Source organism: Eleutherodactylus coqui, chromosome 1 (genome assembly GCF_035609145.1).
Source record: "Eleutherodactylus coqui strain aEleCoq1 chromosome 1, aEleCoq1.hap1, whole genome shotgun sequence".
In the NCBI taxonomy this organism is placed as follows: domain Eukaryota; kingdom Metazoa; phylum Chordata; class Amphibia; order Anura; family Eleutherodactylidae; genus Eleutherodactylus; species Eleutherodactylus coqui.
In genome coordinates this window covers 411536034-411659622 of record NC_089837.1, presented here as the reverse complement: position 1 = coordinate 411659622, position 123589 = coordinate 411536034, and the positions used below count along the sequence as shown (strand labels likewise).

General features: G+C 43.5%; 1 protein-coding gene across 1 annotated transcript; it reads right to left on the bottom strand.

The window, feature by feature from the left end:
- Positions 1–2807: 2807 nt before the first annotated feature.
- EDNRB (endothelin receptor type B) lies at positions 2808–55605 on the bottom strand. The gene is made up of 8 exons (XM_066593127.1): positions 55497–55605; positions 54495–55024; positions 13731–13843; positions 11776–11980; positions 11005–11154; positions 8845–8978; positions 5291–5399; positions 2808–3411 (listed from the first exon to the last, which is right to left on the bottom strand). The coding sequence occupies exons 2-8, from the start codon at positions 54951–54953 to the stop codon at positions 3259–3261; spliced, it is 1323 nt and encodes a 440-aa protein (XP_066449224.1). The 5' UTR covers positions 54954–55024; positions 55497–55605; the 3' UTR covers positions 2808–3258.
- Positions 55606–123589: the final 67984 nt, after the last annotated feature.

Genomic DNA, 123589 nt, shown 5'->3' with positions numbered 1-123589 from the left:
CTCATCTCAAACACATATAGTTTAACTGATATGACCAATATTAAGCATTTAAACTTTAACCTGTGTGTCTAGAAAGACAATGAATTGTAATTGAAAATGCGACTAACTATAGACATAGGCAATTTAAATGAGGGCATCAATAATATGTCCATAAAGGGTTAACTTTGTAGTTGCCTATACCCAACAACACCCAGAACCAGAATAAGAGGTGGACTGTGCCTGCTAGTCATCTGAAAGGAACTATTCTGGGCTTCTATCTGGCACCTGCTACCAGCTAACTAGCACCATCATTTGTGTCTATCAGTATTGTTCGGTTACTCCTAATTTTCCGTTTCAGCTGGAATCCAGACATACTATACAGTCCTCCAATATGAAAATATATCACATGTTTAAAGATGTATGTCAGCAGATAGTTCTTATTGTTTATCTTATAAGATATAAATGATATTTCAAATATAGCTTTCTGTTTAAAGGGGTTCTGTCATTAGAATAAAAAACAATTTTCTACTTGCCTATTCTCTCCCCTGTAGTCTTCTTACTAGATCTTCTCCCCACCGATCTTCTTCTGTGTACATACGCGGCATTCTACTTCCTGCAGGTAAGTGTACGCTATATCACTAGAGACATGGCATTCACTGCCTAGCAAGAAATGCTGAATCCTATGCCGGATAACTGCCGTGACTGCGCATGCGCGATGTCTCACTGCGAGTTTTCATATAGTATTGCCACGAGACAGCGCTCATGCACAGCCTCGGCAATAGCCCAGGGTAAGATTCAGCATTCCCTTCTAGGCAGTGAACGCTATGTTACTAGTGACTGGGTATACTGCCCTGCAGGAAGCAGAATGCCGGCAATGTACGCTTCATCACAGGAAGAGGAGGATCCAGTCGTCTGGGGGTGAGGCGAGATTTTTTTTTTCTAATAACAGAACCCCTTTAAGAATTGTCTCATTTCAATATAAGGATGAAATATCTCTGTATGTATTACATATACAGTATATGTTGAGCTAATGTTTCAAATTATTGTTTTACTACAGTAAATATTTTTTTTTCCTATTTGAAATGAGGGAAATCTACAGTTTGCCTGAAACTATGAAGGGACATACCTAGCAATATGAAAAAATAGCACATTGCCTATTAATTAATTACACTTCCTTTCTAATTGTATGCATATAACAGAAGTGCATGTAATGGTATCCTCACTGTTTCCCAGGTTTCCTTAACAACATTGTGAGCTTATTGGGGACCCAGGAATTGCTCTGCTACATAAGAAGACACCAGTGTTATACATGGCATATAGTAGGCAGGGGCCCTGTTATAGATACTGCATTGGTGCTTAGAAGTTTCAAGTTACACCTCTGTTATTAGGAAACTTCAACCCCTGAATGTTGAAGTTTCCTAATAACCCATATGCCTTTTTATGGCAGCTTTTGAGAGGGCCTTGTTCTGTTGCATTGGCCTTTTCACGGCACTGCATCAATGCCTAGAAAAGGTCTCCCGTGCCAGGGGAAGCGGGTGCTCAGCTCTGGGATGACAGCCTGGCATTTGCTTTAACAGCAGAAACTGCGACATGCAAAGAGCTGATGGAGAGAGAGGTCCCGATGAGTTGCTGTGTCACCTTGAAACTTGAATATGACCTCTAGGTCTGCCAGCTATGGTGGGCTTATGAGGCTTAGCCACTGGTTGAGCTTCATAGGCTTTATAATACACTGCTATAATGAAGTATAGCAGCATATTATAAGAACAATAAAAATATTGCTATTCATGTTCCCTAGTGGGACTAAAGTAAAAAATCAATAAAAACATCAAATCCTCATGTTTCTCCTCTTTGCAAAAAAACCCAAAACATTGCAAATCTGGTGTTGCCACATTTGTAATAAACCACAAAAAACGTTATTGTAGTACTTAACTTGAATGGTAGATGCCGTGAAAAAAAGAATCCAAAAAACATGGTGAAAATAGCTAATTTTACCTTACAAAAAACGGAATAGAAACTAATTAAAAAGTCGTATGGATCAACAAATGGTACTATTAAAAAGTACAACTCTATCTGCAATAAGAAAAACCTTTTTCACAGCACTGTTGAAAAAAATTGTCTTCCTCTAGAAAAAAAAGCTAAATAAAAAGGGATTTAAATGCTACATTCCCAAAAATAGTATGAATGCAAAAAACAAGCCCTCATACAACTTTGTCAATGGAAAGATAAAAATGCGATGGCTCTTGGAATGCCGCGACACAAAAGCAAATCTTTCAGGAAAAAGTGTACAAAAATTCTCTTTTTTTCCCTAAAAAAAATACTAAAAGTTATACAGTGCATTATATGTAACCAAAAATGATGCCATTGAATAAATACAACTTGTCCTGCAGAAAACAAGCCCTCATATGGCTAGGTTGCCTGAAAAACTAAGAGTTATGGCTCTAGGAATGCGACAATCAAAAACCCTGAAAAATTAGTTGGTCATTAAGGCAAAAACAGGTTTTGGTACTAAGGGGTTATGATTAGAGATGAGCGAGCAAACTCGCTAAGGGCAATTATTCAAGCAAGCATTGCCCTTAGCGAGTACCTGCCCGCTCGGAAGAAAAGATTTGGGTGCCGGCGGGGGGCGGGGAGCGGCGGGTTAGAGCAGGGGGGAACGGAGGGAAGATCTCTCTCTCCCTCTGTCCCCCCTCGCTCCCTCCTGCTCACTCTCGCAACTCATGCTCCCCCGCGCCGGCAGCCGAATCTTTTCTTCCGAACGGGCAGGTACTCGCTAAGGGCAATGCTGCCTCGAGTCATTTCCCTTAGCGAGTATGCTCGCTTATCTCTAGTTATAATGCCTTAACGTAAAAGGGAACATCCCAGTAACAGGTTACCTTGGCGATTCTGTTTAGTCACTATGTCTGCTTCGTGCAGCAAAAATGAAGTTACCTCTTGAATTTATTTTTTCTGTATCCATCCTAAAATTTATAAAAAATAACTCAAGCAGCAAAAATAATTTTTCCTAGTTTTGACCTCTTTAGGAAGCCTTGATTGCAGATACAGACTTCTATTTTAAGATGTTTTAAACATTATATAATCTATATAACGCACAAAACCCCAAAAACTGACATTATACATTTTATCTGGATGAAGGCATTTCACAATTCTTCACATGATTAAACTACTTCTTTTATCAAGGTCAGTATTATTTAAATTAGATGAAACATGGAGAATTAAAGTTTCATAGCTTAAGGGCTGATTTAACACTTTAGTTGTTCTTGCATGTTTGTAGCATTAAAATCAAATTGATATATCTTCTGATTCATTGAGAATAGCTTTATTTGCTTGCTGGAATGTCTCATATGCATGATCATGAGTTTTGAACTTGATACATGACTGTTTATCTTCCAAATTTGTTATTTTTTTAGGTTGACACCAACAGCATAAACATGACTGAAAAAAGAAGATATGAAACATATAAACACATGTTGATATATATCTACCTCATACATAGAAGCCCTGCTGATGCCAAAATATTTCCAAGGTAGCAAGTAGCATAGAAACCATAGTTCATGCTAGAAATATACAGGTGGTCCCCGACTTGCGAACAGGTTCCGTTCCGGGAGCCCGTTCGCAAGTCCGTTTTGTTCGCAAGTCGAACAAATGGTAGTATGGAGCGGGATCGCGGGTGGATTCCGCTCCATACAACGTCGGGTGCCGGCTGTTCTTACAGCGGGCACCCGGCGGCAGCAGTTCCGACGAGCCGCGCCGCTTGTCGGAACTGTTAACCCTTTAATACCGCTCTGACAGCGGTATTTAAAGTGTTAACAGTTCTGACGAGCGGCGCGGCTCGTCGGAACTGCTGCCGCCGGGTGCCCGCTGTAAGAAACAGCCGGCACCCGACGTTCAGGGGGCCCGTACAGCGTCCCACGATGAGATCGCGGGACGCTGTGTGGTTGCTAGGCAGCCGGGGACCTCCTGAAAGGCCCCAGGGCTGCCTATGCAGAGTGCCCATCAAGCGCACGGACTGATAGGCGCTCTGCATAGACAGCCCTAGTGCCCTTCAGGAGGTCCCCGGCTGCCCCGCAACCGCGATGTGACCGGTCCGGTCCCTGCACAGTATGATGTAATGCCATAGCATTACATCATACTGTGCAGAACAGATAGTTCGTATCTAGCGAAATTCGTAACTCGAATGTTCGCAAGTAGGGGACTATCTGTATACCGGCACGGATAACATTATAGAAACATTTGCCATGCAAAACATTTGCTATGTTAGTTCTCAATAGATCCATTTTTTTGGGAAAAATAAAACAGAAGGAAGATCCACAGTTAGACTACATATTTTGGGCTTACTAGAAGGAAGTCCTCCCATGAGAGACAACACATGTGGCTGCAGGATGTCCTGAATATATTGCTGAGCTATCATTATCCCTCATACCACTACTAGGGATGACCAACTGTCATATGAGATGGCCTCCCAGACCATCACACCAGCACAGGGCAGTGTGCAGCTCCACAGCAAAGACAGGATTGAGGCGCTCACCCCTAGGTCTCCAGACATGGCCATTGTTAGTACCCAAACTAAACATAGATTTGTTGCTGAAGACAAACCAGTTCCACACGTTCTTCGTTCTTCACGTCACCACTGCAAATGTAGGTGACTGTTGGTGGGTATCAAAGGCAGTACGTGTAATGGGCACTATGAGACAAAATGTTCTTTAGCCATGCTTCTGGACATGGTTCTGACAGAAACAGGGGCCTACACTGATGGTGCTACATGTCTGTGGATTGCGAACAATGAAGTAGTTGGAGGTGATCATACTTGTCGGATGATTAGACGATCCTTTCTACTGGTGGTCTGTTGAGGGCATCTTGAACCGGGTCACCTTGTGTGTGTACCCTAATGCATCCATTAGTCCCAACACCTTCTAACAGTCTGGTCAAAATGGCCCAGGTGGCAGGCAATTTATCGACATGACAATCTAGCTTCTTTTATTTCAATTATGCCCCCCCTGCGAACTCTGTTAACTGGGCGAAAGCATGTCTAGTTGTCAACAAGCTCTACACAAGTGGAAAAAGAAGTCCCCTACACACAAGTAGCATCTGAGAGCCTTTTTATAGGCCAAGAGTGGAACTACTTTTAGGTCTCAGATGACAAGACCATTCATATTTTCACAACTCTAATCATTTGCATTGCTGCCTGAGATGTAATTGCATGCCGAGTTTTCCAGCAAAACGTCAACTCATTCTAGATGCTTGCTTTTGTTTTCACAATAATAATAGTCTAATATCGTGCACTAATATCAGTGCTATTACAAGATTATCTTACCTTGAAGCAGCTTTTATACTTGGAACTGACCAAGTAAAGTGCTACCGGATTAATACAGGAATTTAAATCAGCCATATTTAAACCAATGTAGCTCATTGACATGAGAAAACTGTAAAGGAAAAAAAATACATGCAACATATAAATTTTATGAAGAAAAATAAATAGCTCACCACTAGAGTTGAGCGAACGTACTCGCTAAGGGCAAATACTCGAGTGAGTATTGCCTTTTGCGGGTACCTGCCCGCTCGTCTCAAAAGATTTGGGTGCCGGCGGGGGGTGGGGAGCGGCGGAGGAGAGCGGGGAGGAACGGGGGGAGATCTCTCTCTCTCTTCCCCCCCCCGCTACCCCTGCTCACTCCCGCAACTCACCGCTCACCCCCGCCAGCACCCAACTCTTTTGAGACGAGCAGGCAGGTACTCGCAAAAGGCAATACTCGCTCGAGTATTTGCCCTTAGCGAGTACGCTTGCTCATCTCTACTCACCACCTCTCTTCTCAATGTCTACCCTAAAGGACATGTAATCCAAAGAGGAAAAATGAAAAAGATTCCCTGCGCTCAAAGACTATAGGAAATATAGATCCAATAGTCTTGTGGTTATATTAACCTTACTGTATTCAGCCCTCAAGTAAAATGTAACGCATTTAGGCGTTTCCGGATGGGAAAGGACTAAAATATTCTGTATGGTCCTATTTTTTCTAAAAATAACCCTAGGATTATCGTTTAGGGAGCCCTTGAGGAAGGGATCATTCTACAATATGGGCCAGTTTTTAGACAGGATATTCCTAATTTCTTTGTGTTGATTGCTATACTTCGTGATGAATGACAGTCCATTCTTTATTTTTTCTTTCTCTTTATTCTTGTTCATAATCCTATTTCTTTCATCCTCTCCCTCTTTTTTCCCATTCTTCTCTTCCTTCCTAATTCTCTCATATGCATATTCAATCAGTTTCTTGGGATGTTTCTCTCATTTCTATATAAGAGATAGTCATCATATGGGATAATTAGCATTTCAGTTTTGCATTTTTACAATTCTCATTGCATACAACCTTTTCATCTAGGTTCTAACACAAGGATATCCATTGAAAAAGAACTGTAGTATGGATTGATTTTAATTATTGATATGTTTTATGTGAAAAGACAAATCTTATAGATGTTTTTACATTGGTAAATTATCTTTTTAGATATGTATTGGGATGTGTATGTTTTAACTGTACAAAAGTGCCTTTGTAAGCTCCCTGTTGGAAATTGAATCCAACTGGGAACGGTTTTGTTGTATTCTCCGTGCAGACCCTTGTGGTTTGTGTGTTTTTAACAAATCGGACGCTCACTATCTCACAAGGGTTTTTATGAATAAAAGAGTAGAATTGAATGCACGTTGCGTTCCACGGCGTGCATCATGTGATCACTGCTGATCCAGGGCGAGGATACTCCCCATCCAGTGATGTCAGGGTCACCACGCCGGCGTCTGCTACAGACTTCTGAATTGTAAGTTAGTTATGTCTATATGTGTATATATATGTGTATACTGTGTATGATACTATATGAATGCTTGAAAAAAGCATTTCAAAACGCTGAACTGCATTGCATTTTACTTAAGGGCTGAATAAAGTAAGGTCAATATAAACACAAGACCATTGGGTCTATATTTCCTATAGTCTTTGAGCGCGGGGAATCTTTTTTTTCCCTCTTTGGATTATCTGTGTAAGCCACCATGGCACGGTGGGCTTATTTCTCCCAGCCGCTCATCCTGATGCCCCTGGATTCTGGACAAGGAACACTTTGATATGCAGACCTGGACACTGGGTGCCGGTGGACTCCCAGGGACGTATGGGAATTCCACTGTGCACCAGGTAAGTGCATTATCATTTTGCATCTATAGATGTTAACAAGGCCCTGATTTATGTCAACCTGTTCCTATCCCAGCATAGAAAAGAAATCACTAAGCCGGGTCCAAGGGCTGTAGTAATAATATAGAACTCCTGTATCCAGCATTAAGATCCAGAGATCCATGCTTTCTATATCAATTTTATGCAAGTTTTTTTCATAACAAACAAACGTACTACATAATTATAACACAAGTTAGGTTAACTCGACTCGCGGTGCATTATTTCCTCATCCTTGATTTTATCTGTTACAATACTAAGGTTGTTCACAATCGCACAATTATACTGTATGAACAGATTAGTAACATAATTAAAACTAAATGTTGAAGTTGATGAAGTTCTTCCCAATCTGTTTTGTGGACACAATTGTGGTAAACGCCACAAAAGCTCCTGGAAAAATGCCCCATGTCACATGTCCGCCAAAATAAACCCTCCATCAACAGAAATAAACATATTATGGATCTTTGATTGTGGCAACCGAAAAAAATTAAATTTTAAAATGGTTATCGTGCAAAAGCAGTAAATCCTAAACTATACCAATTTGGTATAGCAGTAATTAAAATGACCCACAAATAAAAGTTATCAAGGCTATGAAACAAATAAAAGAAAAATGGTTGAATTGATATTTTTTTATTCAACCAAAAAATTAATAAAAAGCTATGCAATACATTAAATGTCCCCCAACCCCTTATATAGCGATGTCAATCAAAAAGTGAGAGTTATGCCTTTTTGAATACAGAGATTAAACAACAAAATGTTTACATCCTTATACTAAATCACATCTTTAAAGGGGCAACAGCACTTATACATACTTAATATCTGCATAAAAATGCACAACTGCTGTTTATACTATCCACATAAAAAATGCAAGGTTCTTCGTGCATTGAACCACCTGGAACAGATGGGTAAATGGAGTCTATGACACATGTAGGCAGCCACTCCTACACAAATGCACATACACCAGAAAACACTTCAAAATGGAGTGTATGACACATTAAAAATAGCACTTCCAAACAAATAAGTGGGAAAGTGCACGTACGCCATAGTTGGGACAATTACAGTAAGAAATGCCTGCTTCAGCACTCATACACACTTAATACCTGCATACAAATGCATAAAAAAGCTTCCACATGATTGGTCCCCCATTTACCCATCTGTCCCAGTGGTTCAGTGATAGTATATACCCAGGTATTCAGTCTTGCTATCCATGTGTGTTTTTTTTTTAGCCCAATGAGAGGTGTCTAAAAAGCTAGGAACCCATCCATCAAGGTTTGCCTAGACCTGTTGGGTGGGCCCACATAGTTTGATCAAATTGTGCACTAAGAACCTGGCATTTGTTATGCAGTTAGCCTAAACAACAGTTGTGCATATTATGCAGATATTAAGTTTGCATGAGTGCTGAAGCATGTGTTTGTTACTGTAATTGTTGCAGCCATGACTTATGTGTACTTTCACACTTAATTTATTTGTTCGATGTGCAGACTTTTTTTTGTTGCATGTACATCCTTAAAGGGGTTGTCTAGTAAACGTACAATATGGCTACCATCTGCCATTAAAAGCAAATGCAAGACAGATATTTCAAGCATCGCACTATATTATAAGATATTTGGTCTTACACAAATAGTGATAAAAATGTAAAATAACTACTTTCACTGTAAAAAGAAGACTTTACCTGAGAAGTTCACATTCCATGGGATATCCTCTGTAGTCAAATATAAACCTGATCATTTTACTAAGATGCAGAGGTAGCCAGCAAATGGCAAATACCAGCACTAGGCAAAATACAGTTTTAGCAACATCACGTCTCTGAAAAGTAAATATAAATAAGACATATAAAAATTTTTAGCTCATTGATTTACTTTATTAGTTTTGTTCCAGAGATCAAAAACATTTATTAAAATGTTAGGTTAAGAGTGGGCATCATACAGTAAAGGAATGTCAAGTTCCCATACACTGGAGATAAAACAGTAGATTTGTACAGCCAGCTTGAAGAGTATGGCAGTTTAAAGCATAAGTAAGGAATAGAGTAGCAGTTTACGCCTCTTACATCAAAAGACACCAGAGAAAAGATGAGTATGGAACACAAATAGATAATGCAGCTAAATTTCAGTAACTGACGTTACATGTACTCCAATGGAGGAAATATGTAAAGCAGTCAATGATGAAAAAAATAAATAGTGGGTGAATATTTCCCAGAGGTTCTGAGAAAACAACTCTCGATAATAATAAAATGACTTTTGGCAACAGTGTGCTGTTGGACATCTATCTAGTAGTCAGAAAACAGGAGTGAAAGTTATTTGGTCATTATTAAACCAACATGGAGGCTTTTGAAAGTCCTGTCTCATCTAGACAACCACTCTCCATGCGCCCTAGTAGCCCACATGGGCATCATAACGGAGGTTTCTCCTCTACAGTATTTCCCAGATGAAAAAAATCTGTCAAGTAATAATTCTTTGTGCTCTGAAGGACTTTGTCTGGCTTTATGGTCAAGGTTGACCATTAATTTGAATGGGAACCATGAATATATTACACTTCTGCTACAGAAGTGTCTTCAGATTAAATGTATGGCCTGATAATATCACCTGGTTATTGGGGGTTCCAGGAGCTAGACCAGCGGCAATAAGCTAATTGCCAGGGCATTTTTCTTGAGTGAGGGTGCGTTCACACGAACGTATATCGGCTCGGTTTTCACGCCGAGCCGATATACGTTGTCCTCATGTGCAGGGGGGGGGGGAGGCTGGAAGAGCCCAGGAGCAGAAACTCAGCTCCCGCCCCCTCTCTGCCTCCTCTCCACCCCTCTGCACTATTTGCAATGGGGAGAGGCGGAACGGGGGTGGGGCTAATTCCCGAAACTTAGCCCCGCCCCCGTTCTGCCTCCTCTCATTGCAAATAGTGCAGAGGGGCGGAGAGGAGGCAGAGAGGGGGCGGGAGCTCAGTTCCTGCTCCTGGGCTCTTCCAGCCTCCCCCCCCCTGCACATGAGGACAACGTATATCGGCTCGGCGTGAAAACCGAGCCGATATACGTTCGTGTGAATGCACCCTAAGGGTTATGTTTCTGAGAAATCCATTCAAAGAGAATCAATGAAATCAGGGAGATGTCCATGGAGGCTCATGAGAATTGGTAACTAATTATACTCTATATATAGTCATGAGAAAAACTAAGTACACACTCATTGAATTCTATGATTTTACATATAAGAACATAATTTTAAAAAACCTGATGCTTTGGAGGTTTTAAATTTAGGTAACTACAATCACGGACAAACAACAACATAGAAGAAATTACACTGTGTCATTATTTATCTAACAAAAGCTAGGCCAAAATGCAGAACAATGTGTAAAAAATGAAGCACACCATTATTGTTTCTATAGGAACTAAAAGAAAAGTAGCAGCCAGGTGCTGCTAATCAAATGCCCTTGATTAATTGATCATCAGGAAGTGTGACCAACCTTTCTAAAAGCAGAAGTTTTGGCAGTTTGCTGATCTGGAGCATTCAGGCATGTGTTAACATAATGCCAAGTAGGAAATACATCAGTAATGATCTTAGAGAAGCAATTGTTGCTGTCCATTAATCTAAGGAGGGCTATAAGGTAAATTCCATTATTCTGCTGTGATAAAGATTATTCATAAGTGGAAAATATTCAAGTCAGTTAATAGTTTTCCCAGGAGTGGATATCTCAACAGATTCACAATACCTCTAAGAACCTACTGACAGGTGTAGTGCTGTTTTTAGAAGAAAGAACCCATGTTTTTCTTATTCTGTAGAAACCTTTTAATGGATGACGGATAAGCATTGCAATCACTTGTAAGGCAGATACACTAGTACTGTACCTGTTTGATATGGTCATTCAATGAAATTGTAATACCACTTTTCTTGTGCAGCAACTCATATGCCATCAGAGTGTAAAAAATTGCAGTAACAAGCAAAGGGAGACAAAAATAGAAGCTGAAGAGCCATGGGTCCTTATAGGTCTTGTAAAACTGAAAAAAGAAAAATGTAACAAATAAACCCGATCTAATATTAAAATATTATATTCTAAAATTGCTATCACTGCAATTCTCTAATACATACAAACTGGTTCCAAATTATGAGCTTCACTTCAACCCTACATGTGCATGTATTTTATGTCTAAAGCAGTTAGTTCAAAAACAGAATTCTGCATTTGAAGAACCTCTTTCCTATTCCATTTTATATGATGCATGCCTATTACAGTGCAAGATAGGCTGCTTTCAGTCCAGCATACCGTAGGCTATTTTGGGCTGTAATACGGAGCTAATGTAAATCAATGTATCCATTTACATGGCCATATTTTTCACAGTAATGTTTTAAAAATGTAGCATGCACTACTTTTCTTGATTTTTGCTTCTGTATTTGCATTCATTGATAATATTTTCTATGTGATACACACTGATCACTATTTGCCCAGTAGTAAAAAAAACAATGGCAGCAAATATAAAGGCAAATACCAATCAAACAATGATGAATATTGATGACATACAGTTGCCCTATCATCAGTAACACATCCATTATACGTATCCGTATTACAGACGTGATGCAATACATCTATATGAAATTGGCCATAAAAGTAAAACTCAACTTACATCCAGGAATGATGCAGTGTGGCTCGGGTAGAACAAGCAGGTTTTCATGTCTTGCCCATTATAGTCATAATGCATAACATTAAAGCCTATGGCCTCTGGGATTGCCAGTATCACTGATGTAATCCATATAAATGCAATTTCCAATATAGTCCATCTGGTAGCACGATTCCCACCAATATAATTCCAAGATGCAACTGCTCTATACCTAAGGTAAAAAAGAAATATATTCATGCATAAATGCCTGTTAATCCATCTCTCAGTGATTTGGAAATCTTGGAATCTGGGATGCAACAGAAATGGCTCTAGCAGAATTACCTGGACATTTCACTATAACCAGTATCTAAAGTAATTGCCCCATGTAATTCCTGTGCTGTTGTATTATGGTGTCCAAAATTATGTTTTATGGAACATACTGTACATATTCTATAAGTGTAGGCCTGGGCTTACAATGCTTCTACAAGACGTGAGCAATATTGTCCTTATGCAGAAATTTGCATATCAGAGATAACCTTAGTGTCCAGTGTTTTGATGCATCCACAGACCAATGGAAGTAATATCGACCTAAAAATGGCACTGTGACTTACTCATATGTTGTAAATATATCCCGTAGTTATAATTAGAAATCATATACTGTATATACTCGAGTATTAGCCGACCCGAGTATAAGCCGAGACAATAAGTTCCACCACAAAAAAACTGGTAAAACTTATTGACTTGAGTATAAGCCAAGCTATACTCCAGTATATACTAGGTAAAAAAAACCCTGCAATACTCACCTCCCAGCCAGCGTCTGTGTCTGTGCGACAAGCTGTTTGAATTCTCCCTGCTGTCATCGCCCGCTGTCCTCTCTGCTTGGCTCTGTCAGTGCTGTGTAAGTAAGCGCTCTGATTGGATTGAGCACCAGCCAATCACAGCTGGCGCTTGATCCAATAACAGCGCTTACTTACACAGCACTGACGGCAGGGGATTTGAAAGCTGAACAGTAAGAAATCAAAAAAGCTTGATTATCTGTGAATGATCGAGCACCGGCTGTGATTGGCTGACGCTTGATCCAATCACAGCTCTTACTTACACAGCGCTGACGGCAGGGGATGACAGAGCTGAGCAAAGAGGACGGCGGGGGATGACAGCGGAGAGTATTCAAGCAGCCTGCCTCCGGAGACACAGACACCGGCTGGAAGGGGAGTATGTAGGCTTTTTTTGTGACTGTATGAGTTTACATGAATTTCTACATACTGTATATGAGTGTACGCATAAGCGTGTATGTATAGCATGAAATGTATGATAACCTTGTCATAAGATTATGGGAATTTTGCTGTATATCATTTTTTAACAATACATTTAATATACTTTTAATATTCACACCAGTTATCTATGCAATGTAAGGTTTTGGTAGATAAGTCTTTTGATAGAGTATTCTGGAGACTGAGCAAAATTTTCAAAATGTTTCCACTTATTGTCATCTAGATCATCAAACTGAACTCCAGTACTTTTTTTGCTGACCTGCACCACCGCTGCTTTCCAGCCAGCTTCAGATTTCGATGTTATTATTTAAAATGATCACTGGGGAGTGCAAAAACTACATCTCCCACAATGCCCCATTGCCAGATACTGATGAGTGCACATTAATGACTGTACAAACTGTGTCATCATTTCAGAATCTGAAGGCATTGAGCATGCCTGACCAGAAGAACAGCGGAGCCTACAGGACGTAACCATTGGATACTAATGGAGAACTAAGGTGAGGGGGGAGGGCAACAGGAAAAGTAATATCTCTACAGCTTAGTAAAACAAGTTATAGCATTATATTACAAAAATGCATATTATTCTACTAGCATTTTCATTGTGAATTGCCAGAATACCCCTTTAAGAAAATTTAAAAAGGACTCAGCTTGGTAAAATATCTTGTGTAAATGATGTAACCTCCAATTTGATGCAGTAAGATATATAATTACCTGTCAATACTAAGTGCACACAGGCTCAGAACTGTGATCCCAACTGAAGACTTTTGTAGGAATGGCATCAATTTGCAGATCTCAACTCCAAAGGGCCATTTTTTAAATAGGAGCTTAAAATAAAAATAGCAAGGTAATAATTAATTTTCAGATGCATTTTCTGTCATTATAGTTGGATCAGAGCATTTAAATATTACAATATAGATACCAACTTAAAAAATGCTTCCTGGTTGCTATACTATTTCTGGAAAATCTAAATAAAATCTTTATTAGTAAGTTTTTGTGCATTATTATGCAAAGGCTACGTTACCCAAAGATAAATTCTGTAATAAGGACATATTTTATTTTCAATTGATAACGTACAATTTCTGAGAGTGTTTGGAAATCCCTTTTGTGGCACATTGATATGATCTGATCTGAGGGGTTTGACTGCTAAGACACCCCATTATTCTTGAGACTAGCACAAAAGTGTCCATAGTCACTGCATTAGTAAGTTTTGTTACTAGAAATAAAGTTTAAACAATTTTTGAAATGTGTGGCTTAGGCCTCCCTCACACAAACGTTTCTTTTAGCGTTTTAGCACAGTGCTAAACACTGTCAGAGGCCTCAGATAGCTGCTTGATTGCGGTGCTTTCTATTTTGGACGTTTGGTGCACCTCATCAATTATGAGGTATGTCAAACACCGCTATATGGCGAAAGTAAAATCACGGCAGCAACACCTGTGTGAGGGAGGTCTAAGGAGGTTTTCACACAGTGTTATTTACTGCATTGTGTGATTACGACACAGGGTTCAGTTACAGCTGCCGAAAAGAGCATTGTGATAGAACCCCGAACTGAACCAAATAGAACCATTGACTAGGAAGAATCCAATGGCTGGATGTTCTTAGAGACAGAAATGTCCAAGAAGGTTGTGAAATATTGCGATATGAGATTCTCAAAGCACAATCGTTAACAATGCCTAAAAGAAGAAAAAATGGGAAGCATTTAAAGAAACCAGGATGGATGAACACAGAACTTGCACACATGTTAAAAACAAAGAAAATATGTTTAGCAAATGGAAGGAGGGGGGAATATCTAGAGAAGAATATAATGCAGTCTGCAGAAACCGTAGGGCAAGTGTCAGAAAAGCTAAAGCTAATAATGAATTGAGGTTTGCAACAGAGGCCAAAAGCAATAAAAAAAGGATTTTGGGGGTATGTCAAAAGCAAAAGAAAAGTCAAAGATGCTATTGATGCTTACAAGATGAAAATGATGAATTGGTAAAGAATTATGTCGAGAAGGCAAAACTTTTAAATTCATATTTTGTACCTGTTTTCTCTCAGAAAGTAGAGGGAACATCAACTAATCTTCCTTGTGCTATTAGGGGAAATAAAAGAATGCAGGCTATCTGTAAGCAGAGAGATGGTGAGGGGACACTTTGCTAATTTAAAATTAATTCAAGTCTCAAGGTCCAGATGAATTACATCCTAGGATACTAAAGGAAGCAGTGGAGGTAATTGCTGAACTACTCGCCATAATCTTTGAAAATTCCCGGAGAACAGGAGAAGTCCCAGAAGATTGGAAAAGGGCGAATGTTGTTCCTATGTTCAAAAAATAGAAGAAGGTGGATCTAGAAAACTACAGGCCTGTGAGCCTGACTTCTATACCGGGAAAGATCTTTGAACAAATTATTAAACAGCATGTATGCAAGTACTTGGATGAAAATTGAGTAATTAACCAGAGCCACCATGGGTTTGTAACAAACAAGTCATGCCAGACTAATCTAATTTCCTTCTATGACAGTATCACCAACTGGCTTGATCATGGAAATGCGGTGAATACAGTATATCTTGACCTTAGTAAAGCATTTGACAAAGTATCTCAAACTATACTTATTGAAAAAATGACCGAATATGGGATTGACAAGGCAACTGTTAGGTGGATTCAGAACTGGCTGAGTGATCGTACTCAAAGAGTGGTCATAAATGGCTGCACATCGAAGGTCCAGAGTTGTTCAACATTTTTATAAATGATCTGGAGGAGGGAATTGATGGGAAACTGATCAAATTTCCAGACGACACAAAACTAGGAGGGATAGCTAACATTAGGGAAGAGAGAGTATTCAAAGAGATCTAGAAAAGCTTTCACAGTGGGCGGCGACTAACAGAATGGTATTTAACAAGGAGAAATGCAAAGTCTTACATCTGGGCAAGAAAAATTAAAAAAGCACATACAGAATGGGAGGAATTGAGCTAAGCAGCAGCACATGTGAAAAAGACTTGGGTATACTAATAGATCATAGACTGAACATGAGCCAACAATGTAAGGGCTCAGTCAGACGGGCGTTTTTTCGCGCAATTTGCGCATGCGCATGCATCCAGCGATTTTATAAAACCATTGCTTTGCAATGGTATCGGACACATGAGCGCTTTTTATGCGCTCGTCTGATAAATTATACCTATCTGCGATTCCTGTTTTCTTCTCTATATGCGCTCAATGGGGCCGGCGGCAGCAACGCCGACCCCATTGAGAACATATAGTAGACAAATCATTCTCCTCTACCACAGCTGTAACAGCTGTGGCAGAAAAGAATGATGTTTGCCCATTGAATTCAATGGAGCCGGCAATACAGCCGGCTCCATGGAAAGCAATGGGCTGCCGGCGATCGCGAGATGAATTTTCGGGAAGGGCTTAAATATATAAGCCGTTCCCTGAAATTCATCCAGAAATGGGTAAAAACAACAAAAAAATATATACTCACCTTGTCCCGGCAGACGGAGTTCAGCCGCGGCCGGCGGCAGTTCTCCTGAACTGCTCAGAGTAGTATTCAGCAGCCGGGGATTTAAAATCCCCGCCTGCTGAATGAGCTGTCTCTGATTGGTCACAGCCTGACCAATCAGAGGCAGCTCTCTGACTCACACCCATTCATGAATTCATGAATGGGTGAGTGAGTGCTGCCTCTGATTGGCTCAGCGCAGGGACCAATCAGGGGCAGCTCTCACTCACACCCATTCATGAATGGGTGTGAGTGAGAGCTGCCTCTGATTAGTCAGGCTGTGACCAATCAGAGGCAGCTCATTCTCTGAGCAGTTCAGGAGAACTGCCGCCGGCCGCGGCTGAACTCGGTCTGCCGGGACAAGGTGAGTATATATATTTTTTGTTTTTACACATTTCTGGATGAATTTCAGGGAAGGGCTTATATATTTAAGCCCTTCCCGAAAATTCATCCCGCGCTCGCCCACAGCGCATTGCTTTCAATGGAGCCGGCTGTATTGCTGGCTCCATTGAATTCAATGCGCTGGACAGCTCCGGCCCGTTTCTATTGAAACGCGGCTAGGAGCAGTATTTTTGGGCGATTTTTCGGCCCCGGTCACATGATTTGCGGATGCGCATCCGTCATGCAATCCGCAAATCGCGGGAAAAAACGCCCGTGTGACTAAGGCCTTAATACAGCAGCCAAAAGGGCAAACACAATTCTAGGATGTATTAAGAGAAGCATAGAGTCTAGATCACGTGAGATAATTATCCCTCTACTCTTCCTTAGTCAGACCTCATCTGAAATACTGCGTCCAGTTCTGGGCACCCCAATTTAAAAAAAAGACAGAGAGAAACTGGAGCAAGTTCAGAGAAGAGTTACCAAGATGGTGAGCGGTCTGCAAATCATATCCTATGAAGAACGGTTAAAGGATCTGAGAATGTTTAACTTGCAAAACAGAAGGCAGAGAATAGACTTAAGGCCTCCTTCACACGGGCTACAAAGACGCGTGATTTTGTAGCATTGCTATGATGCTACAAATCGCATGTATGTGAAGCCATGGTTTCCTATGGGTTCCTTCACACATGAGATGTTTTGTAGCATGCTACAAAACGACACACAAACCTCGCAGGTCCGGTGATATGCCCGCGACCCGCTAGGTTTTGTAGCCTATGTTTCTCTATGGAACCTTCCTCTTTGTTGCATCGCACGAAAACGCGGTTTGCATGCGATGCGATGCAACTTTGACAGTGGCAGATGCTATAAAGTCGTGTGATTTTGTAGCATCACATGCGACTTTGTAGTGCTACGAAATCGTGGTATTGCTGAGAGAAAATCGCAGCCATATCGTATGGTGCAGCGATGCGATATCGCTGCGATTTTCTCGCAGCGATGAGATGTCACCTGTGTGAAGGAGGCCTAATAGCTGTCTACAAATATCTGAAGGGTTGTCACACTGCAGAGGGATCAGCCCTATTCTCATCTGCACAAGGGAAGACTAGAAGCAATAGGATAAAAACTGAAAGGAAGGAGACACAAATTAGATATCAGAAAAAACTTTCTGACAGTGAGGGTGATCAATGAATGGAACAGGTTACCACAGGAGGTGGTGAGTTCTCCTTCAATGAAAGTGTTCAAACAAAGACTGGACAAATATCTGTCTGGGATGATTTGGTGATCCTGCACCGAGAAGGGGGTTGGACTCAATGACCCTGGAGGTCTATTCCAACTCTACCATTCTATGATTCTATGACTTGCATCAGTAAAACGGTTGTGGTCTGTCTTACAATGTTTTGAGTATAGAATAATATAATCAACTGTGCTATTCTATTCTCCAAATATAATGAAAACAAATGGAACTCTTGTTAAATCAACACCAATGTAGTGAACGTTTTACTAAGTGATTGGTTCTGTTCGGGGGTTCTGTCACAATGTTATTTTCGGCAGCCTTGATAGAAGTTCCTGATATAATCACACAGCATAGTAAATAATAATGTGTTATTTAATTACTCCCTTAGGCCGCCTGCAGACGAGCGGGTCGGATCCGGCGGCGAGAATTCTCGCCGCGGGACCCAACCCCAGCGCCTGCAGAGACGAGCGCGTACTCACCGGCGCCCGCCGGCCTCGGCTCTTTCATGTGCCGGCTGCCGGGCAGCCGGCGCATGCGCAGACCGGAGCCGGTGGCCGGGTGAGTGACGTATCTGTGCGAGCCCCGCACAAAAATAGGACATGCCGCGGTTTGTTTGCCGCGCGACATATCGTGCGGCCAAACCGCGGCCGTCTGCATAGGAGTGCGTATTTTAATGCACTCCTATGCAGGCTTTTAGTGGCGGAAATCCCGCGGGAAATCCCGCCGCGGGATTTCCGCCCGTGTGCAGGTGGCCTAACTCTAATATATCTGAACTCCCCCTTTCATTGGCCACATACAGATGCTGCGGCAGCAGTTCCGCCTGTACATGCCTCCCTCACCCCTACATTGAGCGGAGAATCTATATAACCGAATCTCGTGGCTGCTTCCTTGAATAGGTCTAGCTAACTCTGTATTCACCGACACTTGCTCTTCAATGGATTTATAATCATAGAGTAACAGCTTTTTATAGTAGCATGCACCTCTAGTTGCCATAGAACCTCAATGCTTAGCAGATTATGTTAATGTTTAAACTACATTAATACTTTGTAGATGAAAGCTCCATCCTTTGATGCATATTAAAGTAGCATGTATTTGATACAGTACAATTGAACTTTAAATCCAGTTCTAATATTTTTGCATTCTCACCTACCAAGTGTTCTCTTTTTAATTGACATACTGATTAAATTGGCGCTGATTAGTAACCCTCAGTAAGTATAATGATACAATGGTATAACTAAGGCAACAGAAGACAGTGGTTATATAATACAGTATATGCAACCTGTGCAGCTGCACAGGGGGCATATGCAGCAAAAGACGCTGTTATGCAGCGTACATCTTGTGCCATGTATTAAGTCTATATACAGTCCTGGATCAGCTGTTGTAAGGTGTCTACTGTTGTTCATGATGTGTGCATGTTGCACATTTGGAAGCCCAGATTCTAGATCTAAGGCCTCTTACAGACGAGCTTGACATAATTGTGCTTGTGAGAGCGTGACGTAATTGTGCTCTAATGGAGTGCTATCACGTCCTATCGCGAGCGTAACCACACTCCTTTACTTTACTTCCATGTGCTGCCGGCCTGTTCACATTGGCGCTGTTGTTCTGCGTCATGTTTGAACAGGCAGGGCAGCCAACTCAATAGGCAGCAAAGCCTACTCAGTAAGCAGGCCAGCCTACTCAGTAGGTGTTATCAATTTAAGCGCCATTCATTGTGCAATTTAATTTGGGACAAGTGCACATTTGCGTGCCCCAAAGAATCCTATGGGTCTTGGGTGCGCAAATGCACACAACAATAGAGCATGTCACGTATTTTTTTGCCTGACAGAAATGCGGGTGCAAAAACGCTGCATATTAGGGAACCCATTAAACAAAAAAAAACAAACAATGGGTTTCAATGTTTGCGGTTTCCACAGAAGGTTTTCTGTGCCGCACACAAAATCGCCCGTGTGTAGGAGGCCTCAGTGAGCAACTTGCAACACTGAAATCTATTACTAACACAGAAAGGAGTTTGCTGCTCACTGAACAGGCATTTACTGGTGCAGATATAGTGGAGGGTGGTAGCACAGAGCAGAATTATAAGGAAGCTAGTCAGAGTAGTTAGAAGGAGGGGTAGAGAGAAGCATGTCAGGGAGGTTAGTCAAAATCTGGCACACCCCCCCAAAAAATGCAAAATTGGTGGATGAGGGGGATGTTAGTTCATAGTTGGTATGCTGTTGCAAGGCACTTGGGGATTGACTGCTCCAGGAAGAAGGGTAATTGGAGTGCAGAGCAGGTGGGACAAATGTTGACAGTGGGGAATTTAATTTTTAGGGGAACAGACAGGACAATCGGTCATAAAGACCAGGATAATTGAACAGTGTTTTGTTTTCCTGGCCCTCGAGTTTGACATATCATAGATCAGGTTAACAGATTACTGGGTGGGGCTGGTAAGTATCTACTAGTCATAGTGCACAATAACAAAGTTATAGGTAGGTGGGAGGTCCTAAAGAATGATTTCAGTGACTTAGGGTGGGGACCTCAAATGTAATATTTTCATGACATACTATCTGTACCACATGCCATGCTAGAGAGGCAGAGGGAGATTAGGGAGGCAAACAAGTAACTGAAAAACTGGTGTAAGAAGGAGGGATTTGGGTTCTTGGAGAACCTGGGTGACTTTTGTGTTGGCTACAGGTCCTACAGTGGTGATAAATTGAATGCGGAAGGTGTAGCTGTGCTGGGGAGAAGATAGCTAGAAGGTTGGAAGAGTGTTTAAACTAGGGACTGAGTGAAAGAGCAAGTACATATGTAGAGCGAAAAGTAGTGTAGATAGAGAACTTGGACTAATTATTGAACCTGGCGGAGATTAGAATAGTTAGTAAGGATACATTTTAAATTGATTAAAAAAACCAAAAAACACTAAACTACAAAATTACTAAAGCTGGAAGCCTGATAAATAAAACTGGTGAAGTGGAATTAATAATGTCTGATGAAAAGAATGGCATAGAGTAGTGGGGATATGTGAGACATGGTTCTATGGTAGCTGTGACTGGCAGTTAACTTACAGGGTTATAGCTTATTTCGAAGGGATCGTAACACCCGTGAAGGAGGAGGGGAATGCCTTTATGTAAAGACCTGTTCAAAGCCCACACTGCGTGAAGATACACTGTATGTGAGGGAAATAAAGATGTGGAGTCTCTATGGGTAGAAATATGTGGAGGGAAAAAAATAATAGGGGTTTGGTATACGATGCCAAATATATTAGAATCCAAATATAATAGAATCAGCAGAAAATGAACTACAGTATTTACAATAGAATCCGCAGAAAATGTACTAGTATGAGAAACAGATGAAGCAGTAAAGTACAATGAGGTCATAATTTGGGGAACTTCAGTTACCTACATACCAATTGGGAAACTGAAACTTGTGGATCTTATAAGTGAAAAAGGGTTTTGTCAATAACTAAAGATAATTACTAGAGATGAGCGAACACCAAAATGTTCGGGTGTTCGTTATTCGTAACGAACTTCCCGTGATGCTCGAGGGTTCGTTTCGAACAACGAACCCCATTGAAGTCAATGGGCGACCAGAACATTTTTGTATTTCGCCGATGCTCGCTAAGGTTTTCATGTGTGAAAATCTGGGCAATTCAGGAAAGTGATGGGAATGACACAGTGACGGATAGGGCAGGCGAGGGGCTACATGTTGGGCTGCATCCTAAGTTCACAGGTCCCACTATTAAGCCACAATAGCGGCAAGAGTGGCCCCCCCCCCCCTCCCAACAACTTTTACTTCTGAAAAGCGCTCATTAGCATGGCATACCTTTGCTAAGCACCACACTACCTCCAACAAAGCACAATCACTGCCTGCATGACACTCCACTGCCACTTCTCCTGGGTTACATGCTGCCCAACCGCACCCCCTCCCCCCCACAGCGCACACCAAACTGTCCCTGCGCAGCCTTCAGCTGCCCTCATGCCACACCACCCTCATGTCTATTTAGAAGTGCGTCTGCCACGACGAGGGACCGCAGGCACACACTGCACAGGGTTGGCACGGCTAGGTAGCGACCCTCTTTAATAGGGGCGGGGCGATAGCCCACAATGCTGTACAGAAGCAATGAGAAATACAATCCTGTGCCACCGCCATCAGGAGCTGCACACGTGGGCATAGCAATGGGGAACCTATGTGCCACACACTATTCATTCTGTCAAGGTGTCTGCATGCCCCAGTCAGACTGGTTATATGCACCTTAACAGTAACCGCGTTGGTGGTAATGTGGTGGTGACTGCGGACCTAGTACCACGGTTGTATTTTGTTGGTTTTCGGAATGTGGCCAGGATTAAGTGGGCCGTGGCGGGGGGATGGTGGGGGGGCTCTCTTGTAGTGTCGGTAAAGGTGAAATTCTTGGACTGCCGCCAGACGAACCAATGCAAAGGCATTTGCCAACAATGTTTTCCCTGTTGGAGGAGGAGGGGGATGTTTTTGAGGCACTACGTGTCCTCTCCACGTGTCCGTGGTTATATGCACCTTAACAGTAACCGCGTTGGTGGTAATGTGGTGGTGACTGCGGACCTAGTACCACGGTTGTATTTTGTTGGTTTTCGGAATGTGGCCAGGATTAAGTGGGCCGTGGCGGGGGGATGGTGGGGGGGCTCTCTTGTAGTGTCGGTAAAGGTGAAATTCTTGGACTGCCACCAGACGAACCAATGCAAAGGCATTTGCCAACAATGTTTTCCCTGTTGGAGGAGGAGGGGGATGTTTTTGAGGCACTACGTGTCCTCTCCACGTGTCCGTGGTTATATGCACCTTAACAGTAACCGCGTTGGTGGTAATGTGGTGGTGACTGCGGACCTAGTACCACGGTTGTATTTTGTTGGTTTTCGGAATGTGGCCAGGATTAAGTGGGCCGTGGCGGGGGGATGGTGGGGGGGCTCTCTTGTAGTGTCGGTAAAGGTGAAATTCTTGGACTGCCGCCAGACGAACCAATGCAAAGGCATTTGCCAACAATGTTTTCCCTGTTGGAGGAGGAGGGGGATGTTTTTGAGGCACTACGTGTCCTCTCCACGTGTCCGTTCCATGTAAGCAATAGTAGCACTCAAGACAGGCCCCCGTAACAATTCTGAAGCAGCAGTATAGCGGGAGCGCAGTCTTCGTTCCATGTAAGCAATAGTAGCACTCAAGACAGGCCCCAGTAACAATTCTGAAGCAGCAGTATAGCGGGAGCGCAGTCTTCGTTCCATGTAAGCAATAGTAGCACTCAAGACAGGCCCCAGTAACAATTCTGAAGCAGCAGTATAGCGGGAGCGCAGTCTTCGTTCCATGTAAGCAATAGTAGCACTCAAGACAGGCCCCAGTAACAATTCTGAAGCAGCAGTATAGCGGGAGCGCAGTCTTCGTTCCATGTAAGCAATAGTAGCACTCAAGACAGGCCCCAGTAACAATTCTGAAGCAGCAGTATAGCGGGAGCGCAGTCTTCGTTCCATTTCAGTAGCCTTAGTATAGCCAAGGCACAAGTGACATTTATGTAGCTAAACTGTAGGCCAACCCCACACACCTTTCTGTACCATGAGTGCAGGCGAAGAACATAGAAATTACTATGATTACACTGTAGGTGAGGGCCCCAAAAAATTGGTGTACCAACAGTACTAATGTACCTCAGTAAAAATTGGCCATGCCCAACCAAGATGGCAGGTGAATCGCTTTGGTTAATGTGGCTTAAGTGGTAACTAGGCCTGGAGGCAGCCCAGTGTAACGAAAAATTGGTTCAAGTTAAAGTTCCAACGCTTTTAAGCTAATTGAAACTTATAAAAATTGTTCTGAAAAATTATTTGAGTGAGCCTTGTGGCCCTAAGAAAAATTGCCCGTTCAGCGTGATTACGTGAGGTTTCAGGAGGAGGAGCAGGAGGAGGAGGAGGAGGAATATTAGACACAGATTGATGAAGCACAAATGTCCCCGTTTTGGATGGTGAGAGAGAACGTAGCTTCCATCCGCGGGTGCAGCCTACGTATTGCTTACGTATCGCTGCTGTCCGCTGGTGGAGAACAGAAGTCTGGCGAAATCCAGCCTTTGTTCATCTTGATGAGTGTTAGCCTGTCGGCACTGTCGGTTGACAAGCGGCTACGCTTATCGGTGATGATTCCCCCAGCCGCACTAAACACCCTCTCCGACAACACGCTAGCCGCAGGACAAGCAAGCACCTCAAGGGCATACAGGGCTAGTTCAGGCCACGTGTCCAGCTTCGACACCCAGTAGTTGTAGGGGGCAGAGGCGTCACCAAGGATGGTCGTGCGATCCGCTACGTACTCCCTCACCATCCTTTTGCAGTGCTCCCGCCGACTCAGCCGTGACTGGGGAGCGGTGACACAGTCTTGGTGGGGAGCCATAAAGCTGGCCAGGCCCTTAAAGACTGTTGCACTGCCTGGGATGTACATGCTGCTCGATCTACGCACATCCCCTGCAACATGGCCCTCGGAACTGCGCCTTCTGCCACTAGCGCTGTCGGCTGGGAATTTTACCATCAGCTTGTCCGCAAGGGTCCTGTGGTATAGCAACACTCTCGAACCCCTTTCCTCTTCGGGAATCAGAGTGGGCAGGTTCTCCTTATACCGTGGATCGAGCAGTGTGTACACCCAGTAATCCGTAGTGGCCAGAATGCGTGCAACGCGAGGGTCACGAGAAAGGCATCCTAACATGAAGTCAGCCATGTGTGCCAGGGTACCTGTACGCAACACATGGCTGTCTTCACTAGGAAGATCACTTTCAGGATCCTCCTCCTCCTCCTCCTCCTCAGGCCATACACGCTGAAAGGATGACAGGCAATCAGCCGGTGTACCGTCAGCAGCGGGCCAAGCTGTCTCTTCCCCCTCCTCCTCATCCTCCTCATGCTCCTCCTCCTCCTCCTGTACGCGCTGAGAAATAGACAGGAGGGTGCCCTGACTATCCAGCGGCATACTGTCTTCCCCCGCCCCCGTTTCCGAGCGCAAAGCAGCTGCCTTTATGGTTTGCAGGGAATTTCTCAAGATGCATAGCAGAGGAATGGTGACGCTAATGATTGTAGCATCGCCGCTCACCACCTGGGTAGACTCCTCAAAATTACCAAGGACATGGCAGATGTCTGCCAACCAGGCCCACTCTTCTGAAAGGAATTGAGGAGGCTGACTCCCACTGCGCCGCCCATGTTGGAGTTGGTATTCGACTATAGCTCTACGCTGTTCATAGAGCCTGGCCAACATGTGGAGCGTAGAGTTCCACCGTGTGGGCACGTCGCACAGCAGTCGGTGCACTGGCAGCTTAAAGTGATGTTGCAGGGTGCGCAGGGTGGCAGCGTCCGTGTGGGACTTGCGGAAATGTGCGCAGAGCCGGCGCGCCTTTACGAGCAGGTCTGACAAGCGTGGGTAGCTTTTCAGAAAGCGCTGAACCACCAAATTAAAGACGTGGGCCAGGCATGGCACGTGCGTGAGGCTGCCGAGCTGCAGAGCCGCCACCAGGTTACGGCCGTTGTCACACACGACCATGCCCGGTTGGAGGCTCAGCGGCGCAAGCCAGCGGTCGGTCTGCTGTGTCAGACCCTGCAGCAGTTCGTGGGCCGTGTGCCTCTTATCGCCTAAGCTGAGTAGTTTCAGCACGGCCTGCTGACGCTTGCCCACCGCTGTGCTGCCACACCGCGCGACACCGACTGCTGGCGACATGCTGCTGCTAACACATCTTGATTGTGAGACAGAGGAGGAGGAGGAGGAGGAGGGTGCTTTAGTGGAGGAAGCATACACCTCCGCAGATACCACCACCGAGCTGGGGCCCGCAATTCTGGGGGTGGGTAGGACGTGAGCGGTCCCAGGCTCTGACTCTGTCCCAGCCTCCACTAAATTCACCCAATGTGCCGTCAGGGAGATGTAGTGGCCCTGCCCGCCTGTGCTTGTCCACGTGTCCGTAGTTAAGTGGACCGTGGCAGTAACCGCGTTGGTGAGGGCGCGCACAATGTTGCGGGAGACGTGGTCGTGCAGGGCTGGGACGGCACATCGGGAAAAGTAGTGGCGACTGGGAACTGAGTAGCGCGGGGCCGCCGCCTCCATGATACTTTTGAAGGACTCCGTTTCCACAACCCTATACGGCAGCATCTCAAGGCTGATGAATTTTGCGATGCGGACGGTTAACGTTTGAGCGTGCGGGTGCGTGGCGGCGTACTTGCGCTTGCGCTCGAACACTTGCGCAAGCGACGGCTGAACGGTGCGCTGAACTACACTGCTGGATGGGGCCGAGGACAGCGGAGATGAGGGTGTGGGTGCAGGCCATGAGGCGGTAGTGCCTGTGTCCTGAGAGGGGGGTTGCATCTCAGTGGCAGGTTGGGGCACAGGGGGAGAGGCAGGGGTGCAAACCGGAGGCGGTGAACGGCCTTTGTCCCACCTTGCGGGGTGCTTGGCCATCATATGTCTGCGCATGGTGGTGGTGGTGAGGCTGTTGGTGTTGGCTCCCCGGCTGAGCTTTGCGCGACAAAGGTTGCACACCACTGTTCGTCGGTCGTCAGGCGTCTCTGTGAAAAACTGCCAGACCTTAGAGCACCTCGGCCTCCGCAGGGTGGCATGGCGCGAGGGGGCGCTTTGGGAAACACTTGGTGGATTATTCGGTCTGGCCCTGCCTCTACCCCTGGCCACTGCACTGCCTCTTGCAACCTGCCCTGCTGATGCCCTTGACTCCCCCTCTGAAGACCTGTCCTCCTGAGTAAGCGTTGCACACCAGGTGGGGTCAGTCACCTCATCGTCCTGCTGCTCTTCCTCCGAATCCTCTGTGCGCTGCTCCCTGGGACTTACTGCCCTTACTACTACCTCACTGCAAGACAACTGTGTCTGATCGTCATCGTCCTCCTCACCCACAGAAAGTTGTTGAGACAGTTGGCGGAAGTCCCCAGCCTCTTCCCCCGGACCCCGGGAACTTTCGAATGGTTGGGCATCAGTGACGATAAACTCCTCTGGTGGGAGAGGAACCGCTGCTGCCCAATCTAAGCAGGGGCCCGAGAACAGTTCCTGGGAGTGTTCCCGCTCCTGAGCAGGTGTCATTGTAGTGGAGTGAGGAGGCTGGGAGGAAGGAGGAGCAGCAGACAGAGGATTCGGATTGGCAGCAGTGGACGGCGCAGAACTGCGGGTAGACGATAGGTTGCTCGAAGCACTTTCTGCCATCCAGGACAGGACCTGCTCACACTGCTCATTTTCTAATAACCGTCTCCCGCGTGGACCCATTAATTGGGCGATGAATGTGGGGACGCCAGAAACGTGCCTCTCTCCTAATCGCGCAGCAGACAGCTGCGACACACCTGGATCAGGAGCTTGGCCTGTGCCCACACCCTCACTTGGCCCTCCGCGTCCTCGGCCACGTCCACGTCCACGTCCTCTAGGCTTACCCCTACCCCTCAGCATGCTGTATTACCAGTGATTAGATTTCCCAGGCAGGAAATAAATTGGCGCAAGACTGCAGGCCAAATATAATTTTTGCCCTTTTTGGAAAACGAAAGGCCCCACTGCCTCTAGTGAATGAATTATCTAAGTTTAATAACTGTGCTGTGTCCCTGCTTATGTGTCACAGAACGTGAGGGTAGCAGAGTTATTAACTGTGGCAGAGCAGGTATTTTTTTTTCCCAATTAAGGAAAGCAAATGGCGAAGCCAGCAGTAAAGCGTAGCTGGGTGCGTATGATTTAGCAATGTTTTTCACGCAGCTCACACGTCTCCACAGGCGTAAGGACGGACACAGGCTGGACAAATAGATTTCTTTTCAGTTTTTTCCCACCAACAGGCAGCACTGCGTATATTTAATGAACCTGAGAAGTTTAATAACTGTGCTGTGTCCCTGCTTATGTGTCACAGAACGTGAGGGTAGCAGAGTTATTATAACTCTTGGAGAGCAGGTATTTTTTTTCCCAATTAAGGAAAGCAAATGGCGAAGCCAGCAGTAAAGCGTAGCTGGCTGCGTATGATTTAGCAATGTTTTTCACGCAGCTCACACGTCTCCACAGGCGTAAGGACGGACACAGGCTGGACAAATAGATTTCTTTTCAGTTTTTTCCCACCAACAGGCAGCACTGCGTATATTCAATGAACCTGAGAAGTTTAATAACTGTGCTGTGTCCCTGCTTATGTGTCACAGAACGTGAGGGTAGCAGAGTTATTATAACTCTTGGAGAGCAGGTATTTTTTTTCCCAATTAAGGAAAGCAAATGGCGAACCCAGCAGTAAAGCGTAGCTGGGTGCGTATGATTTAGCAATGTTTTTCACGCAGCTCACACGTCTCCACAGGCGTAAGGACGGACACAGGCTGGACAAATAGATTTCTTTTCAGTTTTTTCCCACCAACAGGCAGCACTGCGTATATTCAATGAACCTGAGAAGTTTAATAACTGTGCTGTGTCCCTGCTTATGTGTCACAGAACGTGAGGGTAGCAGAGTTATTATAACTCTTGGAGAGCAGGTATTTTTTTTCCCAATTAAGGAAAGCAAATGGCGAAGCCAGCAGTAAAGCGTAGCTGGCTGCGTATGATTTAGCAATGTTTTTCACGCAGCTCACACGTGTCCACAGGCGTTAGGACGGACAGAGGCTGGACAAATAGATTTGTTTTCAGTTTTTTCCCACCAAAAGGCAGCACTGCGTATATTCAATGAACATGAGAAGTTTAATAACTGTGCTGTGTCCCTGCTTATGTGTCACAGAACGTGAGGGTAGCAGAGTTATTATAACTCTTGGAGAGCAGGTATTTTTTTTCCCAATTAAGGAAAGCAAATGGCGAACCCAGCAGTAAAGCGTAGCTGGCTGCGTATGATTTAGCAATGTTTTTCACGCAGCTCACACGTCTCCACAGGCGTAAGGACGGACAGAGGCTGGACAAATAGATTTGTTTTCAGTTTTTTCCCACCAACAGGCAGCACTGCGTATATTCAATGAACCTGAGAAGTTTAATAACTGTGCTGTGTCCCTGCTTATGTGTCACAGAACGTGAGGGTAGCAGAGTTATTATAACTCTTGGAGAGCAGGTATTTTTTTTCCCAATTAAGGAAAGCAAATGGCGAACCCAGCAGTAAAGCGTAGCTGGCTGCGTATGATTTAGCAATGTTTTTCACGCAGCTCACACGTGTCCACCGCCCGTAAGGACGGACAGAGGCTGGACAAATAGATTTGTTTTCAGTTTTTTCCCACCAACAGGCAGCACTGCGTATATTCTATGAATAATAACTGTGTTGTGGCCCTGCCTATACAATTCTTTCCCTGCAGTATCAATGGAGGGTGGAATGCTCTGCAGAGGCGATTTTGAGAAGCCCAAAAAAAATGCAGCACAGCCAACAGCAGCCTGGACAGTACTGCACACGGATAAATATGGCCCTAGAAAGGACCGTTGAGGTTCTTGAAGGCTACACTCACTCCTAACACTCTCCCTGCCTATGCAGCACTTCTGTCCCTAATGCCAGGTGCAACGGTCTGCAGAGGCGATTTTGAGAAAAAAAAAATCCCACTGCTAACAGCAGCCAACACACAGCTATCAGTGGCCCTAATAAGGACCTTTGGGGGGTCTTGAAGCCTACACTAACTACCAATTCTTTCCCTACAGCAGCTCCGGTATAAACAGCACTGTCCCTCATCTAACTCACACCGCATCTGAGGCGAGCCGCGGGAGGGGCCGACTTTTATATTAGGCGAACACCTGATCTCGCCAGCCACTCACAGCAGGGGGGTGGTATAGGGCTTAAACGTTGCAGGGGGAAGTTGTAATGCCTTCCCTGTCTTTCAATTGGCCAGAAAAGCGCGCTAACGTCTCAGGGAAGGAAGTGAAAGTAACCAGAACACCGCATGGTGTTCGTCACGAATAACGAACATCCCGAACACCCTAATATTCGCACGAATATCAAGCTCGGACGAACGCGTTCGCTCATCTCTAATAATTACATTTTCCAACTGGAGTAGGACCCCATCTGGGGGATTTCTTTTAAATTTTCATTGTGAGAGGTAATGGCAGGTACACAGATGTGAACCTACTTTGCCACACACCAGTTTGGCTTTGGGCTATCTGCAGAAGAAGCTCCTAGGGAGCCCTGGGTTTCCACACTTGACCTCTCAAAGTCGCATGGCTGCTGATGTTGCGCAGGGTCAAGGAATGGTATCTGATGGTGTGAACTGGAGCATAGTGGCTTCACAGGCAACAGTCAGGACTGGCAGCACAGATGCAGAAACAAAGTCCAGGAAGATAGTCAGGGCAGGTAGTGAGTAGAGATGAGTGAGTTAACTCGCTAAGGGCAATTGCTCGAGAGAGCATTGCCCTTAGCGAGTAACTGCCCGCTCGGGTGCTGGCGGCGGGCAGGGTGCTGGGGGGAAGAGCGGGGAGGAACGGAGGGAAGATCTCTCTCTCCCTCTCTCCCTCCTGCTCCCCCCTGCTGACTGCCGCTACTCACTGCTCCCACGCGCCGGCATCAGAATCTTTCCTCTCGAGCGGGCAGTTACTCGCTAAGGGCAATGCTCTCTATATGGTTATTGTAGACTGATTGCTTTGGCCAGAGGTTAGGTGGAATTGACTTGAGACAGGATTAGGGAGCACGCTAGCCCTAAGAAAAAAGGGTCAGGAAAGTGTGCAGATTGAGACCAGTGAACTGTCAGTGGAAACTGAGCATGGAGTGGACAGAGTCCAGTCTGTAAATAGAGAGAAATAATGGCGCCGCACTGAGGCTCCAGGACAGGGTGAGCCCCAGCGGTAACGTGCTGTAACAGGTACATAGTACTTTATCCAAATAAATGGATTAGAAACAGGAGAAAGGCAGTATAGTTAAATGAAGGTATAAAGGGGACAATAAATGAAAGAAAGCATTTAAACTACTAAAACAGGAAAGGCAGTGAGAAGGCACTAAAAGGTATAAGGAAAAATCTAATTATGCAACAACAGTTAAACACTGCATCAACACTGGAGACGAGAAGACATTGCCAAAGTGAACCTTAAAATGTTCCTCACTTATATAATACAAAAAAGGTTAAAACTGAAAGTATTGGCCATTTAAAAGGTAATGAGGGAGTAACTGTGGAGGCTGACTGATGAGGAAAAAGGGAATTTATTAAACACTCTTTTTCTCCACTATATTCATTGGAAGTGTCAGGTGAAATGCTCTGCATTAGATGTTGTCTGTCTAAGGCCGGGCTCACAAGGCTGGATGCAGAAACCACTTACAGAGGACCACAGCGATTCTCATGCAGGCGGTCATGCACAGTAAACCTTTTTTTTGTTTGTTTATAAATCCTGCCCCATCGCTTAGTGATGACACGGGTACCCGCGTATAAGCAGTGGGTATATCTGCGACCATGGAGCACAATAGGCTCTATGTTGCGGATTTTACGGTAAAATAGAACATACTGCATTCTATTTTCCGTGAGCAATTCTGACCCGCTAATGTGAGCAGTACTGCATAATTCAATGCATTTGATTGATCTGCGTATTACCATGGATCAATCGCTCGCGGAATCCCCAATTGCTATCCACTCACGTGAGACCCGCTCTGAAGAATATGCAGTGTTACCTTAAAAGTATTAAAATAGACAAATTAGCAGGTTCAGATGACATACACTATGTTCTAAGGGAATTAAGTACTGTGATAGATAGACCCTATTCTTAATATTTAAGGACTATAGTGAGGGGATCGGTTCCACAGGGCTAGTGCAAAGCATATGTGGGAAATGAGGTGTCAGTAGTTTAAAAATGGCTCAAAGATTGAGCTTGGCAATTATAAACCTGTAGACATAACCTCTATTGTGGGTAAAATGTTTAAAGAGTTTTTAACAGATATTATCTTTCACAATGAAAATAAACATATAACTTATCAGCATGAGTTTATGAGAAATCGGTTCTGTCATACGCATCTGACCAGTTTCTATGAGAAGGTATGTACTAAATTGGATTAGGGTGAGTTGTTGAATGCCATATGTCTCCATTTTTTAAAAGCATTTGTGTTACATTCGTGCAGAGCTCAAGTATAGCACCCTTCACAGATTTTTTACCAACATGTCAGGCCAAGACGTAATTAATATTATAATATATGTCTGCAATATAGGCCTATATTATATCACACAGGGAACACAAAATATGGCTAATAATGAAAACATAAATATGGGTATGGGAACACTATCCCTAATCAACTTAATGTAGAAGGCTTCGCCTAGAAGCAGGAAAGTCACTCCAATAGGGGTGGCCTCACATCAAAAACCAGGGGGCCATTTCTGTCCCTAGATGAAAGATAAGTCAAATGCAAAGAGCAATGTATCTACCACATTATTTGGTAGAAGTGAATTAGCCTCACATAGGACAAATGGCCACAGGTACTTAGCTGATAGGAGTCTACTGCATCACCTAACACCTCTGGCAGGACAATAACTGGTGCCCTTGTAGAGGCGGGCCCAGAATAAATACACTTCCAATATGGTTGAATGGACAGCTACGGGAAAACCTCCCGTTAACCAACAATCCACACACCACAGAAAATGTTGTAGCAGGGTTGTGAAGAATACACTGAGCCACTGGAGAATTTTCAACAGATGAAACCTCAGGGACCTTCTACAGTGAAAGAGAGAAGACAGCACAGAGGTCTAGCATTACTAAGGTTCTGTGAGTCTTCCACACAGGTAAGTGCAGTATATAGACAGCTTGTATGCCATTGTTTATTACATTCACTCCAAGTCAAAAGTAGTAAAAGAGGATAAAAATAATCTGGAGCAAAGACACTCATCAGTGCCCAGCACTGACCAACTAGGCACGTGTGCCTGGCTGTCATCGTGATGTCAACCCGGCTCCACTTTCCGTTTGGACCAGAGCACCATAGCCAATTGATTCTTTGCTGCTTAATGGGTAGGTATGCAGCGTCCCGTAGGGTGACTCCGGACACAGGGCATGCGTTGAGGAGCTGGGAGGGTAGAGTGGACACTTGTCATGGTGGCACTCACCAAGCTCCCTCCTGGAGGGACACATGCAGCCTTGGCCAGATCAGCACTGGGCCTCTTCCTTAGGAGAGGTATGGCCAATAAACATGGAAACAAGATTTAAGGTTGCCACGGCCGACGTCACTGTTCTATTACCCACTGGAATGACCGGAGCCGCAGACAGTATTAAAGTACCTCAGATCCCTGGGAACGGTCAGGGCCTGACAAAATTTTATTTGTACAAGGCACAAATTGCAAAAGAAGGCAGTGCAGGCAAAACAGCAGATTTGAGGTTATGGAGGAAACTCAGGATGACACTGATCCTGCAGTCTCACTTATCTGACAGGAACCGCTCCTGGCAGGGGAACTCTCCAAAGGAGGATAGGGTCACTCCACAGACGCTCATGCAGGTCAGTACCTCTGCATGTTGATCTTGGCCTTTACTGGGCATGCTCACTCTCAATCTCTCTCTCGCTTACTCCTCTTGCTCTCTCTCTTCCACAGTTCCTGCTATTGGGACCCTCAGAAACCGCTCCTCTTCCTCCCTTACTTCACCACATGAAGGTTGAAGGTACCCCCATGTGGCTGTCTGAACACTCTCTCCCTACAACACCCAAATCACTCATACTTATAGACAACATTGATCATATGACTATAGACAAATATTGATACATTTGCAGACATCTCCCAGTCTCATGCAAACATTAACCTCTCACTTCCTGCACATAGCAAAATGACTAGACAACTTTGCACAGCGCATCTACACAAGACATGACATGTATGACATTTATGTAGGGGCCAGCAACATAGACTTCTGGCCACTACAGGAACATAAAATGAGAGAACCTGAACCTGGGCAAAATGTATGTAAGTGGGTAATTAACAGTCGTCTTTTACAGGTGTCTACCACTACATAGTTGTCTCTTGTATTATCTTCCTTATTCTTTCGCATCTTATTACTCTAAATAGACAAATCTGGGGCTTGTGTTATTAAAATTCTTTCCTAGGACACCCTACAGCAAAATTTATAAAATGTCAGCTGTGTTTCTGAAAGCAGTGGCCACAAAATGATGGCTACATATGGCCCTTGAATCACCAGATGGACATCTTTGGCAGATTTGTAACCAGACTTCGCTCTAGGATATTTGAATTCCACTATTTATATTTACTGGCTAACCAACCAACGTGATAATGATCCAATATTGTAGCTTGTAAAAACCTGCAGAGATAATTTTCAGCATGGCATTCTTAAAGAGATTGTTATCTGTGTAACAATATAGCCAAGGAAGTGATGGAAAGTATTTCCAGAAACATGTTTTCAATGTTCAGTTTTATCTTTTTTGGGGGCAATGTCTAAGACTTTACTGATTCTGTTTTTATTTCTTATTCAGCTTAGCAGTTAGTCCATAACCCTCACTGTCTTATGGCAGACCATGCACGTGTGTTAGATTTTATTGCAGTATTAGACAGTAGGCAGATGAAAATGTTTGCTACAGATGTGTCCTCTCTTAAATTTATGCTTGGCTCAACATACTGTATCGTGGGATAAGTGGCATGAGATTACATAGTCTGATTTATTTCACGCTTTTGTACTCAAGGAAAGCTTTGCACTTACACGGTAAGCATGACCATAGTGGTCCATTAGTTAGATGGAGGGTAAAAGAATATCATTGTGACCTGTCTAGCCAGCATGATAGTACACATCAGAAAAGACTCTACAATAGACTATAGTATTTCATCCACCAATATCCATTAAAAAAAATTCACCATATTCTTTTCTTTTTCAAACATGGAAGCCTATCGGTGATGGATGACACTGTATGCCATTCATCACATGTATCTGTTAAATGTATAGGCAAAGAGCTTTTCATGATGTTTGCATTTAACAGATGCAATAATGACCTCTGGGTGAGGGATGCCCGTAATAGATCTCAAACAGTGGCCCACATCACCCATAGACATATGTTTAACCCTTTCCAATCCAATTTGAATCTTGGTTTTCCTAGGGGGCTTACTCTTTTTCTACCATTATACAACGGCGCTATATGCTGGCTAAAGCCAGTACTGCATGAGGTGACACGTTGGATAGGCTCCGACAGCAGAGAGGCTGGGAATATACAGTAAGAGAACCCCGACGGATGTCTTCCAACATCGGAGCTGTACAGCCTTAAATCATAATGTCTTTAGAGGTCAGACAGTGGATTGGAAAGGGTTAAAGTATGCATAATGAAAAGCTCCTGACTTATACTTTAAATGAATGCCATAATAGTGATGGATGACACTGTTCAGCATCTGTCAGAGCCTATGCTTAACATATATGTTGGGAGTTTTTCTGTGGATGTACACTTAATGGAAAGAGAAATAAAGATGGTGAACGAAGCCTTAAATTATACAAGTGAAGGATCCCTCTGATGGATGCCATCCATTGGCCTCTGTTTATCCATAGGCTCCCATTTTAAAAACATACGCTAAATATACTGCATATATTTATTTTTACTACCTGGAACAAATGTATACCTATGATGAATGTTTCTGTAGGATGTCATTCATCAGCCATCTGTTGCGCATAGACTCACATGTTAAAAAACGAATACTTTAAATGTATACTTTTTCCCCTGATGGTACTAGAATGTATTAATTTTGTCTCCTGAGAAATTGAAATTCTTAAGAAATGTTCAAGTTAAGGTAAGGGGTTTATATCTGTGTAGTGCAATGGCTACATGCCTAATAAAGTTGTTTCCATCTAGATTCACATCATTGAGTCTAGAAGCATCAGCTACCTACAGTATTTAACAATGTGCAAGGACCCTAGACTTTCAAATTTCAACCTAATTTCCTGCTGCTTATACAATAATGATTCTCTAGGTATCTTGAAAGGTCAATTTAGACAATTTCCTGTCAATGCCTTTTCTTGACACGAAAGACCATGACAGATGCAGTCAAAGGGTATAGGTCTAATAGGCTTGAATTAGTTTTGGTTGCTGAATCAATTATTGGCATACTTGGTAAGTTGTTCATCACAATGATTTTGGCACCAGTGGGAATGGACCAACTTCATCAGTCTGTGCTTTGGTAGAAACGTATTGTATGACACTGTCATTCAAAGACAAGGGAGTGAATAAAAAGAGAGGGTGGAGCTCCTTTTGCTGCTGTTGTGCAGGAAAGATAGCTAATTATCTTTAAATAAACTAAGGTGCTGTCAGGACAGTGTCCGGGATATGGGGGTCCCTGAGATATCCCGCAACCCCTGTCCCTGCCTACTTGCCCCCCTGGGCTAACCCCCAGGGCGACAACTGGGCGGCGGTCCCTACCCTCACTAGGGAAGCGGGACACGGGAAGACAAACAGACACTGAAGACAAACAACGGTAGAATGGTCAGACAATCCGGGTCGGCAACAGGAGGGTACGCAGTACAGGGGGGTCAGGCAAAAACGTAGTCAAGGTCCAAAAGCAGAGGTCAGGAAAGCCGGGGTCACAAACAGGAGTCAAAAGAATACGCGGGTGCAGCTGGAAGACCAAACTAACACTGGCAAGGGCTGAAAGGAAAACACACCTTTTTAAATGCTGTCAGCGCTCCCGCCCCAGAAGCCGATTGGGGCGGGGAGCCTGACAGCAGCAGGGCTAATCAGGGAGGTGCTGGGGACACACCCCCAGTCTGCAGCACAGACAGTTACTAGGGAAGCCAGCCTGGTAGTCAAGTGCCTAGAGAAGCACCTGCTGCCTCCCTAGCAACCCGGCGGCGACCAGTCTGACAGCGGCCCGGGGAGATCACAAGAACCGGGGCTCCCCTACGCCGCACTCCTGTAACCCGGGTGGCAGGACCGGTGGTGTGGGCACGGGGCCCCCGAGAATTGCTGGTTCTGACAGTACCCCCCCTTCTACGGGGGGACACCGGACCCCCATGGCCAGGAGCGGGCTTGAGCGGGAAGGCCCTGTGGAATGATCGGACTAGGCGTGGGGCATGAACGTCCCTGGCAGGGACCCACGTCCTATCCTCAGGGCCAAATCCACTCCAGTGGACCAGGTACTGCAGTACACCTCTAACCCGTCGGGCGTCAACAAGCCTTTCTACTTCATACTCCAGTTCCCCCTGTACCAAAGAAGGAGGGGGCGGGTTCTGGGTGGGTAGAACTGGAGTCACGTATTTTTTAAGCAAGCTTTTATGAAAAACCTTGTGGACCTTCCAGGAGTCCGGAAGTGACAACTTATATGACATCGGGTTGATAACCTGCGACACAGTAAATGGGCCAATGAACCGAGGAGCAAGTTTCAGGGAGGGAACCTTAAGTCTCAGATTTTTGGATGACAATAAAACCTGCTCCCCGACCACAAAAGGTGCCGAGATAGTACATCTTTTCTCAGAGTATTTACGTAGCTTCTCTTGGGAGCCCTGAAGGTTCTTACGAACCTGGGCCCAAACTGTGCACAGTTCCTCAGAGGATATGTCAGCGGCCGGATTGTTCGAGACAAGGGGAGTAGAAAGCGAGAATCGGGGATGGAACCAATAGTTACAAAAAAAAGGTGACACTTGAGATGACGAGTTAACATGGTTGTTAATAGCAAATTCGGCGAGAGGCAGGTAGTTGGCCCACTGAAACTGGTTATCAGAGACAAAAAGTCGCAGGTACTGGATAAGTTCTTGATTCATCCGTTCTGTTTGTCCGTTACTCTCGGGATGGAAGGCGGAGGAAAAAGACAAATTGACATTTAGGTTTTTACAAAAAGCTCGCCAGAAGCGAGCGACGAACTGTACCCCTCTATCTGACACAATATCCTCGGGGATCCCATGTAGCCGAACAATCTCCTTGATGAACATTTCAGACAGAAGTTTGGCGTTAGGTAACTTGCAAAGCGGAACGAAATGTGACATTTTAGAAAAACGGTCAACTATGACCCAAATGACCGTATTCCCCAGCGAGGATGGCAGATCAGTAATAAAATCCATGGACAAATGGGACCATGGCCTGGACGGAATGGGCAAGGGAAGAAGAGGACCCTCAGGACGTCTCCTGAGATTCTTCCCCCTTGCGCAAACCGGGCACGCGGACACAAATAACCGTACATCCCTGGCCATGTGCGGCCACCAATAGAGTCTGGATACTAACTCTAGTGTACCCCTGATACCGGGGTGTCCAGCTAGGACTGAAGCATGTGTCTCCTCTAACACTTTCAATCTCAGTGACAACGGAACAAAAAATTTGCCTTCCGGAAGGGCTTCAGGGGCGGATTGTTGAGCAGCGTGTATGAGAGGTGAAAGGTCGGAGGAGACAGCAGCGAGGACCACTCCAGGAGAGAGAATGCTCTCAGGCTCAGACTCGGAAGGTTCCGGAGAACCAAAACTCCTAGACAGGGCGTCTGCCTTGACATTTTTAGAACCGGGTCTATAGGTAACAACAAAATTGAACCGAGAGAAAAACAAGGCCCAGCGGGCTTGCCGAGCATTTACCCTCTTAGCGGAATCTAAATAGGTGAGGTTTTTATGGTCTGTGAGTACCGTGATCTGGTGACGAGCTCCTTCCAAAAAATGCCTCCACTCCTCAAAAGCCCACTTAATAGCCAGCAATTCCCGGTTGCCTATATCGTAGTTCCGTTCAGTGGAAGAGAACTTTCTAGAAAAATAGGCACACGGTCTAAGGTTAGTGAGTGTGGAGGGCCCTTGGGACAGTACCGCTCCCACACCAAACTCTGAGGCATCTACCTCCACCACAAATGGGCAGGACAGATCCGGTTGTACCAGGACAGGCGCTGAAGAGAACGCCGCCTTTAGGTTATCGAAGGCCCTCAGAGCCTCAGAAGACCAGGTACTCACATCTGCTCCCTTTCTGGTGAGGTCCGTTAGAGGTTTAGCCACCACGGAGAAGTCTTTGATGAACTTGCGATAGTAATTGGCGAAGCCGAGGAAGCGTTGAAGAGCTTTCAAGGTACCTGGCCGAGCCCACTCCGTGATGGCTTTCACCTTCCCAGGATCCATCTGGAAGTCGCATGGCGTGATAATATACCCCAAGAATGATATCTTTTGTACCCCGAAAACACATTTCTCGAGCTTAGCAAACAGCTTGTTATGTCTGAGTCGAGCTAGCACGGTTTGAACATGAGTACGGTGACTCGGCAAGTCGGAGGAAAAAATCAGAATGTCGTCTAGATATACAACGACAAACACCCCCATGATATCCTGAAACACAGAATTCATGTACCCCTGAAAAATGGCGGGGGCGTTACACAAGCCAAAAGGCATTACTAGGTATTCAAAATGACCGAGAGGCGTATTGAAGGCAGTTTTCCACTCATCCCCCTCCCGAATGCGAATGAGGTTGTATGCCCCCCTGAGATCAAGTTTAGAAAACCATTGGGCACCAGCGACCTGGTTGAGGAGGTCCGGAATGAGCGGAAGGGCATACTGGTTTCTGACTGTGATCTTATTTAGCTCTCTATAGTCAATACAGGGCCGGAGACCCCCATCCTTTTTCTCGACGAAGAAAAACCCGGCACCCACCGGGGATTCTGAGGGCCGGATGTGCCCCTTGGCCAAGCTGTCCTGGATATAGTCCCTCATGGATTCTCTCTCTGGAACCGTAACATTATAAATGCGGCCCTTAGGAAGTTTGGCCCCAGGAATCAAATCGATTTTACAGTCCCATTCCCTATGAGGGGGCAGGGCTTCAGATAATTGCTTGGAGAAGACATCCGAGAACTCGGAGAGGTAATCTGGTAGGGGAATCCCCTCGCAGGTGGAGATCCCCACCTCCACCGGACATAGGTGGTTGGCACAGCGGGGACCCCACTCTACCAGTTCCAACGTGTCCCAATTTACTACCGGGTTGTGCTCCCGGAGCCAGGGGAGACCTAGGACGACGTCCACAGACAAATCTCTCATCACCAGAAATGTGCAGGTTTCAACATGTAGGGCTCCTATAGTAAACCTTACCTCAGGGGTAACCAGATTAACTACCCCTGCTTGCAGTGGAGTGGAGTCCACTCCTGAAACAAGAATCGGAGTCTCTAAACGTAACAGAACCCCGGACAGTTGAGCAACGAAATTAAAGTTAACGAAATTAGCAGCAGCCCCAGAATCAACGAAGGCTTGCCCAGTACGGTGGAAAGAATGGAATTCTAGGGTGCAAGGCAATAACATTTTGGACAACACAGGGAGTACCTTGGCTCCTAGACAGTCCTCCGGACAACTGCCTAGGAGCGGACGTTTTCCCTGCCATGGCTTCTTGGCGCAGGTTGCAATGCGGTGACCCGGCTCCCCACAGTAGAAGCAGAGGTTCTTCTTCAGGCGATTTTCCCGTCGTTGCTTGGGGTTCATGGCTCCCAGCTCCATGGCCTCGGTGGTGGGAGGTGGAAAAGTCGGGTCAGTAGAAGAAGTGGGCGTGGGGAGTGGAGTGGTCCGAGCGGCGTGTCTGGCCCTCAAACGTCGGTCAGCCCGAATAGCCAGCGACATGGCTTGCTCCAGGGTTCTTGGCTCCGGGTGGGCCACGAGTAGGTCCTTAAGACCCTCAGACAGACCGATCAAAAATAGGTCTTTTAGGGCGGCATCATTCCACCCGGATTCTGTACAGTGCTGGCGGAATTGGGAACAGTAGTCCTCCGCCATCTTGCAACCCTGGCGCAGGGCCAGAAGCTTGGAGACTGCGTAGCCGGCACGGTCGGGTTCGTCATAAATTTGACCCAAGGCGGAAAAAAAGGCGTCAAGGGATAGTCGGGCGGGAGAGCCAGCAGGTAATGAGAAAGCCCAATTTTGGGGCTCTCCCCTCAGGCGGGTAATTACAATTCCCACTTTCTGGTATTCAGTACCAGAGGAGTGGGGGCGGAGATCAAAGTAGAGCTTGCAGCTCTCTCTAAATGCGAAAAACTGACTTCTCTCTCCGGAGAAACAATCCGGAAGCGTGGCTCGAGGTTCTGTCATTGTTCCTGGAGCGGAAGGGGGCTGCATGGGACCTGCAGCTGCCGCTTGTTCCTGTCGCTGCAAGCGGGCTGTTAGGTCCTGGGCAAGGTTCGTAAGGAACTGGACCTGGTTCGCTAAAGCTGCCATGGCCTCCATCGAGGGGTTCAGAGTTGCCGGGCGGATGCAAGGGTCTGACCTTCGTTCGGCCAGTGTTACTGTCAGGACAGTGTCCGGGATATGGGGGTCCCTGAGATATCCCGCAACCCCTGTCCCTGCCTACTTGCCCCCCTGGGCTAACCCCCAGGGCGACAACTGGGCGGCGGTCCCTACCCTCACTAGGGAAGCGGGACACGGGAAGACAAACAGACACTGAAGACAAACAACGGTAGAATGGTCAGACAATCCGGGTCGGCAACAGGAGGGTACGCAGTACAGGGGGGTCAGGCAAAAACGTAGTCAAGGTCCAAAAGCAGAGGTCAGGAAAGCCGGGGTCACAAACAGGAGTCAAAAGAATACGCGGGTGCAGCTGGAAGACCAAACTAACACTGGCAAGGGCTGAAAGGAAAACACACCTTTTTAAATGCTGTCAGCGCTCCCGCCCCAGAAGCCGATTGGGGCGGGGAGCCTGACAGCAGCAGGGCTAATCAGGGAGGTGCTGGGGACACACCCCCAGTCTGCAGCACAGACAGTTACTAGGGAAGCCAGCCTGGTAGTCAAGTGCCTAGAGAAGCACCTGCTGCCTCCCTAGCAACCCGGCGGCGACCAGTCTGACAGCGGCCCGGGGAGATCACAAGAACCGGGGCTCCCCTACGCCGCACTCCTGTAACCCGGGTGGCAGGACCGGTGGTGTGGGCACGGGGCCCCCGAGAATTGCTGGTTCTGACAGGTGCTGCCAGTCCACTAACGCCAAACCGTTTGTAATGGAGCGTAACAATTAGATTGAAGGGAATCGTGAAAATTTGTGGATATGGAGGCGTAACTCTCATGAAATAGTATTTAAGTAGGTAGTTTTACCCAGTTTTTCTTTGTTAAAGGTTTTTTTAAAAAAAAACAACAATATTTTGCACGTTTCAGGAATGCAGCCCCTTCCTTAGAAATGACTGTAATGGGTGTGGGATATAGAAAAGATTTCTCCTAACCTCGCTACCAGTGAATATATGCAGAACCATTTAAAACTATCTACTTGAATAATATTTCATGAGCCTCAATGTCCACAAATTTTCACGATTCTTTTCAATTCAATGACAAGGACCATCTTGATGTTAATCCTTTCCAATCCACTGTCTGGTGTCTAAAGACATTCTGATTGAAGCCTGTACAGCTCCAATGTCAGAAGATGTCCGGCAGGGTATTATTACTGTAGATTACTGGCCGCTCTGTTGTCGGGGGCCTCTCCAGCATGTCCCATACCACAGTTCTGGCTCTAGCCAGCAGATGGCGCCATTGTATAATGGCAGAAAGAGAAAGCCTCCTAGGAAACCCTAAATCCAAAATTGTATTGCAAAACGTCCACTTCAAAATAACTAGTGTATGGCCAGCTTTACTTTCACATTTCTATCATGACATTACCTTATTTTTGAACATTTTCGTAAAATATAAACTGAGGAGAAAAAAATAATAGTAGGAGTTCGTACTTTCAATAAACATTTTTCAACCACTCAAGGGCTGTGCTACTAAGATAATTTGCTTGTCACGAGGATGATAATTGCTTTTGGAATGGTTGAGCAACGGATCAGCTGCTTATTTTTTGATTAGCGGTACTATCCGGTTCTTCTTATATCAGACAAGGTAAGAATCTAGAGTGGGGAAAAGCTGTAGACAATTTCTGCTTGCTTACTTCTACTAATTCATCATAGTTCCTCACAGATCATCGCATTTATCTGCTGACAAATGCAATAACATGCATCTTTATGACTGATATAGTACGGTAGACTGAGACTAGTAAAAAGGGAGCAGCGTGATAAGACAGTAGTCAGTGTCAAGTATTTAAATTCCATGGGTTAAAGAACATTTCCTGTTGAGTAACATTCAATAAAACCATTAAGATGGCAAATGCAATACATGCTTTTGAAAGTATTGGATTTGTGTTGGTGAAAGGTGGAATTAAGCAGTAGATGAACGTCTCCCTCCTTTTAAAAGTAAAAAAAATGTTTGGATGGTCATGAAGTGGCAATAAGAAGATAAGAATACAATTACAATGGTGTACTTGTCTAATCCTTAGTTTAATCTGTATTTATAATGTTAATTTATTGCAACATGAGTGGCAAGCTTGCAACAGTTATTGTGAAGTAATGGCGTCCTTTGACATATGACAAGTTGCAGTGCCTGTAGCGTCATTCCTAGAGTGAAATATGATAGGGTAATAAGACCAAATTAATATGTAAGAGTGGCCTGATCTGTGAGAGGGAAGAGCTCAGCTCTCAGGGCAGAGCTGTTGTAGAATAGATAGCGCTAGTATAAATATAACAACTATCCACAAAGTAGGCTGCATATCAGCCAGTAAAAATCGTTTGCACTGCAGCTCTCTTAAAAGTACATTTTTCTCTTCCATTATAAGTAGTATAAAAGTAGTAGAGGTAAAGGATGCCCCCTTGTTACAGTCACAGTCCTGGGTGTAAATAGATGATGGGAGAGATCTCTGTATTGATCCCTGCCATATTTATACATAGTTATTAGGTCGCCCCTCAGCTGTCTTTTTTGTAAACTAAATAACACCAATTTTGATGACCTCTCTGGGTATTGTAGTCCACCCATTCCATTTATTACTTTACTTGCCCACCTTTGTACCTGCTCAAGCTCTAATATGTCCTTCTTGGGTAATAGTCTACAAAACTGTACACAATATTCCATGTGTATTCTTACTAGTGACTTGTAAAGAGGAAGAGCAATGTTATCGCCTTGTGCCCCTAGGCCTCTTTTGATGCACCTGATGATCCTATTTGCCTTGGCAGCAGCTGCAGGACACTGGTTGTTCTAGTTAATTTTACAGTTTATTAAATTCCCCCATCCAGTTTTGCCCAGTAGTTTCCCATTTAGTGTGCTATGGTGACATATTTTCCTGCCCATGTGCCTAATCTTACATTTATCAGTGTTATACCTCATTTGCCTCTTTTCTGTCCAAGCCCCAAACTTATCCAGATCCATTTACAATCACATTCTGTTGTCTATTGTGTTAGTATCTTTACATACTTTTATATAATCTGCAAATATTTATATTTTACTGTACAATCCTTCTACCAGGTCATTAATAAATATATTAAAAAGAATAGGGTCCAATACTGACCCCTATGTTACCCCACTAGTAATGGTGACCCAATCAGAGTATATACCTTTAATAACTTCCCCCCTGCTTTCTATCACTGACCAGTTACTTACCCACTTACACACATTCTCACCCAGACCAAACATTCTCATTTTGTATACCAACCTTTTATGTGGCACAGTATCACAGAATCATAAAATTGTAGAGTTGGAAGCGACCTCCAGGGTCATCGGGTCCAACCCCCTGCTCAATGCAGGTTTCACTAAATCATCCAGAACAGATGTCTGTCCACCCTCTGTTTAAAGACTTCCATTGAAGGAAAGCTCACCACCTCCCGTGGCAACCTGTTCACTCATTGATCATTGGAAAGTTTTTTTTTTTCTGACAGTGAAATGCTTTAGAAAAGTCCAAATATACAAGATCCAATAAGTCTTCCAAGTCCAGTTTAGAACTTACCTCCTCATAGAAGCTGACTAAATTGGTTTGACAGGAGCAACCCCTGTATTTTAATCTATTTAAAGTGGCTCTACACATCTTCCTGGATTAAACTGGTTACATTTAGTGGAGAGTTTATATTATCACTCTGCATCTCATCTGACATTTCTTTTTTCTCTGTGAATGCAATGGCAAAAAAACTATTTAATGGTTTTGTTTTCTCCTCATCACCCTCTACAATTTTTCCAACATTATTGTTTAAAGGGCCAATGCTTTCAGTTATAATCTTTTTACTATTTATATAACAAAAGCACAGTTTAGGGTTAGTTTTACTCTCTTTAGTAATAAGTCTCTCTATCTCCACCTTTGCTGCTTTTATCTGCTTTTTACATAATTTTTTTCCCTATAGCTTTTTAGTGCTTCTTTGCTGCCTTCTTGTTTTAGTAGTTTAAACATTTTCTTTCTGCTGGCTATTGTCCCCTTTACATCTTTATTGAGCCACATTGTTTTACTCCTATTCCTAATTCCTTTGATCCTGTAAGGTATGAACCACTCACAGTAAATATTTAAGATATTTTTAAACATTTCCCATTTATTGTCTGTACTCTTAGTTTTGAGGACATTGTTACAGTCAATAAGGTTAAGGGTATCTCTGAGCTGATCGAACTTTGCCCTTCTAGAGTTTAGTATTTTTGTAACTCCTTTTTGAAAAACAAATGGAAATTTATTACATTATGGTCAGCTGCCCCTCATCTTGCACTCCTGTTATTCCGTTGGTTGTGTTGATTAATATTAAGTCCAAAATGGCCGTCCCTGTAATTGGGTCCTGTACAAGTTGGGTAAGGTAATTATCTTTAGTTATTGACAGAAACTTGTTACCTTTCTGAGATCCGCAGGTTTCAGCTTCCCTGTTTATATGCAGATAAAGTCACCCATAATAATTACCTGATTGCAATTTGCTGCTTCATCTTTTTACTTCAGTAATAGCTTTTCGATGTCTTCTGTTATATTTAGTGGCCTATAGGAAACTCCCATAAAGATTTTATTATTGTTTTTCCCTACATGTATTTCTGCCTATAGAGACTCCACTTGTTCATCTTCCTCACATATATCTTCCCATAGTGTTTGTGCTTTAAACAGGATTTTACATATAAAAAACCCCTCCCCCTTTCGGGTTTTTACCATCCCTTCTAAACAAACTGTAGCCCTGCAAGTCACAGCTTTCATCCAACCACGTCTCTGTTATCCCTAATAGGTCATAGTTTTCTCAGAAATTATTACGTGCTGTTCATCAACCTTCTAGTAGTCAGACTTCTAGCATTAGTCACCATACAGTTTAGAAGGTTCTGGTTATTTTCTTTTTATTTTAAGTGCATCCCTATTAATTGTTCTGCTATTTCTAAAGCCCCATTTACACGCAAAGATGGTCGCTCAAAATTCATTCAAAAGATAGGGAGAATGACAGTTTGAGCGATCATTTTGCATGAGCTGCTAATGGGCACTAATGCCCATCAGTAGCTTATTAGCTTAATTTGCATGTAAATGAGCCTCCCCTTGCTGTAAGTAGATAACAGCAAGTGGTCTATTATATGCATATAGCCCCTTTGTTCTGCTGTGGGACTGCAACTGAAAACAATGTTATTAATTCCCATGGAGAATCACAGCACGTGGTTCCTGTCATCAGCTGCCATTGTTCGCCCGAAAAGCTAACGATGGTCGCATTTACATGCAACGATTATCGCTCAAAAGACATAATTTGAGTGAATTTTGAGCAATAATCATCCCATGTAAATGGGGCTTAACTGTACAAACCCCTTCCACTGCTCTTCCCCCCCATTTCCATTACTTAGTCCCAGATCACTGTCTACACTATCTCTGTGATTGCCCTTCCCTAATCCCTAGTTTAAATACTCCTCCAACCTTCTAGCCATCACCTTCCCCAGCACAGCTGCACCCTCCCCATTTAGATGAAGCCCATCCCTACAGTAGAACCTATAGCCAACAGCAAAGTTGGCCCAGTTCTCCAAGAACCCAAATCCCTCCTTCCTACACCAACTATTGAGCCCCTTGCTTACCTCCCTAATCTCCCGATGCATTTCTGATGTGGTATGTGGTACAGGTAGTATTTCAGAAAATACTACTTTGGAGGTCCTTGCCATAAGCTTACACTCTAGTTACCTGAAGTCATTTTTAAGGATCTTCTATCTACCTCTAACTTTGTCATTTGTGCCAATGTGCACCATGACTGCTGAGTCCTCACCAGCCCTTCATAGTAATCTGTCAACCAAGTCTGTGCTGGGTCAAACTCGAATGTCAGGAAGACAACACACCTCAGCAAGCTTGCAAAGCCTAATAGAGTGCCACTTTACACCCCATCCCTGCTGCTGAGATCAAGAAATACCCCCCAAAAGCATGGAAGGAGGAGGGATAACCGGTTTTACCCATGTGCCCATCCCAACCAGGCCTCCGTAATTACTCGTTTTTAGACATACCACACAGCTCACATTATCACTTTTATGAGATATTTAGGGAATGCCAAAAGTGGGGTGTGGGGGTGGATTATTTTTAGGGAGTCTATTTGTTTTCTGCACAAGTGAGCAATGGGGTCTGAAATTTATTCAGTTGTGCCCTGAAATCCAGTGGGCGTTCCTTCCATTATAGGCCTAGCCATATGTTCTTTAAGTAGATTGGGGCCACAATGGGTATGTTTTTGAACACAAGACAAACAGGGGGATCCATTGTGGGGTGAAAGTCTTCATTCATATGTGTGCTGTACAAAAAAACTGTTTTTAAAATGACACAATTGCCAAATGAAAATCGTAATTTTTTCCTTCTACTTTGCTTAGATACATTCAAAAACTGTGGGGTCAAAATATACAGTACACCCCTTGATGAATTTGTTAAGGGGTCTAGTTTTCAAAATGGGGTTATTTGGGGAGGTTCTCTATTGTTTTGGCCGCTTAAGGGCTCTACAAGTGGGCAATGGGGCCTAAAATGCCTTCAAGCAAAATATCTGTTCTGAAAGCCACCGGTTGCTCCTTTCATTTTGGGCCCCATTGTGCATACAGACATAAGATTAAGGCCACAAGGGGTATGTTTCTGAACACAGGACAAACAGGGGTATCCATTTTGGGGTGTAAATCCTCATTTTTGTGTGCATCGTAGAAAAAAAATTGCCTTTAAAATGACATATTTTCAAAATATTTTTTTACTTCATCTATCTCCCAGCACCGTAATTCCTCTACATTCTGTTGTGCTAAAAACTGCAGCACAGCTCAATTGAATTGAATGGCATTGTGTGGCAAATCCTGCATTGCAAGTGGGCAGAAGACTACTTTGCTGGGAAAAAGGGGAAGTGATGGCCATCACTCACGAGATAATGGCAGGAAAATTCTGTGTAAGAGCCATAGCACATAACTAGCCTGCAGCCCTTTCTTTCAAGAATTGGTAGAGGTCCAGCTGCTAGCGATATGTCATCAATTCTAATAGTCCTAGAGCTACAGTACAATAATTATATATTTTATAAGTTATAGCAATACATGACTTTTTGCTGTGTACACTTGTGAAATAGTGTTCCTTTTTAGAACGCCCCTGTTATTACCTTTTTCACTGTTATCTAAAGTTAGGTTCATAGTAACATTTTCTTTTAAATGTATGTAAATAAAAAAGAAAAAGTAGGGATTAGAGATGAGCGAACGTACTCGTTTCGAGTAATTACTCGATCGCGCACTGCGATTTTCGAGTACTTCAGTATTCGGGTGAAAAGATTCGGGGGGCGCCAGGGGGTGGGGGGAGGCGTGGCTGCGCAGGGGTAGCAGCGGGGAACAGGGGGGAGCCCTCTCTCCCTCTCCCCCTCACTCCCCGCTGCAACCCCCCACTCACCCACGGTGCCCCCCGAATCTTTTCGCCCGAGTACAGAAGTACTCAAAAATCGCGGTACTCGGGCGAAAAAGGGGCGTGGCCGAGTACGCTCGCTCATCTCTAGTAGGGATCATTAGCTGAATACCATTCACTTCTATGGAATGAAAACTGATATAAAATGTATCAGTGCACATGATTTTGTATCAGTTCAGTAAGGAATCATTTTGTTACAACTTCCAAAAACGTAGCCTGTCAAGTGGAACAAGGAAAAAAACATATAAAAAATGATAAAATCTGACACTGCATGCATCAGTATTAACTCTATCCATTTGCATCAGTAGTGCACAAATAAATCAAAAAGACAAATGTGGAACAAAAGCTAGTGTGACTGTAGCCAAACACCATTGTGTGAGGCCAAAAGAAATAATTAGTGTAAGAGAAAGAATTATTTTTACTCAAATGTGTAATGTCAGTTGTTCAATCGGCGCCTTGTTTGCAGGACGCAAACGTTGTGGCAGCACACAAATATATAATTGAAAACACAGGGGGCAAAGTGATGAAATATTGCAGGGTCTTCAGTGAAGCAGATGTGGGATACCATAGTGTAGATGGAATGTCAAGAGAAAATGCATCTTACAGGATGGGCTGCAAAAGAATGTAGATTAGTAGAAGACAGGGGAGCAACAGGTAGTGGAGAAGATTAGATAAAAAGATATCCTGTTGGTTAGGATGAAAAAAGAAACCCTGAAAGATTAGGATGATAAAGGACAGTATGGAAATGGAAGTAAGCATAACAAAGGACAGTAAATAATAGACATCAATGCATGAGTGGAGACTAAAGCCCCATTTACATGGGACCAATGTCAGGCCAGCAATGCCCGACATTCTTCCCTGTGGGTTCTCGCGCCTGTGCAGCCACACAGGAGCGAGTATTTCTGGCTCTGAGAGATCAGCCAGTAGGGGGCAGGGCGTCTGGAGGAGATTTCACTCCTCGCTCTCCCCCACTCCTCTCCATCACTTTACACTGAATGATCATTGTTCAGCTCATCTTTCATCTATATATATAAAGCTGAAAGCCCTCACTCACACACTCACTGACTGACTCACTGACTGACTCGCCAAAAGTTCTCCAACTTCCCGATGTCGTAGAAACATGAAATTTGGCAGAAGCATAGATTATCTCCAAAATAGGAAAAGTAATTGGGTCCCAACTCGATTATTCAATTCTAGTGCAAAAGAATTAGCGTCGAAATTTAACGTACATAATCTAAATCTCTCACTTCTCAATGTCATAGAAACGTGAAATTTGGCAGGAGCATTGAATATGTCATAAATAGGAAAAGCTAATGGGTCCCATCTCGATTATTCAATTCTACGTGCAAAAGAATTAGCGTCCAAATTTTACGTGCGGAATGTAATTTCTTCACTTTCCGGTGTCATAGAAACGGGAAATTTGGCACGAGCATTGATTATGTCATAAATAGGAAAAGCTAATGGGTCCCAACTCCATTATTCAATTCTATGCGCAAAAGAATTAGCGTCCAAATTTTACGTACGGAATCTAATTTTCTCACTTTCCGGTGTCATAGAAACGTGAAATTTGGCACGAGCATTGATTATGTCATAAATAGGAAAAGTTCATAGGTCCCAACTCCATTATTCAATTCTATGTGCAAAAGAATTGGCGTCAAAATTTTACGTGCGGAATGTAATTTTTTCACTTTCCGGTGTCATAGAAACGGGAAATTTGGCACGAGCATTGATTATGTCATAAATAGGAAAAGCTAATGGGTCCTAACTCGATTATTCAATTCTATGCGCAAAAGAATTAGCGTCCAAATTTCATGTGTGGAATGTAATTTTCTCACTTTCCCAATGTCATAGAAACGTGAAATTTGGCACGAGCATTGATTATGTCATAAATAGGAAAAGCTAATGGGTCCCAACTCCATTATTCAATTCTATGCGCAAAAGAATTAGCGTCCAAATTTTACGTGCGGAATGTAATTTTCTCACTTTCCGGTGTCATAGAAACGGGAAATTTGGCACAAGCATTGATTATGTCATAAATAGGGAAAGCTAATGGGTCCCAACTCGATTATTCAATTATATGCGCAAAAGAATTAGCGTCCAAATTTTACATACATAATTTAAATCTCTCACTTCCCAATGTCATAGAAACATGAAATTTTGCACAAGCATTGATTGTGTCATAAATATGAAAAGTTAATGGGTCCCAGCTTGATTATTCAATTCTAAGTGCAAAAGAATTAGCGTCCAAATTTTACATAGGGAATCTAATTCTCTCACTTCCTGATGTCATTTTATATAAAGGAAATGTTGCATGGTTACCTCCACATGGTGTTTCCTGGGTAACGCAGAGAACTATGCAAAATGGTGAACATATGTTTTTCCTCAGTATCTCTAAAGTAACCACGACTTCATAAGATTTTCCGTGTGAACACCAGATAAACACCAGTACCAAATTAACTCGGGCGAAGCCGAGTATATCAGCTAGTCATTTATATAGTCTAAACTATGAATGATTAGCTGAATGCTAATCGTTCAGTGCAAACAGCAGCCGTTCAGTACTGAATGGCCGCTATGTTAAGTGAATGGAGAGGAGAAGTAGAGAGCAAGTAGTGAACTCTCCTCTTGTCGCCTCGCTGTGAGCTAACAATACTCAATCGTGTGCAACAGCACGGGAGCGAGTACATGTGGGGATGAGTGTCGGGCATCATCCCGAGTAAATGTGGCTTAAGACCATGCCCAAAGACACAAGTGGGCAGGAATTAAGAATCTATTGTATGCATTAGTCAGTGGAAAGGGCAGGGGAAATCATCAAAATCAATGAGAAAACTAAGTGGTGTAAAAAAAACTTGAGAACACTGCAGTAATCTCTCAAGAAGACTTTCCATGAAGTTACCACAAAGTTTAAAGGTGCTATTTTCTATGAATATTTAATAGTTTAAATAGAATACCTCCTGTAAGTATTACAAGAACTCATTGTTATAAACTTCCTGGGTTCTGTGCTTTGTTCAAGCCATAATTGGAGAAAAATATAAAAAGAGTGCCTGCCCACTCTACCTCCAACACACCGTATACAGGCAGCGTTACTCTCTGACCCCTTTTACAAATAATATTAGAAATGTAGCAGGACTGCCTCTATCGTACATGCATATTTAGCATGGTTCTAATATCTGCATGACAAATATTTCATAAACATTTCATGATTGGTGTTTCATAATGGACATAGTGTCTTTTACTCAGTAATATGTGGACAGAAGCAAGGCAGAAATATTTTCATGTTCACTGTCAGTCTCCTAAGATACTATCAGTAGTGTTTACCTAACTTGTTCAAAGATACATTTTAGAATTAAAAATAACTCCAAGATTCTTATTTTTAAATGACCTGTAAATGATGGTAAAACATATTTCAAGCATCTATCTGTCTATCTATCTCATATCTATCCATCTATCTATCCATCTTCTATCTCATATCTATCTATCTATTCTATCTTTCTATCTATCTATCTATCTATCTATCTATCTATCTATCTATCTAGCTATCTATCTATTTATCTCCTATCTATCTATCTATCTATCTATCTATCTATCTATCTATCTATCTATCTATCTATCTCCTATCTATCTATCTATCTCATATCTATCTATCTATCTATCTATCTATCTATCTCATATCTATCTATCTATCTCTCATATCTATCTATCTATCTATCTATCTATCTATCATTTATCTATCTATCTATCTCCTATATGTCTATCTATTTATCTATCTATCCCATATCTATCTATCTAACTACCTATCTACATATCTATCCCATATCTATCTATCTATCTATCTATCTATCTCTCTCATGTCTATCTATCTATCTATCTATCTATCTATCTATCTCTCTCATGTCTATCTATCTATCTATCTATCTATCCCATATTATTACAATGTTGGCTATTGTGTCTTGAAAGTGAAATTGGTAACTTTTATGTGCAGTAGGATATTCACTAGCAGCACGAATGCTTGCTTTAAATGATAGGCTTTGATCTCTTTCTACTCTTCTCAGTCCAGATAGGGATAACCCAGTTACAACTCTTTAACAGATAACCAGGTATGGTAATTGATATGAGCTTACAGTGTAACCTACATAAAACTGCATCATTTTTTTGGGTCAGTTTGACCACTTTCATTTAAATCAATTTTAATAAAACAATAAAGAAGGATATCATGATTTAGTGAGCCATTATGTGTAAAAAAAACAACTGTCACAGATTTTAATGTAGTAAGTAAATAAATAAGTCATTTCCCCCCTCCCTCGTTAATGGCAACTATGATTATCTCCAGAAAGGAATTTGTAAAAGCAATTTACAAACTTTCAAATACATAAGACAAAAACTTACATTATCACTAATCATTATTTCACTAATGCATTAATCCTAGCTAGATACAATATAAGGGCTCATGCCCACGGCTGATGTGGGAGTACTGGGATTGTAAACAAACCGTGGCCGCTGCTGATCGCGGAATGTCGTGCGTTTTCCGCGGTCTCCTTCAAGGTTATATTGATGGATAGAACATGTTGTGTTTTTTTACCACTCGCGTGAATCCACACTAAAATAATGTATGTCGGTATTGGCTGGCAGAAAAGCTATTAGGTTCAATAGATGCATTATTCCACTATGGATTTATGCCACGGGAACTACGTTACAAATCCGTTCATGAGTATTAGCCCTAATCCTAAATTAAGAGATTATGGGGGCCATTTACTTTTTTTATGTTTTAGATACTTTTTTTTACACTTCATCTGACAAGAGAGCATGGTTTAGTTGGAAGGGGCATAGTTTATTGGAAAGCACTTGGCTTAAATAAAGCAAAATATATAAAATGCTGGTACAAAATAATCTATTCAATAGGTGCTGCAAACTTAGACAAAAGTGCCTAAAGACCTACCAAATTTTTTATCCAGCATGAGTCACTGTGAAACATTTATGACATATTGAGGGTATGTTCATACTGAGGAATAGCAACAACATTTTCAGTGGTGAATTCCACCGAAAAAAAGCTTAAAAAAAATTTTTTTAGGCAGAATTCGTCACAGAACATTTTCCAGCAATTCAGCCTTGTGAACATAGAGTTGTTCTAGGTCTGGGTTTATACAGTCTATATATTAGACAGGATCAGTAAATCAGCCCCTACATCACTAGTTCTTTGTTCGGATTTAGCAGTTGACCTCAGGGAAGCAGTTTGATCAATCCCTAAGATAAATCTGAGATTCAGTCATACTCCAGGCACATTTCCCTAATTGAATATTTTCGTTCCCTTGTTTTTCAGCGTGTGAATTGTACAGACATCTGCATAGGCTTGTACCAGAGGTAATCAGGATGCACCAACAAAATCAGAAATTGATGAATATATTGGGTTCAATTTGCATGTATTAAAGGAGCATTTCAGTTTTATGTCAATAAAGTGTAATCACTATTTAATGAAACGTTCGGCAACTTTTCAGTATACTTTGTGTGTGCAATACTAATGACATTCAAAATCTTTTCTGTCCATGGTTAAAAACATAACCTATACTGACTTAATCCTGCCCTCAGCTGAGAACTGAATATGATTGTATTCGGTCTGGGCAATGTTCTGTGAGATAAACAACCAAAACTCCAAACTTACCAACATTGCAGCAAATGATTAGAGAAATGTGTATTCCTAATGTATTTAGCCCATAGAACATTGTATAGACTGGATCTAATTGTATCCACTTCTCAGCTGAGAGTAGGACTACGTACAGGTTTTCAGTCTCTAAATGTAGCAAGTGTTTTCATTCACTGACAGCAAGAAAATATCTTGAAAATGGTGAGGAATTGAGGCACTATTAAAAAGTTGTTGAACTTTTCATCCACATGCTATTGTCTTATTTTCATAAAACCGGTGGATCCATTTACATGATAGAATGATGAAATTGAGATATACAAGTCTTAATTCTGACATCATGAAAAGAGAAAAAAAGCCAAAGCAATCCTGTTCTTACCTTATATGTGGTGATTGGTATATCAATTATGATATGGAGCAGATCTCCTAGGGCCAAACTGGCAATCAGCAAGTTGGTATTATTTCTCATGCTTTTGTTCTTATAGATTATCCTCAACAGGGTGGAGTTCCCAATAATCCCTACTATGAATATCAGGCATGCAATCACGGTGTTAATGTATTTGAAAGTGTCATTGATCTCAAGCTGATGCCCACACGTGGGATACATATTGCTCTTTCTCGATTGATAACCTTTATTTTGAGTCATGCTGTGGTTTGATTGATGATGAGCATCCGAAGTCTTCATTTCATTTGTCTTTACTGTTGTGGACTCACTTCCCAGTAATGTTAGCTCTTCATTAGATAATGGTTGAAGGGAAGGACTATGTTCTCCACCAAAGACTACAACTACGTAAAACAACAATACTGCCAGTCTTACACAGTGCGATGCAATCTTCATGATGAGTAGGAATTGCAAAGGTTTTTCCAACTACTCACAGCTAACTGAAAGTTTATATATCCAGTCAGGACCTAAATGAAAATACAAAATATCACTAGTTGTGTTTGTAAATAACATTTAAGATAGAAAATGTAAACAAAAATTGATATAATCATTTTGAGTACATGGTACATTTACAGAACATTCTGTATATATGTGTATTATTGATTCATTCTTGTTATCTTATATATAGAAATAGTATATCTAAACTGGTTATTTTCTTCTTTGAAAACTAAGCAGATTTACCTGCAGTCCCACTTAAAAACCTCAAGTAAAATTGTAAATGCTAAAATCAACTCAATACATCTGTAGAATATATGCAATCCCATATATCAGATATAAAAAGAGTATATTAAGAGAAATATAAAACTACGTAAAATAAAATGTGAGGAGAAAATAAATATATCTATTTCCTAGAGAACAGCAGAAAACTTTGTATAGTAAAATGTGGCAAAAAAGTCATAAAAAATTAAGTAGAAATAATCATACTGATAGGAATGTTACCTGAATGTATCCCAGTATAATAGTGAAGAAGTAGTGAGGTAAGGACTTTTTTCTTCAGCTAGTGAGACGTTCTGAGGAGATACATCAGGCTGGGGATTTTCTGAAGTGTCTCAGTGGACATGGATGTAATGAACATGTCAGACCTTACTCCTGTTATGTGTGAGTGTCTGAAAATCACTAGTCAAATACTTGTACATCAGTCACTGACAGACCCCGCCTGCTGCTGCCTCCTACAACAACCTATCCCTAGATCATTCTTGTCCTTGTAGTCTGGACAGCATCATTAAAGCAGATCAAAGATCAAACCGGACTGCATTCATAGACAAGTTTTGCTTGGGAGATAAATATGTTAACATATTGCATGAATCACATAGGACAAGATACAAAGAAGCTGTATTGGCAGGACTAAATAATTAAGTTACTTGTATACCTCTTCTATGGAATGACTGAGCATCAGCAGCTATGTGTGATTGTATGTGTCTATGTCTATGTGTGATTGTATGTGTCTATGTCTATGTGTGATTGTATGTGTCTATGTCTATGTGTGATTGTATACCACAATATAAAAACGGAATTATAAGCATGATTATTTTTCATACAAGTAATCTTTGATATTTTTACAATCAGCTCACAAGTTTCACATGAAGACTCGTCTAAATAGAAAATTTAATTGTTAGGGCTCATGTACTGGCAGATCAGGATGCATAGTACCCGGACTGTAGTGAGTAAAGCTGTAGGCACTCTGGGGTTTATTTATTATTCAAGATACGACAGTTTTCTAGCACAAATTACACCAGAAAAATGTTTTCCACGCTTGTGACACTTTTATTACGAGCTTTTAGACACTTTTGGACCAATTTTTGGATTTGTATAAAAAAGTGGCGTGGTCTAAGTGGGGCCAAAAATTGACCAAAAATGTTGGCGCAATTCTTGTGGGAAACTAAGCAAACTAATAGTTGTTCTAAACTTAGGCTACCCAATCTTAACCCCTTAATGACGCAGCCATTTTTCTTTTTCCATTTTCGTTTTTTCCTACCCCCTTTAAAAAAATCGTAACTCCTTTATTTATCCATCGACGTCGCTGTATGCGGGCTTGTTTTTTTGCGGGACAAGTTGTATTTTTCAATGGTGCTATTTAAAGTACCATATATTGTACTGAAAAAGTTTAAAAAAATTCTAAGTGGAGTAAAATGAAAAAAAAACCGACATTCCGCCATCTTTCAGTGCGTCTTGCTTCTACGGCGCACAAACGGCAACAAAAATGACATGATAACTTTATTCTATGGGTCGGTACGATTACTACGATACCAAACTTGTATAGTTTTTTTTTTACTATACTCCTCTTTTTTTTTTTTCAAAGACATAAAATTTTTTTCAATTATTTTCTGCCGTCATTTTGTGCGCGCGATAACTTTTTTATTTTTCCGTGGACGTAGTTGAGCAAGGTCTCATTTTCTGCAGGATGTCCTGTAGTTTCTGATAGTATTTAGGAATACATACGACTTTTTGATCGCTTTTTATTGCGTTTTTTCTGGGAGACAGGGTAACTAAAAAAGTGCATTTCTGGGGTTCTTTATTTTTTTTTCGGACGACGTTCACTGTGCGGGAAAAATAATGCTCTACTTTGATAGTTTGGACTTTTATGGACGCGGCGATACCAAATATGTATTTTTAATTTATCATTTAGATTTTTAAATAATAGATATGGCAAAAGGGGGGTGATTTAAACTTTTACAACTTTTTTTTTTTCAATTAAAAAAAACTTTATTGATGTTTTTTTTACATTACTTTGAAGTCCCCCTGGGGGACTTTAAGATGCAATGCTTTGATCGCTCCTGCAATATGACGTAATGCTATAGCATTACGTCATACTGCTGTTTGACAGGCAGTCTATCAAGCCACCCTGTGTGGATGGCTTGATAGGCAGTCTGTTAAGGCAGCCCTGGGGCCTTTCATTAGGCCCCCGGCTGCCATGATACCTGCACGGCTCCCCCGATCTCACCGCGGGGGGGCCGTGCGGGACCCCCGAACACCGTTCGGGGATTTAAATGCCGCTGTCAGAATTGACAGCAGCATTTAAATGGTTAATAGTCGCGAACGGCCGCGCGGCCACTCGCGGCTATTGCCCGCGGGTGTCGGCTGTTATAAACAGCTGACGCCCGCACTGTATTTTCATACATACCCCGCGGCCACAGGACATACCGGTACGTCCTTGGTCGTGAAGGAGTTAAAATTCTACAGTTATAGAGCTTAAACAGACAAATGTGATTTAGTCCTGTTATGCGGCAGGGGTAATCACGACAGGATAACGTTACAAAGCGGAGCCATTGATTTCAGTGGTTTCGTTTTCACTATCAGGATTTTTGCCCGTTAATAGCATGGGCGAAAAAAGATTAACTACATACGGGAAAGATAGGGCAGGGCCTTTCATCCTGCTATTTTTTTCAAACTACTGCGCTATATGGTGCGGAGTTTGAACATCCGTCGAGGAAAATAAAAACCTCGTTCATGCACAACTACGCTCTGTCCTGGTGAGCGTAGTCACACATACAGCCGCCTGAAACCACCCTTAACACCGTATTTGCATGCATTTTACTTGAGTAATGATCAGAGAATAGTACTCATTGATGTCAATGGGTTCATTGTCATGACCATGTTTGCTCACCAAGCTCCCCATTTAAATCTACGGGATGTGCACAAGTGCGCACTTGATATGCGTACAATTGTGCAATACGCAACACAATTCCATTGGAAAAACAAATACATTGCGCTAAAGCGTGCACAATTGCACATACGGTCATCGGAACCTCCCTCATTATTCAGTGATAAATCCGGCACATTTTAAGACTGTCTAGTCTATGTTTGTCTAACTTTCAGACAGTGTTAGGTCTGCTACACATAAGTGTACGTGTAGATACGCTCTTGATAGCGAGACGTTTTGCGCTGTGAACATCGTGCTATTGTGCACATATCTGCACTGTTTACTATACTTTCTGCGCTGCTGGGGACTGCGCGTTGATTGAAAAAGCTGTGCAGCCTAATTAGTCCCTGGTGTTATCGATTTCCCCTGAAATTGTGCAATTTTGTGAGGATCGGGTGTGCACAGATCGGGTGCACCACAAAAATAGAGTATGTTGAGGTTTTTTTGTGTACGTGAAATGCGCCGAAAAGCGAAAGTGAGAATGAATCCATTGATAACAATGGGTTATATTCTCTGCGCAATGCATGTGCATATTTTGCATGCTGAAATGCATGCGCAAACGTGCTCGTGCGGTTAAGCCCTCAGTAAATAAGCCCTTCTGTGAACCAGAAAATGGTGTCGCTGTGGAGCACTGTATTATAGAATATTCACATGCAGCAGAACTGTTGCAGACATTTCTGTGACTGTCCTGAATGGGACTTGCAGAAACCTATGGCACATGCTGTAGAAACAACCCCACAAATACCTCATACCAGGGGTATAACTATAGAGGGTGCAGGGGATGTGGTTGCTCCCAGACCCAGGAGCCTTAGGGGGCCCATAAGGCCTTTGTTCTCCATATAGTGAGCCCAGTACTATGAATAAAGCATTATAGTTGGGGGCCCTGTTACAAATTTTGCATCGGGACCCAGAAGCTTCAAGTTACGCCTCTGCCTCATATGTATGTAATGGACTGTTCAGTTGCAGACATTGTACTGTAGGTTGTCAGGCTCAGTGGTTATAGTAAACCTCCGACTGGTGTCCTCTATCTATACTTAGGGGGAGTCTGGGTGATTTCGTAGCATAATTAGGTTGTGTGGACTGACTTGTGAATGGAAGTGAATAAGACGTTTGTAAAGAAGTGTTGTGTCTTATAAAGACACAGAAAGGAATGTTAGTGAGGATATGAAGCAGAATGCAGCCCCGGGGCGTAGATTGACATCTGTGTGTGTCTCTGTTAGCATCCAGATAAACTTGGTGAGTTTGCATTGCTATTCATTTGTGGATGTTATTTTATAGATTATTAGTATGTTAAGGTCTTTTTACATGGGTCAATTGTCGGACGCAAACACTCTGAACGCTCATTGGCGTGACAATTGGGCCATGTAAAGAACCATAGATCAGCAGACGAAGAAGCAAGCGCTAATTGTTCAGTTTCAGTGAGCATACACATGCTTGCTGATCGGCTGTACATCTCCCCGTGTAAACAGCTGGCCTATGGGGAATAACAATTGTACTAGCGATAGTTTGTCTGCATAAGCCAATTCTGAGCCCATGTAAAAGAAACTTAGAGGAACGCTGCCGATCAACATGCATGTGGATGTATGCTCACTAGACTCGGTTTAGAATTCGGACGGTCTGAAAGCATTTATATAGCTAATATACTAGTAAGGGTTTGCCACAAGATTGTAAAAATGTTGTATGAAACATGAAAGACCTAAAATAAATTTTCAAGGTGAAACTCCAGTGATTCAATATGAATATTTGTTAAATATTTCCGTTTTCACTGAATAGTTCTTTTGACTGTCAAGGACCCAGTACACAATGGTATGAATTAGCAAAAGTGAGTTGATTGACTGCAACAGCACAGATGGTGCCAGATATGAAAAAATGGCATAACTGAGCAATATGAGTCTTGAGACATCTGGTTTGGAATAGATTTAGGATAAAGTTCTCACAATACATGAAGAATTAGTCTCATATCTGACTAATAGCTATATACTCTATAAATATACATCTCGCTTCAATATGTTGGCTGAGTCACAGCATTTTTAAAATTAAGACAATATTTTTCTCCTGGTTTAAAGAGTTTTGATAAGCAAATCCCACCACTTAGACTGAAGGTGTTCCAAAATTTGAAAGTCAATCAGCAGCACAAAAAACACTATACAAGTGTGGGGGATTATACTCGCAGTGCACGCCACCCAGATCCCAAAGCATGAAGAGTAGGAGGTTTTTGTAGAAAGCAGTACCGGCGTCCAGGGAATAATTGAAGTCCAAATAGATCACTTCTAGAGATGAGCGAACGTACTCGTTTCGAGTACTTACGCACCCGAGTACCACCATTTTCGAGTACTTCAGTACTCGGGTGAAAAGATTCGGAGGGCGCCGAGGGGCGGGGAGAGGCGTGGCGGTGCGGGGGGTAGCAGCGGGGAACAGGGGGGAGCCCTCTCTCTCTCCCTCTCCCCCCCCACTCCCCACTGCTACCCCCCGTGCCGCCACGGCGCCCCCCGAATTTTTTCGCCCGAGTACGAAAGTACTCGGAAATCGCGGTATTCGGGCGAAAAAGGGGCGTGGCCGAGCACGTTCGCTCATCTCTAATCACTTCATATCCAACGTTTATTCATATGTAATATCCAGTATGTACAAATAGCGACGTTTCGACAGCCAGTCTGCTGTCTTTGTCAAGCTCATATAACCAGCAATGTATAGTAAAAACACCCCCATAAAATTAGTGCATAATATGGCTCACCTGTATCCAGGGGGACCTGCTTTCACCATGGGTCTCACAACTCACAGCGTTAGTCATCACCGACCACGCATGTCCGGAAGTCAGAACTTGAACTGTGGGCAAAGGGCTTCTGTATGCTGAATAGCGCATGCGCGGGCCACCGCTATGGGAAGCGTCGGCCGGCAGTTTACCGCCGGCGAATACACTGCCGTGGACAGGGGGCATTACTGATGCTGCAGTATCAAATGTGTTTTTTTATTATTATTATGAATATTGGAAAAGGCGGGTTTATTAAACTTATTTACTCGTTTTAACATTCTTTTTTAGTCCCCATAGAGGACTGGAACTTGCGATCATTGCACCATAATATCGCATTATACTATGTTTTGACAGGCAGTCTACCAAGACATTCCACAGGCATGCCTTGATAGGCAATCGGTAATTGGCAGCCCTGGGGACCTTCAGAAGGCCTCACCACGGAGACGTGGGCCATTTGGGACCTCCGAATACTGATTGGAGAATTTAGAGGCTTGGAAGCTGCGATCACCATTCATGCTGATTATGGTAGTTGCAGGCAGGTGTCAGCTGTCAAAGACAGCTGATACTGACAATGTACGGAGTGGGATCGACTCCCGATCCTATTCTATACAAACCCTGCAATCCCAGGGGCATGAAAGGGTTACAGAGGTTGATAAAAACATATCGTACGGCCCCACCACGATGAAATCTGGGGAGCCGTGCAGGTGTCATGGCTGGCGGGGGCCTTCTGAATGGCCCCAGGGCTGCCTTGAGAGACTGCCTATCAAGCCATCCCCATAGGTTGGCTTTATAGGCTGCCTGTCAGAATGCAGGAGCGATCAAAGTATTGCATATTGTAGTCCCCCAGGGGGACTTAAAAGTAAATTTTAAAATGTAAAAAAAAATAATAATAATAGTTTAAATCAGCCCCATTTTGCCATATCTATAATTAAAAAGTCTAAATAATAAAATAAAAATACATATTTGGTATCGCCGTGCCCGTAAAAGTCCGATCTATCAAAGTAGCACATTATTTACCCCGCACGGTAAACATCGTCCGGAAAAAAAAGAACACCAGAAATTCACTTTTTCAGTCACACTGTCTCCCAGAAAAAATGCAATAAAAAGCGATCAAAAAGTTGTATGTATTCTGAATTAGTACTAACGGAAACTACAGGACATCCTGCAAAAAATGAGCCCTCACTGAACTACGTCTATGGAAAAATAAAAAAGTCATTGCGCACACAAGATGACCGCAGAAAATAATTGAAAAAAATTAAATGTCTTTGAAAAAAAAAAAAGAGTAGTACAGTAAAAAAAACAAAAAACAAGAAATACAAGTTTCGTATCGTAGCAATCGTACTGACCCATAGAATAAAGTTATCATGTCGTTTTTGTTGCTGTTTGTGTCCCGTAGAAACAAGACGCACTGAAGGATGGCGGAATGTGTTTTTTTTTTTTCATTTTACTCCACTTAGAATTTTTTAAAAGTTTTTCAGTACATTATATGGTACATTAAATAGCACTATTGAAAAATACAACTCGTCCCTCAAAAAACAAGCCCTCATACAGTGACGTCGATGGATAAATAAAGGAGTTATGATTTTTTTAAGGGGGGAGGAAAAAACGAAAATGGGGAAAAAAAAGGTCGCGTCATAAAGGGGTTAAAGCATAGCTGAGTTTTTTTTTAACTATACTAGGTTTTCCTTATCCTCTCATTTGCTACTGTTTGCACCCTGTATCATACTTTAAGTTCTGGTATGCAGGTGCTCTTCTTTATTTTTCTGCAGGCTTACTGCTTACAATCCTTTTTTAGGCAGAGGGTGTGTCGCAGACATAGCATTTTGCCAGTAGTTCACTGTCCTATATTTCTTTCCCCTGACATTCCATGTTGCATTTCTCTGTCCGTGGTCCAATCAGCAGGGGGCAGTATCTGAATATATCAGCCTTCTGCTCTACTCGGATCATTCAGACATTCAGAGACATTCTGGCCAAATGGTTACTAAACCCAATATAATATACATACACACACTGTAACAGCAGGGGAGGCAGAGATTGTGGAGATTGCACCACATTGTATCTGCAGGTCTTTCAGCCTGTGAGTGCACTGGAGTGAGCATGTGAAAATAGCCCTTGCCCATGTCTTAACATCTAAGTAACTACAGAAGCTTAGTACCTAACAACAGATAATAGATTGCAGAGGAGCTGGAAAGGAGACCCCTAGTCACTTCAATCTTGATTTACAGTGGTAAAACAAAATTTATAATACAATTATATTACTAGATTGATGAAACACACCAAACCATTTAAAGATACAACAAATTCATTAACATTGGGTGACAATGATAAATTTGGCCCTTTTGTGCTAAAGATCGGGAAAAAAGTATGCCAGGGAGGTGGCATGAAAAAATCCTTTGGTGAGTACAAGGAACTTCAAATATAAAGGAAGTGCAGGGTTTAAATAGCAAATGAAGAAGGAAAAGAAGTCAGAGGAGCAACGGAGACCAGGGCAGGTTAACTGTTACTTAGCTGGATAAAACAGCCACCTGGGTCAAAGACCATAAAATGGCGCTGTTCATAACATAGGGGTTTGGCTCTACTCAAGTCCACACTGATTCTGAGGCTTCCATTGCTCGCAGAGCCACCGATCATTGGTCAGTTTCGACAGAGGGAATTGAAAGCCTTAGGTCACGGCTGTAAGCGAAGCCCGGCTGTGCCTCTACGAACGGCAGCGAGATTGTACTGCGCATAACCACGTACTCATGCAGGTACACTTTTTTTTGTTTATATTTTCCACAATTGCTATATATCTGCGACCACAAAGAACAATGGGCTCTATGTCATGGATATTCATGGTAAAATAGAACATGTTGCGTTTTTTTTTCCGTGAGCAGATTAAACAATTCTGGTTGGCTAATCTGATTGGAACTGTCTAATTCAATGCTTTTTATTTATCTGTGTGTTACCGTGAATCATATGCTCATGGAATTCGCAACTCAAATCTTGTCATGCGAGACCAACCTTACCCATCCTAATGTATCCCATGGATCCTAGTGGAATCCATCACACATTAGATTATTTTTAAGTCGGTTGAACAGTATTGCAGGCAATGGTATTTAGCCCAACAAATACAGCAGAAAACTGATGGATTGAAAGCTACATTAATGGAAGTCAACAAAAGTCCTTCTTAAAAAATAAAGATATTAATTGTAATGGTTTACTATTAGTGATGAGCGAGCATACTTGCTAAAGGCAATTGCTCCAGCGAGCATTGCCCTTAGAGTACCTGCCTGCTTGAGCAAAAAGGTTCGGCTGCCGGCGGCGGGTAGGGAGCTGCGGGGGAGAGCGGGGAGGAACGGAGGGGAGATCTCTCTCTCCCTCTCTTCCCCCCCACTCCCCTTGCTCACTGCCGCAACTCACCTGTCACCCGCGCCGTCACCCGAAAGTTTTCTCTCGAGCGGGCAGGTACTCGCTAAGGGCAATGCTCGCTCGAGCAATTGCCCTTAGCGAGTATGCTCGCTCATCACTATTTACTATAGATATATGCACAATTATATTACAAATGTTCAGTTCCAAACTAGATTGGAACTGCAGTGACAGCAGATTTGCTTCTCCTACTCTGGTATTAATCAGATTTATGTAACGAAAACATGGGTGGAGAACCTCTGTAATTGCTTTAGTCGTTATATGACATGAAAAAACTACATTTTTGACTTCTTACGCAAAGGCCAATTTTTACACATATAAACCACTTTGTGAAAGCCGAGTGTAGAACTAGGTTGGAATATATGTGATTTCAGAATTCAGCTGTCTACTTAACAGATTAATCAATAGAAAAAACTAGTATCTATGAGTAATTTCCTTAAAGTACATTGAGGGATATTAAAAGAGAAAAGTAATAAGAACATAAGTACAAGACACCAAGCCAAAAATGTTCCTCAGAGAGGTGCATCACCCATTACATTCCATCTCTGAAGTCAATTCAATGTATGGCAGTGATTGCTGTATCCTTATGGAGGCGGAAAGTCTCAGCTGTACATATGGTCACATAATAAAGCCCTAATTCACTATGCACTCCTGTTGAACAATCTAAAATTAAAGAGCAGACAGTTATTATCTTCATCTTGTTAAGTATAGCTACATTATGAAGAGGAAACACCTCTTGAGCTTAAAGTATAAATACTTATGTTATTTCCCTACGGTTTTACCAATACTCTTATAAGAACAGTTAGGAGATACATATGGAACTTAATAGATTCCTATTACATTTTTTAGCACTTGCATTTGGAATTTTCTTTTACAGCCTCCAATATGCCCAAAATATTTCAGACCACTCTATAAATGTTTACTGCCTTGTTGAATAGAGATTATATACTATTTATCTTCTTTGATTTTTGGAAATGGATAAATGAAGTAAAGATGACGCAAAGACTTTGTCTTACTATGTCCAAAATATGCACTTCTGGAGTTAGCTCTTTGACTATTCAGGCCACTACAAGGAAGCTATTGACATGTTAGTGGAGACAATTTGTGCTTTCTTGCATTATCCTCTAGGAAGCAGTCATTAGAAGATGGATAGACTGTGATGGGATACACATGGTCAAGGACAATACTCAAGTAGGTTGTGGTATTTAAATAATGCTCAGTTGGTGTCGTAGGGGCAAAAGTTTGCCAAAAGAGATCCTCAACTCAAGCTGAAGGATGGATGCATGGACTCATGTCAAATTATGACCCTGTTGTCTGAATATTACATTTTTACTGAAATTAGAAACACCAAGTGATATATCTTCTACTGTGCTGATTGGTTAGGTTTTACCAATTGTAGTATTAGTTCTCTCTTCTTAGAGGTCAGGCGTAGAGTGTGATGTGATGTTCTGCTGCTCTATAATATCCAAGATTTGATTACCTGTGAATTCATTGATGCTTAGGACTGGATTAATGTTGGTTGATTGAGGCTTAGCATGATGCTGATGGTATAGTTTTACATGTTATATTATTGCCATACATGATATATGATATTAGTAACCCACTCCATTCAATCACAGTGCAGAATCCAATTAATGTGTGCCAAATTAGTATTACTGAGAGACTCAGCTGAGGAAAAAAATCTTACTGCTGATTGCAGGCTACAGCTGGTAGTCTGAACAAAATGAATGCATTCTAATTAATGCATCATTATGTTGGAAGTTAAAGGAGTTTTCCAGAACTCCTTAGAATAAGTCATCAGTATCTAATTAGTGGGGGTTCGCCGCTTGGAACTCCCATGATCAGCTATTTGAATAGGCCATGGCTCTCGAGTGAGTGCTATCGACTTTTCACTGCATGCCAGGCACAGCACCGTACATTTCCTAGCAGTGATTCCTGGTATTGCAGCTGAATCCCATTCACTTGAATGGGACTCAGCTGTTCTCAGGCCATGTGTTTAAATAAATGTGATGTCACTGGTCTGAGAAGAGGCTGCAGCGCTCACCCAACCACCACGGTCTCTTCTAACACCTGATCGGCAGGGGTCTTAAAAGGTGGACCCCTATCGATCAGATATTGCCTATAAACCACATACAGCACTCAGTTTTTAATTCTCGATTAGGAATTTGAATTTACATACTGAGGTGCTTATATAAAGATTTTTTAATTAGGTCACTGAATGTAGACTATAAATGAGACAAATAAGCAATAAAAAGGGGCACTAGGAAGAGGACACAAACTTTTTTGCAGTACTGATATTTTTATGCTGGCTGCAGACCTGTGTCTGACATGATTTATGATCTGTGAAATGAATATGCCACAACTGACTAATTATACATTCTGGCATCAGTCTTGATAAGATTGCATTATATGAATGATGGATAATTAAACTCTGTAACAAAACACAACCTCTTCCAGTATGTCATTAGTAGATGGAGTAAGCAGCACAGGTTCCACAAAGGTCATTATTTCTGGTTTGCCCTGAATCATCATGTTTGTTTGCTTTTTCTATTCTTATTGTAATAAAAGGTCAGAATAATAACTGTGTCTGTAAGTTTGCCGGGTGTGGACTGTGTCAGGGATGAATTGCAGGCAGTTCAAGGTTCTGGGAAAGTTACCTGGTATTTGGGGATACAATGAGGTTCAGGAGTTCCAAGATATAGATATCCTGTTTATTCTTGTGAAATTTAACTTGAAGGAAGTGGTACCTATTCTGCATTCTAGATTAGATTAAGACTATTATAAGCTATCTATATAATCTGCTTCCAGAGTTATCAATATGTGCCAACTGTTTATTGAACTACAACCTTTCAAATGAGTAAAAACCTAGTGTTTCTTTATGTCAATTCTCTGGCCAAGAACAATGCAAAATAATGCAGCATTTCACGGGGAAAAAGGCTAGCACTCTACCTTTACATCATCCGCCATCATGATTGTATATGTATGTATTTTTTGTGCCTTTTTCCCATTTAAGTTAATGGTAAAAAAAAGCACAAAAATATATTATGACAAAACCTTCTTTTCCATGAATTCAGTGCTCTAATTATATATCTAACTGTGGGGGCACACAGGGGATATAATAAGTAATTAGGGCTCTACTTTGTTATACCCAACCAAATCAGCTAAATGTTTCTTTGTATTCATTGATATTTTCCAGTTGCCTCTCACTGCACTGCCTTTTCCTTGCACAGTATATTTGTCACATCACACATAGCACACGGTTAAGTCTCTGCCAGCACACCTTTGTTTCTGTGGGTTCTATCCTGACTAGTTAGAGTTAACATGCCCTGTGCTTGCTAGTCCAGGTTAATTAGGCCTGCAACTGTCAGCAAGGTGTGGCTGGTGATTGACAGTTCTGTCTACCAATCAGCATCTCCCGCTTCCCTGTATAATCCAGCTCTTCCTGGCTGTGAGTTGCCGATGATTTTCAGTGTTCCCTGAGTAGTCATCCTGCTCAGAGCTCCTTTGTGTCTGGCTCTTGTGCTTGGGTTTGTTCCCTGTTTGTATCTGTTGTTTGTCTGGTAATCAACTGTCCTTGTCTTTTAGTTATTGTCTGTCTCTGTTTTTAAGCACTCTAGTCTCCCTTAGTCCCCTGTCAAGTCCTCGTGGAAAAAAGTAAGGTTCACTCTTTTGTGACGGGTGCTCTGCTGTGAGGTGGGTTCAGTCTGAGGGGTTTAGAGTACCCCGCTGTGTCCATTTCCGCACTTTTCTGTTCATCCTGCGTCTAGCTACACGTATAACTAGTTTTCATGTCCGTTATGGCTGCCTTTGTACCAGGTTACTGTTGGCAGTCCAGGACGAACGTAACAAAATCATTGGCCGAATAAAATTGTACTAGACACAGTATGGATCCTGTTCAGCTGCTTACGAATCAGCTTAGTGCCATGTCTGTACAGCATCCAATGCAAGCTCTGGTTCGGCAAGTGCTAGCATTGTCGCAGCATATTAAGTCTTTGCCTGCATCATTTGACGTTTCTGCGCATTCTGGACCAAGGCTTGAGTTACCAGACCGTTTTTCTGGCAAACAATTTTGTTTCATTTTGTGAAGCTTGCAAGTTATATTTTTGTTTGAGGCCAATTTACTCAGGGAATGAGATCTAGCTTGTGGGCATTGTAGTCTCTCAGTTACAGGGAGACCACAGGCCTGGGCGTTTTCTCTTACTCCTGCCTCCCCTGCTCTGTCTTCAGTGGACAGTTTTTCCTCAGTGGTAAGCCTGCTCTATGATTATCTGGATCATGTGGCCCTCGCTGAAAGTAAAATCCGTATGATACTACATGGCAATCGCCCAATTGAGGACTACTGCGCGGAATTATGCCGCTGGGTGAATGAAACTCAGTAGAATGATCTGGCTTTGTGAAGCCAGTTCTGTTTTGGCCTGTCATGCAAGGTGAAGAATGCAATGGTTCAGTTTGCTACACCTTGCATGCTGGAGGATACTATGGCCTTGACGATTAGCCCTGCAACTATCAGCAAGGTGAGTCTGTTTCCTCACTTTTCTCTTTATCCTGCATCTAGCCACTCGTATAACTAGTTTTCACGTCCGTTCTGGCCGCCCTTGTACTAGGTTCCTGTTGGCAGTCCAGGACGGACATAACAATATCATTGTCTTGCACAAGCTTTTTTGCTGCCCTCAATTGGCTATCTTTTCACATATGGTGGGTTCTAAGGCCTCTGGTTCAGACCCTGGCACATACAAGTTTGTCGGCAGCTCAGACACAATAAGCAAAATATTGTTCTTTTTTTAATCAGCAAATTGCTGACCCTCCTAGCCAAGGGGATCTTAGATGGTTGCCTATTTTGCCTACAGTATGTGTCACCCTGTCTTTGACTCTGTGTTTCACCCTTTCTAGGGCATGTTGCCATCTTCCAGCAACTGCTCGCTGCCCATCTCAACCAGTCTTCTTGGATGTGGGCTTTCTCAGCTACTGGGCCCTATAATAGTTGCTATGTTTACAATTCTGGCTGATACATCTTTGATAGTTGTTGACCACATGAAGTTTTATTTATGTGCACAATGGTCTGAGTCATTTGTTGTATACTCTTATCCAGGTACATGTATTTTTCAAAATTATTGTCAACAGTTTTTTTTTTTGGCAATACTTTATAAAAAAAAGCACCATCTTTGGGGCTGATAATTATAATTGGTTGTTGTGGTCATGTGTCGAGATGACACATGATTGGAAGAGACATGTAAAGCAGGCAAAGACTAAAGGCCTCCCCAGATATTAAAGAAAAGTTGCAACTTTGGCCAACTTTCAACAGGACCAGACAACAATCTAATATGTATATTGGTATCCATACTCTTCCACAACGGATAAAATGGGGGGGGGGGGGGGGTGTATCAGGCATGTTGAGTTTAAATAACCCTTTTTCTTTTTATGCCTAGAAATAAGCCTTTGCCAGAGCTAAGTCAAACATTCATGTATATGGAGAAGTTGGGATGAGTTGCTGTCAGCTTTTGTGGTTGTACGGACACTTTTACAAGTGGTGTGAGATTTGATATGAGAGTGTCAGCAAAGGCGAATAATACTCGTTTTGTAATTGTATAAATTGCCATTGGGGGTTGCATAGACATAATTTCTCTAATATAATGTTCAGTATATGTACATTGTGGTTGCTGTTGAGTCTATAGGTCAAGGGTAGAGAGCTAATGATGATATTCATATCTCATATTGACTATTACCATATATGACATTGTTTAGAAAAAAGGTTTATGAGTTTTATTTGCTTTCGCAACATCTTTTATCAACAATGAAAGGCTTCTTAATGGCAGTAGACTGCATCACTCCTAAATATTGTTCTGTTACTTAATAAATCTCATCCACAGAACATAGTATCTGAGATTATCACTAAAATTGTAGGTCTGCTGGCACAAACCAATGCCTTACATGTGTTACATATGGTTGAGAGGAAATGTTCTATAAACAAATTGTGCCTGGCTGGAGTTTTGCTGTATTATTAGGCTGTAAAACATAAATAGCTCCATCAAGATTTATTTTCTGAGCTTAGTTCAGGAGTAAACAGCGAAGCAACAGCACAAAGAAAAAATAGATAAAAAGATTCAGAGCACCTACTGAAAAATATGAATGTGTCTCATCCTGCCAATGTGATATATCCACATAGCTCTGTCCAAAGTAATTAATAGAGAGCAGCGAGTAACTATGAGAATAACGTGAGAGCAGACAGCAGCCTCTATGTCATTGTCCCCAATCATTTATGGTCATAGAATTCTAAGAATTCCAATTAGAACAAAACTTATTCGGCTCTTATTTGGTCTTTCTTTTTTCCCTTTGTACTCCATGATTAATTGTGTCATATGGAAATTATTTTTGCAGATGAGCTTAATGCATAAAAGCTCATCATTCTGGATTTGTTCTATTTATTTATTTTTTATAAAATTGTAGATACAGGATGCTTTTAATAGACTTTCATTATTAAAAGACTTCTTTGCTTAGAACATCAATTTTATGTAAAGTTTTGCTGAATATGGACATTTTTTCCTAAAATTCTACAACTGGAGACTGACAGCTGAAAAACAGAAACATTTGTAGGAGTTCCCATTGGTTTTAGCAAAAGGCAGCATTGTGGATGTGTGTATGTGGATAATTTGCCCAAGTTCACAACATGTGCCAGGGATGGAATTAGATCCTTATGAGATCAGGAAAGTCTTTACTGAAGAATAGTTTAGGAAAAAAATTCCTGTTCTCAAATGATCCAATCCCATTCTTGGCACAATAAATAGAACTCCTTCAAGCAGTCATTGTATTCTTGTGTGAAAACAATCTTAACGGGGTTTTAGGCTAGGATCAGTGGAGATCCGACTACTACAAACCCTGCAGTCCCATGCACAGCGTGTCACTGGGAACATCACTTTGCAAGGGAAAACCTTAATTCTCGGATGCCCTGTAGATTCTGGCAGTTGGACTTCCCTGGACCAATCATCTACTGAACAACACAATCACCTGCAGCATGCAAAAGTTTGTAGGATAAAGGCAAAAAAATGTAAACCAAACCTATGTAATTGGAAAGCATCGTCTGCTGCACTGGGGTCATGGGTATTATCAGAGTGTTATCAGCACAAGGTCCATGCTTTCCTTTTAAGGGACCTTTCACACAGGTCAGAATTAGGATGCATGATGCAGTGCAAGCCGCTGTAAATTCTGCACCAAATTCCATGGGCTACCTGCGGATTTAGATGTGGACTTAAAAATGATTTTAAACCTGCCTGCAATTCCACATCGAAATCCACAGTTAGACCTGCGGATTTTGGTGTGGAATTCTGCATCTATGTGAAAGGTCCCTAAACCCACTTGGGGTTCTGTCATATTCTTTGGAAATTGCTTAAAGGGGTTGTCAATATTCCCTCTATACAGCTAAAACAACCAAAGGAGCTGTACCTACCCACCCTCTTCTATGGGATCCAGCACTGTAGCTCTGTCATACTCCTGTTCTTCGCTGTGGAAGCTGATGTCACCGGATATCAGCTGACCACTGTAGCCAATTAGAGACTGCAGCATCACTGTTCCAAATTCCTGGGATCATGGCATCCAGAATGTGAGTGTTGATGCCAGAAGAACAAGCAGTGATTGGCTGCAGTGGTCAGGTGATCTCTGGTGACATCACCTTTCACAACAAAGAGCAGGTGGACAGCAGGGCTACAGCATTGGATCCCCATGGCAGAGGAAGGGTGCGTACAGCTCCTTTTATTTTAACATAGTTGCACCTGTAGGCAGGGGCGTAACTATAGTGGGTGCAGGGGATGCGGTTGCACTTGGGCCCAGTAGCTTTAGGGGGCCCATAAGGCCTTTCTTCTCCATATAGGTAACCCAGTACTAGTAATAAAACATTATAATTAGGGGCCCTGCTACACATTTTGCATTGGGGCCCAGGAGCTTTAAGTTACGCCTCTGCCTGTAGGGGAATGTTGTCTGGTAACTGGACAAGCCCTTTAAGCTATATAATTAGACAGAAATTAGAATAGAGCTAAAAAAATTGAACTGTATCCCTCCATGCAACAGCACAATTAGGGCTAAACTGCTTCTTTATTAGTTGCATCTACATCTCAGCAACTTTGACAAGGTCAAACTTGTGATGGCTAGTTGACAGTCTCAGAGCATTTACAAAATGGCAGGTCTTGTGGGATGTTTCTAGTGTGAAGTTATTAGTACCTACTAAAAGTGGTTTAATGTAGGTCAAGTGGTGAATTAGTAAGAAGATCAAGGGTGTCAAAGATTCCAACGAAGAAAATGATGTGGCAGCATCCAAGTTGCTAAATTGAAAATTCTTTATTCTCCCATGACAAAACAGAACGCAGCGACGTTTTGACCCGGATGGTCTTTTTCAAGCCAGCTAATCTTGGGTGTCCAAGATTCCTTGATAGATACAGGGAATAAAGGCTAGCCTGCCTGGTCTGATCTCACAGAAGAGCTACTGTAGTAGAAATTGCTGGAAAATATAATCCTAGATTTCATAGAGGTGTGTGATAACACACAGGGAAGATTTACTAAGACATGCATTTTATATGTCAGTCTTATACCCAAGTGTGCGTGGAGTTAGATGCAACAAATTTATTAAGAGGTGCTTTCTTGCATTCTTCTTAACAAAAAATACCAGATATTTGCTGTCTGTGCACCAGAGATGCAAGTCTAAATAAATAAATAGGTTAATAAAAATGAAAAGAGTTGCATCTTGTGAATCAACCCCTTATGATTGGCTACTCAACTAATTAATTTAGTATCTGTTAAAACTAGAAAATGGTGGTGTTGACCATAGTACCCCATCAGCTTAGCGCTGTGCTGATCTGATGGGGTACTATGGTCAACACCACCATTTTTCTAGTTTTAACAGATACTAAGTTAATCAATGGACGTGGTTGCTCCTGTAGGGTGCAGTACCCCTAAAGTTTGTTCCTTATGTTTGATAATATTTCAGAAACTGAACCTAGCTGATGTAAAAACCTTAATTTCATTCTTCCATCCAGTTCTTTTATCAGCTGAAAAGATATGAAAGTAAGAACTGAATTGAATTTTGCAGTATATAATTTCCAACTTCCTAATGGAAAATCGACTAGATTTAAAATAATTCCAGTCATTCATACATATTGGCCATTCATGGATCTACTATTATTTGTAACACGCCTTGCATTAAAACAGCTGAATATATATCTAGATTCTAATATGCTATGTTGAATTTTCCTGAACTTCCCACCCTTCTCTGACTCATTGTGACAGTCTTGTTTTATGTCCTGTGCTACATACATTGTCTTGCCTTTGAAGGTTGCCCTGAGTGTGTCTAGCATGCTTGTCTCCAGAATATTTCACGTCCTACAAATTTGAGTGACTAGCATTGTGGTCATTATAATTAGGCAGTAATTTGACTGGTTACACAGTAGGACAAGAGAGATCTGACTGAAAAAGGTCAAAGATCAGTCGTTAAGGGCTTGCTGTCTGGCTGTGGGTCCCAAATATGTGTGTGGAGTTCCCTTTGAAGAATAAAAAGGACGAGGTCTATGATTAGTCTCTTATTATTCTTTTTGAGGATTTTTAGTGTAAATGACACAAAATTGCATAGATTTTTTTTGTTACTATTTAGTAGTTGAAGACTTTCATCCATTTTATTCCTAAACATAAATGACTGTGAAAAATAATGGGAATGCAGCAGTGAATGCTGCCACCTAATGGCGGGAATGTAAACATTTCTATACTGCCCAGTGTCTTGTCTTTTTTAGAAGTAAGTTGTGTGAGTCCTGAGACAATTACCCTTCTGTTATCATGTCCCTACCTTTAGAAATGTTACAAAGGGCAAAAGGGAAGTTGAAGTTATGTTCCTAGTAGATAAATTCTGAAGATACAAATATAACCTCTTTTATCCCCTTAAAACAGAGCGATAAGGAATTATTACATGGTGCCATGGAAATTCATGGGACTTATTTTCTACAAAAACTTTACAAGACTTTCCTGAATTGCATGATTCTTCCCATCTTTTCTCCAAGCCCATTTGTTCCCTTTTACAATGTGATTCTTATGGTTTCTTGTAGTTCGATTTTTAGCCAATATTACATGTTATAGTCACTGATTACTCAGAAGGGTTGTTGTTGATCCAGGAATTTATTCTGATTGCCAAATTGAAGTCATGGAATAATTTTTTTCACTTAAAATAAGAAAAATTGGCTTCCACTTCATTTGTCTGCATTAGGGACCCAATTTTTATTCCCATTGATTCAAATTGGAATCATGATCAGATCAAAATGATTTCCAATTACTTTTGGAAAATCAGGCCGATCACTCCCAACCTGATTATTCCAATAAACACTCATCACTACTAATGAGTGTGTATTTTCTAAACATTAAATACACAGTTTGTTTCTATGTGATTATAATATGCATGTTTTATTAAGTGGTAGTCAAAATCAGCGAGTTCAGCAGATATTTCTCTAATTTGTATAGCCAGCTATGATGTCATTTCTATTTGATGCCAACTTACTGTAAGTTGCTATTCATGGACAAATTTTTAGATAGGTCATAGACTGGATAAGATCATTGTTTTCCCTTATTAAATATATAAATTTGTTAACATTTATATTATACAATTTCTGCCAATTTCCTAAATTGTCATTTTTATTGATTTTATCATATTTTTCTCCTTTAACTTGGATCCAGTTGAACTCACTACTCCCTAACAAGCTGCTTTAAAAGTGCCAATGGAAATAAGTGTTTGGTTAGATTAGGCAGAGATTTGTATAAAGATGATGTGTTCTTATGTGAACTTTCAATACCTTGAAAGTTCTTATGTGTAATATCATAAATCTGTTATCACTAAAAGATCTTAGAGATTTGACTCAGTAATAATCGGGTTGGCTATAAAAATGTATAGTGTTTCTGCGTCAGCATTTTTATCTGATATACCGAATACATATGTACAACAGATGTACTGTAGTTTTAATAATCTTTTGACTCTATGTACATTAGTAGCTCAAGTCTGGCATATTCACTGCATTTCCAAATGTTAGTTTATATGGCACACTTAACTTATATAAGACAATTTCCATCAACAAGCTTGCCATATATATCAATACAACAGTACTGCCCTTACATAGAGTGCTGTACAATTGAGTCTTGGTTATCAGCAGAAGCAGGACAATGCTTAACCCATTAAGTACCAGGCACAGTAAATATACAGCGTCTGGTCCTGGGCTTAAAGCCCCGCTGATAAAATTACGGTGGCGCTTTAAGCCTCCTGTCTCAGCAATCAATCAGAGGCAGGATGGGTTTTCAGCTGTTAGTAACAGCTGATAATCCGGAGAAGGCAGGAAGGGTTTTTAACCCTTTCTGCCTTTTCCTTTCTTGAGTACACAGCGCTGTGTACTGAAAAGTGAAAGTGTAACTTCCAGTATGGGAGTCGGGGGGTCATGTGACCGCCGGGATTCCCTGCTATGGAAGAGCTGCAGGGTCATACTAGACTCTGGCCAGCTCTGCCAGGGACTAATATCACTACAGGCATTTTCCCTTGTAACTGGGGCTCCTATGGATGCCCCAGCTACAGTGGGAAAGTGTCAAATAAATAAAAAAAAAAAATGTGAATGTTCCCTAGAGGTCTTATATGATGTCATAATGGACATAGATAGTAAAAAACATAATTACATACACAAGCAAATAAAAATTACAGAATAAATCAACAATATCTACATAAGAAAGAAAATAACCCAAAACTGACGCCAACCAAAACTGCACCCTGTAATCCCAAACCATACATATTATATATCAAAACGTCCAAAACAAATAGAGGAACCCGTTCCCATACTTCATTTTAGCATAAATATACTAATTTTTAAAAAAAACTATAAATGTTAAAAAAAATCATTTTTTTAGCTTTTTACCCCTAATAAAACTAAAAAACGGGAAAAAAGTCAGTGAAAAAGATATTTAAAAAATCACCCTATATGTCATGGAAAAAAATACGCAGCAGAGTGATATATAGTGTTGTGTAAAAAACATTTCAGAATAACTTGCAACTTTTTGATGGAAATCCTTTCTTTACTTAGGGGTCCAGTGGGTGGTCCTATAAAGGATTGCCAGCTATCTCTGTATGCAAATATTAAACAAGAAAGGCTTTCAGTCATTGAGTGAAATTGTCCCAGGTCTCCTAACATAGGAAGAGCAATGATTTACAAGTTATACTTAGGCCGCCTGCACACGGGCGGAAATCCCGCGGCGGTATTTCCCGCGGGATTTCCGCCACTGAAAGTTTGCATAGGAGTGCATTACAATACGCACTCCTATGCAGATGGCCGCGGTTTGGCCGCGCGAAATCTCGCGCGGCAAACAAACCGCGGCATGTCCTATTTTTGTGCAGGGCACGCACTCACCCGGCCGCCGGCTCCGGTCTGCAAATGAAAGAGCCGGGGCCGCCAGGTGCGGGTGAGTACGCGCTCGTTCCTGCAGGCTCTCGGGTCGGGTCCCGCGGCGAGAATTCTCGCTGCCAGATCTGACCCGCTCGTCTGCAGGTGGCCTCATATTGTTACAAAAAGCGCTGTATCACTCTGCTCAACTCCCTCCACATCCTATAAGAAGATGCTGATAAATAAGACAGTATTTTCATGGTCATAGGTTCTTTTTTGGTTTATTCTGTTCAAATTCTAAATGCAGATGTAGCAGTGCTCAAATAGGATGTGGCACCACATCACAATGCCAGCTATACATGTAAGCACTCAGATAATGCATTCATATTATATTTCCATTATCACTTAAATTGGTGCAGTACTTTCAGAAAAATTCACATACATCAATAGTATAAAAAACTGCAATATTATAAACTTTGCAAAAACCTTATTAGAAACAGTGCTTCTTTCTCTACTTAGAAGCCACGTCTTCTCTCCCCCTTCTTTCTTAACTGATCATTTAGACAAGATAGATTATCAGCTCACCTAGTGATCATACCATATACTCCCCATATAAGTCTAAGGGAAGGGGAGGAGAAAGCAGCTGCAGAATGAGAGAGGCAAACTCACAATGATGCTGCTGGCTCCAGTAAATGTTCTATCTCACTCGAGTGCTGGATTCACATTTACATTGATCAGCACTGCTGTATAGTGTCCTCCATGCTGCTTCTGCTTCGGAGGGTGTGCTACAGACAACTGGAGGAGCAGGATCTCCTCTTCCATACATGCAATGTATTGGAGACATCATAGCAGCTAGTTTCAGCTTCTAACTAGTTTTGGGTAAAGTGTCAATGAGAAACAGAACTTACAGAGGTGAAAAAACACACTTTATACCCTTTTTTCTCTCAAATCTTGGAAATACAACCCCAATTCCCAAAAAGTTGGGATGCAGTATAAAATGTTAATTAATGTAGAGAAAAAAAGAATGCAATGCTTTGGTAACCTCATATAACCATATTTTATTCACAATAGAATATAGATCACATATCAGAATATAAGAGGGAGACATTTATCCATTTCATTAAAAAAATTAACTCATTCAGAACACCTCTCAATAAAGTTAGGACCAGGATATGTCTCCCATTGTGTACCTTCTTCCTTTTACAACAGCCTGTAAATGTCTGGGAAGTGAGAAGGCCAATTGCTGGAGATTTGGGAGATGAATGTTGTCCCATTCTTGTCTGATGTAGGAATCATGCCTGTTTTTAATGCAGTACCACCTGAGGGCTCATAGATCTTCAGTATCCAACATTGACCGTCTGCCTTCTCCCATGTGCATATGAATCTCTCCAGATTCTCAGAATCTTTTGATATTATGTACTATAGAGGTGTTTGCAATTTTATGTTGAGGAACATTTTTGCGAAATTGCTCTATAATTTTTAGGTAGTTTTTCACAGATTGGTGAACCTCTGACAGACTATACCTTTTAACATGCTTTTTATACAGTCAGGTAACTTAGTAGAAAATTGATCCTCCAAGCTGTTTTTAAGTAGTGTCACGTACTTTTCCAGCCTTTTGCAACCAGTGCCCCAACTTTTTTAAGATGTGTTGCTGCCATTAGTTTCTAAATTACTTAGCTGTACCTACTGAAACTATTAAGGAGTCACTAAAGTAAAATAAAGTGATATAGGCACTATATTTACTCCTCAACAAACAGCTGTCCTTGATTTGCCATGCATGTATTAGAGGTTATCTAATTTATTTTTGTGCTCCATTTTGACTCCTTACTCTGTGTACTAGAGTAAATAATGAATCAGTTTAAATGGGATCTTCATTAAAATATGTTGGTCTAATTAAAAAGCTGCAAAGGTAAACTGTGCCTATGGGTATCCTTATGTGTAAGAGGCAACTACTTCTCTGAGTCAGGGCTTGATTGGAGTGGAATCTCGAACAGCGGCCTCCATTCAATTACTTATAAACACTGTGTTCTGGTTCCGGGACCGCTTCCTTTCCTTTTCTGTTTCGTGTGGTTTTTTTGTTTTTTTTTTCCTTCTGTCTTCTGGCTCTGGTGGGTGCAGTATTAGGTGAGACATGCTTGGTCTTACCTGTGGGTAATTTGTCAGGACTATTTAGCCTGGCCTGTTGCTTGGCTTGAGTGCGGTTTATTATCAGTCTTCCGCTGACTGTTGAGGAAGTCAGAGCTTGGAGCTGGTTCCGCTGTTCACCTGAGTCTATGCAAAGCTAAGCACAGTGGTTATTATCTGCTACATCGTGTTTGCTGTGGTATTCTCCTATGATGGGTAGGGTCAACTAGTAGCCTAGGTATGTGGTCAGGTTTGCCCTACTCAGGGCTGGTCACCTGTGTATAAGCAGGTCTCTTTCCTGGCTAGGGACAGCATTGCAATTGTCTTTATTGTTTACCACTGTTGGGTGTGCATTTGCAGTAGTATTGCAGGTTATGGATCCAGCGCATCCTTTTTGGATGTGACACGCAGAATGCAATGCTGGGGTCCTGTGTTTAAATTCAGCCAAAGGCAACATCTGCATGGAGTTTGTATGGTCTCTCTGCGTTTGTGTGGGTTTCCTCTGGGTACTTTAGTTTCCTCCAACACTCCAAAAACAATACTCATAGGTGAATATAAATTGTGAGCCCCCATGGGGACAGGACCCAGTGTAAGTGATGACAGTCTGTGATTACAGCACTCAATATAAACAAGCAAGCCAATAAATAAATGTACAGTAGCTCTTGTATTAATTATAATAGTTGGTAGAAATCAGGGTTTACATGAAAACTAGCCCTGTATTCATTTTCTTAGGTGCTTCCTTTTTCATCTTAGGGGTGTTAGATGTTTACATGTTAGAAATACGCTTGCTATCATGCAAGTATTGACTTTGTGAAGTTTGTTCAATATTATAAATACATTTTCTATCAATATAAGGGGTTAAACAGATGGGTGTGATTTTGTTCTGTTATGCAGCCGTGAAATGGTTTCGCTTTCACTAGCGGTATTCTCGCGTGTTAATAGTACGTGCGAGAAAAGATAGGATTTGTCTTGTTTTTCTCGCATGTACTATTAACTCCGTGTGAGAAATATAGAGCATGACCTATCTTCTTGCTTTTTTTTTAAAACTTGCACATAATAGCGTGAAGTTTTAATGATACGGGGGGAAAAAATGCGCAACCATGCTCTGTTATGGCGAATGTAGTTGCACATACACCTATCTGAAGAAGTCCTAAGGCGAATTTGTTCCGGTATAGGGTTTTTGATGAGAGCATTAGGTGCTAGCTGTTTTGTGTTGTCATATTCCTACGAATGTAAATCTTACACTTTATGTATACAATGCCGCCATCAAGGTAATACTACTTTCGGGAATCCAGTGAAATGAATCCAAAAAGGGGCCCTTCCCACACCTGACATAAAATCTGCAGAAGGGTTATTATTAATGCGCAAAAGTGGAACTCACTAATGCTCATGCACAAGGTCATACTACAGTTTTGCGCATGAGTTGTATGATAAGTGTTAAGAATGTGAATGGACCTTGGATATATCTCTCATGGGAGTTGAAACCAAGGGCTGAATAACTAACATAGCAACCATAACTGCTACTGGCCTATTGCATAATGATATACATACTGTACCTACTGAGCTTTTCTTCTTTCTTCCGCCCCCCCCTTTCTTCTCAACAGAGAGATTACTTTGGTGACCATTTCACAAATGGGAGCCCATGATAAATTTCTTAATGGGCCCCATAATAAAGAGTTACACCTCTGAATAGTTAACATGTCAGCAATGGAAAGTCTATAGAGGTGTTGCCATTCTTAACATCTCTGATTGATTTGCTGTAATCACTTATAATTGCCTTTGCAAGTAAAGGCCCATTTACACTGGACGAGTGTACGGCAAACATGCAGTTACAGTGAATCAACTACAGTGTGTACTGGCACCCTCTAATATAAAACCATTTAGATTAGCATAGCTCTATTGTAATAGAAAAAAAACATTAGGAACAGCTGAATTAGGGTTTAGAAGAACCTTTCATGGAAAATGAGTTCTCTAATGGTTTCTCAAAAATGAATAGGGACCTATGGGGAATGGATCTAAATCTGGATTCAGAGATATTTATAATACTGCACAATAAATAACCATGATCTTTAAACCCAAATTGACTTTTTTTTATATTGTTTAGACTTCAAGAAACCATTATGGCATAATTAGGGTATTCAAGGGCATTTTGGGCTAATAGAGGGAGTCTCTAGTTTGGAAACTTCATCTTTTAGGTGGAGCAGACAGCAGGAACAAAAAACATTTCTTTCTCTAGAGGACCCCGCACATTCATGTATTGCATAGACAGCCAGTTAGTTTCATAGGGTGCCATGTTTTGCCTTTTGTGCGCTTCAAGGAAATTGAGCATTTTTAACTGGGCACAGATTACAGTTGGTTGCAGGTACAGTATTCCAGCAGTGGGACAGTCTGTGATCAGCTTGTTTTTAGGACTGTTCTTGCAAAAGGGGATAGTAAAATCAGGCAACCCTTGTAAATATTTTCTTTTTTAGGCTGGCTGCAGACGATTGTGTTGGATTCCGGATGTGGGATCCTGCACAGAATCTGACCTTGTGCCCGGCTGGTGACCCCGCGTACCTGTCTTCTTTTCTTCTTATCTATATATATATAGATATAACAGGACAGTCCTGTTATATATATATATATATATATATATATATATATATATATATATATATATATATATATATTTAAAGACGAAAGCCCTCACTGACTCACTCACTGATTCACTGACGGACTGACTGACTGACTCGCCATTAATTCCCCAACTTCCCGATGTCGTAGAAACATGAAATTTGGCACAAGCATAGATTATGTCCAAAATAGGAAAAGTAAAGGGTTCCCAACTCGATTGTTTAATTCTAGTGCAAAAGAACTAGCATCCAAATTTTAATCTAATCTAATTCTCTCACTTCCCGATGTCATAGAAATTTAAAATTCGGCACGAGCATTGATTATGTCATAAGTAAGAAAAGTTAATAGGTCCCAACTTGATTAATCAATTCTGAGTGCAAAAGAATTAGCGTCCAAATTTTACGTACGTAATCTAATTCTTTCACTTCCCAATGTCATACAAACATGAAATTTGGCACAAGCATTGATTATTATGTCATAAATACGAAAGGCTAATGGCTTCTAACTCGATTATTCAATTCTAAGCGCAAAAGAATTAGCCTCCAAATTTTACGTACGGAATCTAATTCTCTCACTTCCCAATGTCATAGAAACTTGAAATTTGGCATGAGCATTGATTATTATGTCATAAATAGGAAAAGTTAATGGGTCCCAACTCGATTATTCAATTCTGAGTGCAAAAGAATTAGCCTCCAAATTTTATGTACGTAATCTAATTCTCTCACTTCCAGATGTCATAGAAACTTGAAATTTGGCACAAGCATTGATTATGTCATAAGTAAGAAAAGTTAATAGGTCCCAACTTGATTAATCAATTCTGAGCACAAAAGAATTAGCGTTCAAATTTTATGTACGTAATCTAATTCTCTCACTTTCTAATGTCATTTTATATAAAGGAATTGTCGCATGGTTACCTCCACGTGGTGTTCCCTGGATAATGCAAAGAACCATGCAAAAAGGTGAACATATTTTTTTCCTCGGTATCTCTAAAGTAACCACGACTTCATAAGATTTTCCATGTGAGCACCAGATAAACACCAGTACTAAATTAACTCAGGCGAAGCCGGGTATATCAGCTAGTTTTATATATTTGTGTTGAACATGTTTCTAAGGGGCTTTTTACAAAAAAGTCCAATAGTTAAGAACCATTTGAGAATGAAGGGGGTCCTATTGCCCATTTTTACAAGAGGAGCTTGTACTTTAAAGGAGTCATGGAGACCTACAAGTGAAAGTTCACATAGGTTGGTCAGTAACTCCTATTTATTTCAAAAGACAGTGATAGATTATCCTCACTACTCAAAATGGGAAAACGGACCTCATTGATGTTGAAATCCCCCTGGCTCCAGCTGCTAAACCTCCACAATCTGGCCTTTATGACATTTCTTATCAATATCTAATAAACTGGTATATCAAGAAACCCTTTAAATATCATTCTAATAACAACAATAGTACAAGTCATATTTTCACCAAATAAATATTAATTCACAAACAGATGATATATTTGCAACTAAAATTCTAAGTGAAATGTACACAAAGTTTTAGATTTAGTCTTATGTGGAGTCTAAAAATAACAGCAATACTGAGGATTATTTTCCTAGGGTCTAGCAGGACCAACGTCAGCAGCATTCCAGGGAACCCCGCTGATGCAGATCTTTCTTCTAGCTGTCACTGTCCATCAGATGATCTGACAAAAACAGGAGGAAACCCTTCCAGACTGTCTTAGACACTGGACATGTATTGTCTCTGGATGAAAGCTGGAATCCAGATTACGTAAAAGGAGATTCCTATCTAGTCTACATTCTTCAACTACTGTAGAATGTGATCTTTAGGCAATGCAGTAAATATGTTTCTATTTTATTGTTGGTCTGCTTTTTTATGGCAGGTCTTGGATTCCAATGAGCTTTCAGTTCAGTACCTTTTGGCTTCATTGCTTTCTGAATATTCCTCATACTATTGTATGTTGACTTGAAATATATAGAACTGATTGTTTTAAGTATAACCTAATTAAATGGTCACTGCCCTTTGAGACAGACAACTTGTGCTAATATGATGACTTAGGCAGCCTGCAGACGAGCGCGTACTCACCCGCGCTTGGCGGCCCCAGCTCTTTCATGTGCCGGCTGCCGGGCAGCCGGCGCATGCGCAGACCAGAGCCGGCGGCCGGGTGAGTGACGTTTCTGTGCGAGGCTCTGCGAGCCCCGCACAGAAATAGGACATGCCGCGGTTTGTTTGCCGCGCGACATTTCGCGCGGCCAAACCGCGGCCGTCTGCATAGGAGTGCGTATTGTAATGCACTCCTATGCAGGCTTTCAGTGGCGGAAATCCCGCGGAAAATCCCGCCGCGGGATTTCCGCCCGTGTGCAGGCGGCCTTATATGATAACTATCAAAAGTGCAAATCTATTTATCTAAACTGAAATTTTTGAACTGAAAAAGTGCTAACTACTAGGGTCTTCCTTACTTCTTATATGCTGTCCAGTACCTGATGTCAAGTGAAGTACATCTCTAGTGTCATAGACACTAAGATGGAGCACAATAAGTGGAGGTGAGTGTTTGCTCATGCTTCCCATAGAAGTCTATGGAGATAATAGAAAATTCCAGCTCTTGTTGGCACTGCTTGGGTGACAAAATATTGACTTAATTGCTCTTTGATTAGCTTATAAACTGCTATATTTGAGTTCCTTCAGTAAAGCAGTTTATATTCCAGTCAATGAGTAATTGGATCAATACTTTGTCACCTGAGTAGAACCAACAAGGGTTGGAATTTTTCACTACCTACATTTGTCACCACCGGTTAAGGAGTCTTGGAATATATTACCCAGCTAATGATCCATGCTTGATGCCATACATTAAGTGGAGTTGCGCCAAAACTCAGCACAACTCTCATCAGATGAGAAAACATTCCTTCCCTTTTTTATATTTATTTTTTCCTTTTTTTTCATTATACTACACTTAGATTGCACCTATTTTCCCCCTCCTCTTTTCTAGAGCAAAATCTACGTGAGTCTTTTTTTTTTACCACATGGACATCTATGACGAGAGTAAAGCAGATACATGACTGCTGCTAATAGTAAGTGATTTACTATGGTAGCTGCTAATAGTAAGTGATTTACTATGGCACAACTACTAAAATAATAACTACTTTGCTAAGTACCTATACACTGTCCTCTGTGATGTTTTTAAGTTTGTATGTGCTCCAGAGACTTAGAGAGTAGAATCTGCAGTTTTCTCCATGTGCAATGTATAGAAGACATCATAGCAGCACTCTTCTCTTTTTGTATATCGGCCGTGCAGAGCATTGCGCCCTGCAGTAATTATTCATACTCCAGGGCCAGAAGTGGTGGTTAGGCAGGGACAGAAGACATATATTGTGAGGCAGGGACAGAAGACATATATTGTGAGGCAGGAACAGAAGACATATTTATTGAATATAGGCAGTGGGCCTTAGCAAAAACATTTGGGGAAAAAAATCTATTTGGGCTGCCTGTGACTGTCCTCAGTGTACTGGGTCTGTGCTGGGTGTAGTTGTCCTCCTAATTCATACGCAGCCAGCTAAGTGTTACAGCAGGCTTGCGCAAAATTATTTCCTGGCTCTGTGTTGGCTGTTAAATCACAGCTGTATTCCAGTCCACAGTGCAACAGTCTGCAGTTATTTGACATACTCCAGGGCCAGTAGTGGTGACGCAGAGAGAGAAGACATATACAGTGTATATAGGCAGCGGGCCTTACCAAAAACATTTGGGGAAAAAAATCTATTTGGGCTGCCTGTGACTGTCCTCAGTGTACTGGGTCTGTGCTGGGTGTAGTTGTCCTCCTAATTCATACGCAGCCAGCTAAGTGTTACAGCAGGCTTGCGCAAAATTATTTCCTGGCTCTGTGTTGGCTGTTAAATCACCACTGTATTCCAGTCCACAGTGCAACAGTCTGCAGTTATTTGACATACTCCAGGGCCAGTAGTGGTGACGCAGAGAGAGAAGACATATACAGTGTATATAGGCAGTGGGCCTTTCCAAAAACATTTGGGGAAAAAATCTATTTGGGCTGCCTGTGACTGTCCTCAGTGTACTGGGTCAATGCTGGGTGTAGTTGTCCTCCTAATTCATACGCAGCCAGCTAAGTGTTACAGCAGGCTTGCGTAAAATTATTTCCTGGCGTTCCGTTAAGCGAAGTCAGCCTCCAACCACAGGACAATAAGCGGCACATTTAATTACAGCGTTCTGTTTCTGCACTACTCGTAATACACCATGCTGAGGGGTAGGGGTAGGCCTATAGGACGTGGACGCGGGCGAGGACGCGGAGGCCCAAGTCAGGGTGTGGGCACAGGCTGAGCCAGTGCGGTGGCCAGGGGTAGAGGCAGGGCCAGACCGAATAATCCACCAACTGTTTCCCAAAGTGCCCCCTCGCTCCATGCCACCCTGCAAGGTGCTCAAAGGTCTGGCAGTTTTTCACAGAGACGCCTGACGACCGACGAACAGTGGTGTGCAACCTTTGTCGCGCCAAGATAAGCTGGGGAGCCACCACCACCAGCATGCGCAGGCATAAGATGGCCAAGCACCCCACAAGGTGAGACGAAGGCCGTTCACTGCCTCCGGTTTGCACCACTGCCTCTCCCCCTGTGCCCCAACCTGCCACTGAGATCCAACCCCCCTCTGAGGACACAGGCAGTACCGTCTCCTGGCCTGCACCCACACCCTCACCTCCGCTGTCCTCGGCCCCATCCAGCAATGTCTCTCAGCGCAGCGTCCAGACGTCGCTAGCGCCACTGTTTGAGCGCAAGTGCAAGTACGCCGCCACGCATGCTCAAGCGTTAAACAAGCACATTGCCAAATTGATCAGCCTGGAGATGCTGCTGTATAGGCTTGTGGAAACGGAGGCTTTCAAAAGCATGATGGCGGCGGCGGCCCCGCGCTACTCGGTTCCCAGTTGCCACTACTTTTCCCGATGTGCCGTCCCAGCCCTGCACGACCACGTCTCCCGCAACATTGTACGCGCCCTCACCAACACGGTTACTGCCAAGGTCCACTTAACAACAGACACGTGGACAAGCACAGGCGGGCAGGGCCACTATATCTCCCTGACGGCACATTGGGTGAATTTAGTGGAGGCTGGGACAGAGTCAGAGCCTGGGACTGCTCACGTCCTACCCACCCCCCGAATTGCGTGCCCCAGCTCGGTGGTGGTATCTGCGGCGGTGTATGCTTCCTCCACTAAACCACCCTCCTCCTCCTCCTACGAAACCTCTGTCTCGCAATCAAGATGTGTCAGCAGCAGCACGTCGCCAGCAGTTGGTGTCGCGCGGCACGGCATCACAGCGGTGGGCAAGCGTCAGCAGGCTGTGCTGAAACTACTCAGCTTAGGGGAGAAGAGGCACACGGCCCACGAACTGCTGCAGGGTCTGACAGAGCACACCGACCGCTGGCTTGCGCCGCTGAGCCGCCAACCGGGCATGGTCGTGTGTGACAACGGCCGTAATCTGGTGGAGGCTCTGCAGCTCGGCAGCCTCACGCACGTGCCATGCCTGGCCCATGTGTTTAATTTGGTGGTTCAGCGCTTTCTGAAAAGGTACCCACACTTGTCATACCTGCTCGGAAAGGTGCGCCGGGTCAGCGCACATTTCCGCAACTCCAAGACGGACGCTGCCACCCTGCGGACCCTGCAACATCGGTTTAATCTGCCAGTGCACCGATTGCTGTGTGACGTGCCCACATGGTGGAACTCTACGCTCCACATGTTGGCCAGGCTCTATGAGCAGCGTAGAGCTATTGTGGAATACCAACTCCAACATGGGCGGCGTAGTGGGAGTCAGCCTCCTCAATTCTTTACAGAAGAGTGGGCCTGGTTGGCAGACATCTGCCAGGTCCTTGGAAACTTTGAGGAGTCTACCCAGATGCTGAGCGGGGATGCTGCAATCATTAGCATCACCATTCCTCTGCTATGCCTCTTGAGAAGTTCCCTGCAAAGCATAAAGTCAGACGCTTTGCACTCGGAAACGGAGGCGGGGGAAGACAGTATGTCGCTGGATAGTCAGAGCACCCTCATGTCTATATCTCAGCGCGTTGAGGAGGAGGAGGGGGAGGAGCATGAGGAGGGGGAAGAGACAGCTTGGCCCAATGCTGAGGGTACACATGCTGCTTGCCTGTCATCCTTTCAGCGTGTATGGCCAGAGGAGGAGGAGGAGGAGGAGGAGGAGGATCCTGAAAGTGATCTTCCTAGTGAGGACAGCCATGTGTTGCGTACAGGTACCCTGGCACACATGGCTGACTTCATGTTAGGATGCCTTTCTCGTGACCCTCGTGTTACACGCATTCTGGCCACTACGGATTACTGGGTGTACACACTGCTCGACCCACGGTATAAGGAGAACCTTTCCACACAGTGGACAAACTGATGGTAAACTTCCCATCCGACAGTGCTAGTGGCCGGAGGCGCAGTTCCGAGGGCCAGGTAGCAGGGGAGGCGCAGAGATTAGGCAGCATGTACAGCGCAGGCAGGCGACCATTATCCAAGGCCTTTGCCAGCTTTCTGGCTCCCCCCGCAAGACTGTGTCACCGGTCCCCAGTCAAGGCTGAGTTGGCGGGAGCACTGTAAAAGAATGGTGAGGGAGTACGTAGCCGATCGCACGACCGTCCTCGGTGACGCCTCTGCCCCCTACAACTACTGGGTGTCAAAGCTAGACACGTGGCCTGAACTCACGCTGTATGCCCTGGAGGTGCTTGCTTGTCCTGCGGCTAGCGTCTTGTCAGAGAGGGTGTTTAGTGCGGCTGGGGGAATCATCACGGATAAGCGTACCCACCTGTCAACCGACAGTGCCGACAGGCTTACACTCATCAAGATGAACAAAGCCTGGATTTCCCCAGACTTCTCTTCTCCACCAGCGGACAGCAGCGATGCCTAAGCAATACGTAGGCTGCAGCCGCAGATGGAAGCATCGTTCTCTATCACCATCAAAAATGGGGACCTTTTTGCTTCATCAATCTGTGTATAATATTCCTCCTCCTCCTCCTGCTCCTCCTCCTGAAACCTCACATAATCACGCCGAACGGGCAATTTTTCTTAGGCCCACAAGACTCAGTCATATAATTTTTGTAAACAATTTTTATACGTTTCAATGCTCATTAAAGCGTTGAAACTTTCACCTCAACCAATTTTTATTTTAACTGGGCTGCCTCCAGGCCTAGTTACCAATTAAGCCACATTAACCAAAGCGATTAATGGGTTTCACCTGCCCTCTTGGTTGGGCATGGGCAATTTTTCTGAGGTACATTAGTACTATTGGTACACCAATTTTGGGGGGCCCTCGCCTACAGTGTAATCCAATTAATTTTTAGCCCACCTGCATTACAGCTGATGTTACATCAGCTGTGTTGGGCACTGCAATGGGATATATTTATGTACCGCCGGTGGGTTCCAGGGAGCCACCCATGCCGTGGGTCCACACGGAGTTGTAACTGCATGTGTCCACTTCTAAAGAACCCCAGTCTGACTGGGGCATGCAGTGTGGGCCGAAGCCCACCTGCACTAAGCACGACGTTACCTCAGCTGTGATGGGCAATGCAATGGGATATATTTATGTACCGCCGGTGGCTTCCTGGCACCCACCCATGCTGTCGGTCCACACGGAGTTGTAACTGCATGTGTCCACTTCTAAAGAACCCCAGTCTGACTGGGGCATGCAGTGTGGGCCGAAGCCCACCTGCATTTAATCGAACGTTACCTCAGCTGTGATGGGCACTGCAATGGGATACATTAATGTACAGCCGGTGGGTTCCAGGGAGCCACCCATGCTGTGGGTGCACACGGAATTCCCATTGCGGAGTTGTACCTGCCTGTGACTATTTATAAAAAACCGCGGTCTGACTGGGGCACGCAGACACCTTGACAGAATGAATAGTGTGTGGCACATAGGTTCCCCATTACTATGCCCACGTGTACAGCTCCAGATGGAGGTGGCACAGGATTGGATTTCTCATTGTTCTGTACAGCATTGTGGGCTATCGCCCCGCCCCTTTTAAAGAGGGTCGCTGCCTAGCCGTGCCAACCCTCTGCAGTGTGTGCCTGCGGTTCCTCCTCATGGCAGACGAACTTATAAATAGACATGAGGGTGGTGTGGCATGAGGGCAGCTGAAGGCTGCGCAGGGACAGTTTGGTGTGCGCTGTGGACACTGGGTCGTGCAGGGGGGGGGGGGGGTTGGTTGGCCAGCATGTAACCCAGGAGAAGTGGCAGCGGAGTGTCATGCAGGCAGTGATTGTGCTTTGTTGGAGGTAGTGTGGTGCTTAGCAAAGGTATGCCATGCTAATGAGGGCTTTTCAGAAGTAAAAGTTGTTGGGAGGGGGGGGGGCACTCTTGCCGGTATTGTGGCTTAATAGTGGGACCTGGGAACTTGAGATGCAGCCCAACATGTAGCCCCTCGCCTGCCCTATCCGTTGCTGTGTCGTTCCCATCACTTTCTTGAATTGCCCCGATTTTCACAAATGAAAACCTTAGCGAGCATCGGCGATATACAAAAATGCTCGGGTCGCCCATTGACTTCAATGGGGTTCGTTACTCGAAACGAACCCTCGAGCATCGCGATAATTTCGTCCCGAGTAACGAGCACCCGAGCATTTTGGTGCTCGCTCATCTCTACTTAAGGCACACCTAAATAAATGTTATTGCCAGTTTTATAATAATCTATTAACACTCTTCCTACACTCTTCATGTTGGCATCTTTTATTGAATCTCCATAAACCTATTACTTTATAATGCATCCGCTTAAGATACCTTCATTTTAGTTCCTTATTACAAGGAAAGCCTGCCATACTACCGTGTTTCCCCGAAAGTAAGACAGTGTCTTACTTTCTTTTTATCCCCAAAAGCCCCACTATGTCTTACTTTCGGGGTATGTCTTATATTGGAAAAAAATTGTCGATTTTTTTGGAAATCTTTTTTTTTTCCTGTAACTTTTTTTTTTTTTAATGTACGGAGCTCTATGAGGGCTTATTTTTTGCGAGGTGAGCTGTAGTTTTTATTGGTACCATTTTGATGAATGTACGGCTTTTTTGATCACTTTTATTGCACTTTTTGGGAGGCAAAATGCTAAAAATTAGCATTTTGCCTCTGTTTTTTAGCTTTTTTTTTACGCTTTTTGTCGTACAAAATGAAAAGTGTGTTCAGCTTTTTGTACACGTCATTACGGACGCGTCAATACCAAATATGTGGGGTTTTCATTTTTTTCCCCTTTTTTTATGCTAATATTAGAAAAAGCATAAAAAAAGGGGTTTTTTTACATTTTTTTTTTTTCTTTTTTTTTTTTTTACACTATTTGAGTCCCTCTGAGGGACTTGCAGCAGTATGCCTATGATCGCTGTGATAAGGCATGGCAGAGCTACTGCTCTCCCATGCCTTATCGCCTATACAGCGATTATAGGCACAGGCAATACAGGACGCCAGTGTCTGGCGTCCTGTTGACATGGCGACAGGCCGGGCTCTTGCGATGACATCGCGAAAGCCGGCCGGAGACACAGAAGGATCGCGATTCCTCTGTGAACTCTTTCCCTGCCGCGATCTACTTAGATCGCGGCAGGGAAGGGGTTAACAGCGGGGCGGCGCATCTCTGATCCCCCCCCGCTGTTGCAGTGGGACGCCGGCTGTGAGTGACAGCCGGCTCCCGCTGCGGAATAGCACGGGATCTTATGTGATCCCACGCTATCTCCAGGACGTACCGGTACGTCCTGTTGCGGGAAGTACCAGGCTCCCAGGACGTAACGGTACGTCCTGGAGCGGGAAGGGGTTAAGATCAGAGGGAGGTGGCAGACGCGGCGACGTATGGAGAGGGGGACGGTGCGGACGTGGGCAGGAGGCGGCGCGCAGCTAGATGAGAGGGAGGCGGCAATACCCCCGTGTTTCCCCGAAAGTAAGACATATGTCTTACTTTCGGGGTACGGCTTACATTGGCCGACCCCCCTGAAACCCCCGATACGTCTTACAATCGGGGGTGTCTTACTATCGGGGAAACACGGTAGAAGCACCAACCCTGAATTCATGAATTGTAAGACCTGTGGTTTAATAATTGCACTGACCAGGTTATACAACGTAATGTTCCTGAGCTGTAATATTGCATATTCACTTTATCAATGTCAGTGGAACTTTTCTTCCTTCTAAACATGCATGTTATATGCGCCCACAAAACCTTTATGGAATGTTCTCTTTATATATTCAATTGGCTCAGCATGTTAGGTACATAAAGGAAATTGAAGGAACATCTGGACACAAATTCCTTAGTGTTACATAATAGCGCTATCTTTTTGATTAAAATTACTTTATTGAAATGACCACTTTTATAATATGTTGATCTAAATTATTCAGTAGTTTTCTTTTTAATAACTGAGTCAGTGCTATGGATTACAAACAGCTGCAAATAAAGCTTGCTTTCCTTAGCAGAAATAACTTCCCAATAAAAACAGATAGAAAGATAAAAGGGATGTAGAAGGTAGCGCTAATGACAAAGGATCACAAGTTCAGGGCTGTGATTCTGTAACAGAGCTTTTGCTAATGGTGGGATTATGGCAATAGTATTACCTAACACAAAATGATGATTTGCATTTACCATAAAACCCTTTACCATTAAAAATAAATCAAAGATGATATGTCAGATAACTTAATTGTTTTGATCTTTTCTGTTTTTTGCATGTAGCATACAGTCAGAGCCATATTTAGAGTTTATTTTGCCCTAGGCACTTTTAGTTCTCACACCATTGAGCCAGGTGAAAGCTGCTGACATACATATTAGATAGCTGTTGGCCAAGCATTCGTTAAACAGACAGCTACCCCTACCAACTCCCCTATCCTCATGAACGCTTACACAAGCTTGTCACATAGATGTGGTACCAGAACTGAGATTACTACATAGATTTGGTTCCAGAATGGAACTTAGTACATAAAAAGGTGACAGCTCAGAGCTTACTACATAGATACAATACTGAAACCGAGCTTACTACGTAGATACAGTACCAGAACCAAGCTTACTGCATAGATATTGTACCAAAACCAAACTTACTACATAGGTATGATACCAGAAGAAAGCTTACTGCATAGATATGATACCAGAACAGAACTTGCTACATAAAGATGATACTAGAACAGAGCCTACTACATAGATATGATACCAGAACAACATTTGCTATATAGATACAGTAGAAGAACTAGGCTTACTACATAGCTACAATAACAGAACCAAGCTTACTATATATACATGTTACCAGAATCAAACTTAGATGCAGTACCAGAGCCAAGGTTACTTCCCAGGAGGAAGTCAATTTATGCTACAAAGTGTAGCATTAAAAAGTCACAAATATTTGTGCAAGTTCCAGTTACACAAACATTTGTGACTTCTCTGCATTATCCGCTGCTGACCTCTCCACTTTTGTAAAACATGCACATAGCACACAAATTCACTATAATTTACTCCAGAAACTGCTGCAAATTATAGCGGAAAACTATGGAAGGTTTTTACCTGCCATAGGTTTACCTGCCATGCATGACTGGCCTAAGATGTGTCAAATGTAATAAGAGGCTTGCACCTCATTACATTTGGTGCATCTTTCTGCAGAATGACTTATCTAAGACTGTTCTGTAAAAGAACAGTCTAAGATAAATATGCCTCATATATTCAATAACAGCACCAAGCTTACTACATAGTTATGATAACAGAACATATACAGACATACACAGGTGTGCTTTTACACATACAGTACATGAACACACACAAGTGCACTTTGGCACTGGTGTATCTTGTCTCCACCAGAACTGTGGGTGGAGACAAGGGGTTGTGCTGCTGGAGTAAGATGCAACACGTACAGCTGGCTATTGGTCCCCTGCTCCCAGTTAATTCCCCCCTCATCTCCCCTCCCCGCTGTTGTCAGTGTCTCTGGCACTTGGATTTATCTGCTCCCTGCTCCAGACAAGCACTCTTCCCAGTAATCTCCCCTCCCCGCTGCTGTCACTGTCCCTGGAGCTTGGAGTTATTGCCTCCCTGCTCCTGCGCTGTCCATTGTGAGTGTCCCCGGCGGCCTGCAGTCAGTGCTGCAAGATCTGGGAGTGCTGATGTGAGTTTGGCATGGAGAATGACAGAGGGGACCGGACAGTGGTGGAGCAGAGAGGGGGGATGGGTGGGGAGCCTAAAAGCGCCATACATATTGCAGCGCTGATGGCAGACCGCCGGAGAGAGTCATAACGGACAGCGCCAGAGCAGGGAGCTGATAACTGCAAGCAGCAGTGACAGTGACAGCAGCGGGGAGATTATTGGGGAAGAGTGGTTGTCCCAAGCGGGGAGCAGATAAATCCAAGTGGCAGGGACCCTGACAGTAGCAGGGAGGTGAGATGAGGGGGTGGGGGTGGAAATTACCTGGGAGTCAGGGACCAAGAGCCAGCTGTGGGCATTCCATATTACTCCAGCAGCACAAGCCCTTGTCTCCACCACAGTTACAGTGGAGACAAGATACAACAGCACCGTGCATTTTTACATACATACACACATTTCATATATATATATATATATATATATATATATATATATATATATATATTGTGAGGTACTGAGGGGCGTAGTGGTGGACGGTCGCTACGTCGCCTCTAGGTTCCGGTACTATGCATAAAGGGACTGGAGGAAGGTCATGTCTCGCCCTCGGAGACGTAAGAAACCAGGAGCGTAATGTGGTCTCCAGCAAGCAGTTGCTGGAGATCTGTTCTTTAAAAATATCTGGGCCTGTTTTTTTTGGAATGGATGGCAAGTTGGTAGTGGGGCTGTCCATTCCACCTCCTCCACTCCAGGATGTGGGCGAGCTCAATCAGCCCAGGTGCTGAGGCTGAGCAAGACCAAGTTGCACATAAATAGCAGGTGCACGGACACAGGGGGGCTAAGATGGCTGCTGGACCCTGGCAGCCTGTGTGACCAGCTGGAGAGAGAAACCTTGCTGTGCGCTGCACCTGCTAAGTGCAACCGGATCAGGTCGGGACGGCCTGATAGCGGGATTGTGGACTATTATTTGTTTGCCTGAAACTAAGGCTTGGACTTTTATGTTGCTGTTTTGCCTGAAGATAAGGTTGGACTTTATGTTGCTGTTATAAAATAAACGCAGGTCACGCCTGTTTTTGGACTGCATCCGCTGGTGTTCCGTCTCTAAATATCACGAAACCACGCTACCAAGCTATCTCCCCACTATATATATATATATATATATATATATATATATATATTACACACACATTTACCATATTGCCAGTGGAGCACTGAACTCTTAGCCTCACTGAAGGACTGCTGCACCTGGAGCCCGGAGGATGTTGCTGGGGTTCTGTGGTTAGCAGCACCTTGAAGACTGCTACCACTCACTATGTCTCTGCTGCCAATGCCAACACTGCTAGTGCCACTTATTACACTACAAGTCACCGGGAGTGCAGCCTGTGACCCTGCTGCAACCCTTCCCTCCCCTCAGGCCTCAGACATCTATATTGTAAATAGAGATGAGTGAACCTACTTGGCCACGCCCCTTTTTCGCCGAGTGCCGTGATTTTCGAGTACTTCTGTACACGGGTGAAAAGATTCGGGGGGCGCCGTGGGTGAGTGGGGGGTTGCAGTGGGGAGTGGGGGGGGGAGAGGGAGAGAGAGAGGGCTCCCCCCTGTTCCCCGCTGCTACCCCCTGCTCCACCACGCCTCCCCCCGCCCCCCCCCCCCGAATCTTTTCACCCGAGTACGGAAGTACTCGAAAATCGCGGCGCTCGGGCGAAAAAGGGGCGTGGCCGAGTAGGTTCGCTCATCTCTAATTGTAAACAGCTCCCTGTGCAGATTGGAGTTCCATATCTCAGATTTGTAAAACAGCAGATGCTCTACCAATCAATAAAGCTCCCCCCCTTCCTATGGCAGTCACATAAGCAGCATGGCTCATGTGGCTGAGACTGCCCCTGGACTGGTCCAGCTGAAGGTGGGCTTCTATAGCAGTTTTTGTTAAAGAAATGCTGCTAGATTAAATGAATATTCTGCCTTTGCTTCAGGTAGTCTCAGCTGCAAATGATATTGGAAGTTACTGCAAATTGCATATCCCTGCAGCCATCACAGTGTGCCTGTTAAGAAATCAACTGATAAAATGCATTGCTATGAACTAAAATCAGAGGTGCATGGATGTAAGTTTGCCTAGTCATAAGAAAAATTGAATTCATATTTCAGGAGCCAATAGGCACAGATTCACTTGTGCCGTAGACTCCATCCATTTCTTAAAAGGGTTTTCCCACTACCAAAAATCGCTTCACTGCTACTCTGTACTTCCTGGTTGGGTTGCGGTTGACCAGAACATGTGACTACTGCTGCCAATCACTGCCTATAGAAGGTCACAGCAGCAGTCACATGTCCTGGTCAGCTGCAACGACAAAATGCAAAGTGGTAATGAACTAATTTTTGGTAGTGGGAGAACCCTTTTAATGTTACCCTCTAGTTCAGAGAAAACATTTTACTACACATACAGAATGTATAGTTAACATACCTGGTGCTCTCCATTTCAACATTGCAGCTGCGATTTGTCTCCTTCTAATTTGCTTCTCCAGGTATGTAAAATGGGCATGAGATTCTTAGACTATCTTATGCACTGTGTGCTTCGGTAGTCTGAAACACGCCTCTATGCTCTTCTATAGACCAATGCTAATAACATCATCACTATGGCCATCCTCTAACTTTCCCTGCAGGTCATTTGCCTCAACAGCAGGGAGGAATGCTTCTGACTATGGAAGCACACTGTGTATGGGGAAGTCTAAGGATCTGGTGGGCATTTTCATATATGAAAAGTGGGTTTAGACAAAACCCTTCAGCAACATTGAAAAAGAGGACACCAGGTATGTGAACTATACATTCTACATGTATGGAATACTATGAACCAGAGGGTCACTGTAAGTTATATATGGCTTTTAAAAAGTTTCTCTGCTCTTATAAAAAAAAAAATCAGAACATTCTAGTACATTTCTCACAACATCTAGCTTCCTTTGGTTTTAGTCAAACCTGATCTCTGTGAATGTAGATTTAATATATGTAACAGGCGGATGGTATGTATGGCACAGTAGCTGACAGATGGAGGCAGAAGCAGTTTGTTGCAGCAAGAACATTTTTTTTACTGAAACATAAATATTATTTTCATTAGCACTCCATAGGAAAGTGAAAGGACTTGAATGTTACTTTAATCGCATCTCTCATCTGTATAGAACATTCTTCTTTCACAATTAGCATTTTAGACATCAAACATCTGTTTCTCTAAAGTGGCAGACACATTGGCAACAGCAGGACACATGTTATCGCGGGCCTTCGCCATACGCGCACGATCAGAATTTCGTAGCTCACTAGCGTAGAACATAAACAATCCAACTAAAACGAGGGTAGAGGAAGCTTTTAATGCTTTACATCTTTTCTGCAGTGGAAAGCCTTGTCCCCAACCATTACCGGCACTATACTCATCTTATATCTCCCACATATTTAATGCCTCTAAAACAAGGGTTTAAGACATACCTGACTATATTTTGCATTCTACACCAAATCACACTGTTTACTATTGTTCTTTACTTAGATGCCCACATGGTGTCTTGCTGCATCATTACAAAATAAGAAAAACACATAACTATTAAAAATCATGTGAATAATTTTCTATACTTTGTGTAACAAAATAAATTAGTCAATTCCCTCAGAATTTGGAACTCTTCACAACATGCGTGCTGTCACATCTCCTTCATAGGTAAACTAGTGAGCTGCGAATAGGACTCATGAGCAGACATGACACAATGACTGACAAACACCCAAAACACTCACCTAACATACCTGCACTCATAAACAGATGGAATTGCTATGGTACGAGGTATTAGTTTGCATTTTGACCAATGTACTTAAGCCCTCGAGCCCGCAACAAGGGTCCTTGTCCCATGGGTCCCTGCTCTAACAAGACAACTACCTCATAAGTCTTGCCTGCAAGCGGAGCGATTGTCCCAATAAGGACGGCCCCACACTAGTACCTAAGGCCCTCGCTCACCCCAGATGGAAAACAATCCAAGTAGTACAGGACAGGGTTCACACCAACACACCATGGAATGCATACCATACAGAACAGGACTGTTCACACCACATGTCCGACCACCTGCACAGACATGTCGCTGTTCACACCAATACACATTGAACAGGACTGTTCACCTCATGTTCAACCACCTGTATAGACATACAGAACACCTTGCTGTTCACACTTTCAGAACAATATGAATGAATGCAAACACAAGGGTACTGGGAGGGAAATGAGGAAACCAGCACCCTCTAGCCAGAGGGGCTGGCATATATGTGCAGCAGACCACTGGTGATTGACTGGCTGGAGAACTCCACACCCAGACAGATCAATCAGTCCACACCTGTGGCATTGTGCTTCCATAGAACTACAGGTCCCAGGAGCACAACTTAAACCATGTCCTTTTAAGTAATCATAGTCAGAATATACAGTATAGTCCACCCTGGCCAGAAATAGCAACATGCTAATTCTGGTATTGCATTGAAGGGTTCTCACACTGAAAATATATATTAAGAAAGTACATTTAGTAAAGGTGGGTTTCCGTTAAAGTTTGTTTAATTGGTAAACATATGCAATAATCTCAGAAGTAATATCTGCCCACAAAATAGCAATAATCCTTGGCAGCAGTCTCTATCTCCAAAATAACTGGTTAACATATACCCTTTAGTTGAGCACTCTTCTTACTGGATCAAATATACTGGGTACAATGGTGGATGACTTAGCTGTCCTGATGCTTTCTCCACTGGTCACTTTATTCCCACTGGCTTTCTCTTTATTGGTGAAGCATTGGTATCAGCTAACAGTGACCACAATGGAGTAACTGGCGTGTCCTCAGGCAGCAGATAAGTCTTTCTCTGGAACCGATCATTCGAGTCCCTGTCTCACTGGGGTATACAAGTACAGCTATTGGTCAATGCTAATATCGCTTATTCCATACAAAGCTCCATCTCCTCTACTCCTTCTAAGCTGCTGCGTCACACCATGGTAATGGTGGCTTCTTCCACTTCAACTTGGTGACAGAGCTCTTACTCTATACTGTAGCTGCACCACTCCCAGCCTGTAACACAGCTGATTATTTCATACTACCTCTTGCTTCTCTTCCTCCTCCCAAGGAGGGGGTGAAACTACAGTCCAGGAGCTGTTGTTTAATACTGTTTGGGCTCATATCCCCCTTTCCAAGATTTCCGCTGCTGTAGAGTCATGCGAGCGGGCATGGCCAAAGGACCTTTGCACTGTTCTCTGGCTGTTCTGCTCCTCGTAGGTGGAGCTAAAGACCCAAGGCTTTGTCTAGGCAGCAGAGCCACCCATCCTTAGCATAGGGTAAATGTGTAAATGCTTTCACCTTGTTACACATACAGTATATAAATTCTGAATATACATATGAATACACAATCTGTGTATAGGCACTGGCCTACTGCACCTGTAAGCTAATACATCCCCGATCATAAGTGATGACTGTATTAGTCATAGAAAAAATACATTTTCAAAGCCTTAACATAGAAAAGAAAGTGAAATGTCAAAAAGAAAAAAATGGAATTCATTCATTCACTTAGTTGGATAAGAATCTTGGCTCGGGTATAACTTTGATTCATGAACGTGTATGAATCAAACAGTCTTAGTTAATGCATTTAATACATAGTTCATAGTGAGTTTTACAAATGACTGTAAAGTTTTTCCATGAAACAGCCATTTATCCATCTAAAATAAAATGTACTCTTCTTGTTTCAACATTTATATCAAATCACAGATTTTTGTAAGGAAAAAACAAGGAAAAACAACAATCTTTTTGATCGGATTTCCATCAGGACTTTGAACTCTGTGAAAGGGCAGCACTGCAGTACAGGTGTTTCCTGTTAGGTCACAAGCACTCCATAACACATGTTTGTGCTGCTGCTCCCATCTGGACAGAAATATGGCATCAGCCAGAATACCTCCAAATAATGTAATATGAACCAGAGATAAACAGGGTTATAAAAATAGAAGAGGGACCTGTTTATTGAATCGTTGACCTTACATTCGCATCATGCTCTGAACTGAAAGAATGTTTTCACATTTACATTAAATCACTGCTATAAAACTAATGATCTGTAAAATAAACTGTCCAGACCTTACATGATCAGGTCACTGCAACCGAATCATAACTTACATTATTAAATGCTCTACTTTAACCCCTAAGGCCTCCCTCACACATAGACTCGGCAAAGCGCCACCATTTCAATCAGAGGCTTGAAAAAAGGTGTTCATGTGAAGTACTGTATATATTGTATGCTCCTTTGGCTCTTTAGTTATCCACATTAATGCTTCAAACATATTGCTCTGATTACTTGACTCATCTTTGCATTTAATTCCACAGTTTGAATGCAGTTTATATGTGTATGAATGTTTCCATGTCTATTATGAATTAATTAATTCAGTACAACTATCAGATATATCTTTAGTAGGAAATGTAAATTCATTTGCAGTTTTATGAGGACATTCTGTATCCTCTTCAACCATCTGGAATTGTCAGAACATTCTGTAAATTTCAGAAATAATTGAACCTTGGTTGTTTCTACTTTCCGGTTATAAAATCATCAAAATAATCACAAGGTATTGGCCAAAATTTTTGAAATATTCTCTTAAGACTCTTTCCGACGTCCCAAAATCTTTAAACTGCACCTGTGCAGAATACAATCCAATGTTTATATATAGTACATCCAGATTTCTCTAATCTGCCGTCTACTGTTGGCATACTCATGTTTGCATAGCTGAAAGAGTAAAAAATTTAGAAGTAAACTTTCCCAAATATACCAAAAAATTTTGTGTAAAATTTGTACACCTAGTAATAATGCTGACATTTTATGTTCAGGAACAACAATACTGAAAAATGACAAAGTGGTATTTTCTGGATCCTGTGAACTGTTTAGTCAATACAATATGCGTTTTGCATCCAAGGTAACCCTTTTTTGACTTTTATTTTCAAGTTAAAGGGAACCTGTCAGCAGAAATATTTCTATAAATCCTTGCATATAAACTTACAACTTGACCCAAGAACAGTTGCCCATTCATATCAACAGATGACAAAGTATAGAGGAATACATGTACAGTAGTTCAGTCTAGAGCATTTATGGCAATAAAGTACGAGAACATCACACAAAAGGAAGGTCACTGGTGCATTAATATCAATGTCTTTGTGTGGCAGATGTGTCAGACAAAAGAGTAATTGGTTAATGAACCATGTCTAAACCATGTTACGTGAGTCAAAGGTTAGCATTAGGAGCAGTAAGATACAGTCAATTAACTTTTAATGCCAAAATGCTAATTGAGAGCATCCTAGTATGAAGAGAACATAATAAATTGTGATTATCAGAAAGAACTATACTTCAGTTAAGCTGCCTGACAGCCTGTCTAGGCTCATCCACTATGCAAAAAGCAGAAAGCAGTGGACATGCACTGGTTCTATAGATTATTACTTATCTTAAATTGCAGGGCATTGTACATATGAAAAGAGAGGTTTAAATACATTGCACACAAAATAAATTACAAACTAATATAGAGGAAGACGGATCCCTGCCTGCAAGGGCTTATAATCTACAAGGAAAAGGGAAAGAAGACAGTAGGTAAGGGTAGAAGCTACTTAATTAGTGTTGGCAGCAAGGCTACTGTAGGTTGTAGACTTTTCTAAAGAGGCGCGTTTTCAGGTTCTTTTTGAAGCTTTCCAAGGTTGTGGAGATTCTGATGTGTTGGGATAGCAATTTCCAGAGTATAGGTGATCCACAGCAAAATCTTGGGGGAATTTGTATGAGGATCAGACTAGAAGAGAACAATGAAGGAGGTTTTGCAAGGACTGGAGATTATGTGTGGGGAGGTATTTGGATATTAGGTCAGAGCTGTATGGAGGAGACAGGTTGTAGATGGCCTTGTATGTCATTGATAATATTTTGAATTGGATTCTCTAGACAATGGGTTGCGAGTAAAGAAATTGTCAGAAGGGAGAGGCAGGGAGAAACAAAGGAGAGGTGGATTGGTTGAGGATGCATTTGAGATGTGCAAGAGTGTTGAATGAAAGGCCACAGAGAAAGATGTTGCAGTGGTCTAGACAGGAGATGATAAGGTCATGCTCTAGCATTTTTGTTGATTTAGGGTTGAGGAAAGATTGTATCCAGAGATGTTTTTGAGTTGGGAGAAGTGGCTAGGTCTTTTATGTATGATTGGAAGGAGAGAGCAAAATCAAATGTTACACCAAGACAGTGGACTTGTGGGACTGGGAAAAGTATGGAGCTATTGATTGTGATTGAAAGGTCTAGTGGGGTGTTGAGTACGATGGGGAAAGCTGATGAGTTCAGTTTTTCCATGTTGAGTCTGAAAAAAGCAGTCAGGAAAGGAGGGAATATTTGATAGAGACTTTCTAGATAGCAGATTTTGAATAGCAGAGATAAAATTTGAGTAAGAGAGGTAGATCTCAGGGCTCAGTCACACGGGCGCATCAGCGCCCGTGTTACTGCAGCCGGCAGATGGCCGTACCTGAAGACAGAGGTCTCTCTGCAGCACCGGGAGAAAGAACATGTGCTCTTTCATCAGCGCTGGAGAGAGACGGCCATCTTCAGGTACGGCCGTCTTCTAACTGTCAGTCACACGGGTGCATCGGCGCCGGTGTACGGGTGCCAATGCGCCAGTGTGACTGAGCCCTCAGTGTCATCAGTGTAAAATTGGTAGTGAAAGCCACAGAATTTTCTGAGATGTCCTAGACCAAAGGTGTAGATGGAGAAGAGTACGGGTCCTAAAACAGAGCCTTGAGGGACACCAACATAGAGAGGATGAGACGAGGATGTGGTTTATAAATGAGAGACCCGAAATGTTCAGTTTATGTATGAGGAAATCCAGAACAGGGCCAAGTTTTTGATGCTAAGAGAGGAGACAGAACAGGAGGGGGTTGCTGATTGTGTCAAAGGCAGAGGGCAAGTCTAAAAGCAGCACAGGGTAAAATTTTTTGAGGCTTTCACAAATTATTGATGACTTTGGTTAGGATCACAACCCAAATTGTAGCTGGTCAAATAGTAAGTTAGATAAGAGGTGAGAGGAAAGTTTAAAATGAACGTGATGTTTTAGGAGTTTTGGTATAAATAGCAGTAGTGAGATGGGGCTGTACCTGTGAAGAGAGGAACGATCAGTACAACCAACATATATCTGGCATAGTAATGACTCTATTATCACAGATGGAACATAGAAACAACTTCAAGAGAGAGAGTCTTATAGGACTACTTCACTCATAACACATTCCCTGATGTGAAACCATATATTTTATGTAGCACCCATAAAGCATAGAAAAAGAGGCTCCTTTATTAGAATAGGTCACTACTAGAGATGAGCGAACGTACTCGGTAAGGGCGATTTCGCAATCGAGCACCCGGATTTTCGAGTACTTCACTACTCGGGTGAAAAGTACTCGGGTGCGCTGTGGGGCGGGGGGTTGCAGAGGGGAATGGGGGGTAGCAGCGGGGAGTGGGGGGGAGAGGGAGAGAGAGAGGGCTCCCCCCTGTTCCCCGCTGCTACCCCCCACTCCCCTCTGCAACCCCCCGCCCCACAGCGCACCCGAGTACTTTTCACTCGAGTAGTGAAGTACTCTATAATCGCGGTGCTCGATTGCGAAATCGTCCTTACCGAGTACGTTCACTCATCTCTAGTCACTACATGAAAAAAGAAAGGACTAAAACCCTAAGTGACGTATCTGATAAAATAAAAGCTCTCAAAACCTAAAAAAACATAATCAGACACCCCCAACAGGCAGAAGAGTTCTTTCAATGCAGACAGAAACCTCAAAGTCACCTACTACAAAATTATGAAGGGCAGCTCAAAAAGATGAAAGCCCAATGCTATTTCCAAAATCTGGAAAATTATTGGCATCCCGTCTTAAAACCCAACATTTAAAATCATGGATCACATATCCAAATGTCCAAAAAAATAAAGGAAAAATTACTAATCCTATAGATATAGCAAATAGCTTTTGAGACTATTACTCTTTTGTAATAGACCCAGACTACCCCTATTTATGTCTGTTTTTAGCTATATTTTAACTAACCTTAGGTTTTGATGGACAGTTCTCTGACAATTAATTCATAACATTTTTGAAATTGAATCTATTTAGATGTGCTTTTGGAATGTTTGCTCATTGCATCTTGGGTAGGAATCATAAGCTCCTACTGTGAGACTGGATACATTTCTTGCTAACTTCATTATATTTATTTTTGTTCTGTTCTTTATTATACATTAATCTGTCAGTTTTAGTAGTATTTATCCCAAGTCTTATTTTTAACAAGTGATTTCTACAATGACTCACTTATAGAGGGAGTGCTGATAAGTCCTTGGCTTTTCGATTTGCATTTGTTTTCACACCAATGAAAGTTATATAATTTCAAAGCTTAAAGGGGTTGTTCCGAGGCAGCAAGTGGGTCTATACACTTCTGCATGGCCATAATAATGCACTTTGTAATGTACATTGTGCATTAATTATGAGCCATACAGAAGTTATAAAAAGTTTTATACTTACCTGCTCCGTTGCTGGCGTCCTCGTCTCCATGGTGCCGACTAATTTTCGCCCTCCGATGGCCAAATTAGCCGCGCTTGCGCAGTCCGGGTCTTCTCCTCTTCTCTATGGGGCTCCGTGTAGCTCCGCCCCGTCACGTGCCGATTCCAGCCAATCAGGAGCCTGGAATCGGCAATGGACCGCACAGAAGCCCTGCGGTCCATGAAGACAGAGGATCCCGGCGGCCATCTTCAGCAGGTGAGTATGAAGACGCCGGACCGCCGGGATTCAGGTAAGCGCTGTGCGGGTGGTTTTTTTAACCCCTGCATCGGGGTTGTCTCGCGCCGAACGGGGGGGGGGGGGTTTAAAAAAAAAAAAAACCCGTTTCGGCGCGGGACATCTCCTTTAACTTTTGCAATACTTTGTGAGCAAATTTTGACATGATCTTGTGTGACATTCTTATGTCATGCAGGTTTGAAGACAACATGGTAGAGTCTGCAGCAGATTTCATTGTAAAGGAGTACAGAGCAGAGTTGAAGTTCCTGTTTCTGAAAGGGATGTCAGCTAAAGACATACATGGTGGCATACTACAAACATTAGACAATAAGTGAAAAAATTGGTTGCCAAATTTAAAACTTGCCACTTCAACTTCGATGAATACTGAGAAACTTCCAGTGAGGACCTTTCCAGAAACCATAGACATCATTCATGACATGATTTTGGAAGACCAGCGATTTCTTGCTAAGACAACAGCCAAGGTTCTGAATATTTTCAGAGAAAAGCTGGGTCCATAATTTACAGTCATCTGGACATGACATAGGTGTCTGCCAGTTGGGTCCTGAAATGTTTAGTTGCAGTCAAAAGCATGTCCGAGTGCAAGCCTCAAGGGAAATTTTGCAGCATTTTTGGAAGAATGCTGTGCTTCCTTGTCTGGACTAGTGATGATAGATGGGATGTAGATTTTTTTTGTATGGCCCTGAGTAAAAAAAAACAGTCAAAAGAATGGAGACATAGTGGTTCACTGTGTCCAAAGACGTTCAGAGAGCAGAGGTCATCAGCCAAGGTGATGACTAGAGATGAGCGAACACCAAAATGTTCGGGTGTTCGTTATTCGTAACGAACTTCCCGTGATGCTCGAGGGTTCGTTTCGAACAACGAACCCCATTGAAGTCAATGGGCGACCAGAACATTTTTGTATTTTGCCGATGCTCGCTAAGGTTTTCATGTGTGAAAATCTGGGCAATTCAGGAAAGTGATGGGAATGACACAGTGACGGATAGGGCAGGCGAGGGGCTACATGTTGGGCTGCATCCTAAGTTCACAGGTCCCACTATTAAGCCACAATAGCGGCAAGAGTGGGCCCCCCCCCCCCTCCCAACAACTTTTACTTCTGAAAAGCGCTCATTAGCATGGCATACCTTTGCTAAGCACCACACTACCTCCAACAAAGCACAATCACTGCCTGCATGACACTCCACTGCCACTTCTCCTGAGTTACATGCTGCCCAACCGCACCCCCTCCCCCCCACAGCGCACACCAAAGTGTCCCTGCGCAGCCTTCAGCTGCCCTCATGCCACACCACGCTCATGTCTATTTAGAATTGCGTCTGCCATGACGAGGGACCGCAGGCATACACTGCAGAGGTTGGCACGGCTAGGCAGCGACCCTCTTTAAAAGTGGCGGAGCGATAGCCCACAATGCTGTACAGAAGCAATGAGAAATAGAATCCTGTGCCACCGCCATCTGGAGCTGCACACGTGGGCATAGCAATGGGGAACCTATGTGCCACACACTATTCATTCTGTCAAGGTGTCTGCATGCCCCAGTCAGACCGGGCTTTTTAATTCATAGACACAGGCAGGTACAACTCCCTATTGTGAAGTCCCTGTCGACCCACAGCATGGGTGGCTCCCTGGAACCCACCGGCGGTACACAAAAATATCCCATTGCATTGCCCAACACAGCTGAGGTAGTAATGTCGTGCGTAATACAGGTGGGCTTCGGCCCACACTGCATGCCCCAGTCAGACTGGGATTCTTTACAAGTGGACACATGTAGGTTTAACTCCCTGTGGACCCACTGCCTGGGTGGGTGCCAGGAAGCCACCGGCGGTACATAGAAATATCCCATTGCATTGCCCAACACAGCTGAGGTAGTAATGTCGTGCGTAATACAGGTGGGCTTCGGCCCACACTGCATGCCCCGGTCAGACGGGTTCTTTAGAAGTGTACAGATGTATTAAAAACTCAGTGTGCACCTACAGCATGGGTGGCTCCCTGGAACCCACCGGCGGTACACAAAAATATCCCATTGCATTGCCCAACACAGCTGAGGTAACGTCAGCTGTAATGCAGGTGGGCTAAAAATTAATTTGATTACACTGTAGGCGAGGGCCCACACAAATTGCTGTATCAACAGTACTAATGTACATCCCAAAAATTGGCCATGGCCAGCCAAGAGGGCAGGTGAAACCCATTAATCGCTTTGGTTAATGTGGCTTAAGTGGTAACTAGGCCTGGAGGCAGCCCAGTGTAACGAAAAATTGGTTCAAGTTAAAGTTCCAATGCTTTTAAGCGCATTGAAACTTATAAAAATTGTTCTGAAAAATTATTTGAGTGAGCCTTGTGGCCCTAAGAAAAATTGCCCGTTCAGCGTGATTACGTGAGGTTTCAGGAGGTGGAGCAGGAGGAGGAGGAGGAGGAATATTAGACACAGATTGATGAAGCAGAAATGTCCCCGTTTTGGATGGTGAGAGAGAACGTAGCTTCCATCCGCGGGTGCAGCCTACGTATTGCTTACGTATCGCTGCTGTCCGCTGGTGGAGAACAGAAGTCTCGGGAAATCCAGCCTTTGTTCATCTTGATGAGTGTTAGCCTGTCGGCACTGTCGGTTGACAAGCGGCTACGCTTATCTGTGATGATTCCCCCAGCCGCACTAAACACCCTCTCCGACAACACGCTAGCCGCAGGACAAGCAAGCACCTCAAGGGCATACAGGGCTAGTTCAGGCCACGTGTCCAGCTTCGACACCCAGTAGTTGTAGGGGGCAGAGGCGTCACCAAGGATGGTCGTGCGATCCGCTACGTACTCCCTCACCATCCTTTTGCAGTGCTCCCGCCGACTCAGCCGTGACTGGGGAGCGGTGACACAGTCTTGGTGGGGAGCCATAAAGCTGGCCAGGCCCTTAAAGACTGTTGCACTGCCTGGGATGTACATGCTGCTCGATCTACGCACATCCCCTGCAACATGGCCCTCGGAACTGCGCCTTCTGCCACTAGCGCTGTCGGCTGGGAATTTTACCATCAGCTTGTCCGCAAGGGTCCTGTGGTATAGCAACACTCTCGAACCCCTTTCCTCTTCGGGAATCAGAGTGGGCAGGTTCTCCTTATACCGTGGATCGAGCAGTGTGTACACCCAGTAATCCGTCGTGGCCAGAATGCGTGCAACGCGAGGGTCACGAGAAAGGCATCCTAACATGAAGTCAGCCATGTGTGCCAGGGTACCTGTACGCAACACATGGCTGTCTTCACTAGGAAGATCACTTTCAGGATCCTCCTCCTCCTCCTCCTCCTCCTCCTCCTCAGGCCATACACGCTGAAAGGATGACAGGCAATCAGCCGGTGTACCGTCAGCAGCGGGCCAAGCTGTCTCTTCCCCCTCCTCCTCATCCTCCTCATGCTCCTCCTCCTCCTCCTGTACGCGCTGAGAAATAGACAGGAGGGTGCCCTGACTATCCAGCGGCATACTGTCTTCCCCCGCCCCCGTTTCCGAGCGCAAAGCAGCTGCCTTTATGGTTTGCAGGGAATTTCTCAAGATGCATAGCAGAGGAATGGTGACGCTAATGATTGTAGCATCGCCGCTCACCACCTGGGTAGACTCCTCAAAATTACCAAGGACATGGCAGATGTCTGCCAACCAGGCCCACTCTTCTGAAAGGAATTGAGGAGGCTGACTCCCACTGCGCCGCCCATGTTGGAGTTGGTATTCGACTATAGCTCTCCGTTGTTCATAGAGCCTGGCCAACATGTGGAGCGTAGAGTTCCACCGTGTGGGCACGTCGCACAGCAGTCGGTGCACTGGCAGCTTAAAGTGATGTTGCAGGGTGCGCAGGGTGGCAGCGTCCGTGTGGGACTTGCGGAAATGTGCGCAGAGCCGGCGCGCCTTTACGAGCAGGTCTGACAAGCGTGGGTAGCTTTTCAGAAACCGCTGAACCACCAAATTAAAGACGTGGGCCAGGCATGGCACGTGCGTGAGGCTGCCAAGCTGCAGAGCCGCCACCAGGTTACGGCCGTTGTCACACACGACCATGCCCGGTTGGAGGCTCAGCGGCGCAAGCCAGCGGTCGGTCTGCTGTGTCAGACCCTGCAGCAGTTCGTGGGCCGTGTGCCTCTTATCGCCTAAGCTGAGTAGTTTCAGCACGGCCTGCTGACGCTTGCCCACCGCTGTGCTGCCACACCGCGCGACACCGACTGCTGGCGACATGCTGCTGCTAACACATCTTGATTGTGAGACAGAGGAGGAGGAGGAGGAGGAGGGTGCTTTAGTGGAGGAAGCATACACCTCCGCAGATACCACCACCGAGCTGGGGCCCGCAATTCTGGGGGTGGGTAGGACGTGAGCGGTCCCAGGCTCTGACTCTGTCCCAGCCTCCACTAAATTCACCCAATGTGCCGTCAGGGAGATGTAGTGGCCCTGCCCGCCTGTGCTTGTCCACGTGTCCGTAGTTAAGTGGACCGTGGCAGTAACCGCGTTGGTGAGGGCGCGCACAATGTTGCGGGAGACGTGGTCGTGCAGGGCTGGGACGGCACATCGGGAAAAGTAGTGGCGACTGGGAACTGAGTAGCGCGGGGCCGCCGCCTCCATGATACTTTTGAAGGACTCCGTTTCCACAACCCTATACGGCAGCATCTCAAGGCTGATGAATTTTGCGATGCGGACGGTTAACGTTTGAGCGTGCGGGTGCGTGGCGGCGTACTTGCGCTTGCGCTCGAACACTTGCGCAAGCGACGGCTGAACGGTGCGCTGAACTACACTGCTGGATGGGGCCGAGGACAGCGGAGATGAGGGTGTGGGTGCAGGCCATGAGGCGGTAGTGCCTGTGTCCTGAGAGGGGGGTTGCATCTCAGTGGCAGGTTGGGGCACAGGGGGAGAGGCAGGGGTGCAAACCGGAGACGGTGAACGGCCTTTGTCCCACCTTGCGGGGTGCTTGGCCATCATATGTCTGCGCATGGTGGTGGTGGTGAGGCTGTTGGTGTTGGCTCCCCGGCTGAGCTTTGCGCGACAAAGGTTGCACACCACTGTTCGTCGGTCGTCAGGCGTCTCTGTGAAAAACTGCCAGACCTTAGAGCACCTCGGCCTCCGCAGGGTGGCATGGCGCGAGGGGGCGCTTTGGGAAACACTTGGTGGATTATTCGGTCTGGCCCTGCCTCTACCCCTGGCCACCGCACTGCCTCTTGCAACCTGCCCTGCTGATGCCCTTGACTCCCCCTCTGAAGACCTGTCCTCCTGAGTAAGCGTTGCACACCAGGTGGGGTCAGTCACCTCATCGTCCTGCTGCTCTTCCTCCGAATCCTCTGTGCGCTGCTCCCTGGGACTTACTGCCCTTACTACTACCTCACTGCAAGACAACTGTGTCTGATCGTCATCGTCCTCCTCACCCACAGAAAGTTGTTGAGACAGTTGGCGGAAGTCCCCAGCCTCTTCCCCCGGACCCCGGGAACTTTCGAATGGTTGGGCATCAGTGACGATAAACTCCTCTGGTGGGAGAGGAACCGCTGCTGCCCAATCTAAGCAGGGGCCCGAGAACAGTTCCTGGGAGTGTTCCCGCTCCTGAGCAGGTGTCATTGTAGTGGAGTGAGGAGGCTGGGAGGAAGGAGGAGCAGCAGACAGAGGATTCGGATTGGCAGCAGTGGACGGCGCAGAACTGCGGGTAGACGATAGGTTGCTCGAAGCACTTTCTGCCATCCAGGACAGGACCTGCTCACACTGCTCATTTTCTAATAACCGTCTCCCGCGTGGACCCATTAATTGGGCGATGAATGTGGGGACGCCAGAAACGTGCCTCTCTCCTAATCGCGCAGCAGACAGCTGCGACACACCTGGATCAGGAGCTTGGCCTGTGCCCACACCCTCACTTGGCCCTCCGCGTCCTCTGCCACGTCCACGTCCACGTCCTCTAGGCTTACCCCTACCCCTCAGCATGCTGTATTACCAGTGATTAGATTTCCCAGGCAGGAAATAAATTGGCGCAAGACTGCAGGCCAAATATAATTTTTGCCCTTTTTGGAAAACGAAAGGCCCCACTGCCTCTAGTGAATGAATTATCAAAGTTTAATAACTGTGCTGTGTCCCTGCTTATGTGTCACAGAACGTGAGGGTAGCAGAGTTATTATAACTCTTGGAGAGCAGGTATTTTTTTTCCCAATTAAGGAAAGCAAATGGCGAACACAGCAGTAAAGCGTAGCTGGCTGCGTATGATTTAGCAATGTTTTTCACGCAGCTCACACGTGTCCACCGCCCTTAGGACGGACAGAGGCTGGACAAATAGATTTGTTTTCAGTTTTTTCCCACCAACAGGCAGCACTGCGTATATTCAATGAACCTGCGAAGTTTAATAACTGCGCTGTGTCCCTGCTTATGTGTCACAGAACGTGAGGGTAGCAGAGTTATTATAACTCTTGGAGAGCAGGTATTTTTTTTCCCCAATTAAGGAAAGCAAATGGCGAACCCAGCAGTAAAGCGTAGCTGGCTGCGTATGATTTAGCAATGTTTTTCACGCAGCTCACACGTCTACACAGGCGTAAGGACGGACACAGGCTGGACAAATAGATTTGTTTTCAGTTTTTTCCCACCAACAGGCAGCACTGCGTATATTCTATGAATAATAACTGTGTTGTGGCCCTGCCTATACAATTCTTTCCCTGCAGTATCAATGGAGGGTGCAATGCTCTGCAGAGGCGATTTTGAGAAGCCCAAAAAAAATGCAGCACAGCCAACAGCAGCCTGGACAGTACTGCACACGGATAAATATGGCCCTAGAAAGGACCGTTGAGGTTCTTGAAGGCTACACTCACTCCTAACACTCTCCCTGCCTATGCAGCACTTCTGTCCCTAATGCCAGGTGCAACGGTCTGCAGAGGCGATTTTGAGAAGAAAAAAAAAATCCCACTGCTAACAGCAGCCAACACACAGCTATCAGTGGCCCTAATAAGGACCTTTGGGGGGTCTTGAAGCCTACACTAACTACCAATTCTTTCCCTACAGCAGCTCCGGTATAAACAGCACTGTCCCTCATCTAACTCACACCGCATCTGAGGCGAGCCGCGGGAGGGGCCGACTTTTATATTAGGCGAACACCTGATCTCGCCAGCCACTCACAGCAGGGGGGTGGTATAGGGCTTAAACGTTGCAGGGGGAAGTTGTAATGCCTTCCCTGTCTTTCAATTGGCCAGAAAAGCGCGCTAACGTCTCAGGGAAGGAAGTGAAAGTAACCAGAACACCGCATGGTGTTCGTCACGAATAACGAACATCCCGAACACCCTAATATTCGCACGAATATCAAGCTCGGACGAACGCGTTCGCTCATCTCTAGTGATGACATATGTCTTTTAGGATAACGATGTGCTGCTATTTGTAGACTATCTTCCAAAGGGGTCTACTATTATAACGGTGTATTATACAACACTTATGGATAACTTCAAGGAGGTGTAAGGGACTCACCTTAGTAGTGGCTACAGATTAGAAGTAGTGGCTCAGACTAGAAGTGAGAAATGGTGTCCTGTATCGAAAGGTGCAACCTTCTATTAATTTAGAAGCACGCTGGTAGGTGGTAATCCCTGGGGCAATGGCGAAAGATGTTGCAAGAGAAGCCCATGAACGGGGAGCCCATTTTGGAATGGCCAAGACATACCAATGGTTGCAACGCTATGTTTATTGCCCTCAGTTGGAAAAAGCAGTCGAAGAGGTCTGCAGAAAATGTCAAATCTGCAAACGGATCAAGGGCCCGGAACAACGCACTCCCATTCAGACCATTAAGACAGGAGAGCCTCTCGAAGTTTTAATGATAGATTTCATTCTGATCGGACCATCAACTAGCGGACACCAATATTGTCTGATGATGACAGACCACGTCTCTAAATTTACAGTAGTGACTCCGACACAAGACCAAACAGCTCAATCAGCTGCACGTGCTATTTGTCAGGACTTTATACAAATTTATGGGTGTCCAAAGCGTATACATTCAGATCAAGGAGTGTGTTTCCAAGGAAAAGTGATGGAAGAGTTGTGTGCCTCATACAACATCAAGAAATCTCAGACTACTCCCTATCACCCCGAGTATCTGCCTGAATTAGTCTGGGCATACAACAACTGAGTCCATGCCACTATGGGTTATACCCCCTACATATTGTTGTTTAGATGAGCTGGCAGAGAAGTAATTGAACTGAATTTGGACCCTCCAGAGGATTTGAGAGAACGGTTACTTCATGGGTCCGTGAACATCGCCACAGATTGCAAACAGTTCGTCGGTTAGCGGGGCAACGGTTTCAAGAGAAGGTACATACTGTAAGGATGCCCGTGCATGAGACACCGTTGGAACCTGGGGATCATGTTCTGGTACAGGAGAAGCATCCCAAAGGGAAATTGAGTGGACATTGGGAAGCTGAACCATATCGGGTGATAAAGCAGGTGAGCCCCTTGGGCCCAGTATATGAAGTGCAAACGGAAAATCCAGAGGCACGTCAAAGACTCTTACATCGTAATCTGTTGAAGCCGTGTCAGTCTGACAATCCAGCTCCTGCTTCTCGGCTAACTCCACCTATCCCTAAGCCTGATGTCAGTGGTGCTTGTTCGGACGACTGGTGTACCTAAAAGGGGTGTTGTCATTAAAAAAAAAAATTCTGTACTCACCTATACCTCCACAGGCAGTCTTGTTACGGCATCTTCTCCTTGCTGAGCTTCTCCAGTGCCCCAGGTCACATCACCTCCAACTGGCCAGCTCGCTATGAAGCCTATATTCCTTGCATTCTTCTTTCTGCCAGGTCAGTGAAGGACACATCCCTGTGACATAGCATTCACTGGCTAGGAAGGAATGCTGATCTATTGCAGAGACAGCATGCATGCGCAATCTCTGCGAAATCTCGGTACTCCCTCCTAGGCTGTGAACTGTGACGTAGTGTACATTGCCCGGCAGGAGGAAGACTGCCTGTGAATGTACGTAACATCACAGAAAGCAGAGAAATCAGCCAGCTGGAGGGGAGGTGACCCATCCGGACTGCAGCAGACAGGAGAATAGGTGAGGTGAAGCTCTGGTAAGTAGACTGACTGGGGAAGGAATAGGTAAGTATAGAATTTTTTTTCTTATTATTAATAATAATAATCTTTGTATAGCGCCAACTTATTCCGCAGCGCTTTCAGGCATGGATAAATGCAAAACAATACAACAATTACAATGTGAGGCACAATCGGTCTGAAACAAATGGGTTGAGGGTGGTACAGGAGGTGCAAGGGGGGGGGGGAAGCAAGGCATGGGGAACACAGGCAATAGGGGATTTCATGTGGAAATCATTTATTAAAAGGCAAATGGGGTGGGGTGCCATAGGGAGGTCAGGAGATTTGGTATGCTTCCCTGAAGAGGTGCGTTTTTAAGGCACGTCTGAAATTTCGTGCATCGGAAATTGTCCGGATGCCTTGGGGTAGAGTGTTCCAGAGGATGGGTGCTGCTCTGGTGAAGTCCTGTAGGTGAGCATGTGAGGTTCGTATTACAGGGGTGTTTAGTCTGAGTGTGTTAGGGGATCAGAGTGAGCGGGCTGGGTGGCGTACTAACAGGAGGGAGGTGATGTATGCTGGCGCGGCACCATGCAGAGCTTTGTGGGTGAGGTAGAGAAGTTTAAATTTAGTTCTGCAGTGGATGGGCAGTCAGTGCAGCGACTGGCATAGTGCAGATGCATCTGAGTAATGGCTGGATAGAAAAATGAGCCTAGCTGTCGCATTTAGTATGGATTGGAGTGGAGCGAGTCTAGTATGGGGGAGGCCGATGGGTAGCAAGTTGCAGTAGTCAAGCCGGGAGTGAATGAGGGCGACCATGAGTGTCTTTAGCGTGTCCGTGGTGAGGAACGGCTGTATTTCAGCAATATTTCTAAGGTGCATGTGGCATGTTTGGGCCAGAGATTGGATATGGGGGGTAAAGGAGAGGTCAGAGTCCAGTGTGACCCTAAGGCAGCAGGCATGCCGTCTGGGGGTTATGATGGTGCCAGACACTGGAATGGAGATGGTGAGGAGAGGTTGGTTTGAAAGTGGAAAGACATGGAGGACAGTTTTAGAGAGGTTGGTGGTGAAGAGGTCATGGATAGTTGGGAGTTTGTTGCATGCAGATTGAGAGTTCCATGGGGCGCATTTGAATTGGGCAAGGGGGGCATTTTGGTAGAGAGCAGTACAGGGTGGGTCTGGGTTGGGGAATATGTCTCCTGCAGCTAGGAGTAGCAGGGTAGCAAGGGTGAGCACATGGTTAGGGGATTTGTGTGGGTGGCTGAGGTGTTTCTTGGTGGTATGGGGGGGTTGGAGGCATCTTGGAAGTTGAAAAGTGCATGGGAGTCATACATGGGTGAGGAGAGGAGGGAGGGGTCGATGTGGATGTAGTGTGTTGGGCCTGGGTGTTGGAAGAAAGTGTTAAGGCTTGAAAAGAGGATAGTGATGGAGATCAGTGCAAAGAGGAGAGTATTTTCCTCCAGACTTTGGACAGTTGTGGATGTTACCTGTCTCCTGCTCTGTCGAACTGCGCTGTATAACTGCATCATTTGGCAGCATAAGACACTTGTTTTTGGACACTTAGTGCTGGACATGTCAGGCGAGGCAGCCTCATGCAAGGCATGGAGGCAATAACTGGCTTTGAAGTTCTGGCTACAGGACTTCAGTTAGGAGTGGCTTGTTACATTTCACTAGTCAACCAGCTGACCCACCTTTGGATGGCTAATAAACAAGATGGGGGGGAGAGGTTTATTACCCTCTTACATAAACAAACTGTGCCCAGCAACACTAAGATGGGAGAGGGAGAAAGACTATTTGGGGAGAGGTGATGAGGAAAATACATATAGTAACAAATAGAGTCAATTCAGTTTATATGAAGCAATAGGACATATCATTGCACACAGATTATGACATAAATGAAAGATTTCACAGCAGATTCAGTAGAAGGAAGGCAGAGCAATCAAATTCAGATGGAGTGAAGCAATGGTTGAGCTGAAAATGCTATTCATTTGTACTGACTTCCTGATTTCTGACTTTGGTTATACCTGACTTCTCTGCATTCTCCACCTCTGATCCGGTCTTGTTGTATTGACCATTCTCCTGTCTGCTGCTTGCCCCAACTACTGGTCTGCTTGGACTGTATTGAACCTGCTCTGTGTGCCCTCTGGATTGCCCCTATGTTTTGAAGTTATGATCTGGATTTCCCTGACTATGCCTTGGATTACATTTTCAGGTACTGCAGTATTGTAACATCAGCTGCCACTGGGACTATTTCTGGTGTAACTGCATAGGGACCCTGCAGTGAATACTAGATCCTGGCTGGTGATGTCAACAGATGAAGACTGGGATTCCTCAAGTGTCACCTCTAGATTTAGCCCAAAGTCAAGCAAGACTGTGGCACAGAGTGGGTCCACATCCACTGATTCTGACACACAACTCTACAAAATTATAGAAATCTAGTTGCCCAACCCACACTCAAAGATGGTCAGCATTCGAAAAAAAAAATCCTGGTAGTAGCATATGCATTTAAAAGACTAAATTGCCTAAACTTCTCCTTTACAGGGGTTGTTCTTGGATTGGAAACGTGTGGATACTTTCTTCCTACTAATCGAGGTGGTGTATTTGGAAGACAGCAGTTTTTCAAGTCTTGGACAACTAGGCACCAGTATGATTCTCAAGTGCTCACATGTCACTGGCCTTCACAGTGTTGCCAATATGTATAGCTCTACATTGCTGTTGTGTTATAAACCGAGACCAATCAGTGTCCACGCACTGGAGCATTGGGGTATTTAACAGGTCAGTAAAGGCTGTTTTTTTAGTCTTACAAATATTCTGCTGCCGGAGTTGTTCTAAATGCTGGGCAACCTGTTTAGGTTCTTTTATATTGAAATTATGTAATAGAAACGATGCTAGCAAATGTGTGTTCAAACTACCTGTAAAACATTTTTGGTGAAAAATAATCAGAAAACAGCAAATTTTGCACAAATTAGTCCTGTTAGTAAAAGTTTTAAATGCTCTAAACCACAAAACAAAAAATATCTATCTAAAGTGATTTTCAGCTCTTTGCTGTTCTACGTCTTATGCATTCTAAGACTAACCAAAAAACCAGTAAACTCACTAATGCCTGAGTAGTCCTATCACTGTGTGTGGTCCGAATTCCCATATGTTAAATTAGTTTATCCAATAACAGTAAAAGACACGGCTTTACGTAATTACTGTAAAAATAGAAGTTAGATATGTACATAACATGTATAAGAGCTGTGATTAATGATTCTTTTTAGAATGGATTATTTTAAGATTCAGCTTGAGAACATCCTGGGTGTAGAGATAGTGAGGGACCTCTAATCTGAGAATTTCCTTGTGAATTTCCTTATGAAATTCTCTTTTTTGTTTTCTTTTTTTAGCCTTCCTCGTGAAGCTTAACTTGACCTGTACTTCAGCATTTCGCAGTGCATATTTTAATGAACTTGTCAGTACTAGCGTTTAGGATGTTAAATAGTTGGAGATAAACATAACCTTCTAACCTGCTCCCTGGTTTCTCTGCTGGGAAAACTGTATTTACTTTTTTAACTTCTCTTTAGGTTTTAGTCCCTAAAAATGGAGAATGATTTATATCTGTAACCTCGTAGAACTATAGTAAGTTCATAATGAAATGACATATGAATGTGTTACTCTGCTCTATAAGAAGAAAGGAATCAATTACCCTAGCGTTCATTAACCCACAAAGACAATATGACTGATTATGCTTTAATGTTTTCTGGAATTGAAGAACTAGAAATAAACAAAGTTAATAAATCATACATGTTTTATGGATAAATAGGGACTCTTGAAGTGTATGGTCACTTTTCAATTAACCTACATAAAAAGTTGTGACTTTGTAAATATATTGTATTCTGTATTTTAGGGCTTTTTCAGATAACCATATTAACGCACGTTTTCACACACATAAAATATACAAGCGCAATGCGCAGAAATTAGAGCCCATTGTTTTCAATGGGAACCTACTCAGGAACATGTTGTACATGCTCATTTCATGTGCTCGCAAAAAAAAAAAAGTAGGTCCTGCTTTATTTTTATGCATATGTGTACACCGAGAACCCCATAGAAGTCTATGGGAGCTGCACAAATACACACTCAATACCCACGCAATTACACAATTTCCTGTGCAATTACACTGAAAAAAAACACAATTAGGGCTTAGTCATACCGGCATTTTTTCGTGCGATTTTTTTTTTTTTTTTTTTTGTGCACAAAACTGATGCGTACAAAAAAAATCCCGTGACTGAAGCAAGCGTCACGGCTGAAAAAAACGCTGCTAGCTAAAAAAAATGCTGCTAGCTGAAAAAACGCTGCTAGCTTTCAATGGATCCGGCAATACAGCCGGCTCCATTGAAAGCAATGGGCTGCCGGCAAGCGCTGTATTAATTTTCGGGGAAGGGCTTTAAACCATCCAGAAAAAGTTTGAAAAATAAAAAAATATATACTCACCTTTTTGCAGCTGCCGGAGATCAGCCGCGTCCAGCCGCTTCTTCTCCTAAACTGCTTTCTGTAGTATTCAGCAGGCGGGGATTTAAAATCCCCAGCTGCTGAATGGGCTGCCTCTGATTGGTCACAGCCCTCAGCCAATCAGAGGCAGTTCTCACTCACCCGTTCATGAATTCATGAATGGGTGCATGAGTGCTGCCTCTGAATGGCTGAACACTGTGACCAATCAGACGCAGCTCTCAGCTCTCACTACAGAAAGCAGTTCAGGAGAAGAGCCAGCTGGACACGGCTGATCTCCAGCAGCTGCAAAAAGGTGAGTATATATTTTTTTATTTTTTAAACTTTTTCTGGATGGTTTTCAGGGAAGGGCTTTTATTTGAAGCCCTTCCCCGAAAATTAATACAGCTCTTGCCGGCAGCCTATTGCTTTCAATGGAGCCGGCTGTATTGCCGGCTCTATTGAATTCAATGGGAGAGCATTGTTCTTCTCTGCCACAGCTGTTACAGCTGGGGCAGAGGAGAACGATCTTTAGTATACGTTCTCAATGGGGTCGGCGCTGCTGCCGCCGTCCCCATTGAGCACATATACAAGAACAACGATTTGTGCATAACGCAGTTACATGCATTCTGCGAATTGTTGTGTCATATAATTTTTGGCACATCTGCTTAAAAATCGGCCATGGGACCAATCCCATTGCTAAGCATTGGGTATATATAGACGCAGATCGCAGGCGCATCTGCAAATCAGGCAAAAAAACACCCGTGTGACTAAGCCCTTAGACCTCATTAGGCTAATTAGCTTTGTAAATCATAAATGGGTTTGTAGCGCATGTGAACAGGCCCTGCATGCACAAAAAGTACAGTACTATGTGCCGAAATGCACGCAAATCTACCTAATCAAACCTTGTTCACTGCAGAAATATGTTGCACTGAGGCGTGCAAAATTGTACAGACGGTCGTCTGAGGCCACCCTTATACTGATCATAGCTGCGGAATGTATTACGGTATATCGATACCATTTCAGATTTCAGTACTGAAATCTACCTGCATTCTACAGTAGAGTCTGTAGTTTAGGCAGTATGAAGTAATCTGTAGTTAAAAAAACAACTAACTATTCAGCATCTGCATACGAGATTAGCTAAACTTTTTGGAAGTTTAGGAAGCTAGTCAACTGTTTCCAATAGCAAACCCCAGTCCAGCACTAGTCACTAGTCTGACACTAGTCATTATACTATGGTTTGTTTTTGCATCCTGCATGTTGGAGCAGATGTCGGGGCTCAGTGGAAGATTGTCAATCGGCTTATATCCTACATATAATGTACAAATGACTGTGCAGAGGATTTAGAACAATTTTAGGAACTGTTCTTCCAAAAGAGGAATATTCAGAAGGCATATATCAATTATTTTGAATAGATGCAGCAGCAGCTAAAAGCAAAAGACATCCAGCAAAAACATCTAAATGAATACTTAGAAGATAAAGACAGCAATGAGATACACTGATAATGTAGTGACCAGATGTGGTACTTTTAAAAAATGGACTTACAGTACCTTAAGGGCTCATGCACATGAATGTACACAACAACGCTCTAATAGGAGTGCCATAGTGGTGCATGGTTTCATACCGAAGAATATAGAGTTTTTCTTCTATAAAAAATGTTCCATTACAGAGTCCTTAACAAATGAACAATATCTTACATTACAGATGGTCTGTCCATTGATTGGTCTGCTGGCACTTACATAGGTATGTGCTAGAAAATTACCTGTCTATTGTATACAGGGATGGACAGGGAGTAATCTAATGTCATGCAGCAGTGTGACATTACAGTACATTTAAAAACAAATGTCTAATTAGAGTTTATTAATAAGACTATAAAAATATAATTTAATAACATCTTAAAAAAATATAATAAAAAGTAGGCAATATACATAATTTAAACATATATTTTAAGGTGAGGGGTGAAGAACCCGAAAAATATGTTCATCATTTTGTCTGGTGACCGACGCAGTGAGCAGTCAGTGGCCACATATTTTTCGAGTCCAACAAGCGCTGCGTTTCCCACACCTAACACAGGTGAGAAGCTGTATTATTCCTTTTAGTGGCACGCCCAGAAAATCTCCTTCCTCCAAAATTTGGAAATTATTTTCCAGAATTGTTATTATAATGCATTTTTTCATTACAAAAAAATGTTTCAATGTGATTGTTGCATTCCTTAATTAATAATTGTGAGATTAAATTGCATTGTTGACTCTTATTTAAAAAACCTGCCCTGTGAGGCATGACATGGTAATAATAAACCTGCCACTGAAGGGGTTATGGACACGTGTTTTCAGTCTAGTGGGTCTTGTTTCTAATTTATCTCTACCAGCTGCTTGCAGTTTCGAACCTTTAAGTTTCAGAGCGCATAGAGGGTGCAGTGCCTTGAGGCTTTATTCACACAAGCGTATATCGGCCGCCGTTTTCACAGGCGTCCGATATATGCCACCATCTGATACATTGGATTCCAATGCATCAGGTCAGATGGGCGATTTTCTGCTGCGTAAAAGCACCCGGACAGACTAAATAGTGCATTTCGGCCATCCGCTTTTATGCCGGCCAGGAAAGATAGTCCTGGAACTATCTTTCTGGCCGGAATATGTCGGCCACTGCCTAGACTCCCATGGAGATCTATGACAGCTGCCGGAGAAGGCAGGTGGAAGGTAGTTTAGCAGCGTAACTGCTAAACTCCCTCCACATTCTCTCCTCCTCTCCGCCCCTTGCCGGCTGTTTGCAATAGTAGGGGGTTGGATGGGGCGAGAGCTAGTTGCTAAGCTCCCGCCCCATCCCACCTCCTCCCCTTGCCGAGAGATTATACAGGGGAAGGCAGTTTAACAGAGCTAAATTGTCTCCCCCTGCCCGACCGCAATCCAGACTCGGCCGGGCCTGGGCTGTCTGAATGGGTGCACAAACAGCAGATTTGAGCACCCATTCACACGTTTTTATGGCGCTGGAGGGCGCACATAAAAATGCCTGCACTTGTGTGAAAGAGCATATACGCTGAGCCCAAGATATCAGCGGGCGGAGGAGACAGTTTACCTTTGCTAAACTGCCTTCCCCCTTTCTGCCGCCTCGCCGGCTGTTTGCAATGGGAGAGGGTGGGACAGGACGAGAGCTAGTGTGCTCTTGCTGGCTGCCAGCAATGGAAGGGGTCACGATAAGGCAGGAGCTTAGTAACTAGCTCCCGCCCCATCCCCTCTCATTGTAAACAGCTGGCAAGGGGCGGAGAGAAGGGAGAGGGAGTTTAGCAGTCATTCTGCTAAACTCCCTCCCACCTCCCTTCTCCGGCTGCTGTCATAGGCTCCCATAGGAGTCTATGCAGCGGCCGACGTATTAGGGCCAGAAAGATAGTTCCAGGACCAGCTGTCTTGGCTGGCATAAAAGCGCCCAGCCGAAATGCGCTATTTTGGCTGGCCGAGCGCTTTTATGGCTGGCTGGGCGGCGAAAAATCATCCATCTGATCTGATGCATTGGAATTCAATGCATCAGATGGTAGCGTATATCGGCCGGCCGTAAAGTGGCAGCCAATATACGCTCATGTGAAAGAGCCCTAAGGATCAGATACTGGGTGAAAACATGTTAAATTATCTGAACTTATTAAAACTCTTATTTTCTCATTCTTTTCATTCTTCTTGTTTCCTTCATGCTTTAGAATACCTATGCTTCTGCTCGTGCACTTACTTGCACCAGTTGCTTGTTGAAGCATACCAGATTGTCGCCACAAGTTTTATTTAGTTTATGCTTCTATTGGATTATTACTAAAAATAGAAAGTTACTAATCTAAGTATTGCTAATTGGGGACCCAGGAAGGAATGTGTCCTTTATGAGGCTAAATTTAGTGTTAACAGCTTGAGACTATTATCTAATTATAGCACCATCCCAAAACAGAAGCCCATTACTATAGATAGCTAACAACAACAAGCCTTTGTTACGCAGTTCTTAGCTCTTCTTTATGTAGGCACTTCATATGGTCACAGTTTGTATTATGTAGGGTCACAATTACATTGTATTATATAGAGTTACAATGAGGCCCTAAATGAATGGAAAACAACTAATTAAGTAATTTGACACACAGAAATGTATTTATTAAGATGTTCATGCAAGGCTGCAGTCCCCTTGTGTTTCAGTGTTCACTCAGCTTTTCCATTCTGGTGTTCCATTTGAATTGTTGAAAACAGCCGTCACCCTGGATGGAACCATAGGCTCACATTAGTCAAATGGAGACAAGTTTGTTCTCTGTCTGACCAGGTTTCCATTCCTTTCTGACATTTGAGGGAAACAGAACAGTGTAGTCGACCACACTATTCTGTTTGGCGGCAAGCAATTCAGACTGAACACCATAACCCCGCCTAAAATAGTGATATAGAGTAGTGAGGTTGAAAAACGAAACAGTAAGGCCTCATGTGCACGGGCATGCATAGTGGAATCCTGCAGCGTTTCCACTCCTGCACGCAGCCATGAGGCCAAGAATGTCATCATACTCACCTGTCCATACGCTGTGGGTCTGCCCTCCGTCGCGGCTGGATCTTCTTTCTTCTGCCCGGTGGATGTGCTCAACACGCCGGCAGCGTGCCGCTCAGATGCGCTGTGCACACTTTTTCTTTTAATCTCCTGCTCTCCCATGGATCCACAGCACAGCACAATGACAGCTGCAGGTGTGCCGCGGATCCAGACAGCTTCCATTGACTTCAATGGAAGCTGCGGGAGATCCGCAGAAAAACAGAGCATGCTGCAATTTCTACCCTATATAGGGTCGAACAGGCCAAGACCACATTATCTCTGAACGGATTCATTCTGCAACACTAGAACAAAATGCTTGCTCACAGCATAATAGTCTTTACACAGCGGTAACGGGAGATAACAAAAGAAAGTATCTCAAAGGAAGGCCTCTCACCCGACTGTTACAGCCATAGTCAGTGGGGTTTGCAGTCAGCTTTCTGGGGCAAAGTGGTGTAGCAAGAAACAACCCCACTCAGCAAAAGGCCCCAGAAACAGAGAGCAGTACTCCTCATTTGAGGGTCCAGTGGGGAATAGAATTCCCAGCAGACCGTATTCTTGGACGGAACTCCTTCTCTGGAGCGGTGGGGTTCCATGGCTAACTTTCAAATCAACTTGCTCTCTCAGAACTTAACCGGAACTAGCTGTAGGCCATCCCTGCTTCCGCATTCTCAATGTATATTACAATGTAGAAAACATATTTAAAGTATTTTAACATGGACAGTGCAAACAGAAATAGAAGGCCCGGGGTATTCCCTACTACACTACAGCCATTCACTGGCCTTAGTGTTCACATGGTGTTCATGCACTCATGACTGCTGAAGCCAGAAATTGACTGCAGCTGTCACAGGAGTGATGAATGGCACATTATCACTGGAGGACATTCTTGGAGTGGAGCGGCAGGGATCAGGGCAGCTGCACTGGACTGGTGAGACAGTTGAGTCTGGTGAGTTTTGTACAGTTTTTTTTATTTTATCCCATTCTTTGCCCTCAGGATAGGTCATCAATATTTGAGCAGTGGGGTTCCATTACTAGGGACTCCTGCCTGTCAACTGATTAAAGGGGTTGTGGCATTTGTCCAAGACCTGCAGTTTCTTCAATATTTACATCTCAATATGGTAATGTTTGGACTCATCATTCTGTACTTTTTGTAGTAGCGATTATGAGTACAACAGGCCTACCCATTCACTTCAATGGAACAAGCCTGAGTTACGTAGAATGAATGTTATGAAAAATATGGTGTTCTGAGCATGAACAGGTACGTACATAGATGTAAACATTGAAGCAGCCATGGTGCCTGGTCCCTT

Bases quoted from the DNA above. Each gene is read 5' to 3' on its own strand.
- EDNRB (XM_066593127.1), bottom strand. From the start codon at position 54,953: ATGAAGATTGCATCGCACTGTGTAAGACTGGCAGTATTGTTGTTTTAC. The intron at 13,844-54,494 runs GTAAGAACAGGA...TTTTATTTTAAG, and splicing joins TACCAATCACCACATATAAG to CTCCTATTTAAAAAATGGCC. The intron at 5,400-8,844 runs GTAAAGTCTTCT...TTTCCTTTACAG, and splicing joins ATGGAATGTGAACTTCTCAG to TTTTCTCATGTCAATGAGCT.